Genomic DNA, 144179 nt, shown 5'->3' with positions numbered 1-144179 from the left:
TTCATCCTCTTCCCTCCTCCCTGCACCTCACAGCATGGAGATTGAAAGGCTTGTGTACCAAAACTTAAACATTCCTCCTTCTCTTCAGGACATACTAGCCTCCTCGAGAAAACCATCGAACAGACTCAACTACCAAAGAAAGTGGTCTCGCTATGCTTCCTGGTGTTCAACAGCGGGCATGGATCCAATCACCTGCCCACTAGAGCACCTTCTGACATATCTCCATCTTCTCTACAGCGAAGGCCTAGCCACAGCCTCCCTCTAAGTGCATTTAAGTGCTATAGCAGCTTACCATATTCCCCTAAACAGGGAATTCATATTATGTCATTCTCTTGTGTCCAGATTCATGAAAGGGGTATTACACTTATGTCCACTAATAAAGAAACTGCCAGTGCCGTGGGATATTAACATAATCCTTGAACAACTGATGCTACCACCATTTGAAAGATTGGACACTTGTCACCTATGATACCTTTCATGGAAAGTATTCTTCTTAACTGCCCTCACATCAGCAAGAACAGTTAGTGAGGTTCAAGCCTTAGTTCACTACCCCCCTTATCTGCAATTCCACCATTACAAAGGGACATTGCGCACACACCCCAATTTTCTACCAAAGGTGATTTCCAGTTTTCACATTAACCAAACCATCACCTTGCCTACCTTTCATCCAAAACCTCATGATAATGACAAAGAGCGGAAACTTCACACTCTAGATTGTAAGCGTGCACTTGCCTACTACAAACAGCCCACCCATTAGCCCAACAGGCCCTCACAACTCTTCCTTTCTTTCAACCCGAACGCCCCAGGCCGTCCAGTGACAAAAAGAACTTTATCTTCTTGGATGTCCAACTTCATACAATTCTGCTATCAAAAGCGTTCAAAACAGCTATCTGCAACACCAAAGGCACATCAAGTGCGTGCGATGGCTGCTTCAGTTGCCCACCTCCATGAAGTGCCTCTCATAGACATCTGTAAAGCGGCAACGTGGTCATCACTGCATACTTTCACATCTCATTATTGCTCAGACAAACAAACTGCGGATGATGCACACATGGGGCGGACTATACTACAGAAGAGCACATGCTCCACACATACAATACCTTCATAGGAACTGTCCGCCTATAATTCCAGTACTGAGCACAATAAACAGACACTCCCACAACTGTCCAGAAGTGCCCTGCTTTACCCAGCTTGTCCCAGGCTAAACTGTTTGACTCCCTCCCACCCTCCCCCTCTACCCACCCACCCCTGGGGCTTGTTTTCTAATAAAGACTGCCTAAATTACCATTGGCAGCGGAATAAATCAGTACATTGGTTACAGTCAAGGAAATATAAATCACAAATTACCAAGATGAGGACTATCCAATGTAACTGCTGTGGAGCCTTTATTCTGAGGGAAAGCATCTGGAAACTTAGAGCTTGCCCAATTTGTGCACAACTCTCTTCCTTGAAAATGGAGCTGACTGAGATTAAAGATCAATTAGCTTCAATTAAAAGTATTACACCCACATTGCATTACTCAGCAAATAATTCCCCAATATCACAAATAAACCAGGAGTCAAGAAAAGGAGATTCATTAGGCTCAGGTAGGACCCACAGTCACCCATTCTTGACAGATGAGCAGCCAACAGGTATACCCCCCACTCAAACAGGTCATTAAGAAATTCTTTAAAATCCAGGAATACAGTGGGCTCTGGTAGAATTAGACCTGTGATGAGGAGACACACAATGTACCAAATGCAAAAGAACAACAAGCCTTCTCTATATTAAAAACTGAAGAAGTTCTTGAGAAAAGCATTGCAGTATTACCAGAAAAGAGAGAGAAAACACAATGCATGCAGTATTTCAAGATCCATAAGCAAAAGAAAAATCTAATTGAGATGGATAACTCTGTCAACAGTGGCACAACTACAAAAAGAAATAGTGAAGTGAATAACAAATCTCAACTAATATCTCATAAGGAGTCCAGGAAATGCAATAACCTTAAAGAGAGTACCTGGAAGGCTATGACCACAAATGCTCATAGTTTGGGAAATAAAATCCCAGATCTGCAGGCCCTAATGGCTGAGGCAGAATTGGACATTGTTGCTATCACAGAAATATGGTTCACAGAATCTCATGAATGGGATACAACAATACCAGGCTACAACTTGTTAAGGAAGGACAGAGAGGATAGAAAAGGGGGAGGTGTGGCTCTTTATGTCAGAAACAACATCCAAGCATCTGAGCTACAAGGAAGTTGGGGTAATGAAGAAGCTCTATGGGTCGACCTAAAAAAAGATGACGGAGCGTCCATTTATATTGGAGTGGTTTACAGGCCTCCAAACCAAAAGGAAGAGCTGGACAGAGATCTGGTTGAAGACATCCATAAGATAGGTAAGAAGGGAGAAGTGGTGATCGTGGGTGACTTTAATATGCCAGATGTAGACTGGAAAATCCCATCTGCAGAAACTAAAAATAGTAGAGCGATAGTGGATGCCATGCAAGTATCTTTGTTCAAACAAATGGTGTTGGAAACCACGAGAGAAGGAGCTATACTCGACTTAGTGCTCACTAATGCAGATAATGTCTCAGATGTCCAGGTGGGCGCCCACCTCAGCAGCAGTGATCATCAAACGGTATGGTTTAATATCACTAAAAGAATAGGGAAAAGAACCACAAAGACCCGAGTTTTACAGTTCAAAAACACAGACTTTGAGGAAATGGGGAACTACCTGGAGGAAGAAATTAAAGGATGGGAGAACGAGAGAGATGTGGATCAGCAGTGGACCAATCTAAAAGGAGCAATCACCAAGGCAACTGCTCTATATGTTAGAAATGTAAAGAAAAGCAAAAGAAAATTGAAACCTATCTGGTTCTCAAAAGAGATGGCTGACAAAATTAAAGCTAAAAGAACAGCATTCAAGAAATATAAAGGATCCCAAAGGAGGAGCACAAAGAAGAATATTTGTATCAACTGAGGGAGACGAAGAAATTAATCAAGTTGGCAAAAAGTCAAGCGGAAGAGAGGATTGCCAAGGAGATAAAAAATGGTGACAAAACATTTTTCAGATACATTAGCGAAAAGAGAAAGGTCCAAAGTGGTATAGTGAAATTGAAAGGTGGTAATGATCAATGGGGCGGATTTTAAGAGCCCTGCTCGCGTAAATCCGCCCGGATTTACGCGAGCAGGGCCCTGTGCGCCGGTGCGCCTATTTTACATAGGCCTACCGGCGCGCGCAGAGCCCCGGGACTCGCGTAAGTCCCGGGGTTTTCCGAGGGGGGCGTGTCGGGGGCGGGCCCAATCCGCATGGCGTTTTCGGGGCGGGATGTAGCGTTTTGGGGGCGGGTCCGGGGGTGTGGTTACGGCCCGGGGCGGTCCGGGGGCGTGGCCGCGCCCTCCGGACCCGCCCCCAGGTTGCGTCCCGGCGCGCTAGCGGCCTGCTGGCGCGCGGGGATTTACGTCTCCCTCCGGGAGGCGTAAATCCCCCGACAAGGTAAGGGGGGGGTTAGGTAGGGGAAGGGAGGGGAAGGTGAGGGGAGGGCAAAAGAAAGTTCCCTCCGAGGCCGCTCCGATTTCGGAGCGGCCTCGGAGGGAACGGAGGTAGGCTGCGCGGCTCGGCGCGCACCGGCTATACGGAATCGGTAGCCTTGCGCGCGCCGATCCAGGATTTTAACGGATACGCGCGGCTACACGCGTATCTACTAAAATCCAGCGTACTTTTGTTTGCGCCTGATGCGCCAACAAAAGTACGCCAAATCGCGCTTTTTGAAAATCTACCCCAATGTGTGGAGAGAGACGAAGAAATGGCAGAAATATTAAACGAATACTTCAGCTCTGTGTTCACTAAAGAAGACCCTGGAGAAGGACCATCTCTACACAACAAGAAACTGGAGGGAAGTGGAATAGATGAAAATCCTTTTACAGTAGAAAATGTGTGGGAAGAGCTAAAGAATCTGAAAGTGGACAAAGCCATGGGGCCCGATGGGATTCATCCAAGGATATTGAGGGAGCTCAGAGATGTTCTGGCGGGTCCGATGTGTGACCTGTTCAATAGATCCCTAGAAACGGGAGTGGTGCCGAGTGATTGGAGAAGAGCGGTGGTGGTCCCGCTTCACAAGAGTGGGAACAGGGAGGAGGCTGGCAACTACAGACCGGTTAGCCTCACTTCGGTGGTGGGAAAAGTAATGGAGTCACTGCTGAAAGAGAGAATAGTGAACTATCTACAGTCTGGAGAATTGATGGACCAGAGGCAGCATGGATTCACCAGGGGAAGATCCTGTCAGACAAATCTGATTGACTTTTTTGACTGGGTAACCAAGGAATTGGATCAAGGAAGAGCGCTCGATATCATATACTTGGATTTCAGCAAAGCTTTTGATACGGTTCCGCACAGGAGACTGGTGAATAAAACGAGAAGCTTGGGAGTGAGTGCCGAGGTGGTGACCTGGATTGCAAATTGGTTGACGGACAGAAGACAATGTGTGATGGTAAATGGAACCTTCTCTGAAGAGAGAGCGGTTTTAAGTGGTGTACCGCAAGGATCGGTGTTGGGACCGGTCCTGTTCAATATCTTTGTGAGCGACATTGTGGACGGGATAGAAGGTAAGGTTTGTCTTTTTGCGGATGACACTAAGATCTGCAACAGAGTGGACACGCCGGAAGGAGTGGAGAGAATGAGACGGGATCTAAGGAAACTGGAAGAGTGGTCGAAGATATGGAAGCTGAGATTCAATGCCAAGAAATGCAAAGTCATGCATATGGGGAGTGGAAATCCGAATGAACTTTATTCGATTTGGGGGGGGGGGGGGGGGAAGGCTGATGTGCATGGAGCAGGTGAGGGACCTTGGGGTGATAGTGTCTAATGATATGAAGTCTGCGAAACAATGCGACAAGGCGATAGCAAAAGCCAGAAGAATGCTGGGCTGCATAGAGAGAGGAATATCGAGTAAGAAAAGGGAAGTGATTATTCCCTTGTACAGGTCCTTGGTGAGGCCTCACCTGGAGTACTGTGTTCAGTTCTGGAGACCGTATCTACAAAAAGACAAAGACAAGATGGAAGCGGTACAGAGAAGGGCGACCAGGAAGGTGGAGGATCTTCATCGGATGACGTACGAGGAGAGATTGAAGAATCTAAATATGTACACCCTGGAGGAAAGGAGGAGCAGAGGTGATATGATACAGACTTTCAGATACTTGAAAGGTTTTAATGATCCAAAGACAACGACAAACCTTTTCCGTAGGAAAAAAATCAGCAGAACCAGGGGTCACGATTTGAGGCTCCAGGGAGGAAGATTCAGAACCAATGTCAGGAAGTATTTCTTCACAGAGAGGGTGGTGGATGCCTGGAATGCCCTTCCGGAGGAAGTGGTGAAGACCAGAACTGTGAAGGACTTCAAAGGGGCGTGGGATAAACACTGTGGATCCATAAAGTCAAGAGGCCGCCAATGAAGAGTGGGTGACTCGCCAGAATGATGGCTACTGCTTGGACACAATACCCTTATTCAATAAACATACACATGCTTACTGTGACTCCAACATCGCTCTAAGCTTCAACAGCAAGAGGAAATGTGAAAAAAGGATTTGCACTTACAATGAGGGGAGTAGCTGGCTTGTTACGGCGGTTACTACCCCAAACCAAATATGCCTGATACTTCACTTTCAATGCATATACAGCATAGCTCTCTGCTTCAACGGCAGGGGAGAAGAATAACTAATACTTCACACATCCAGCAGAGCTCTCTGCTTCAACGGCAGGGGAGAAGAAAAAAGGGTTCGCACTCACAAAGCGGGGAGTAGCTGGCTTGTTACGGCGGTTACTACCCCAAACCAAATGTGCCTGATACTTCACTTTCCATGCATATCCAGCATGGCTCTTTGCTTCAACGGCATGGGAGAAAGACTGATACATCACGCATTTCCAGCATAGCTCTCTGCTTCTACAGCAGGGGAAAAGAAAAACTGATGCTTCACGCATATCCAGCATAGCTTCAACGGCAGGGGAGAAGAAAAAAGGATTCGCAATCACAAAGCGGGGAGTAGCTGGCTTGTTACGGCGGTTACTACCCCAAACCAAATGTGCCTGATACTTCACTTTCAATGCATATCCAGCATGGCTCTCTGCTTCAACGGCAGGAGAGAAGAAAAACTGATACTTCACGCCAGTGGCGTAGCCAGAATTGATTTTTTGGGTGGGCACAAGGTTAACATGGGTGGGCTGTAGGCATGCAGGTCTACTAGTTGTTTTTTTTACTGATAAATAATGCCAAATTATGCAGCATAGCATTCACATCTACGCCTAAGTATGAGGTTTACTTAATGTTACAAACATAATTCACAGTGATTTGTGGTACTTTAGCCTTCTTATTATTACGATTTTATACACGGCTACTACCTGTCCATAAATTTTGAGAGAGCGGTTGTGTTGCTTATATTTAAATTGCTAACATCTCAAAATATAGATATATATTTTTACCTTTGTTGTCTGATCTTTGTATTTTTCTAATCAGTTGGTCCTGGTCTCTTTTTCCCATTTTTTCCCTTATAGCTCATTTCCTAATTCCTTTTCAGTGTCTTTCTTCTATTACTGTCTTCTTCCCTTCCACACACACACACACATACACGCTTTCTCTCACAGACTCCCTCTCACACACTCAAGCTGTCACTCTCATATGCTCTCCCCCCCCCCCCACAAGCTCACATTCTCTGCAGACACACATACAAGTTCTCACTTTCTCACCCCTCCCCAGGCTTATATTCTTATGCACACACATACGCACATCCAGGCACCCATTCTCACCCACACACATAAACCCAGACTCCCATTCTCACCCACAAACCCATGCTCCCAGTCTCACCCACACATATTCAAGCTCCCATTCTCATCCATACATATACACATTTAAGTTGCTATTCTCACCCACACATACACATATTCAAGCTCCCATTCTCATCCATACATATACACATTTAAGGTCCTATTCTCACCCACACATATACACATTCAAGCACCCATTCTTATCCACATATTCAAGCTTCCATTCTCACCCACCCACACAAACCCAGGCTCTCATTCTCACCCATATATACACACATTCAAGCTCCCATTCTCACCCACCCACAAACCCAGGCTCCCATTCTCAACCACACATACACACATTCAAGCTCCCATTCACCCACATATTCAAGCTTCCATTCTCACCCACATACACACCCAGGCTCCAGTTTTCACCCACACACACTCCCATTCTCATCCACACATACACATTCAAGCACGTGCACAGCTTCCACTTTCTCCCCCAAAGCAGGAAGATCAGCTGCCTCTCCTGCTGCCACCGGACTCCTGCTATCTTCGGGCGTCGGGCCGTACAGCCCGCCGAACTTCCTGTCGGGGGGGGGGGGGGGAGCGGAAACGCAGCGCACAACGTCCGCCTCCTCCCCCCCCCCCCAAGCAGGAAGATCGGCCCGACGCCCGAAGATAGCAGGAGGCCGGTGGCAGCAGGAGAGGCAGCTGATCTTCCTGCTTTGGGGGAGAAAGCGGAAGCTGTGCGTGGCGCTTCCGCTCCCCCACCCCCAAACAGGAAGTTCGGCGGGCCGTTTGGCCTGAAGATAGCAGGAGAACGGGTGGCAGCAGGAGAGGCAGCTGATCTTCCTGCATTGGGGGGAGGAAGCGGAAGCTGCACGCGGCGCTTCCACCCCCCCCCCCCGAACAGGAAGACCGGTTGGCCATACGGCCGCAGCAGCGCTTCCCCATGTGTGCCGTGATGGCGCTCGAGGCGTGGGTTCTCTTGTTCGCTGTCGCGGGGATGGGATCCCGCGACAGCCTTGCAGTTCCGGTGCCAGTTGGGTGAGCCTGGGTCTAAGTTGGGTGGGCACCTGCCCACCCAGGCCCACCCATGGCTACGCCACTGCTTCACGCATATCCAGCATAGCTCTCTGCTTCAACGGCAGGGGAGAAAAAAACTGATACTTCACGCATATCCAGCATAGCTCCCTGCTTCAACGGCAGGGGAGAAGAAAAAACCACCAACAAGGGCTGTACAACATAGTCTGGGTAAAACAAATAAGCATGGGTGTAGCTTGCTTATTGCGGCGGTTACTACCCCTACTACCCCTAACTAATCAAGCTAGATATTTCACTTAGATGCAGCTCCATCACTGCTCTCTACATTAATGGTGGGGGTGGAAGGGAAATAGAACCAAGAGCTAAGAGAAACAGATAAGTATGAGAGAAAAAAAATGTGTGAAGCTTGCTGGGCAGACTGGATGGGCCATTTGGTCTTCTTCTGCCGTCATTTCTATGTTTCTATGTTTCTATGTTTCTATGTTTCTAAATATGCTCAATACAGCAGCTGGGGACTCCGAGACAGCATGGCTAATTCAGCAGATTATCTACATGAAAAAAGCAAGTTTGCTTACCATAAACGGTGTTTTCCGTAGATAGCAGATGAATTAGCCATGCTAACGCACCCTCCTCCCTGGACAGTTCCGACATGGCATACTACTTGCTTTGATACGGACTAAGGAGCCGCAGGTAAGCACAGGAAGATACAAGAGGGAGCACCTAGCTGAAAGACTTTACTAATTTTAGAGAGCTCTGCCAACTAGTGGCATGGAAGACGTACCCAGACAGCATGGCTAATTCATCTGCTATCTACGGGAAATACCTTTTACAGTAAGCAAACTTGCTTTTCCGGTGAGGATTCTAGTCGCGGAAATCTGCAACAGCTGAAGAGGTCTTATTGTGTTAGAAGGTATTCCCAGCAATAGGGAATTACAAGAATCTAAGACTTAGATCTTAGTTTGTAGCCCTAACCTAAAGTCCCTGAATTCAAGAAATGGTTTTAGTCTTCTTAGCATTTTTAGTTTATTTATTTGATTTATTAAAAAATTTCTTCTATACCACTTTAGATAAAAGCGGTTCACTTTGACTTAACTTAAGTCAAACAAGACAGCACAAATACACAATGCGGGCAGTGGAAAAGCTACGTCTATACCCACAATCCCTCTCCCCTCCCCCCAGGAACGTAATTTATCCCAAAGACTCACGCAGCTGAATATTCGATAACAGTAGTTTATTGTATGGATAAATTAATGGCCACAGCCCATATGAATAACAGTAACAAGCAATAAATAAATATAGCAACAAGCAACATTAGCATAATAACAACACTGTAAAACATTGTTAATTTAAGTACAAATTAACTGTTAGTGAGCAGCGCTCCCCCGCTAACAAATGCTAACCACATAATTCTGCTGAGGCGCATGTACATCCCCCAGCCGTAGAAGCCGGGCAGCTGCCATTGACCCTCTGGCCATGGAAGCCACAGCGTCATTGTCGTGACCCGACCGTAGAAGTCAGGGTCATTTGGCCCAAGCACCTCAGTATTCCTCCTGTCCCTCACCCCTCTTGGCTGTCAAAGCGTCGAGAGTCTGTGTTGGGCCGCTGGCCCAGTCGGAGCTGCCTGCTCCAGTGGTCCGGGGGCCATGCCCTATGTAACCTAAAATGCAGGGGTGTCGCCTTGCTGGTCACCATGTGCAACGCCAAGGGCTGCGACAGGTTCCTAACCTACTCTAGCTAAATGTAGTGGGAGGGTGGGTGGGAACAAAACCCACCCGGCGGTGCCTGGCCGAAAAGGGGGTCACACATGCCATGCTTCCCCATTTCTATCCAGGCACCGCCCGCCCCACCCATCTTCCTGCTCCTACCCGCCTTGCTTTCCCTGCCCACATTGTGCCCTGCTCCCTAATGGAGTCACGGGCTCTCAATGCGGGCAGTGGAAAGGCTACGTCTATACCCTCCATCCCTCCCATCCCCCCCGGGAACTTAATTTATCCCAAAGACTCACGCAGCTGAATATTCGATAACAGTAGTTTATTGTATGGATAAATTAATGGCCGCAGCCCATATGAATAACAGTAACAAGCAATAAATAAATATAACAACAAGCAACATTAGCATAATAAACAACACTGTAAAACATTGTTAATTTAAGTACAAATTAACTGTTAGTGACCAGCCCTCCCCTGCTAACAAATGCTAACCACATAATTCCGCTGAGAAGCATGCACATCCCCCAGCCGTAGAAGCCGGGCAGCTGCCACTGACCTCTGGCCGAGGAAGCCACAGTGTCATTGCCGGTGACCCGACTATAGAAGTCAAGGTTGTTTGGCCCAAGCGCCTCAGTATTCCTCCTGTCTCTCACGAGGGATGATATATAAGAACATAAGAACATGCCATACTGGGTCAGACCAAGGGTCCATCAAGCTCAGCATCCTGTTTCCAACAGTGGCCAATCTAGGCCATAAGAACCTGGCAAGTACCCAAAAACTAAGTCTATTCCATGTTACCGTTGCTAGTAATAGCAGTGGCTATTTTCTAAGTCAACTTAATTAATAGCAGGTAATGGACTTCTCCTCCAAGAACTTATCCAATCCTTTTTTAAACACAGCTATACTAACTGCACTAACCACATCCTCTGGCAACAAATTCCAGAGTTTAATTGTGCGTTGAGTAAAAAAGAACTTTCTCCGATTAGTTTTAAATGTGCCACATGCTAACTTCATGGAGTGCCCCTAGTCTTTCTATTATCCGAAAGAGTAAATAACTGATTCACATATGACCAGACAATTACCGACTGGGTGAACATGTTATGAAGTGTAACCAGATCTCTTTGTATTTTCTGCATGAGTGCAACGCTCCTAGTGAGAGGCAGATCGTTACCCCTGAGATGTATGATTATAGCCGCCATGTGCCCTTACCGACATGGCTGCCACCATGTTCCACTACCAACATGGCCGCCACCATGTGCCACTACCAACATGGCCACTGCCATGTGCCTCTCTATGTGCCTTTTTACTGGCATGGCCGCCGCCATGTTCTATGACCAACATGGCCGCTGACATGTGCCCCTACAAACATGAGCCCTTGCTAATATGGCCAAGATCTCCTGGTTTGTAAGTTAATAGCTGCTAAACGCACCTCTTCCACCCAACTCTTCTCTACCTCCAAACATTTTTCCTGTTCTGTGTTGCAAAAAAGACCCACAAAAGCCACTGGCCTGCATGGCATAACAGTCTTACCTCCCCCTTCTCTTCCCCCTCTTCCCAGGGCACAGAATCAATAATTCGTGCACAAGTGCTGCTATGAAAACCCCCTGAAATAAACACTTTTTTTTTTTTTTTTAGATATAAGGCTTGGGCCACTGACCCCAAAAAAAGGCGATATGCAATAGTCAAACATGGGCCAATGGACCTTTAAGCAAATGGACCGCTGGCCCTTAGACATGAGAAATGCAATATTAAAGAATGGGCCGCTGGTCCTTTAAACAAGTGAAATGCAATATTAAAGAATAGGCCGCTGGCCCTCCAAACAAGTAAAATGAAATATTAAAGAATGGGCCGCTAGCCCTTTAAACAAGTAAAATGCATTGCTAAAGAATGGGCCGCTGGCCCTTTTAAATATGTAAGGCTGCCGGGGATATAAAGTAGTAAAGCAAGGACGCTGGCCCTTTAAACAAGTTGTGTCTGAGATCACGTAAGGGAGCGAAGGCAACGGATGTAGGTTTCCTCGCTCCGTGCCTCACCTTAACATCCCGTCCCATCCTCCGAGCTAGAAACTGGCAAACAGCTTCCAAATTCTCCAGCGTGCTTCCCTAAATATCAGAGGACATTGTTTCAGAGGTCATGACGACCCGTGTGGTTCGCAAAGAAAAGGAAAAGGAGCGAGAAAAAAATCGGGGCCCGGACCCGCCATCACCACCCACAGTGGAATCACCTGCGGCGCTGTCTCCTGCAAATGGCCTTGCAAATATTAAGGAAGCAATGGCAGAAGTGATAGGCCCGGAGCTGAAGATAATCGCTGATAAATTAACGGAGATTACTGCCATGCTCAGTGGTTAAGAGAAGCGATTTACTGAGGTGGAGAGCCGGGTGTCGGATGTCCAAGATGGCCTCCTCGCAGCTCAATGGGACATTGCGGCCCTTCAGGCCTCGGTGGCGCAGCAGGTCACACGTGTTGAGGATATGGAGAATCGCTCTCGCAGATCCAGTCTCAGATTTATTGGATTGCTGGAGGTGATTAAAGATTCAGAGCTCCCTGGTTTTCTTGAAAAATGGCTAAGATAGCAACTTGAGCTCCCAACTCATAATGGGCCTTTGCGAGCGGAAAGAGCCCACAGACTAGGCCCCCAACAGGTAAATTCTGTGAGACCCTGGCCGATCATAGCAAAGTTACTCAATTATGTGCACAAGATAGATATTTTACGAGCGACTCGTGCGGGAAGATCTCTTACCTACGACGGCCAATGCATATTGCTTTTCCAAGACTTTTCGGCGGGGGTGTCCACACAGCGCCGAGCCATGGCTCCGCTCTGCACTCAACTTATTAATATGGGCCTGCGTGCGACAATGATTTACCCGGCCCGGGTGACGACCGCGGGTACGAAATGGTTGGATAGTGTGGAGGAGGCTCGAGAGTTTGTAAATGTGCAAGCGAGCCGGGAAAAAGATAGTCAGACCTGAAGCACATGTGGCGGTGAAGTAATCCTGACGGTCGGCTAATTTCCTGCTTCTTGCCTCAGTAATTCTCATTGAACCTTCCTGTATATTCTTTGTTTTTGGTTTTTTTTTTAATTTTTTGTGTTTCTGCTCTCTGTGTTTTTGTTGTTTCTGCTGCAAAACACTCCTCCCCGCTTCTGAAGCCCGGACTACTGCAGATCGCAGTGCTATACACGGAGGGGCCGTGCACGTGTTGCTCTCCCGTTTTGTACCGTTTGCTATTTAGCTCTGCAGCCCGGCACTCAGGCTCATGTTTCGACAACGCTGTCCCTCAGGTGCTTTTATGTTTTGAGCAGCATTGGCGGCTGGGGTCAAGCAGGAAGTGCAACGGAGGACGAGAGAAGGAGAGGAAACGGTGGACGGACCAACTATGGAGAGAGAATTTTTTTTTTTGTGCAGAGCCGAACGATGTCAGTGCCGCATGCCTTCCATTACATTGCAAGGTAGCGGGATAGTGCTCTCCATCGCAGCAGGCTCCTGCAGCTCTCCGTGGCAGGGTCCGAGGTCCGACGGCTATCCTTTACTGATTGTTTGGACCAAACAGCTTATTTATCGTCATTTCCTGCATGTTGGGGTTTTTTTTCATTTCTTTTTCTACTTATCTCTTTCTCTGTTTCTGTTCTCCTTAGCCCCGACTACTGGGGGGAGGGGGGGGGGTTGGGGGGCGGAGACAAGCGCATGCTACTGATTCGGAGGGGAATTGGACCCCCATGTTCCCCCCTCAGAGGTAACATCTAGGGTTGCCTATCGATGGATTCAATTGTGGGCTTGTGTACTCCAGTCATTGGCAGTGCGGCTTGAGGCTGCTGGTCCATACAATTTTTTTTTCTTTCTTCACTTTGACTCTGACCAGTGTACTCCTTTGCTGATTCTATAGGCCCATTGGGATCAGTGGGCCGTGCCCATTTTTTTCCAAGGGCACTGCGGCCTGGATATTGCTATGGAGGATGTCTGCCTACACTTGTTCCTAGTGGGGCGCCTTGCCCTGTTAATCTGCTTCATCTTTATTTACCCATCTTCGCGGGGGCTGTTACGACTTATACTGTTGAAAATTATTGTTATAGGGTTGTGAGGCTGGTTTTCTTTTCACTGTATTGCTCATGTTTTTTAATAAACTGCCCTGGAGGGATGGGAATGGATGGGGGAAGGGGAGGGGGGGTTCCTTTCTTGCAGAAAAGGTGAATTTATGATCTCACTAAGCATGGTGCCTTTATATTGGAGGGGAAGGATATGGGGAAGGGAGGAAGGGGGGGAGGAAGAGAAGGGGGTGGGGGGATGGTGGGGGGTGGGAGGGATGGGAGACGAGTCCCTGTTTTGAATGTCTGCTTTTCTTATGTGATTCTTGTACCTCAAGTATATCTGTTCATCGTCTGGCGACTTGTGCCCCGAGTGTGGGCCTCTGCTGGGAGGGCCCTCACTTGGATCCATGTGAAAAATCTGCTGAAATTGACTAGGCTAATGCTCCCTCCCTAATACAGACTCGCATAATCTCCTGGAATGTGGGTGGCATTCATTCCCCAATTAAGCGTACCAAGGTTTTAAACCTTTTAAAGCAGAAAGCAGCTGATATTGGGTTCCTACAAGAGACTCACTTATCTGATTTGGAACATGCTAAATTATGTAAGGATTGGGTAGGCAGCCTCTGTTATGCCTCGGCTACTTCCCGATCAACTGGAGTGGCGATTCTGTTTAGCAAGAACCTGCCTATATAGGTAAAAAAGGAAATTAAAGATCCTGGGGGTCGCTTTCTTATTCTTGTCACGGAGCTTTATTATAAGATGATAGTTCTTTGTAATCTCTACGCCCCTAATACATATAGCTTCACATTTTTTCAGGTTCTATATCAACATCTACTTCCTTATATATCAGATACAATCATTGTAGGGGGAGATTTCAACACCATCAAGGATCCTCACCTTGATGCATCCCTGAATAGGCGTAGGGAAACCGGGATGGGAAGAGATCCGACTTTCCTGGAAAATACCTTACATTTGGTTGAAGCGTGGCATACTTTACATTCTGGGGAGAAGGAGTTTACTCACCTTTCTCGAGCACATGCTACCTACTCCCGCATTGATTATTTTCTCACCAGCCGTCATGCTTTTTCTAATGTGCAGGAAGCCGGTATCGAAGATATCTTGATCTTGGATCATGCTTCGGTCTGGCTTGACATGCACTTTCAACCCCCCTCGCAGTCAGCCAGGATATGGCGCTTTCCCTATTATTTGGCTGTGGTTAAGAATTCCCAGTGCTATCTGGACAAAAAGTGGACTGATTATGTCAGCTTGAATCAGGAGCATCGTGAACAACCAACCCTGTTCTGGTACACTGCTAAGGCTGTATTGCGTGGAGATATCATATCATACACTGCACACAGGCACCTTGTCTTAACCAAGCGGGTTTTACAGTTCAGTATGCAGTTGTGGAAGGCTAAGGCTCATCTTCTTCGCTCTAATACGGAGCACGCGAGACATGAATATTTCTCTGTGCAATGTGCTTTAAATACGGTATTGCATCAGCATGCCAAAAAAAGCCTGCTCTATTATCAACATTAGCTATACCAATACAGCAATAAGGCACGTAAATTGATGTCTCATTTGATTAGATCCTCCCACTCGTCTCGTTTCATTGCTGGACTGCAAACCCCAGTGGGTCAAGTTGAGACTAGTACTACATCGATTTTATGTCTTTTCCATGAATACTATCTTAAAATTTATAAGACCGAGGGCAGGTCAGAAGATGCTTGCTCCCATTTTTGTGAGTCTCTTTCCTTGCCGTGTCTTAATGAGGAGCAACTGCGGACGCTCAATGCTCCAATCTCTAAAGAGGAACTTAAGCTGGCTATCATTCATGCTAAGCGTTTGAAAGCCCCAGGCCCAGATGGTTATTCCACTGAATTCTATAGTGTCTGATTGACAAGATAGCCTCCCCTTTGGAGGCCCTCTTCTCGGACCTTATTGTTCAAGGTAGCTTCCCCACCCAGATGAATTTGGCTCATATATCACTCATCCCAAAACCGGGGAAAGATTCCTTGCTATCTGAATCTTATCGCCCAATCTCTTTGCTGAACTTTGATCAAAAGTTGCTGGCAAAGATCATGGCTGATCATCTGGCTGTTTATCTCCCGTCCTTAGTGGGAATTAATCAAGTTGGCTTTGTCCGGCAGCGGTATGCTCTTTCAAATATCAGGTGGGTGCTTGTAGCCATGGAACTGTGTCGTCATACCTCTACTCCATACATGGTCATAAGCTTTGATGCGGAAAAAGCCTTTGATCGGGTGAAATGGAGTTATTTATTCTATATATTACGAAGGATGGGTTTTGAGGGCCTCTTCTACCAGGTAGTTCAGTTATTGTATCAGGACCCGCAAGTGAGCTTACTAGCGAACCGGGAGCGATCGGATTCCTTCCCCATCCTGAGAGACACACATTGCTTGCAGCTATACAAGCAACCCCAAAAATTCGGGGCATCCACTTTGACACGGAAATTTTTAAATGTGCTGCCTTTGCCAATGATCGTTTAGTTTTTCTCACAGATCCGGGTAACTCATTGTCCTCCCTTTTGGCATTATTTGAGACATTTGGGGTTTTTTCTGGCTTTCGGCTGAATGGAGGCAAATCCTCCGCTTTGGCCTTTCCAGAGGTACTCCGAGAACAATGGAGCGACCCCTTTCCATTACAATGGGTGGGGGAGGCATTCCGATATTATGGGGTTTATCTTTCTGTAGACCCTACTAGAATCTATCAACTTAATGTCCCTCGTCTTTTACAATATACATGGGATACACTTACAGCGTGGAAGCCTCTTCCCCTGTCCTTAAGAGGTCAAGTAAACCTATATAAAATGGTCATCCTCCCAAAATAGCTCTACCTACTGCAAAATCTACCCCTTTAGCTTAAGCTTTAGGATTTGGCAATGGTGGACCGCTCCCTGCGGCAATTCTTATGGAGAGGGAGGAAGGCCCGTATCCCCTTCTCCTGGTTGCAAGAACGATGGGGAGTGTGGGGGTATGGGAGTCCCAAATTTAGCGCTGTACAACTTGGCCAGTAATTTGCGAGTGACTAGGGATTGGATCTTGGGTAATTCTTCTTATACTAATTTCACAGTGGATAGTGCTTTGGCAGTCCCCATAGACGTGAAATATGCTCTTCAAGTGGAACCTACTAAACTCTCAACTTTCTTTACTACTTCGGTAACCATTCGGCCGATCAGGCAAGCTTGGGTACATCTAACTAAACGATTTCTGCCCGGGATCTCAATCTACAGCTTTTTGGCTCTAGGGTACGTTGGGTCTTACCCAATTGGGGCATTTACTCACGTGGGATGGGAAGCCGTTGTCATTCCCGGAGCTGCGTGAGTATTATGGGATGGGGAAGTCCGTGACATTTCCTTACCTGCAAATTGTCCACTACATCAAAACTATCCCTGTGGCCTTTTTACAATAGTCCATTTTTCAGAAGTTAGAAACATTCTTGAAATTGCACCAAACTTGGGCCCCCTCACTATCGTACTATTATAAAGGATTGAGGGCTGTGGGGAGGGTGGAGATTTATACCATACTTGCAGATCGCTGGACTCGAGATGGCGAATTTGTGATTACACCTGTGATCCTCCATGTTTGCTATAGTCGGGTGGCCAGGATCTCGTATAATATGACTTATCGAGAACTGCAATATAAATTTCTAGGGAGGGCATAAGTATCTCCACAGATGGCATATCATCAACGTATCGCTGCTTCTGCGTCTTGTGGTAGATGCCCCCGGGAACAGGGCACCTTAGCGCATGTTTTTTGGGCTTGTCTGGTTATTAAGCATTTCTGGGGTAAAATTGCTAAATATCTTGCAATAATTTTGCAGGTCTCTGTCCCGGTGGCAGCATTTTGGCTTCTGTTTGGATGTATTCCCCCTTTGCCTGGTACCCGACTCCTGATCCAAAAAGCATGTTTAGTAGGGAAATTGGTAATTCTGATGGGATGGCGTAGTGCAGACTCGCCCTCCTTTTGGGCCTGGGGGAACCAATTTTATTCCCTAATGCACATGGAACATTTGTCTTCTCGGAGCTCCCCAATCCATCGACGACAATTTCTGGAGATTTGGGACCCCTACATACAGACTCTTCCGCACCGAGCACAGAGTAGACTGCTCAATGATTGAGTTTACTTTCCTTCCTTCTTGTGTCATGCGATGTGAGTGTCGTTGGGGAGTCTCACCAGCTGCCCACTTGGGTCTTTGAGGACATGAATCAGGGACTGGGTAACGGGAGGATTGATAATGGGAAAATTGTATGGCATGGCTTTTATTTGTAAGGACTAGGAAGTGTGTCAGACTACCCCGCCTCCTAACTGTTTGTATTGTTTATGGAAATGCCAATAAAAGCGTTTATACATAAACAAGTTGTGTCGCCGGCCCTTGAATGCAATAAAGTTGTTTTTTTTAAATTACCCACAATATTGATGGTAGCTGCTTGGGATCTCCGGGCATTGTACACGCTCTCCTGTGGGATTGGGGAATCTCCGCAACTCTCCATGTGCTTCCACCCACAATACAGTGCAATGAAAACGATATGTCAGCTCCTCCGATTTTAAATTTGCTGCCTGACGTCTCAGTCTCCTCGCAAGATGCTGATGCCTCTGTGCACAGATGGGGACGCACACTGCAACTGAATCAGGAAGCCGCCGCTTCAGCTCCTTAATGCCTTGCTGCTGAAGATAAATTTGGCTCCCAAAGCCACCGCTTCTGAAAGCTCCGTTAATACCTTGCTGCTGAAGGTAAGAAACAAAACCCACCCGGCGGTGCCTGGCCGAAAAGGGTCGCACACACCGTGCTTCCCCTTTTCTATCCAGGCACCGCCTGCCCCACCCCTCCCCCCCCATCTTACTGCTCCCGCCCGCCTTGCCTTCCCCGCTCACATTATGCCCTTCTCCCTAATGGAGTCACAGGCTCTTTATCTACATAAAATTATATCAAATAACATCAAAACATCTCATTGGAATATTTGACTACCTTAAAATCTAACTTGCAATTAAAGATCAAAACAGCAGTGACAAAGTTGTCAGTCTCTTAAAATAAATTCTTATTCATTAAACGCTATCTCAAACAACCAGATTTTAAGCCCTTTTTTTAAATAGTTTTTTATCGAATGTAAATCTCAAGGCTTCTGGCATTTTCTTTCAAAGACTGGGTCCAGCAACAGATATAGTTCTTTCCCTTACTTCACCTAAAAGTGCTTGTTTATTATTTTTTTTAATTATTTATTTATGCAGTTTTACAATTCTTAGATGGCAAAAGCATATCATTGATGGATCATACATAATATTTAAAAAAGAAAAAAGACTATTACAAGATCAAAAATCAATTCCATTCTATCCCATCCAGGAAATATCCATGTAATAATCAAAAACAAGAAATAAAAGGAAAATAATCCATATACATGACCCTTTAAAAGAAATAACGGTGATCTAAGATACAAAGATACAAGGAAAAAATTTTAAATTACAAAGAGTGAGTTCAGCACAATATATACTCAAATTATGACCAGGCGGTTAGCACTATCAATTATTTTCTGGAATGAGAGTTTAAAAACAAACGTAATTGAGCTGGCTCAAAGAATACATATCTATTGTTGTTAAATTTGACCACACATTTACTGGGATATCTGATCATAATCATAGCGCCAAGATCTCTTGCTTCCTGGCACATAGCAAGAAACTCCTTCCTCCGCAACTGGGTGGTCTTGGTAATGTCCGGATAGACCCAAATCTTTTGTGTATAAAATAACTTTTCCCTATTTCTAAGAAAAAGTCTTAATACATTGTCTCTGTTAGAAGGGAAGACAAATGTTACCAGCAATGTTCCATGATAATCTACTTAATCTTCAGCAGATTGTTCAATTAACTCCGTTAAATTTATAGATTCACTCTTCGAGGCTACCACTGCTTCTTCTCTTTGTCCTTCCCCTTCTTTCCTTTTAACATTCAAAAAGTATAGTTTTGCAACAGGTGGAATAGCTTCTTGGGGAATAGATAATATTTCCAACATATATTTTTTAAATAACTCATATTCTGATATCAGCTTTATATGAGGGAAATTCAAAACTCTCAGGTTTTTATATTTCATTTCATTTTCCAAATTTTTGAGTTTTCTAAGGGTAACTTTTTCTCCCTGGATCAATCCAGGTTGTGTTTTCGGTAATTGATCAACTTGCAATTCTAAATTAGTTATTTTTTCAGTGTGGGATGACAATAAAGGTTCCATTTGCTTATAACTTTGTTGTGTTTCAGTCATTATTCCAGTTAAAGTCTGAATAGATGATTCTAAATATATTATAGCCTTCCAGACAACCTCTAGGGTAATATTTTGTGGTTTAACCAGCTTCAGAAAGGAAATATTGTTAGTGCTTACCGCACCCTCCCGACTGCTCTCCTGTCTCGGCTCCAAGACCGCAATCGGGTCTCCACTCCCTTCAGGTATCGATTTCCCCGGGGAAGGATTCAGCTTTTCTCTCTCCGGCATTGCTAGCTGAAGCAGTGGCAATGTCCGAGGTATCGTTTCCTTTCCTCCACTTTCCTGAACACTCACGGCTTGACTCTCAGTCTCCTCCTCAATGAGCACAGAACTTCCCAATGCCATCTGTGGTATAGTCTGCCTCGGTTCCTGGGGTTGCTCGTGGTAAGGAGGTGAAGGGGGTCATAGGCGCTCCGGGGCTTAATGATGTCATCAGGTCCAACGGCCCTATAGCCTGCTCCACGCCAGCAGCCGAAGCGGACAGCTCACCCGGTATTTGCGTGCCGATGGGAGAGAAGAATCCCTCAATAGTCGCCTGTGACAAGGTAGTTATAGGAGTGGATGAGGTTTCCACTCGTATTTTACCTTTTCTTTTTGTATGAGGCATGTTAAATAAAAGAAAAAAAATTTCAGGCTCCAGAGGAAGCTTCCGACCCGACCTCACTTCATGCGGCCATCTTGGATCCCTAAAAGTGCTTGTTTAATGGTGGGGACAGGTAATAATAATAATAGATGTTAAATAGGGTGGCAGATAAACTTGGTCAGATTTCGCAAATGGTTTATCATGATGAGTCTTTTGGCTAACCAGACACCAAGATCACGAACTACAGTGGAGATTTCAATTTCTTGATTTTCAAAATTAAATTTAAGGATATCTTCAAAGAAGGACTGTCTGGAGGTGACCACAAGTTCCATTTTTTTTTTTAACATTGAGAGACAATCGATTATTAAAAGCCATCTCTGAATGGCATTCAGATAGATTCCTAATTCCTTGAGGGAGGAGGTGTCTTAAAATGCTACTTATATGGCTAAGTTGGATAGCTGGATAATTCTAAAAAGCATCATGTATCTGGCTTAATCAGATAACTGGATATGTAGCGCTTTTTAGACTTATCCAGCCATCTAACTTAACTGGATAAATAATGTTTTAATCTGTCACATTTGTTATGCTCCTCTCAACATGGCTTGCTAGATGCACCTTCAGGAAGGCAAGGGTGTTTTGCCAAAACATTAGAGACATCCTTCTATGTCGTTGCACCGGAATTATGGAACTCCTTGCCTGAGAGACTTCACATGACAACTTGTACAAAGACATTTAAAACCATGTTGAAGACCTTTCTATTTCTGCAAGTTTTTGGATAATGCAATGCCTGATGTTGGGATGCTGTAGTTATTTGATTTGATTAGTTGATTAGTTGATTAGTTGATTTGATTAGTTTTATTTTTATTTGCTGATTATTTTATCTTTTTATCTGTTGTCATATTTTAGATGTGTCTTGTGTTTTATATTTGTATGTATTTTATTATGATTCTACAATTGCATGTTGCCCAGGGCCTTGATATGAACGTTTCATAAATGCTCAAAAAACATAAACATAAACAAAAATGTTACCACTGTTACTTACTACAGCAAAGCTGCTTTTTAGCCAGATAAATCAGAATTTAGTTAGATAAGTGTTGCGCTTGGAAGTGGACCCTTGTCCTGAAGCAGTGTAGAACGGCTCCCTGGTAGGGACCAGGAAGCACCTGCCCCCAGGGGGCGGAGCACAGGAGGAGACAGAGGCTAGGATGAGCTTCACCACTGGAAGCCTGCGGACCCCTCGGTGGAGCCCGTAGGGACCTGGGCTGCTTGGACTTAGGTGGGCCTCGCAGGGTCTCTTGGAGAGGTAGTAGAGAGGCATGCCCACGAGCAGCAAGGGAGCGTGGTTGGTCACTAGGCTGTAGGTCTGGAGAACCAAGGAAGGCCAGTACAGCGTAGGCGATGACAAGGCAAGGGACAAAGCCAGAATCAGGAGACATAGTCAATGGTAGCCGGGGACAGAATCCGAGGATCAGTCCGAGGAGTAGTCAACAAAGCAGGGGTCAGGATCCAGAGGTCAGACAAGGAGACAAGGCAGGCAGAGGTCAGGATCCAGGCAGCGAGCAGAATGGTAAAGGAGCAGGCCGAGGTCAGTACTAGAGAGACAGTCCGAGGGTACTACTTGGGGAGACAGGACAGACAAATGCTGGAACAGAAGGACGCTGAAACAGAAGGATGCTGGACAAGCCTGGAACAAGACTGGAACAAGATTGTGAATGCGGAGGCAAACTAGAACACTTACAGTGTACTTACAGTACGACCCGATTGCCAAGGCAAGGAAGTGCAGGCAGGGACTTCCTTATATCGTACGTTCAATCAGGGAGCGCCGCGGAGCTAGGACCCACCCTTGGCCCTACAAGAGGCCAGGCAGTCCGCGCACATAGAGGTGTGGTCAATGCCATTGGAGACGCCGAACTCCGGTGTGAGGCCTGGTGCGCAGTGGAAGGCCCGATGACTGCTGCCGCGGGATGCCGAGGCCTGGAGGAGCTCGTGGCTGCCGCTGCAGAGACCAACCTGTGACCTGCAGAGGAGCTAGCAAGGTGAGCAGGCCAATGCTCGGGCCAGGTGCATATGGGGCACTCAACAGTATCCTCCCTTCTAGGCCTCCCTCTACACGGCCGTGGCTTTTCAGGATAGGTCCTATGGAAATTCCTGAGGAGCTCTTTATCAAGAATGTTATAGGATGGTTCCCATGAGTTCTCCTCGGCCCCATAACCCTCCCAGGCTAAGAAGTATTCCCATCTGCCTTGACACTGACAGACGTCGAGGACCTCTCTTACCTGGAGTGACGAATCTGGTTCGGTAGAGATCTGCGGAGGAGAAGGATCTCTATGAGAGGGCCAGGAGAGTACCAAAGGCTTCAAAAGGGAGACATGGAATGTGTTGTGGATGCTCATGGCACAAGGTAGCTGAAGTTGATAAGACACTGTTCCCACTCTTCGAAAAACTGGAAATGGGCCGATGTTCTTGGGAGCCAGGCGATGAGAAGGGAGTCCCAACCTTATGTTTCGGGTGCTTAACCACACCTTCTGATCAGGATGGAAGAGTGGAGCGGGACGTCTATGGGCATCAGAAGTGCACTAGGAGCACTCAGCAGCCTGGGTAAGGTGTTCTTTTGACTTGATTCCACACCTGACGAATGGTGTGGACCATGAATTGCATGGCTGGAGAAGGAACAGTCAGAGGAACTGGAAGTGGCAACTGAGGTTGTCGCCCGAATACCACGGAGAACAGAGATACATCGATGGCAGCAGCGACGTGGGTATTATGCGACAACTCAGCACAGGGTAACAGATCGGACCAGTTGTCCTGCTGGTCATTCATGTAGGAACAAAGGAATGTTTTCAAGGTCCGGTTGGTACTTTCAGCTTGACCATTGGCTTGAGTGTGATAGGCCGACGTGAAATTCAAGGCAATGTTGAACTTTTTGCATAGAGAGCGCCAATACCTGCCAGAAAACTGTGGTCCTCGATTGGATATGATTTCCTTTGGGAGTCCATGGAGACGGAAAATATGTTTCAGGAACAACTTGGCTAATTCTGGGGCCGATGGGAGGCCTGGCAGGGGAATGAAGTGACCTATTTTCAAAAAACTGGCCAATGATGACCCAAATTACAGTATTGTTCTGGGACAGAGGCAGGTCTGTGATGAAGTCTGTTGAGATGCTGGACCATGGCTCGGTAGGTGCTGGAAGCGGTTGGAGTAGGCCCCAAGGTCGTCCAGTAGGTGGCTTCTGTTGGACGCAGACAGGACATGAATCTACATAGTTACGAGAATCTTGCACCATGTTGGGCCACCAATAATATCTCCACAACATCTCTAGGGTCCTGGTACGACCCGGGTGTCCTGCCAACTTGGAATTATGAGCCCATTTCAGAACTCATTCACGTAATCTACGTGGAATGATGGTTTTCCCAACTGGAACTGTAGTGGTCACAGCAAGGGATACACAGGCAGAATCTGTGATGTGTCTGGGAACATCAGGACCATTCTCTGGTTCGAAGTATCTTGATAGTGCATCAGCACAGAGGTTCTTGGAAGCTGGGCGATAACATAGTACGAAATTGAACCATTCAAAGAAGAGCGTCCATTGGGCTTGTCTAGGATTCAAGAGTTGAGCTTCTTTAAGGTGTTCAAGATTCTTATGGTTGGTGAAAATGGTAAATTTGTGTTGCGCCCCTTCCAACCAGGGGCGTCACTCTTGGAGCACCAACTTGATGGCAAGAAGTTATCTGTCATCAATGGTGTAGTGCTGCTCTGTAGGAGAGAACTTGTGTGAGTAGAATGAACAAGGTATCAATTTACCTTTGGAGAAAACTGACTTTGATTGCAGAGGCATCGACTTCGACGACGAATGGACATCTTGGGTCTGGGTGCTGAAGACAGGGACCGGAACAGAATGCTTCTTTTAGCATCTGAAAAGCGGCTTATGCTTTTGGAGTCCACACACGAGTGTTAGCCCCTTTCTTGGTCATGGCGGTGAGCGGAGCAGCTAGGGTAGGATAATTGGCAATGAAGCTCCTGTAATAATTAGTAAAGCCAAGGAAACATTGTAAGACTCGTAGGGTTACTGACTGGGGCCAGTCTCGGATCCTTGGATGTTATCTGGATCCATGGAGAACCCTCAATCGGATATGATGTACCCTAGGAAGGGTAAGCAATTTCGCTCAAAGAGGCACTTTTCTAACTTGGCATAAAGGTGATTTTATCTTAGACGTTGGAGGATGATCCAAACATCATCTCGATGGGATTCAAGGTCTTTGGAAAAGATCAGGATGTTGTCAAGATATACGACTATGAAGGAGGGCTCAGAGGATTTCGTTCATAAGGCGTTGAAAAACCGCTGGGGCATTGCATAGCCCAAAGGGCAACACGGTATATTCATAGTGACCATCCCTCATGTTGAATGCGGTTTTCCAGATATCTTCAGGTTGGATGCGTACCAGATTGTCCACACCCCTCAGATCCAATTTGCTGAAGATCTGTGCCCCTTGAAGTTGGTCAAACAGCTCACTGATAAGGGGCAGGGGGTACCGGTCTTTTCAGGTTATGGCGTTGAGCCCTCTGTAGTCAATACAAGGGCGTAAACTGCCGTCCTTTTTCTTGACAAAGAAAAAGCCTGCTCCAGCGGGAGAATCGGAGGGGTTGAATGAACCCTTTTTCTAAGTTCTCTTTAATATACTCAGACATGGCTAGGGTTTCTGGATGAGACAATGGATAAGTTCTGCCCTTGGAAGGCGTCATGCCCAGCAGAAGTTCTATGGGGCAATTCAACTTGCGTAGCGGAGGCAAGATGTCCACCTTCTGCTTCGAGAAGATGTCTTCGAATTCAGCATACTGGGTAGGCAAACCAGATAGGGTGGTAGATTTCAAGACAGAGACAGCTGGAGATACTTGACGTAGTCATGTCTTCTGGCATTTGGAACCCCACTGCACCAACTGCAGGGAATGCCAATCGAACTGGGATTCGTGGACCTGGAGCCAGGGCAGCCCCAGGATGACTGGATGTGTGGAACGTTTTAACACATAGAAGGACATCTCCTTCTCATGGAGAGTGCCCACAGTAAGACGGACAGCCACTGTTCAATGGGTGATGAGCCCTGGAAGATGTTCTCCCTGAATGGAGGCGATGCGGAGGCTCACATCTAATGGCTGGAGAGGAATGTTCAGAAGCTTGACAATGTCATCCATGATGAAGCTGCCACTTGCTCCTGTATCAACAAGAGCAGTGGTGGCGAAGGAGTGGGCCTCCATGCCCAGAGAGACTGGAAGCAGGAATTGGGGCCCAGTGACAGCAGTGCCTAAGCTTGGGACCCCTGCCGGGCTCAGGCGTTGCAGTTTTCCGGACGGACCGGACAGGACTGCCGAAGATGTCCGGAAGCATCACAGTAAAGGCAAATAACCTCTTTCCTCCGACAGAGACGCTGGAACACAAGGACGCTGGAACAGAAGGATGCTGGAACAGTAGGACACTGGAACAAGGCTGGAACAAGGCTGGAACAAGACTGGAACAAGACTAAGAAAGCGGATGCAAACTAGTACACTTACAGTGCCAACCCGATTGCCAAGGCAAGGAAGTACAGGCAGGGACTTCCTTATATCGTATGTTCAATCAGGGCGTGCCACGGAACTAGGACCGGTCCCTGGCCCTACAAGAGGCCGGACCGAGCGTGCATGCATGTAGGGGCGTGGCCAATGCCACTGAGGACACCGAACTCCAGCGTGAGGCCTGGTGCACAGTGGAAGGCCCGACGACTGCCGCCGTGGGACGCCGAGGCCTGGAGGTGCTCGCAGCTGCAGCTAGGGAGGCCAATCCGTGACCTGCAGAGGAGCTAGCGAGGTGAGCAGGCCCGTGCGCGGACGGGGCGCGCAACAATAAGTGTACACAACAGTTTTATCCACATATTTTTACGTCTATTTTTAAAGTGATAAGTGAGTATATTTAACAGGCATATTTTAGATGCATTTACCCCCATAAATTGGCTTTTCTACACATAAGTCTGGAGATTTTCTAACATGTACATAACAATGAAATTAACAGTTTTACCTATTAGTCTACCAGTCTGCCATCCATCCTGACTCTTTAACCTGAGTTCACATTTCACACAGACTCTCCCCCCCCAATCTGATCAGTATTTCACTTTTAAGATGTTTATTATCACTTACTCTAGATATTGAGCAGGCGCAAATACTTGTATACATGAGTAAGCTGCCAAATTTACATGCGTAAAGAACACCTACACACAGCTGAAAGTCACTAAAAGCGTAATTGCTTAATTTATTATTTTTTTATCATAATTAAGTATTAATTTAAGAGAAGGACAGTATAAAATGTATATGATTATCCTATTAATCATATAAATGGAAATTCCAATCCACTTTCCATATAGAGTATATTATTGAAACATGTAACCGAAAAATTTATTGGCACTCTAGATAATTTATAAACCAAACCAAACTTATTTATGTGCCTAATTGTAAACTGTTGTGATGGTGCATTACTAAACGATGGTATAGAAAAGTTTTTAAATAAATAAATAAATAAATAAATAAACTTACTTGTGTAAATGTTGGCCCCACCCAAGAATGCACTTGGCTGCTTCTTTTTTACATGCGCAAATTTACTCATGGACCATGATTTACACATATATGTTGAAGTTTCTAGAATAGCATATACTCACCTATATGCTACTTTACACATGTAACTTCTAGTTTTTTTACATTGAACTTTTGAAAATTTACTTTTTAGGGACCTTAGGGGGTCATTTATCAAAATGCGCTAAGACAGTTTCACATGCAAAAATGTCTTTCTATTGTATGGTGCAATGCAATGCAATGGTGGGTGAGTGAGGTTAGGGGTCACTTTGACATTCAATGTGAGATGTACGAACAGAACAGTGGTCTCTTGTGAAGATCTGAGGACCGACAGAGAGAGGAAACTCACCCAAAGATGAGATTGTGCAATGTTCTCTCCACCTAGCTTGATGTTACCCAGGTAAAGAGTCCATCAAGCTAGGTTGAGAGAACCTTGCACAAATATCATCTTGGAGTGAGTTTCCTCACTCCAAAGGTCATCAAATCTTCACAAAAGACCACTGTTCTGTTCGTACATCTCACATTGAATGTCAAAGTGGCCCCTAACCCCCTACACTAATACCTAACCCTCACCTCGAGTTACTAGGTGGGCCTCCATAGGGATAAAAATACCTATCTAGGGAGAGGCTATCACGGCTAGTCTCTCTCTCTGTCTCTCTCTCCCTCTGTGGTTAAATGCAGGAAATACATCAGGTCTGGCACTTATTGCAAAGTCTGAAAAGATTATCACAATAAACTGTACATTAGCATAAACCACACCCCTTTTGCTATTGCATGCAATACTTATTGCATTTTGATAAATTCAGGCCTAAATTAGGAGCATATATTTAGAGGCTCCACTTTATTTGAATGTTGGCCTCTAGAAGAAATGAACATTAAATGACTTTAAAAATAAGTACAAAATTATTTTACATATATGAAGATAATTTACAATACTATCAGTGCTGCAGATGTGAATTACAATAGAGAATGATTGTACTAATAAAGAGAAAAATGGAGAAATCTAGTTACTTTATTGAGAAGTGAATGACTGATATTTGCTCTTGTGAGATGGATATAAAAAAAAAAAAATTTTCTAAGTGATTAACTTTTTTTTTTTTTTTTTTTTTAAAGTTTTCAGCTGTTTCACTATAACTCTATTTTTGTTACCTTATCAAACACATACTTAGGAAGCCTTATTGGATATCTGACTCATCAAGCACATACTTCTCATTTCCATCTTCATTTCTTCAAACTTCTTGACTTCTTCTTCATGCCTCCTCTCTGCATTTTTTAGTTCATAATTTTTCTCTTCTAGGTGTTCTTCATCAATTTCCAAGTTTTGATTGAGCATTTTCAGTTTGTCCTTTAGGAAAAGCAGGTATTGAATAACAAATACAAGACAAGTAACTTTAAACAGGTGTACACTAACTTTTGAAAAACTAAGGTGCTTATCTGTAATATCTGCTCTCCATCGACAGCAGGACAAATTAGCCACACAAATGGATGAAGTCACTGGATGGCACTGACATAGAATGTGCTCTTTCAAGAGGTCTGAAAGACTTCTAGGTCTCTTTTGAAATATGGGCAGTGTTCTGGTTCAGCCACTGCCATGTGAATCTCATCATTTTGCAAGCTAAATCTGTACTTTGTGGAGAGGTGGCTGGGTTTGAGTGGCTAATTTTTCCTGCTGTGGGTTGCGTTAAATATTTATCTTTGCTGATTAAAGAGGAATTGCAATCCGACAGAGAATGGATGGAGACCTGAAGCTGTCAATCAAATAAATTCGTAAGAACTGCCTAACCAAAATTACTGTTTTTGCAGGAATCTTCTTCAAGACAGTAATGTTTGAGAAAGATATGATTAAAAGACCAGGTGGCTGTTTTACATATTTCATTAATCGAAGCAGATTGAAGGTATGCTACAGAGGTGAACCAGCATTAGCAAAACAGTAGGAAATGCAATTAGAAAGGCAATTTGAGAGGGTTTGTTTCTTAACTAGTAAGCCTTGCTTAAATGGGTCATAAGAAATAAACAGTTGCTGAGATTTTCTGTAAGGTTTAATAATTTCCAAGTAAAATAGCAGAACTCTTTTGAAGTCTAGAATTTGCAGTTTGTTCAGCTTTGTTGGAATGAGTTTCTGAAAAAATGTTGGTAGAACAATGGATTGGTTCAAATGAAACTGAGAAACAACTTTAGGCAGAAACTTAGGATGAATTCTCAATACCACTCTTTCTTTGAAAATTTGTGTATAAGGAGCATGGACTACTAAGGCCTGGAGTTTGTGTTCTCTCAGGTAGATTTTAAAAGCGTTGCTCGCACAAAATGTCTGCATACACGTGTGTTGGCATGTTACCTGCGTAACTTTACTGATGGTCCTGATGAGGAGCAAGGTTCATAGAAACATAGAAACATAGAAATGACAGCAGAAGAAGACCAAACGGTCCATCCAGTCTGCCCAGCAAGTTTTGCACTTTATTTTTTTCTCATACTTATGTTACTCTTGGCTCTTAGTAACCTTTTGGTTCTATTTCCCTTCCACCCCCACCATTAATGAGAGAGCAGTGTTGGAACTGCATCTACGTGAAATATCTAGCCCAATTAGTTAGGGTAGCAACCGCCACAATAAGCAAGCCACACCCACGCCCCCACCTGCCCACCCAGACTAAATAATTCGGTCCTTGTTGGTTGTTGTCTGTATATAGATCCACCTTTCTTCATTCCCCCTGCCGTTGAAGAAGAGAGTTATGCTGGATATGCATTGAAAGTGAAGTATCAGACTTTCATCCCTGCTGTTGAAGCAGAGAGCTATGCTGGATATGCGTGAAGTATCAGTCTTTCTCCCCTGCCTTTGAAGCAGAGAGCTATGCTGGATATGCAATGAAAGTGAGGTATCAGTCTTTCTCCCCTGCCGTTGAAGCAGAGAGCTATGCTGGATATGCTTGAAGTATCAGTCTTTCTCCCCTGCCGTTGAAGCAGAGAGCTATGCTGGATATGCATTGAAAGAGAAGTATCAGGCTTATTTGGTTTGGGGTAGTGGCCGCCGTAACAAGCAAGCTACTCCCCACTTTTTTGTGAATGCAAATCCTTTTTTCCACATTTCCTCTTGCCATTGAAGCTTAGAGCAATGTTGGAGTCACATTAACCGTGTGTATGTTTATTGAATAAGGGTATTATCTCCAGGTAGTAGCTGTCATTTCCGCGAGCCACCCACTCTTCATTCACGTCCTCCAGACTTTATGGATCCACAGTGTTTATCCCACGCCCCTTTGAAGTCCTTCACAGTTCTGGTCTTCACCACTTCCTCCGGAAGGGCATTCCAGGCATCCATCAACCTCTCCATGAAGAAATACTTCCTGACATTGGTTCTGAGTCTTCCTCCCTGGAGCTTCAAATCATGACCCCTGGTTCTGCTGAATTTTTTCCGACAGAAAAGGTTTGTCGTTGTCTTTGGATCATTAAAACCTTTCAAGTATCTGAAAGTCTGTATCATATCATCTCTGCTCCTCCTTTCCTCTAGGATGTACATATTTAGATTCTTCAATCTCTCCTCATAAGTCATTCGATGAAGACCCTCCATCTTTTTGGTCACTCTTCTCTGGACCGCCTCCATCTTGTCTCTGTCTCTTTGGAGATACGGTCTCCAGAACTGAACACAGTACTCCAGATGAGGCCTCACCAAGGACCTGTACAATGGGATAATCACTTCCCTTTTCTTACTCATTATTCCTCTCTCTATGCAGCCCAGCATTCTTCTGGCTTTAGCTATCGTCTTGTCATATTGTTTCGCCGACTTCAGATCATTAGACACTATCACCCCAAGGTCTCTCTCCTGCTCCATGCACATCAGCCTTTCTCTCCCCATCGAATACAGTTCATTCGGATTTCCACTCCCCATATGCATGACTCTGCATTCCTTGGCATTGAATCTCAGCTGCCATATCTTCAACCACTCTTCCAGCTTCCTTAAATCCCATCTCATTCTCTCCATTCCTTCCGGCGTGTCCACTCTGTTGCAGATCTTAATGTCATCCACAAAAAGACAAATCTTACCTTCTATCCCGTCTGCAATGTCACTCACAAAGATATTGAACAGGACCGGTCCCAACACCGATCCTTGCAGTACACCGCTTAAAACCGCTCTCTCTTCAGAAAGAGTTCCATTTACCATCACACATTGTCTTCTGTCCGTCAACCAGTTTGCAATCCAGGCCACCACCTCGGCACTCACTCCTAAGCTTCTCATTTTATTCACCAGTCTCCTGTGCGGTACTGTATCAAAAGCTTTGCTGAAATCCAAGTAGATGACATCGAGTGCTCTTCCTTGATCCAATTCCTTGGTTACCCAGTCAAAAAAGTCAATCAGATTTGTCTGACAGGATCTTTCCCTGGTGAATCCATGCTGCCTCTGAACCAGCAATTCTCCTGACTGTAGATAGTTCACTATTCTCTCTTTCAACAGCAACTCCATTATTTTTCCCACCACCGAGGTGAGGCTAACTGGTCTGTAATTACCAGCCTCTTCTCTGTTTCCACTCTTGTGAAGCGGGATCAATGCCCCCCCCAACCCACCCTGAGTTGAAAGTGCCCCTCTTACAATGAGAGATGTTTATAGAGTGTCATATTGTCTCTCTAACAGAATCTCTCTCTTTCTCACTTACTTGCAAGCATGTTATTAAAACATGCGCGTAAAGGCTGCATACATAAGCATGGCAGGGATATTTTAAATGATACAAAAGCAGCTAGCTGAACACTTAGAGAACAACAATATCCTATACCCATCACAACATGGCTTTCGTAAAAACTACAGCACAGAAACTCTACTGCTCGCCCTAACAGATAACATCACGAGAGGCTTTGACAGCGGTAAACAGTTCATCTTAATGATGCTAGATCTATCAGCGGCATTCGATACTGTAAATCATAACATCCTACTAAACAGATTAGAAGAAATAGGATTGAGTAACAAAACAATCAAATGGTTCCAATCATACCTAAACAATAGTTACTACCAAGTACAAATAAAAGACACAATGTAAAAAAAAATAGACCTTCAAACAGGAGTCCCACAGGGATCAGCTTTATCGGCCACCCTATTTAACATATACCTACTACCACTATGTCACCTACTAGCTGGTCTAGGCATCTCACACTACATATACGCTGATGATATTCAACTTATCTTACCCATTGATGACACAATTGAAAAGACACTGAATATTGCCAACATGTATCTGGATATCATCAAACAATTACTAAACCAGATGGAATTAGTTATTAACAGTCAGGTGAACAGTCTCTCTCTGGCCTGCATAGTAAAAAGGCCTTGACTTGGGTAACACCATGGGATGATCCAATCTTGAATCAAATAGACCTGTTTGTGGCTGTCCTCTCCCAGGCCTTCAGCAATCCAGTCTGCATCCAGATGGTGGAAAGTAAGATCTTGGGCTCTGTCAGGACCAGCATAGTATAACGGAATAAACCATGGAGTACACTAGAGATGTGAATCGTGTCCTCGATCGTCTTAACGATCGATTTCGGCTGGGAGGGGGAGGGAATCGTATTGTTGCCGTTTGGGTGTGTAAAGTATCGTGAAAATCGTGAAAATCGTGAGCCGGCACACTAAAACCCCCTAAAACCCACCCCCGACCCTTTAAATTAAATCCCCCACCCTCCTGAAACCCCCCCCCCCCAAATGCCTTAAATTACCTGGGGGTCCAGCGGCACACTAAAACACGGCACACTAAAACCCCCTAAAACCCACCCGACCCTTTAAATTAAATCCCCCACCCTCCCGAACCCCCTCCCCAAATGCCTTAAATTACCTGGGGGTCCGTATCGGCGGTCCGTAGCTTAAATTACCTCCGTAGCCTTAAATTACCTCCGTAGCGGCGGTCCGTAGCTAAATCGGGGGAAGGGGGAGAGCAGGAAAACCAGCACACTAAATCGTGTAGTCTTCAGCCGGCACCATTTTACAAAATGGCCGCCGCAAAATGGCGGCGGCCATAGACCAAAACGATTCGACGCAGGAGGTCGTTCCGGACCCCCGCTGGACTTTTGGCAAGTCTTGTGGGGGTCAGGAGGCCCCCCCAAGCTGGCCAAAAGTTCCTGGGGGTCCAGCGGGGGTCCGGGAACGATCTCCTGCCGCGAATCGTTTTCCGTACGGAAAATGGTGCCGGCCATACGCGTATGGCCGGCGCCATTGTCTGTACGGAAAATGGCGCCGGCAGGAGATCGACTGCAGGAGGTCGTTCAGCAATGGCGCCGGCCATACGCGTATGGCCGGCGCCATTGTCCGTACGGAAAACGATTCGTGGCAGGAGATCGCTCCCGGACCCCCGCTGGACCCCCAGGAACTTTTGGCCAGCTTGGAGGGGCCTCCTGACCCCCACAAGACTTGCCAAAAGTCCAGCGGGGGTCCGGAACGACCTCCTGCGTCGAATCGTTTTGGTCTATGGCTGCCGCCATTTTGCGGCGGCCATTTTGCAAAATGGCGCCGGCTGAAGACTACACGATTTAGTGTGCCGGTTTTCCTGCTCTCCCCCTTCCCCCGATTTAGCTACGGACCGCCGCTACGGAGGTAATTTAAGGCTACGGAGGTAATTTAAGCTACGGACCACCGCTACAGACCCCCAGGTAATTTAAGGCATTTGGGGGGGGGGGTCGGGAGGGTGGGGGATTTAATTTAAAGGGTCGGGTGGGTTTTAGTGGGTTTTAGTGTGCCGTGTTTTAGTGTGCCGCTGAACCCCCAGGTAATTTAAGGCATTTGGGAGGGGGGGTTCGGGAGGGTGGGGGATTTAATTTAAAGGGTCGGGGGTGGGTTTTAGGGTGTTTTAGTATGCCGGTTTTCCTGCCCTCCCCCTTCCCCCGATTTACGATTTTTTGACGATAAATCGGGGGAATTGGTATTGTATCGTGGCCCTAACGATTTTTGATGATTTAAAATATATCGGACGATATTTTAAATCGTCAAAAAACGATTCACATCCCTAGAGTACACTACTCCATGTTCCATCAATCTACTGCTAGCAGAACTGCATGCCTAATGAAGGGCTGCACCATTAGTCCAGATTTTCAAAGACCATAAAATGTTAGAGTTTCTCAAAACTACATGCAATATGAATTTGAGACAAGCCAGTGGCCCCTTTTTCTTTTACTGATTTGTGTTGCAGTTGGGTACTGCTGTGGAATAGTGGACCCTTGGGCCGACCTACCACGAGAGGCGGGGTAGGCCGGGAGGCGGAGCCAAGGCTCAAAGTGTTCACCAGGTGATTGCCCGGGAACCAGGAAGCCCCCAGGAGGAGCCCGTAGGGTCCTGGCTCCTTGAGACTTAGGTACCAGAGAGAGAGTCCAGTAACAGAGAACCAGGAAGTCCAATGGTAATTGAGTCTAGCACAAGATCTTCACCCGGGTACCCAGAACCCCCCAGGAGGGGCCCGTAGGGTTCTGGCACCTTGGGACTTGGGTACTAGAGGGAGAGTCCAGCAATAGAGAACCAGGAAGTCCAAAGATAATAGAGTCTCTAAATGAGCAGGCGTGAGTAGAAGCAAGTAGAAACCTGGAGCGGGGTCCACAGCCAGCAGGTGAAGACAAGGCTGAAGGCTGAAGCAGGAACAGAGACGAGCCGGGATCAAAGGCAGGCGGCAACAGAGCATGGTCAGGGACAAACCGGGGTCGAGGCAGGCAGCAGGCAGAGCGTAGTCAGGGACGAACCAGGTCGAGGCAGGCAGCAGGCAGAGCGAAGTCAGGGACGAACTGGGGTCGAGGCAGGCATCAGGCAGAGCGTAGTCAGGAACGAACCGGGTCGAGGCAGGCAGCAGGCAGAGCGTAGTCAGGAACTCCAAGGTCAGCGGCAGGAACACAGCAAGACGAAGCGCAACTCAGAACTACAAGACTGTAGTGAACCTCGTTGCAAGGCGATGAGGGAACGTCCGGACGCCGGTTATATCTGTCTCGGAGCGTGACGTCATCAGCGCAGGCGGGGCTTGACTTCCGGGTTCTGGGCGCTCAAAGTGGCCGTATTCGCGCGCGCGCGCGCGTGAGGCCGCGGTGAGAGAGACAGGCAAATGGCGGATGCCACATGGAACTGAACGCGTCCTTGGGTCCTGGAGACCGTGGAGTGCGGCGTCGCCAGACGCGGAGGTAGGCGCTGGTCACGGGGAAGAGAGGGGAAGCGGTGCAGACCGCAACAGATTTGACTTTGTATTAACAAACCGACCAGGCTCAATGAACAGCAAGGCAGACGTACTCTCCATGAGAAGAGAGGAAGTCCTGGAACCAGAAGCCAGTGCTATGAATCTCCGACCAGAGAACTTTGCCTTAGGAACTAGGAATCTGGACTTCATTGAATTAATATGAACCAACCTGCCTCAGGTCGGGTTCATGTTAAAGAATTAGGAAGAGGGGGAAGAGACAAGGAATGGAGCTAGCAGGACACCCTCCTTTTCAGAAGAGGTCAATTTTACATGCCAAAAGGTGCTCCTTGTCTGGTGGTCCTCCAGAGCTGCCACAATTCCCCAATAGTAGGTATAACTAGCAGCCACAAGACCAAGGAAGTAATCACTCAAGAATTCTGATGGCCAGGATGGATTTGAGATTCAACAAAGTATGTTGCATCCTGTGAGGAATGTGCACACCAAGTGCCACTTCACAGGTCCCATGAGCTACCATTGCCATGGTATTCTGAAAACCATAGAATTAATTTTGATGGGCGCCATCAATGCTTTAACACTGTCACAAGAGACCATGATTTTTATGGTGGTGGATTCATTCACCAAATAGCTCATCTGATAGCCATTGCTGGTCTTTCCTCTTCCTGCGAAACAGATCTGTTGATCTGGGAAGTAGTCTGTCTGCATGGATTGTCATCCCATTTTACCTCTGATCAGGATTCCCAGTTTGTGGAACACTTTTGGCAGGAGGTAACCAAACTCTTAGATGTCTAGCTCCATCTGTCTTTAGTGTATCATCTATAATCAGATGGACAGATAGAATGACTATAGGAAATGACTGCTGACACAGACCAAAGATTGCATGCTGCAATTTCAGTAATACCTGGCCTCTCCGAGGCATGCCGCTTGTCCAAGTGTAATACCTCCTCGCGACCTTGCCAGAGTCAGTCTATGACACTTGAAAACAAATTCTGTCAGAGTTCACTTGAGTGCTATTGCAGCATATCACCAACATTCAGAAGGTCTATCAGTCTACCACTTTCCAAATTGAAATTAATTAAAAGCTTCTACCATCTTTGTCCACCTATATGAGGTCCCCCAACTCAGTGGGATCTCAGTATTGTACTTTCTGCATTGATGAATCCACCATTGAACTTCTAGCATAGGTTGATACATTTTTAACCTGGAAAGTATTATTTTTGGTAGCAGTGGCATCAGCCACAGACAGGTACATTTTAAAAGGAGTGCACGAGCAACCATAAATGCGTGTATTGGCATGCGAGCTGAGATCCGCTTAATTTTATATCATGGATGCAAGTATTTTTATTTATTTTTATTTATTTAAAAACGTTTCTATACCGTCGTTAAGTTAGGTATCATCACAACGGTTTACAATAAGGCACAATTATTAATGTTAGAAAAAAATAATGAAATCTATCCACTAAACAGGTGCCAACAATTTACGATAACATAGTTTGTTATAATTACTCATAAGTGGGTGTGATACATCATGTCCATTATTTTTAGTGACAGATTAAAATAGAGAATTTATATATCTTATTCTTTGGAAGAGAGAAAAAAATATATAAAAATAAAAAATAAAAATACATACATATAATCATAGACTATATAACTGTATACTTGTATACTGTATATGCTACTAAAGTTCCTTGTAAAAAGTTGAACACACATACTGTTTCAAAACACGAATAATGTCAAATGTAAATTGTTAAATGTTATTGTTACTTTCAATGTTCCTTGTAATAAGCCCAGGTCGGACTGCCCCAACCAGGGTAACTTATTGTTTATTGTAAACCGGATTGATTTGTATTGTATACAGGAATTCCGGTATATAAAAATTAAAAATAAATAAATAAAAATAAATACCCGTGTCACTTGGGTAGTGTGCCTGGGTGTTCTTCAGATTGCCTCCCATTTTCCTTGTATTCTGCTCTCCTTTCCCTATGTTGTACGCTTGTTTAAATAACCATGTTTTAAAATTTTTTCTGAGGGTTTTGATGTCTCTTTGTAAGCGGATCTCGACAAGCATGGAGTTCTATAGCATAGGTCCTGCTAAGGAAAGCGCTCTTTCCCTTACTTGGGTTAGCCTTGCTGTTTTAATTGAGGGGATAGTCAGTAAAGCTTTATTTGCTGATCTCAGGTTTCTATGAGGGACGTGTACGCGGAGGGCTGTGCTGAGTCATTCAGCTTTTTCATTATGTATTAATTTATGTATGGTACATAGGGTTTTCTATTGTATTCTTTGCTCAATGGGTAACCAGTGTAATTCAGTTAGGGTTTCAGTGATACAGTCTCTTTTACTTTTACCCATCAGAATTCTAGCGGCTGTGTTCTGCAGTATTTGGAGTGGTCTAATCGTGGTGTATGGTAATCCGAGTAGGAGGGCGTTCCAGTAATCAGTGCTAGCGAAAATTAGGGCTTGTAACACTGATCGGAAGTTTTTAGTTGTGAGTAGGGGTTTTAGTCTTCTAAGAGACATGAGTTTGGCATATCCTTCCCTTACTTTTAACGATATGTGTTGTTTCAGGTTAAGTTCTGTGTCTATTATCACTCCAAGGTTTCTTACTTTCTCCGCTAGTTCTATTTTTTTGTTGTTTTTGAGTGTGATTGAGTTTTGGATGATTTCAATGTTTTTACGTTCCAAGTGTAGGAATTCAGTTTTTTCTATGTGAATAACTAATTCCATCTGGTTTAGTAATTGTTTGATGATATCCAGACATGTTGACAATATTCAGTGGCTTTTCAATTGTGTCATCAATGGGTAAGATAAGTTGAATATCATCAGCGTATATGTAGTGTGAGATGCCTAGACCAGCTAGTAGGTGACATAGTGGTCACTCCCCTGCAGGGAGTCTACATTACGCTGAAGTGTGAGAAGCTGGGTCTATATATTTATTTTTTACTACCTTCATTAAGTTCTTTAGATACTCTGGGTTCTCAGTTAGCTGCTCCATCTTGCTCTTGCCTTTGTTTTGGGCTAGTCTAAACTGTCATGAACTTGCTTTGGTGAAGCTGAGAGCAGATACCATGCCTGGACAAGAGGTGCACCTTGGAGAAGCCAGGTATTAGTAAAGCTAGAGCAGGCAATCTTTAGCCTGTAGCAGTGACTGTTCCCGTGGACTGAGCCCTTGGATGCAAGAGGCCACCAAGACTTACCAGGCAGGAATTAAAAGCAAAAAAGGAATGATGCAGGAATCAACCTCTCTCTCTCTCTCTCAGTGGTGGTAGGAATTGCAACAATTGTGGTATTAGTGTGAAAAAGTTATTGCACTCTGTGGTAATACCTATGTGATAAATAGGTTATTACCATAAACACACCCCTCTTCCTATTGTATGCAATAGTTTGATGAATCAAGCCCTTAGAGAGATTCTGAAGTAGCATGGAAGTTGAGTACTGGATCAGATTCTCCTCTTGAGATGCACACCAAATAGAGAACATTCGGAGCGGCCTTGGAGGGAACTATCTAACCTTCCCAGCCCTATCCTAAACCCTTCCGACCTTTGTTTTGCCTCCTGGCAGGTGCAGGTTGCACACATTGGCAGGAGGCCTTTTTCAAAGCCTCGGAACTTAGACACGTCCTGGGGCTTTATGCACATTGCCAAGCCTTTATAAAATAGGCCTGGCGTGCATAATCTAGCGGCATAAATACGATGGATTTATGTGTGTAGGGCTTTGAAAATCCGGCCCTTAATAGATAACAGCATTTCATGTTTTATGGACAGATGATACATAGAACTGTTAGCTAACAGTACATGAAAAATCCCTCCAGTATGTAAAACATGAGCTATAACTGTTCAAGATTGTATTGTCATTTTCAAAAGTAAATCAGTCAAGCAGTTTTGAATTTTAAAACAGACAGAACGCATGACTTGATAATAAAAAATCAGTTCCAATGAACACACATTAATAAAGACAAACACTTACCTCAAGCTGCCTTGCTTCACGTTTTAAAATCAACTCAAAGTATTCGTATTCGTCTTCTGCTTTATTAAGTTCTTTCCTAAGGATTGCTATATTTGCATCAAATTCTACAAAATCTCTTTGGATAGACGTGCACTGGCACAGAGAACAAAAGTAAATGTAAACAATCATGTATACTATATTCTACAGACTTTTAACTGTTTTTGCATTTTGGGGCGGATTTTCAGAGCCCTGCTCGCCTAAATCCGCCCAAAACCGGGCGGATTTAGGCGAGCAGGGCCCTGCGCGCCGGTGAGCCTATTTTACATAGGCCTACCGGCGCGCGCAGAGCCCCGGGACTCGCGTAAGTCCCGGGGTTCTCCGAGGGGGGCGTGTCGGGAGGCGGGCCCGAACAGCGCGGCGTTTAGGGGGCGTGCCGGGAGCGTTTCGGGGGCGGACCCGGAGGCGTGGTTACAGCCCGGGGCGGCCCGGGGGCATGGCCGCGCCCTCCGGACCCGCCCCCAGGTCGCGTCCTGGCGCGCAGGAGGCCCGCTGACGCGCGGGGATTTACGCCTCCCAGAGGGAGGCGTAAATCCCCCGACAAAGGTAAGGGGGGGCTTAGACAGGGCCGGGTGGGTGGGTTAGGTAGGGGAAGGGAGGGGAAGGTGAGGGGAGGGCAAAAGGAAGTTCCCTCCGAGGCCGCTCCGATTTCGGAGCGGCCTTGGAGGGAACGGGGGTAGGCTGCGCGGCTATTCGTGGCTATGTGCGGCTATGCGCGGCTATTCGCGGCTGCGCGGCTATTCGCATGCCTATGCGAATAGGTAGGCCTATTCGCATAGGCATGCGAATAGGCCTACTTTTGCTGGCGCATCAGGCGCAAGCAAAAGTACGCTGGATTTTAGTAGATACGCGCGGAGCCGCGCGTATCCACTAAAATCCTGGATCGGCGCGCGCAAGGCTATCAATTCTGTATAGCCGGCGCGCGCCGAGCCGCGCAGCCTACCCCCGTTCCCTCCAAGGCCGCTCCGAAATCGGAGCGGCCTCGGAGGGAACTTCCTTTTGCCCTCCCCTCACCTTCCCCTCCCTTCCCCTACCTAACCCACCCACCCGGCCCTGTCTAAGCCCCCCCCTTACCTTTGTCGGGGGATTTACGCCTCCCAGAGGGAGGCGTAAATCCCCGCGCGTCAGCGGGCCTCCTGCGCACCGGGACGCGACCTGGGGGCGGGTCCGGAGGGCGCGGCCACGCCCCCGGGCCACCCCGGGCCGTAACCACGCATCCGGGCCCGCCCCCGAAACGCTCCCGGCACGCCCCCTAAACGCCGTGCGGTTCGGGCCCGCCCCCGACACACCCCCCTCGGAGAACCCCGGGACTTACACGAGTCCCGGGGTCTGCGCGCGCCGGTGAGCCTATGTAAAATAGGCTCACCGGCGCGCAGGGCCCTGCTTGCCTAAATCCGCCCGGATTTGGGCGGATTTAGGCGAGCAGGGCTCTTAAAATCCGCCCCATAGTTTGAAAATCTACCCCAAAGGTTGTATCATTGTGGAAATTCAATCTTCTTGTTTGAGGGTAACAAGATCTGAGCATACTATATAGATAATCTGTTTATGCCCAGTGGGTAGCTTGTTGATCTAACAGCAGTAGTGAAATTTCCCTTCCAATCCTCAGCTAAGGGGAATGTAGATTGCTCAGAGCAAATAATGATGAGAGGGAAAGAAAAGAATGGTAGCCTTCTTGTTAAATAGGTAAAGGTATATGGAGGCCTGCAATGTAGTTTTACCAGAATTATAATCTTACAATTGCTCAGTTTCTTCATAAACCAGTGTATTAATAGCATATGATAAGCTATGCTATTATGACTTTCCCATGAAAATGATATTGCATGACTGCACTATTTAGTAAATTTTTGAAGATACATAGTTGGGCATCTAAATGGCATTCTACAGAAGAGTATGTATAGCCAAATAAGACAGATTTTTAGCCAATATTAACACCACACCTATCATATTGAGTAACTATGTGGGTGTTACATAACATTTCCGCACTACCCCTAACATCCACCAGGAGTCAATGCTTGGCAACCTGAGAGTCTCAACAATCATTGCTCAAGCTTTGCATACTCCTCTCCTGATAACCTCCCACCCTCACTGGGTTCCCACTTGTCTCTGGGCAAGTATTCTACTCACAAGATTTTTCCTGACAGTTTCTGGGGACAATATGACTACACAAACCTGGGGGTCACACAATTCACAGAAAGGCACTGGTAGACCATGCACAGTACTGGGATCATATAATGACTTAGATATCTGACTAGTCACAAACACAGAGCTAATAAACTAAAAAGTTTATTATTTTAAAGATAGAACAGTGAATTGTGGGGGAAAAGGGATCTTTATGCTGGTTGTGATTCCTTATTTATCCCTGGCATCTGTATTTTCCCAGTGAGAATTCCCTCCAATTGGAAATTCTTAAGTTACTATACAAATGACCTCCTGACCTTTGCAGTGTTCTGTAATTCCTGACAAGTGGAAGGCTCTGCTTTGTGTCAGTCAGGATCAAAGAGGTTAAATTTGACTCATTGATTCAGAATGAAGGCATTTCCTGCCTCTCTCCAGGAATTTGTATGATTACAATGTTTTGTGAATGTTTTAAGGTTAAGGATAAATTACGTTTCTAACCTGCTAATTTTCTTTCCTGGAGTACTTCCAAACCAATTCAGAATACAAGAATTTAGCCCCCTTGACAGCAGATGGAGACAGAAAACAAACTGATTCACCGACATTTTTTTTATTTTATTTTTTTATTTATTAAGGCTTTTATATACCGACTTTCTTGATACAAATCAAATCAATTCGGTTTACAATGAACTAAGCAGAATATACAATTAACCAATCAACAAGAGATACGGAGCATACAGTTACATTATAACAAGGAAGCCTTAACTTGGAGTAGGAAAATAAAGAAGGGGTGAACGGAGCAATAAATATATAAATAAAATGAAATAAAATAGAATAAATACTATATACAGAAGAGGGGGCAAGGGGCCAACCTCTCTTTAATGGATATTATGCATGAAAAATTTGGAGAGTTTTGTTTACAGAGATGTGTGGTGTACAATTCTAGATCAGTAAATGGAGTTTGTAGAGGGGAAGGCTTGGCTGAACAGCCATGTCTTTAGTTTCTTTTTAAAAGTTGTTAGACAAGTCTCCAGTCTGAGGTCCGGAGGCATGGCGTTCCACATGGAAGGGCCTGCGGTAGAAAAAGACCGGTCTCTGAGGTTTGCGTGGTGCACTAATTTGATTGTAGGAACGTGTAAAGATCCCTTGTAAGCATCCCTTAAAGGCCTGGCTGTCGAGTGCAGTCTGAGAGGATGAGACAGGTCAAGCGGAGTTTGATGGTGGATATTTTTATGAATGATTGTGAGAGATTTATGGAGGATCCGGAAATTTACTGGGAGCCAGTGGAGATCTTTTAGAATGGGAGAAATATGCTCTCTCCGATTGGTATTTGTCAAAATCCTTGCCGCTGCATTTTGTAGCAGCTGGAGCGGTTTAATGGTAGAGGCTGGAAGACCATGCAGAATGGAGTTACAATAGTCGATCTTGGAGAACAGAATGGCTTGGAGGACGGATCTGAAATCGTAGTGGAATAGGAGCGGTTTGAGTTTTTTGAGTACTTGTAACTTGTAAAAGCACTCCTTAGTAGTGTGTTTTATAAAATGCTTTAGGTTCAGGTGACTGTCGATTAAGACTCCAAGATCTCTGGCATGTGATATATGTGGAATATTTTGTGATTGGAGAAGTATGGGACTACCTTCTGGAGTAATTAGCAAGAGTTCGGTTTTAGAAGTGTTGAGCACAAGGTTGAGGCTGGATAAGTAGTGGTTTATAGTTTGTAGATGAGAGTTCCATAACCTGAGTGTTGAGTCCAATGATTTGGATATAGGGATTAAAATTTGAAGGTCATCTGCGAAAATATAAAATTTGAGTTTGAGGTTTGAAAGTAGGTGGCAGAGGGGGAGAATGTAGATATTAAACAGGGTGGGTGATAGGGAGGAGCCCTGGGGGACGCCAAAAGGAGCATTAGTATGAGGTGATTCCATGTTTTTAATTTTTACCTTATAGCCTCTATTACTGAGGAAAGATTCGAACCATCTGAGGGCTGAACCTGTAATTCCTATGTCTGAGAGTCGGTTTCAGGAGGATGTTGTGATTTACCGTATCAAAAGCCGCAGAGATGTCGAGGAGAGCTAAGAGAAATGACTGTCCTTTATCAAAACCAATATATAGTTGATCCAGGAGGGAGGTGAGGAGGGTTTCCGTATTGTGTTCTTTTCGGAAACCATATTGTGACGTGTGAAGTATATTGTGGTCTTCTAGGTAATTTGAAAGTTGCTTATTTACAATTTTCTCCATGATCTTAGATACAAATGGGAGATTTGATATGGGACGGTAATTGTTGAGGTCTTCCGGGTCCAGGTTGGATTTTTTGAGTATGGGTTTGAGCGTGGCCAATTTGAGCGCGTCCGGGAATGTTCCTTGTGTAAGAGAACAATTGATGATATCAGCTAGATATTTGGATATGTATTCTGGAATGAGAATCAGTAACTTGGAGGGTATTTGGTCCAGCGGGTGGTTCGAAGGTTTCATTCTTGTTATTCAATTCAACTAACAGCCTCAGCATTCAACCCACTGTCTCAGCATTCAATCAACAGCCTCAGCATCCAACCCACTGTCTCAGCATTCAACCCACTGCCTCAGCATTCAATCAACAGCCTCAGCATTCAATCAACAGCCTCAGCATTCAACTAACAGCCTCAGCATTCAACTAACAGCCTCAGCATTCAACCCACTGTCTCAGCATTCAATCAACAGCCTCAGCATTCAATCAACAGCCTCAGCATTCAACCCACCTCAGCATTCAACCAGCCACTTCAGCAGTCAACCAACAGCCTCAGCATTCATCCAGCAAAAGATTACACAACCAAACATATCATTCAGTCCTCCTTAAAGAACATTTCCTCAATCTATTACCGCCACAATGTCATAGGACACCTGATTCTGACAATACCATCAAAGTCATCTCCCTCGTACAACCATGTTACAAGGACACCCAATACATATATTACATCACAACTACTTCTCCAAGATGAAGCCTACATTAAGATATCAACCTATAACCCGTAGAAATCTAACCCCGGTAATGATCTCACCAGTCACACAATTACTTGGTTTGGCTCTATTCACCTTATCACTCTTCAATGCCCAATCAATCACAAAAAAAACCCACATCCTTAATGACCATCTGCTAGATACCAAACCAGACATCTGTGCCATCACAGAGACCTGGTTAAAATCCTCAGACACAGTCCTAATAAATCAATTGCCTACACAGACATATGATGTCTTCTCCTTACCCAGAAAGAAAAAAAAAGGAGGAGGTCTCCTAATAGCTGCAAAAAAACTTTTTAACCTCACGCAACAACCTATCCATACTATACCCAAACTTGAGGTAGGCTTATTCAAGTCTAAGTCACTTCAAATTCTCCTCACCTACGCTCCTCCCGGACTTTTAGATCAAGATGCCTCTCCCATGATAGAGGTTATAGCCAAATACTTAAAACTAGACTCTCCTGCCATAATCATTGGAGATTTTAACCTCCACATTGATGCCAATCCTCGATCGAACAACTGTGATGCTTTCCTATCAGCACTCTCGGACATGGGCTTCAAACAGCACATTAACCAACCAACACATAAAGCGGGTCACACTCTTGACCTTATCTTCACAAATTCTAATCTCACCCAACTCTCACCCCCCATATGCCTACCAGTCCCATGGTCAGATCATTTTATGATCAACTCCACCTTCAGGTCATTGACAGGATTGACCACACCTCATCAGCCTACAACTCTATACTACAGGAAAACTTGTTCTTCAGAAGATCTTGGCAAATCCCTGATCAGAAAACTCCCAAACTTGGATCTTTCAAATCCTAATTCAGCTATCACCTCATGGCAAAACATCACTGAAATGATAGCCAACGAATTATGCCCACTGTCAAAAAAAATTATAAACCCCTCCCATAAAAATAAGCAACCATGGTTCTCAAATGAACTCTGCACTCAGAAGCAAAATCTAAGACGGAAAGAAAAAGAATGGAGGAAGAATTCTAATCCCCTCACTCTTTCCATATACAAAACTACTCTCCACCAGTACAGATCAGCAACACTCCGAACAAAAAGAGATTTCTATGCTCACCGCATCCACGATATGCTATATGATGCGAGGGCCCTCTTCTCCTATGTTTCGGAACTTACCAAAACGGCTCTTCCTAATATCCCTGACGATACAGCTCAATCAAAGGCCAATGACCTGGCCTTATTCTTTCAAAATAAAATCACCAATACCCTGGCTAGATTACCTGTCAACACAAATCCTACTCTTCCGGACACAGTTCTCCTACCAAACTTAGACATAAGATTGGACTCCTTTGATTCGACCCACACTTTAGAGGTAGAATCGCTGATAAAAAGAATGAAACCTTCGAACCACCCGCTTATAGGCATACACAGTGCCCCTTATAGGGCACTGTGTATGATGCCTGCAGCACTTCAATATAATTGTTACAAATCAAAACATTTCACACTTAAAGGGAGATACAAGGTCCTAAAAAAGTTGCATTTCAATAGACTGATTAAAAAAAAAAAACTACAGTAGTTTGCCAGCTAGAAATTGAGAGGGACCCTGGACTGATCTGCTAGGATTCAAAAAATAAAATTAGCTGGTAAGAAATCCAATTTTTCCTTCCCTATTGTCCCACCAGACCAGTCCAGAATGCATGAGACATACCCAAGCTACTTCTACACAGGGAAAAAGCCAGACAAGTCTGCCCTCAGTATTCTAGTCCCAAAAGAGGCCATCTTCCTAACCTGCAAATCTAACTGGTAATGCTTGGGGAAAATATGCAGGGAAGCCCAAGTGAGTGCCCTGCAGACTTCCTCAGGTGACACTGACTGCCACTCTACTCATAAAGTTGCCTGACCCCTGATGAAGAGAGTTTGAAGACCCTTCAGAACAGACAAGCCTCTGGAAATATAAACCGAACCAATAGCCTTTTTATTCCATCGTGCTTTGGTAGCTCTAGAGTCTGCGTCCCCTTTTTTCTGACTACTAAAGAGTACAAACAAATGATCCAATTTCTGAAGGAACTGGTCACTTTCAAGTACCTGAGTACAGGGTTTTTTTAACACCCAATAAATAAAGGTTTCTAAACTCTTTAGCTGAATCACACCTGTACATGGCAGTTCCACTGACTGGTTCAAGTGAAATGAGGAGACAACTTTTAGTAAAAAGGACGGGACCACACAAATGCATACTCCAGTCTCCGAAAACTTCAGAAATGGATCTCTGCATGACAGGGCCTGTAATTTAAAAATATGATGCACTGAACAGATAGCCACCAAAAAAACTGCCTTCATATAGGGGTAGATTTTAAAAAAATGCGCGTTCGCGTACTTTTGTTGGCGCACCAGTCGCAAACAAAAGTACGCTGGATTTTATAAGATACGCGCGTAGCCACGTGAATCTTATAAAATCCTGGATCAGCGCGCGCAAGGCTGCCGATTTTGGGCAGCCGGCACGCGCCGAGCCGCGCAGCCTGCCTCCGTTCCCTCCGAGGCCGCTCCGAAATCGGAGCGGCCTCGGAGGGAACTCTCTTTCACCCTCCCCTCACCTTCCCCTCCCTTCCTCTATCTAACCCACCCCCCGGCCCTATCTAAACCCCCCCTACCTTTGTCCACGGATTTACGCCTCCCGGAGGGAAACGTAAATCCACGCAACCCGGGGCGGTTCCGGAGGGCGCGGCCACGCCCCCGGACCGCCCGGGCCGAAACCACGCCCCCGGGCCCGCCCCGAAATGCCACGTCCCGCCCCCAAAACGCCGCGTCGATTGGCCCCGCCCCCGACACACCCCCGACAAAAAACTCCGGGACTTACGCGAGTCCCGGGGCTCTGCGCGCATCGGCAGGCCTATGGAAAATAGGCGCGCCGGCGCACAAGGCCCTGCTCGCGTAAATCCGGGCGGATTTACGCGAGCAGGGCTTTTAAAATCCGCCCCTAAGTGTTGGATTTGTGGACCCTTGAGCCGGCTGGGACAGATGGATGTCGAAGCCGGGAGGTGGCACTGTGCAGGAGACTGGAGGAATTTTCACCACAGGAAGCTCGAGGTCCCCTCAGGAGGAGACCGTGAGGACCTGAGCCTCTTGGACTTACGTGCGGTCTCCTGTGGGCGGGTGTCTGAAGAGAAGTTCCAGAGGATTGAGAAGAGTAAGGCTGAAGCCAGGAGGCCAACTGGAACTTCACCACTGGAAGCCCGCGGTCCCCCCGAGAGGAGCTCGTGAGGACCCGAGCTGCTTGGACTTAGGCGAGGCCTCCTGGATGAAAGCTGGAGTCAGGAACCAGTGGATGAAAGCCGGAGTCAGAAGCCAGTGAACGAAAGCCGAAGTCAGAAGCCAGGACAAGCCGAAGTAAGAATCTGCAACTAGCAACTCAGGACGAGTGAACCTTGGTGCAAGGCAAGGCATAGGCCTAGCTGCAGGGTTTAAATGCCGGCCGAGGAGGCATTGCAGCGACCCGGGCTGGCCCCGAGGTAGGTGAAGGGACCGGGGCACAGCCCGGGACCTTAACAGTATCCCCCCCTCTTACGCCCCCTTCCCGGAGGCTTGGGCTTAGCAGAATGATCCAAATGGAACTGGCGGAGAAGACCCTTATCCAGGATGTTAGAGGCCGGTTCCCACGTATTTTCCTCGGGGCCGTAGCCCTCCCAGGAAAGGAAGTATTCCCATTTACGATGGTGGAATCGTACATCCAAGATGTCCTTTACTTGGCAAACCGTGTCCTCCTGGGCCATGGGAGTGGCAGATTCAGGGATCTAGTTATGGAAGACAGACAAGACTAACGGCTTGAGTAACGAGACATGAAAAATGTTATGAACCCTGAGCGTAGAGGGAAGGCAGAGCCGGTAGGAGACCGCACCTACCCATTCCGTAATTGGGAACGGGCCAATATACCTCGGAGCCAAGCAAATCAAAGGAACCCGCAGGCGAAGGTGTTTGGTATTTAGCCATACCTTATCCCCGGGAAGGAATGTTGGAGCTGGACGTCGCAGACGGTCTGCATACTTCTTTGCCATGACTGCCGTGCGTTGAAGTTTCTCCCGAGTAGAGCCCCAGAGGCTGTGTAGCTGTTGGGCTGTGAGTTGCACGGCTGGTGATGGGACTGCCAACGGAAAAGGCAAAGGAGGTCAGAGATGTCTCCCATAGGCTACCTGGAAGGGAAGCCTACCGGTGGCCGAATGCCTATGGTGGTTGTAGGAGAATTTTGCCCACGCGAGTAAAGCCACCCAATCATCTTTAGGTCTCCCATGAATGCTCGGAGGAAGGCTTTCGAGGTCCGGTTTGTGCGCTCCGTTTGGCCATTGCCTTGGGGATGAAAGGCGGTCGTGAAGTGCAACTGGACCCCAAATTTCTTGCAGAGTGCTCTCCAATATATAGCCGTGAACTGTTAGCCCTGGTCGGAGGCAATATGGAGAGGAAGTCCGTGTAGGCGAAAAATGTGCTGGGCGAAAAGACTAGCGAGCTCAGGTGCCATTGGTAACTTGGTGAGGGGAACGAAGTAGGCCATCTTCGAAAACCTGTCGATCGTGACCCGTATCACTGTTTTCCCTTCTGAAGGTGGCAAGTCCACGATGAAGTCAGTTGACAAATGGGTCCATGGCTTGGTGGGGATAGGCAATGGTTGAAGTAGCCCCCACGGGCGACCATTCAGCGTCTTTTGTTGAGCACAGGACAGGCAGAAGCTGACTTAAAGACGAACATCTTTCCTGACCTGAGGCCACCAGTAAGCAGATCCAAGGTCCGAGCGACCCCCGAATGCCCTGCGGTCAATGAGTCATGAGCCCATGACAACACCTTCTTGCGCAGGCAAACCGGTATGACCATCTTACCCATAGGAACCACCTCAGAAGCCGCTAGAAGGACTTTGACTGGATCGAGGATATAACGGGGTGGATCCGGGTTATCCTCTGTTTCAGCCATGCGTGAGAGGGCGTCAGCTCTAATGTTCTTGGTGGCTGGCCTGTACCTGAGGAGGAAATTGAACCGGCTAAAGAAGAGCGACCATCTGGCTTGTCGAGAATTCAGGCATTGGGCCCGGCACAAGGATTCCAGGTTCTTGTGGTCTGTATAGATGATCACGGGGTATTGGGCCCCCTCCAGCCACTGCCATCACTCCTCCAATGTGAGCTTGATGGCCAGAAGCTCCTTATCACTGATACTGTAATTTCTCTCCGCCGGAGAGAATTTTCGAGAATAATATGAACATGGTAGGGGTTTGCCTTTAGTAGATAACTGGCTCAGGACAGCCCCTACCGCAAGATCAGATGCGTCTACCTCAACAATGAACTGACGCTGCGGATTTGGATGGTGGAGACAGACATCAAGGAGAAAGGCTTTCTTCAGCCTCTGGAAAGCATTTATTGCCATCGGGGACCAATTCTTTGCACCGGCACCCTTCCTGGTAAGAGCTGTAAGTGGTGCCACCATCTGGGAGTAATGGGGTATGAACTAGTGGTAGAAATTAGCGAAGCCTAGGAAGCATTGTAGGGCCTTGACCCCTACCAGATGTAGCCAATCCCGAATGGCCGCCACCTTATCTGGGTCCATGTGGAAGCCCATGGATGAGTTTATATATCCGAGGAACGGCAAGGATTCCTGCTCGAACTGGCACTTCTCTAACTTGGCAAAGAGACGATTGTCCCGGAGTTTCTGCAGGACTTGCCGCACTTGTACGTGGTGCATAGACAAGTCTTTCGAATACACCAATACATCATCGAGGTATACTATGACAGAGGTGTGCAACATGTCCCTCAAGACCTCATTCATGAGGTTCTGAAAGACCACAGGGGCATTGCATAAGCCGAAGGGCATGACCAAATGTTCGTAGTGCTCGTCTCTAGTATTGAATGCGGTCTTCCATTCGTTGCCGGGTCGTATGCGTACCAAATTATATGCGCCCCGAAGGTCCAACTTGGTAAAGACCTTAGCCCCTTAAAGCCGGTCTAGTAATTCAGGAATCAGAGGCAAAGGGTACCTGTCCCGTCATGTGATGGTGTTGAGGCCACGGTAGTCGATGCAGGGTCAGAGTGACCCATCCTTCTTGGCCACAAAGAAGAACCCGGCCCCGGCTGGGGAATTAGAGGGCCGGGTGACGCCTCTGTCCAAATTCTCCTGAATGTATGCCGCCATGGCACGAGTTTCCCGGAGAGACAAGGGGTAGACCCGTCCCCTAGGAGGTGTAGTGCCCAGGATCAGGTTTATGGCACAGTCAAAGGGCCGGTATTCTGGAAGGATTCAGTTTTCTCCTTAGAGAAGACGTCTTCATAATCTTGGTACTGTGGCGGAAGTGCCATGGGCATGGTCAGGAGAGACACACTGGGACGAGGGATACCAGTCAGGCAGGAGTCAAAACAAGGAGGACCCCAGGATGCAATCTGCAGAGTATCCCAGTGTATAACTGAGGAATGTTTCTGCAGCCAGGGCAAACCCAAGATGATAGGGTGAATGGACCTCTCTAGTATAAGAAATGAGATTTCTTCCACGTGTAGAAAACCAGTGCGAAGAATCAAGGGCTTGGTGCAGGTAAAAATACTCCCCAGGAGGAGAGTACAGTGAATCGAAGATACTCGGATCGGAGGAATTCGGGGTTGGACCCCAATCTGCAACTTTTGGACGAGCTCTGAGAGGATTAAATTCCCTCCTGCTCCGGAGTCGATCAAAGCCAGCGTATCAAAGGTACCCCCGGGGTAGACGAGGGTAACAGGTACAGTGCATGTTACCTAGGGTCAGCTCCTTGTATTACCTAGGGTCAGCTCCTCAGTGATCCCTAGGTTCTGGCATTTCCCGGCTGCTCACCACTGCAATATAGCAAATGTTGCTTACCTGATGTAACAGGTGTTCTCACAGGACAGCAGGATGTTAGTCCTCACAAATGGGTGACATCGAGGATGGAGCCCACCACGGAAAACTTCTGTCAAAGTTTAAACAGAACTTTGACTGGCCCCTACTGGGCATGCCCAGCAAGGCACTGACCCTGCAGCCAGCAGGGGTCTCCCTTCAGTCTGATTATCAAAGCTACAGGCAGTGCCTAGAAAGTAAAAATAAAACGAACCCAACACCGCGGGGAAGCGGGCGGGTTTCGTGAGGACTAACATCCTGCTGTCCTGTGAGAACACCTGTTACATCAGGTAAGCAACATTTGCTTTCTCACAGGACAAGCAGGATGGTTGTCCTCACAAATGGGTGAGTACCGAGCTGAGGATGTCCCGACCTGCACCAAATGTACCCAACGGTGTGCAGCAGGCACAACAACTGAGGAGAAATTTGGGAAAGGGCATCCGCACCCTACCGGGTAGGTGGAAGGGTGTTGGTACATCAGGTTGGAAAAAGGTTACGCAAGACAGACTGGCCGAAGATGGAGTCCTGTCTTCCAGCCTTGTCCAAACAATAATGGGCTGCAAAAGTATGGAGAGAACTCCAGGTTGCAGCTTTGCAGATGTCAGGAAGCGGCACCGATCGAAGGTGTGCCACTGACGTCGCCATGGCCCTCACAGAGTGTGCTTTAACACGGTCTTGAAAAGGAATGCCAGCTTGCTCATAGCAAAAAGAAATGCAGTCCGCCAACCAGGAAGAAAGAGCCTGCTTACCCACAGGTTGTCCCAACTTATTAAGATGGAAAGAGACGAATAATTGAGTGCTCTTCCTGTGGGAAACTGTACGGTCTAGGTAAAAAGCTAGAGCCCGTTTACAGTCTAGGGTATGCAGGGTCTGCTCTCCAGAGTTTGAGTGGGGCCTGGGAAAAAAGATAGGTAGTACGATAGATTGATTGATATGAAACTCCGAAACTACCTTAGGTAAAAATTTAGGGTGAGTGCGGAGTACCGCCCGGTCCTGCAGGAGCTTAGTGTAAGGCGGATAGGTAACTAGGGCCTGTAATTCACTAACCCTGCGAGCTGAAGTAACAGCCAAAAGGAATAACACTTTCCAAGTGAGATATTTCAAGTCACAGGAGTGCAGAGGTTCGAAAGGAGGTTTCATTAGACGACCAAGAACCAGGTTAAGGTCCCAGGATGGGGCCGGAGGACGCAAGGGTGGCTTTAGATGGAGTAAGCCCTTAAGAAAGCGTGTTACTAGGGGTTGCACTGAAATAGGATTACCCCCAATACCCTTATGGAAGGCGGCTATCGCACTGACATGCATTCTGATAGAAGAGGTTTTAAGACCTGATTCAGAGAGATGCCATAAATAGTCCAAGAATTTGGAGATTGGACAGGAAAGGGGATCAAGGGACTGAGAAGTGCACCATGATGTGTACCTTTTCCATTTGTATGAGTAAGACTTTCTTGTGGAAGGCTTTCGTGAAGCTATCAGGACTCGAGAAACGGAATCTGAAAGGTTAAATGGTTGAAGGACTAACCTTTCAACATCCATGCCGTCAGGGACAAGGCTTGGAGGTTGGGATGGAGGAGGCATCCGTCGTTTTGAGTGAGCAGATGCGGGTCCTTTCCCAGAGGAATGTGCCTGCGGATGGAGAGATCCTGGAGTATTGGAAACCATACTTGGCGTGGCCAGTAAGGTGCTATCAGGATCATGGTTCCTCCGTCCTGGCGTAGCTTCACGAGAGTCTTTGACACAAGAGGGAGTGGAGGGAATGCATAGAGCAGACCGGTTGTCCACTTGAGGGAGAATGCATCCCTCGGCCGAGAGTGCTGGCTCCGAATGAGAGAGCAGTAATCGTCCACTTTGTGGTTCTGAGGGGACGCAAAGAGGTCTATGCGGGGAGAACCCCACTTGTGAAACAGAGAGGTCGCTACCAGAGGATCGAGTGACCACTCGTGTGGGTGGAAGACACGGCTCAGCTGGTCTGCCAATACATTGTCTACTCCCGGCAGGTAAGTGGCCCTGAGGTACATGGAGTGGGAGAGGGCTTCCGCCCAGATCTGCGCAGCTTCCTGACACAGAAGGAAGGAGCCTGTGCCTCCCTGCTTGTTTATGTACCACATGGCCACTTGGTTGTCCGTCTGGATTAAGATTATCTGATGAAAGAGATGATCTTTGAAAGTGCGGAGCGCATAGCGGATTGCTCGAAGTTCCAGGAAATTGATCTGGTGTTCGGCTTCCTCTTTGGACCATAACCCTTGGGTTTGAAAGTCGTCCACATGGGCTCCCCAACCGACGTGAGAAGCGTCGGTGGTTAGGATTACTTGCGGATCCGGTGGAAGAAAAGGTAAGCCCTGAAGGAGGTTGACCTGAGTCGTCCACCAGGTTAAGGATAGGCGCAGCGCTTGTGTGACTGTGACTATGGAGGACAGAGGCTGAAAAGCTTGAATCCATTGGTGTCGTAGAGTCCATTGTGTTACTCTCATGGCTAGTCGGGTCATGGGAGTGACTTGAACCGAGGATGCCATGTGTCCTAGGAGAATGAGGAACTGGCGAGCCGTGGCAGTGTTCTGAGACTGGAGCTGGCGAGCCAGGGACATTAGGGTGTGGACCCTCTGAAGAGGAAGGTAAGCCTTTGCCTGTAAGGTGTCCAAGTCTGCTCCAATGAAGAATAAGGTTTGAGACGGGACTAAGCAAGATTTCTCGTAATTGACAAGAAACCCTAAGGAAAGGAGTGTTTGAATTGTCAATTTTAGGGAGGATTGAGCTATCTGTTGGGTGGAGGCCCTGATTAGCCAATCGTCCAGGTAGGGGTAGACGTGGACACCTTCCTTCCTTAGGAATGCTGCTACCACTACGAGACATTTGGTAAAGACTCGTGGGGCAGAAGCCAGACCGAAAGGTAGGACACGGTATTGATAATGGTCGTGGCCTACTAGAAACCGCAGATATTTGCGATGGGATTGTGTGATCGCAATGTGGGTATAAGCGTCCTTGAGGTCGAGAGAGCACAGCCAATCCCCTCTTTGTAGCAGAGGGAGCAGCGCGCCTAGGGTTACCATTTTGAACTTCTCTTTTTGAAGGTATTTGTTGAGGGCTCGAAGGTCCAAAATGGGACGTAGTCCCCCTGATTTCTTTGGTATTAGGAAGTATCTGGAATAGAATCCCTTGCCTCGTTGAGAGGGAGGAACGGGTTCTATAGCATTTGATTGCAGAAGAAGAGACACTTCCTGTTGTAATTGAGCCAAATGGGTGGATAGACTCCACGCTTGAAGAGGCGGGGAGTCTGCCGGAAGAGTTATGAAGTTGAGGTGGTAACCCTGTGCGATAATTGTTAGCACCCACTGATCTGAGGTGATCTGCAACCAAGGTTGTAGAAAATGGTACAGTCGACCTCCTACAGGAATGTCTGGAAGAGGGGTTTGGCATGTGTTCTCTACAGGGGAGTCAAAGGCCAACCGCAGGCCCAGGAGGAGGGGCTACAGTAGGTCTTTGTTTCCTAGGCTGACGCGGCTGAGGCCTAGTAGAGGATCGAGCTGGACGAGGCCTGGCCGATGGAGGGTAGTAACGGCGTGGCCGAAAGAACGACTTCTTAGAGTCCTTCTTAAGTGGTTGTTTGGAGGAAACCTCAGACGGAACAGAAGAAAGTTGTTTCAACGTCTCGTGGTGATCTTTCAATTCAGCTACTATTTGCTGAATTTGTTCTCCAAACAAATTGTCCCCTAAGCAGGGTAAATCCGCTAAACGATCCTGGACCTCTGGGCGAAGGTTGGATGACTTTAACCAAGCCCAACGTCTGGCCGAGATGGCAGTAGCTGAAACCTTTGTGGAGGCATCGAAGATGTCATAAGCCGTTCTGATCTCGTGCTTCCCCGCTTCAAACCCCTTGTTAAGAAGGGTCTGAAGCTGTGGCTGGTATTGGTCAGGTAATGTGTCAGCAAAATCTTGCATCTGTTTAAGGATGGCTCTGTTATATTGCGTCATGTAGAGTTGATATGAGGCTATGCGAGAAATCAGCATAGCTCCATGGTACACTTTCCGTCCCACACTGTCTAGGAATTTATTGTCCTTGACCGGCGGAGTGGAGGAGTGTGGCTTGAGACGCTTGGCTTTTCTTTGTGCGGACTCCACCACAACAGAGCGATGATCCAGTTGAGGCTTTTGAAAGCCTGGTGCTGACTGGACGAGGTATGTGGAGTCAGCCTTCTTGTTAACTGGTGATACAGATGAAGGAGATTCCCAGTTTTTCTTTAAGAGATCGAGAAACACCTGGTGAATGGGGATGGAAGCGATGATTTTTGGAGCGTCCAAAAATTGAAGCAGTTCCATCATCTGGTGTCTGTCATCGGTCTCAGATTGTAGCTGAAAAGGTACAATTTCGGACATCTCCTTAACAAAATTAATAAAGGAGAGATCCTCTGGAGGAGATCTTTTTCTACTCTCTGTAGGAGAAGGCGGTGATGGTAAATCTGTGTCAGAAGATGTATCATCACCCCAGGTATCATAGGGATCACTTGGGGGTTGAAGCCCCGATGGACCTGGTTGAGGATCCGAAGGCATCGAAGGAAACCTTGGAGGAACCGGTGGTACAATCGGTACTGGGAATGGCATCGAGGGTTTCGGTGCTGCCGATGGAGTCGGTGCCGGTCTTGGAACCGATGGAGCCAAAGGATAAATCGGTGGAGATATACGAGAAGGCACCGATGGGACCACCCCGGAAGGGGGAATCAGGAACGGTGTTTCTCCCGCCGATGAAAATCCAGTCGGAGACGATGGCGCTGTCGGTGCTACTGGAATTATCGATGGGAGGGCATGTACAAGTGCCTCCATACGTTGTAGTAGCGGTGCCAGCGCTTCCACCAAAGGTTCGGTGGTCGGTTCCTTCCTCGGTGGCGGAGTCGGTGCCGGGGTCGATGCCGGTGGCGGTGCCGGAATCGGTGCCGGAGATGGTGCCAATGGAGGTTGGAATCTTTGCATCGCTTTCTCGATGGCCTCCTGGACCAGCCGGTCCAGTTCTGCCCGGAGACCAGGGGTAACAATACCCGGCTCGACGGGAGAGGGAGGCTGAGGCAGAGCCGGAGGGACCACCGTAACCGGTGGGATCACGGCTCCCACACCCCGAGAGGGTGAGGGTTTCCTCGATGCCTGCGAACAAGACGTGGACGGTGCCAAGTCTGATCGAGGCCTCTTAGTCAGTGGCTCGGCTTGTTCAGAGGTCGATGACTGTGGATCCTCGACAGGCCGAGACTTGTGCCGTCGATGGCGATGCTTGTCCTTCCGGTCTCCTCGCCCATCCGGGGAGGGGACAGGAGTCGACGGCCGAGAAGTCATCGATGGTGGACGGTCACCGGAGGGTTGACGATGGTGGTGCAACTTCGACGGTGCCGGTTCCGATGACGTCGATGCTATCGATGGCATTGGGGTGGGTGCATGGAAGAGGAGCCCCATCTTCTCCATCCTGGCTTTGCGACCCTTAGGTGTCATTAGGGCACATTTGGTGCAAGTCAGGACATCATGCTCACTACCCAAACACAAAACACAAACCCTATGGGGGTCTGTGATTGACATAGTCCGGGTACAATCCGGGCATCGACGGAACCCCGTCGCCATGGCTTAAGGCCAAATTTAGTCGCGGGCTCGGTAATTGCCAACAGGCCTCGAGGGCCAAATTCGACAGTAGTCGAAGAAAAAAGGCAAAAAACTTACCGGTTTCCGCGGAGGTGACAAAAATTTGTCGAAGGGAGACCCCTGAGGGGCAAATTTTCTTCGGAAAGAAAAATACCGAATTCCTGTCAGGAACGTGGTAAGAGAGCTCCTTTCACCGCGTGGCAACTGCTGCGCGGAAAAAAGAAGACTGAAGGGAGACCCCTGCTGGCTGCAGGGTCAGTGCCTTGCTGGGCATGCCCAGTAGGGGCCAGTCAAAGTTCTGTTTAAACTTTGACAGAAGTTTTCCGTGGTGGGCTCCATCCTCGATGTCACCCATTTGTGAGGACAACCATCCTGCTTGTCCTGTGAGAAAGGCACAGACCTTGCGTGCGGTGCCGTCTTCTCTCTTCCTGCGAGATTGGGCCTCTACGCCTTGGTCTCCGGGAGAAGCAGAGGAGGAGGGTACTGGTCGGGGAAAAGTAGACCCAGAATTACTGGGTTTACAACTGGATCTTTCTTCCCGAAAACAGCGTTGGATTCGGCGGTCCACCCACCCAGCCAGATCAATCAGGCTATTCAGGTAATTGGGGAGGTCCCTCGCCGCTAGTTCGTCTTGGAGTCTTGAAGAGATCCCTTCCAGGAATATGCCGTGGAGGCTGTCATCCCTCCAGTCTAGCTCGGCTGCCAGGGTACAGAATTCCACCGCATACTCGGCAAGAGACCGATTGCCTTGGCATAGCTGGAGTAGTTCAGAGCGGCAGTGGGTCTGCAAGAAGGCTCGTCGAAGATATTTCGAAATGCCGAGACAAACTGTTCCAGATTCCCCAGAGGGGATCTTTATGCTCCCATAGCAGAGAGGCCCAGGCCAGGGGCTTCCCGTCCAACAAAGAAATAATATAACTGGTCTTGATCTGATCCGTAGAAAACTGGGAAGGCTGCAGATTGAATTGGATGAAACACTGATTGAGGAATCCGTGGCAGTACTTCGTTTCCCCCGAATACCGTGAGGGTACCGGCAGCTGTGTGGGCGTTGCTGGTCTAGTATCGGCGGCGGCAACTGGCGCTGGAGGTACAAGTGCAGGTGTTCCATCAATACGATTGGCCAGTGTGTCTACCGTCATCATCAGAGCATCAAGGCAAACTTGCTGTTGCTGCAAACGTTGGGCAATTCCGGGGATGGCCTTTAAGCCCACCACATCCGCCAGGTCCATGGCCTTGCAAACTATTGGATTCATGGACCCTTGAGCCGGCTGGGACAGATGAAGACTCGCCGTGGGAAGACCCACAATGGATGTCGAAGCAGGGAGGCGGCACTGGGCAGGAGAACGGAGGAATTTTATGTCTTTAGCAAGTCCTGATGTTACATTTACCCAGTCAATATCGCAGACTGTGCACCACCAATGGTGAGTTCCTGGATAAGGCTCATGATATGGCATCCCGCTTTATATCAAGGGGGTATCCTAAATCTGTAGTTAAAAAAGCGATGAAACGTGCTTTATACACTAACCGGGATTTATTATTTCTCCCCTCCCGACGTTCTGAACCTCCAGTTACAAACTGCATTCTCCCCTTTTCCACCCTCAGTCGGTCTATCACTGGCATGATCCGGAGACACTGGGAGGCTTTATCGTTAAACACGTTGTTCCCTGGTCCCCTTCGGTTCACTTTTCGTCGGGGCAAAAATCTTCGAGATAAACTTATCCATTCGGACCTGCCAGTGTCACGGGATCCTGTCAGTGATCCCGGCCACCACCCTTGCGGCCGGTGCACAGTATGTTCTCATACGGTCGTTACCACTTGGTTTATGCATCCGACTACAGGGAAAAGTTTTCAGTTGCGTATTCACTCTGATTGTACTACGTCAGGAGTAGTTTACACTATCACTTGCCCTTGTTCCTTAATGTATGTCGGGAAAACTTCCCGTATGATAAAGACCCGGATTATAGAGCATTGCTCTAACATACGTCTGCAGCGAGAAAAAGAACCCTTGGTTGACCATTGGATTAAAAAGTCACATTCCCTTTCAGATCTTTCATTTTGCGTGATTGAGGTTGTCCCACGTCCTTTACGGGTGGGGGGGGGGGGGGGGGGGGGGTAATTATGCTGAGTTATTAGGCAGGATTGAACAACACTGGATCTTCACATTAGATACAGTGTTTCCTAAAGGTTTAAATCGGGAAATTGAATGGTTTCTATTCACTTAGATTCACTAGCAGGGTAGGCTGGTCCTTGTGACTGTTATGGTGCACTACAGGAATGGGAACCAATGAACGGAGTCGATTGACTCACGTGGTTGATTCTCCTGTAGGTTTTGGCGCCTCTGTCTCCTTTAAATACCTGTCAACTATGAAGGGCATTGCGCTCCCTGTCATTCTTTAAATTCTGCTGTCAGGTATGTTATACTGTTTGTACTTTAGTTTGGTCGGTTGTAAGTCCTTCCACAATCCTGATATTTGTTAATTTCTTTATGTTACAGCTTTCTTGTGAATCCCTGCGGTGGCGATCCTCCCCGATGCAGCCCGCGGCGAAACACGGGACCGTGTCGGGGGACGCCATTAAGCCGGTGCTTGTATAAACTTGTGGAGTTGCCATATTGAAATAATAAAACACTTCATGTTTTACATTATCTTCAGAGTATTCCATCAGGATTGAACATTTCTCTGCACTGTGTGTATTTTGCGATATTGCCTGAGGTGCAGTACTTGCTCATATTGATTTCACGGTAATTGAAATCTCCCATTATTAATGCACTGCCAAATTGGTTAGCTTCCCTGATTTCTCTTAGCATTTCTTCATCTGTCTGGCAATTTTGTCCAGGTGGACGGTAGTATACTCCTATCACTATACTCTTACCCAACACATGGGATTTCTACCCATATAGATTCTACTGAGCATTTAGTCTCTTGTATGATCTTGTATGATTATGTGGACATAAAGTGCCACACCCCCATCGAAGTTGATCTTCCCTATCATTGCGATATAATTTGTAGCCTGATATAGCACTGTCCCATTGGTTATCCTCCTTCCACCAAGTCTCTGTGATTCCAATTATGTCAATCTCATCATTTGCTGCTATACACTCTAACTCTCCCATCTTACTTCTTAGACGTCTGGCATTGGCATACAGACATTTCAAAGTGTGTTTTTTGTTTGTATTAACCTGCTTTTCACTTGTTATGGATAATTTGGAAATCATTAGCTTTGGCGATTTTTTACATATAGGCACATGGACTATGTTTGCTTTTAATGGAACCTCTCTGTTGGGATGCCCTAACTCTCCTGTTTCATTAGTATCCTTCAAGGATACATTTCTTCGAACCACGCACTGCTGAATGACTGTCGGCTTTCCCCCTTGTTCTAGTTTAAAAGTTGCTCTATCTCCTTCTGACATGGATTGGTACTGGGTGGAACAAATAGCAGAACCGAGGTAAAATAATCATTTTGACCAAAGCAATTCTGCCAAAACAGGATATCTCATATCAATCCCATTTATCCAAATCTTTCCTAATGGCTTCTAAGAGAGGGGGATAATTTAGGTGAAAAGGGGGTTGCATTGGCTTTCCCTATATAAACTCCCAAATACTTTATCTTTGACTTAGCCCATTTAAAGATAAAGTTACTTTTTAACAATGAGACTTGCTCACCCATTAATGATATATCTAGTATTTCAGATTTTTCCACATGATCCTTAAACCCTAACACACTGCTAAATCTAGCATTTCTGTCGTGACTCCCCCTTAGGGTTTTAATTGGATCTGTCAGCATGAATATAATGTCATCTGTAAACAAAGACATTTTATAGTTCTCCCTTGGATCCCAGATATATTGGTATCCAAACGAACCTTGGTTGCAAAGGGTTCTAAGAATATTACAAAGAGAAAAGGAGATAATGGGCATCCCTGGCATGTACCCCTCTGCACGCCAAATCTTCCCAAATAGCCCCCATTCACTTTAATGCATGTTGTAAGGCTTTCATACAGTTTACAAATCAACTTCAAAATTGACTCCCAAACTGCATTTTTCCTAGAGTCTTTAAAAGAAAAAGCTAATGCATTATATCAAAAGCCTTCTCAGCATCAATTGAAAGAAACATTGTCAGAATTTAATGTCTCCGCACCCACCAGATTAAATCATGTAAATTACTTGCATTGCCTGCAGCCATTCTACCTGGGATAAATCCTATCTGATCATTGTGGATCAAAACACTGATCATACCCTTTAATCTGTCAGCCAGAAATTTAGCTAATATTTTCAGATCAATATTGATAAGGGAGATCGGTCAGTAAGAACCACACAGTTCAGGGTCTCTCCCTGGTTTTGCAATCACAGAAATCCCCACAGAATTGGCATCATGGGAGAGATGGCCATCTGATCTTAAATAATTGAACATTTTAGTAAGCAGGACTACTAAACTAGTGGCAAAACATTTTTAGAATTTCACAGTGAAGCCATCTAGACCAGGGGCTTGTCCCACTTTTAGATTTTTCTTTATCTGAAACACCTCTACTGTCTCTATATCTCTATCCAACCACGACTGCTGTTCTGACGTTAACTTTGGCAACTCTACCCCTGCCAAGTAGGTGTCTATTAAACTATCATTCATCAAGGCATCAGAGCTATACAAGTATTCATAGAATTGTCTAAAACAGTCCCTTAACTCTTCATTAGAAAAAAGGAGTTCCTCAGACCAATTCCTAATTTTGACAACCTGGAATTGTGTGAACAGATTCTTGAGGCATCTAGCCAACAGTTTGCTGACTTTGTTCCCAAACTCAAAATACTGTTGCCTGGTCAAATCCAATTGATGAGCAATAACATCCAAATCTAGGGCATTCAAAACTTAACAGGCAGTCAATTTCTTGTAAATCTTCAGAGATAAAGATTTTTTATGCAATGTTTCTAGCTCAGCAATTTCTTTAAGTATAGAAAGTCTGTATTTTTCCTTTTCTCTTATTTTGAACGATGCTCTCACAATCAGTTTACCCCAACTACTGCCTTTAGACAGTCCCAAAGGACCATCGCTGATATTTCCCCCACATCATTAAGGGAATGATAATCCTGAATAGTTAAGTCAAGGTATGTGTGAAAAACATTATCATCCAATAAACTATCACTAAGGTGCCAAAATCTGATCCCCCCCATCCCAGTCCCCAAATTGGATATCTAACCACAAAGGAGCATGGTCAGACCATGTGATATTGCTACTCCTGATTTAATCTCTTTCCACTAAGAAAAAGTCAATCCGCGAATAAGATGAATGAGAATTGGAATAAAAAGAATAGTCCCCACTAATAGGGTTTCATATTCTCCACACATCCAATAAATTCCAATGTTCAGTAAAATTTTGAAATTTGGTTTGCATCGAGTTAGGTACTGATTGCTTCCCGGAGGAGCAATCTAGCTTTGCATTTTGTGAAAAATTAAAATCTCCACCCACAATTAATCTTCCCTTGACTTTGAATCCCTGTCTGAGGTATTATTGACTAAAGAAAGTCCCCTGATCTTTGTTTGAGTCATACAAATTTACTAGAGTATAATTATTCTTTTCAACTGAAAAATTCACTAAAATGTATCTGCTCCTTTGATCTCTATACACTGACATAATTTCACATTCAAAAGTTTTGGAAAAAAAATGCCACCCCCAGTATATTTCTTTTGAATTGTGCTTGAAGTGAAAAACATCCTGGAATAGTGTGATGTCATTAAGCTCTCAAAGTACTTTCTCAAGTGGGTCTCCTGGATCATTACTATTGCCGCTTGTAGCTAAGAGGCTTCTTGAAATAAAAGTTTGCGCTTCTATGGAGAGTTCGCCCCTTCACATTTAACGAAACAATTTTAAATTGCGCATTTATTGCCTTTGCCATGACCTGAATACACAAGCTTTGCCTTGATCAACCCAGCCAGCCAACTATAATAACCTTCCACAGCCATGTATCTCATGTTACAACTCCCAGTCTCAAGAAGCCTGCTCCTACCTCCCAGCATCAGGCCCGGGCTGCGGTTCTTTTCTCCTCGGCCACAGCTGGTGGCCACTGCCACAGCCCTGCCGCCTCCCAGCTCCCTGGCTTGGTCCATGACTGCTCCTCTCCCTTCCGTGGCGGAGGAGTGCCACCACTTCAACCTCCGCATGGGCCGCCTCCCAGCCGGGCGAGGCAACGACACCATGCCACCCACACTGTCACAGCCGTCCTGCTCGGCCCCTGCTCCAAGGCGTGCGCCACCGTCCGGAATTTAAAGGGGCCGTGGCGGGAAAAGCTCCTGTGGCCCCTAGTGATGTTTCCAGCCTGGAGTATATAAGGCAAGCTCTGACAGTCAGAGCTTGCCTTGGCATCGGGTCTCCTCGCTCTTGTTTGCTCAAGTTCCAGAGTTGCTTTTCCAGTTCTTGCATTCCTGTTCGTCACCCTTCTCCTGCTCCTGCATCCGCTCTGGACCCCCTCATTCCAGTTCCTGCTTGTTCCCTGCTTCCTCGGACAGACAGTCACCAGCCTCTGACCTCTGGACCGGACCTGACCACGCACTCCGCCGCCTGCCTTGTCCACTGGACTGGATCTGATTCCGCCTTCGGCTTCGGCCTCGGGCCTCTCTCTCTTGGCTGCCACCGTGCTCTCTCGCCAAATTCCTGGAATCATCCACACAGAAGCCCACCTAAGAACAGCCGGCTCCGGTACCCAAGGACTCAACCAGCTGGGAACATGGGCTGGTAGTGGCAAAGTTCTTGCTGGCCTCTGCTTCCCACCCGGCCTTGCCACCCGACGGAGGGGACCTGTGGGGATGGCGCCAACACCACCCCAGGCCAAGGGTCCACAATCGCAACATCTCAGCAGACTCCCCTCTGCATTAACTTCAGTACCATTTTCCAAACTATCAGCCTTCCCATCCCACCCCCTTCTATTAAATTCACCTATCTATTCCATCCATCTCTCAGTCTCCCTCTTTCCCCTCCTCACCCCCTGCCTCCCACCAACCCCTGAACAATATTCTGCCTGCGATACTCCATTTGCAGCCCAATACCTCTCTAGAGGAAGTCCTATACCTCCCCAAATTCCTCGTCTGTACTGTTTCATGTGTAAAGAAATTGAAATATCACAACAAATGGACAATAAAAATCATTCCACTAAACAAATCACGCGATACATAAATAAGAACTTGAAAACTTCCCCCCCCCCCTGTACTTTGCCAGTAACATTATAATCTCACAGCATTTAGAACACAACCCCTTATCGATTGAGTATGAATGATACCAAAACATATAGGCATCTCGTAAGGAGCTAGAACCTTAAATAAAGAAAAGCAGCTGTAAGCCAGCATGTGATTAGTTTTCCAGAAATGCCGAAGATTCAAAAGTTAACTGTTGCTTTCAACAGGAGACCTGGAACCACCAAATTTTCTAAAAAGATGCTTGCCTCCTTTGCTGGCTCTCTGCCATTTCAAATGTGCGGTACTGGAAGATTGCTTGACCGGACTCAATACTAGCGCTCTTTCTGGAACTGAAAAACCCGCATTCTTCAGTGGAGCCTCAGCCTATGCACATGATCTTGCCCTGGTAGTAACGCCATTCATGGAGAATGCAATTCCAAAATGGAAAAGCCAATGATAGTGGATGCTTTGTTTTTGCATAACTGTAGTGACTTCCCTTAAGTCCTGCCTACTGTGAAGTGCAGTAGGAGCCAGATTAGCAAAGATTGAAATAGTATGATCCTGCCACTTCCAAGACATATTCTTCCTGGCAGTGAAAATATTTTCTCCTTCAGTGCGAACCTGTGATAGCAAACTACTATATCACGAGGCCTGCTAGTAATTTTTGGGCCTATTGCTTTGTGTGCATGTTCCTGCAGTATCTCTGACTTAGCCCCAAAGTATCTGCTTCAGTTAAAATAGCTTTACTGATATCAGTGACCACAAACTTACTGTCAGGAAATTCCGGAGACTCTGGAACCACGTGGAATTGGAGGTTGCATCGATGGGACCTGTTTTCAAGGTCCTTTAATTTATCCAATATTTCTTGTTGTTAATTGCACCACTCTTGCACTGAGCCCCGCAGATGTTCAATTTGCTCAATGTGTGCATCAAGTCGATTTTCATCTTCCTCACTTCTGCAGCCAATCTCCATCATTTCCTCCCTGAACTCCGCCATCATGTTCATGAGCTCTGATTTCATTGCTAGCATATCTTTGCGGAGATTGCTAAACCAGGCTCAAAACTCTTCGTGAATTGGCATAAACTTGCATGGATTTTTAGATGCCTTGACCGCCGCCTCTGTCTGAACATATGGGCTTTCGTGGCCTGTCTAGAGTTCAGCTCCGCTCTCAATCTCCAATGCTGCCACCGCATTAGCAAAAGAAAAGCGTTTCAAATCAATTGCTTTCTTTTTTGTTGCCATTGCGGGTGCTTCTAGCAATGATCCAGCCACAAACCTAGACCTCTGAGCTGCTGATAAGATACCAGAGGGGATTATGCTTGATGGGATCGGAAGTTTCTCAGTCAAGCTGCCATTAAGACCACTGACATCATTTTCGCCCTGTCTTCCACTTTTAGGCATCAACATTATGATTATTAGAGAGGTTTGAATTTTTCATTAAGAAAGTCTACAGAAAGAAATACCCTGCTGCAGTATTTGAGTTGCCATCAGCAAAGGCTTTGTGATCAATTTTCCCTTCAGTCAATTCTTATAATTTCAGCGCTTGTGCTTGACAGTGATTGAATTTAAGAAGAAAGCTGTTGACATGTGTACTAAGCTTGCTCAAATAGGTTACCCTAATGTCATTATCAGGAAGGCTTATATATATGAGCCCATTGGGCACAACGAGAATTGTTATTATGCCCTCATGTGCAACAATCCCAATCACATCTTCTCCATGTTCTGCCTTACTCTCTATAAATATTCTGAGTTCAGCAAAGTATTCAAAAACATTGGCAGATTTTCAACTCTATCCAGTAATCAAGAATTCCCCCTCTTCCTTTGCTTTATGTAGGGGCTGTAACATCAGGGATATAGTTGTACACTCGGAATTTAGGTTTGTTACTTTTGTGCAGACAACGCGGAGGCCAGTGGTGGCCACTATCCATGTGGGCCCTGCTCAGTCTATGCCCAATTCTTTTAGAGCATCATCTTACTATTTGATTGCATACATAACCATACATAACCATCGTTTGAAGACTTGTACTACTTCTGAGACAAAGGATAATGTAATGTGGTGTCTGTGTAATTTATTGTACAACGGGAAGACCAAGAAAGTTGATGATTGAATACAGTAGCTCGATTACCCATCAGAAGCAAGATGCTCCTTTAGCTGAGTACTGCTTCTTGGCACAGCATTCTTTTGAGCAATTTAAATTTTTGGTGCTTGAGAAACCTGCTATAAAGTCTTGTGAGGGTAACTATTTTATTCTTTTTAGAAGTGAACAAAAGTAGATCTACAAATTAGATACAGTGCACCCTCATGGACTCAAAAAAAGTTATTGAGTGGTGTGTTTTCTCTTGAGTTTCTGTGTTGGTCTTTCACTTTAAGGATTTGCCACAGGAAAAAAAATGAAGTACTACATGGAAAGCAAAACTTGTCATTGATTCATCCAAGCAACAATAAGATCCACAAAATCACCAATAGAAAAGTGGTTTACCCTCAGCCATATTCAAACTCAGAATTTATCTTCAGTATTCACTATTCACTTCCAAGTATTTACTTTCAATATTCACATTCATTCTTTACCTTCAGTTTTCACCTTCTTACAGGCACTGCCTTCTCCTGGAGACCCAGGGCCTATCTGTTCCCAACTAGGCCCAACTCTTATTCTTGCTCTCCAGGGATCCACCCACAGAGCTATCTGTGTCTCTAACTTTTAAGGTGGACTAGTCTAGATGCCTGGTTAGGCACTGGTTAAGGAGAGTTTCCAGGAACATTCCTTCACAGAGATCTGATATGATTGGCTTAAGGTTTTATAAAAGAGGGTGGTTTGCGGTGTTCCTAAAGGTGCGCTGCTCTTTTGGAAGTATTAATACATTAGGTATGTGGAGTAGGCTTCTTTTTGATTGTTTTTATTTTTGAGTGATTAAAATGAGTACATTTGTTTTATTGCAGTGAGATGGCATTTTGATCCCTGAAGAAGGCAGTTGTTTCTGCCAAAACACTGGCAGTATCGGGCATTTTGGCATTGGGGGCACTGTCATTATTTATTTATTTATGTATTTATTAATTATTTTTGTTATACCGAGTTTCATGACTAATATCACATCAACCCGGTTTACAGCTAACAATGTGTGTAGGGTAAAGCGTAACATAATAAACAAATTTCCCAATTGAAACTTTAAATACAGTAAAACAATAATAAGGATGTGAGAAAGTTACAATAAAACAGGGAAAATTAACTAGGATCAGAAAAGGGGGGGAGAAAGTGAATAAAGAGATATTTACAAATCAGACAGTTTCATCAAGTAACATAATTGTATAGCAAAGTGAGTACATATCAGCCAGTTGCATCAAGTAACATAGTTGTGAGTAAATGAGACAACGTGAGTAAATATGACTGTGGATAGATATGACGCAGTAAATAAATATAGCCAAGTGAATAAATATGACACCCAAGTGAATAGATATGACACAGTTGTGAGTGATGATAATATTGTGCTGAGTATAAGTTTGTGGTTGGTGGATTCTTATTTTGATCCAATTTTTGAATACATTTGTGCTGAAGGGTGGAGGTTTTAATCAAGGCCTGGGAATGCTTTTTTGAAAAGCCAAGTTTTTAGTCTTTTCCTAAATGTTAGAGTGCATTAGAAGTGATTGTGCTAGAAAATAAGTAACTCTAATATTAGTAATCTTGAAGACAATTTGTCTTTTTATATTATAAGAATATTAGAGGCTCCAGGTGACCATTTCAGAAGGATTATGCATGGGCATGTTCTAATGCACACATGGATCAGCAATAACCAGGGAAGGCAGGCCCCAGCAGTAAAAATAAAGGCCGAGCGGGAGAGATTAGAGAAACTGCTGGAAGGAAGGTAAATGCATAAGGCTGAGTCTTTTTAAAAATTATTTATTTATGAGATTTACAAATTTTAACAAAGCATTAAACTCTGCCACAGGAAAAAAAATGGAGTACCACATGGAAAGCAAAACTTGTCACTGATACATCCAAGGAACAATAAGATCCATAAAATCACCAATAGACTCCATATTTAAAAAGCTAACACCACCAGTGAGCCTAAAGGACGAGATGTGCTAGAGAGATCTGTGGGGCCGAGAGTGGAAGAGCCTGAGCTGCCCGGGTGAGCCCACAAATCAGTTGCCCCTCCCCACTTCGAGTCGCTAGTGTGACTTCATCATCTAGAGCCCAGTCGGCTCTTTAAAACCTTTTGTAGTGCGGCACGCGGCTTTGTTCAAATGGGGAAGTAAAGGAAAGTGAAGATTTTTACCTCGTCACCTGCTCTTTCTCCTATTTGAAACCCTATGGATGCTCACCTTTTGAGAAGGGTGAGCTGTCAATGAGTGACTCATTGAGTCCTGGCACCTGCTAACTGCCTCCACAACCACCAGATACTAGTTCCAATGAGCAGAGACTAGCAGACGAGCTGGAATCCTATGTGGGACTGAGGTGCCACTGAAGAATTCGACTGTCCAGTTTGGGGTAATACCTGTGTCTTCATCTGCAGAGCTGTAAGTAGTATTTCCTGATGTCTCCCATGCTACCCAAGCCCGGAGGAGACATTTTCTTTCTCTGAAAAGTAAAGTTTTGGTTCTAGGAGCTTCTTTTTTTTTTTTTAATTTCCTTGTAGATGTTTTATTACTTTTCAGTCTAAGTTTGTTTTCATAGAACCATGCATCTGGAGACTTTTATAACAAATAAAGATGCCGAACATGCATCTATTGCTTAGCTTTATGAAGTAAACATCAAGGCTAGAACTGTTTTGAGATAATTGGTACTCCTTTCCTGTTACAGTCCCGGGCCGTGCCCCAGTCCCTCTACCTACCTCGGGGCCGGCCCGGCCCGCTGAAATGTTTCCCCGGTCGGTAAAGCTTGTTCTGGCTCCTGCCGCGGCGCTCCCTCCTCAAAGGAGACGCCGCCGATCCTCCGTGCTTGGCCCCGCCCCCTAGGCACGTGCGCACGCGCAGGGGCTCAGGATTTAAAAGGGCCAGCGCGGGAAGACAGAGGACAGCCCCAGATGACATCAGATGCTGCAGGGGTATTTAAACCCTGCATCTAGACCTATGTCTTGCCTTGCAACGAGGTTCACTCTTTGTTGAGAGTTACTAGTTGCTGTTCCTGACTTTGGCTTCCGTCCACTGGCTTCTGACTTCGGCTTCCGTCCACTGGCTTCTGACTCCAGCTTTCAACCATTGGTTCCTGACTTCGGCTTTCGTCCAGGAGGTCTCGCCTAAGTCCACGCGGCTCGGGTCCTCACAAGCTCCTCTCTGGGGGACCGCGAGCTTCCAGTGGTGAAGTTCCAGTTGGCTTCCTGGCTCCAGCTCTACTTCTCCATCCTCTGGAAACCGTCTCACAGGAGACCGCTCCTAAGTCCAAGCGGCCCGGGTCCTCATGGGCTCCTCCTGGGGGGACCTCAGATCTCCAGTGGTGAAGATCCTCCTAGTCTCCTGCCCGTGCCGCCTCCCGGCTTCACTGGGTATCTTCCACAGTGAGTCACCATCTGTCCTAGTCAGCTCAAGGGTCCATGAATCCAACATTTCCCTCTTTTTTTTTTTGTTTCCTTTAGATTATGTATCTTTTCTTTTATAATGCTCTCCTCCTTTTTTTATTTGGTATAAGAAGCATATAGACATACTTATGATTTCTTGTGTACAATTATTTGATTTTTGTTGTTATGGTATGCATATGCTATTTTGCTTTAATTTTCATTATACTAAATGATAAAAATAAAAAGAAATTTAAAAAAGCTAACAGGGCGGCTGTGCTGGCGGCAGAAGGACCTACCCATGTGCAGAGGGAGCATCGCCTGAGGGTTTGTGTTGGCCCCGAACCTTGGGAGTACCCTGCAGAGCCGGGAGTAACATCTGAGCTCCACCTGTGAAGTCCCCGACGTCATCTGAAGGGGACGAGACGACTATAAAATCGGCGTCCTGTGTGAGTAGGACTGCGGCTGTGCTGGCGGCAGAAGGACCTTTCCCGTGTGCAGAGGGAGCATCGCCTGAGGGTTTGTGTTGGCCCCGAACCTTGGGAGTACCCTGCAGAGCCGGGAGTAACATCTGAGCTCCACCTGTGAAGTCCCCGACGTCATCTGAAGGGGACGAGACGACTATAAAATCGGCATCCTGTGTGAGTAGGACTGCGGCTGTGCTGGCGGCAGAAGGACCTACCCGTGTGCAGAGGGAGCATCGCCTGAGGGTTTGTGTTGGCCCCGAACCTTGGGAGTACCCTGTAGAGCCGGGAGTAACATCTGAGCTCCACCTGTGAAGTCCCCGACGTCATCTGAAGGGGACGAGACGACTATAAAATCGGCGTCCTGTGTGAGTAGGACTGCGGCTGTGCTGGCGGCAGAAGGACCTACCCGTGTGCAGAGGGAGCATCGCCTGAGGGTTTGTGTTGGCCCCGAACCTTGGGAGTACCCTGTAGAGCCGGGAGTACATCTGAGCTCCACCTGTGAAGTCCCCGACGTCATCTGAAGGGGACGAGACGACTATAAAATCGGCGTCCTGTGTGAGTAGGACTGCGGCTGTGCTGGCGGCAGAAGGACCTACCCGTGTGCAGAGGGAGCATCGCCTGAGGGTTTGTGTTGGCCCCAAACCTTGGGAGTACCCTGTAGAGCCGGGAGTAGCATCTGAGCTCCACCTGTGAAGTCCCCGACGTCATCTGAAGGGGACGAGACGACTATAAAATCGGCGTCCTGTGTGAGTAGGACTGCGGCTGTGCTGGCGGCAGAAGGACCTACCCATGTGCAGAGGGAGCATCGCCTGAGGGTTTGTGTTGGCCCCGAACCTTGGGAGTACCCTGTAGAGCCGGGAGTAACATCTGAGCTCCACCTGTGAAGTCCCCGACGTCATCTGAAGGGGACGAGACGACTATAAAATCGGCGTCCTGTGTGAGTAGGACTGCGGCTGTGCTGGCGGCAGAAGGACCTACCCGTGTGCAGAGGGAGCATCGCCTGAGGGTTTGTGTTGGCCCCGAACCTTGGGAGTACCCTGTAGTGCCGGGAGTACATCTGAGCTCCACCTGTGAAGTCCCCGACGTCATCTGAAGGGGACGAGACGACTATAAAATCGGCGTCCTGTGTGAGTAGGACTGCGGCTTTGCTGGCGGCAGAAGGACCTACCCGTGTGCAGAGGGAGCATCGCCTGAGGGTTTGTGTTGGCCCCAAACCTTGGGAGTACCCTGTAGAGCCGGGAGTAGCATCTGAGCTCCACCTGTGAAGTCCCCGATGTCATCTGAAGGGGACGAGACGACTATAAAATCGGCGTCCTGTGTGAGTAGGACTGCGGCTGTGCTGGCGGCAGAAGGACCTACCCATGTGCAGAGGGAGCATCGCCTGAGGGTTTGTGTTGGCCCCGAACCTTGGGAGTACCCTGTAGAGCCGGGAGTAACATCTGAGCTCCACCTGTGAAGTCCCCGACGTCATCTGAAGGGGACGAGACGACTATAAAATCAGCGTCCTTGCGGCGCCCCGTCGACGCCGGCGCACTGTCAAGCTGCGTGCACACAAGGGGCGCGCCGGCTTGTTCTGGCTTAGTCCGGAGCAGGCCGCAGCAGGTCGAAGGTGGAGTGCAAAGAGGAACGGAGAAGCGACACAGTCCGCCAAGGAGACAGAAGGCTGTATTATCGCAGTGAGTAAGCAGTGAGGACTTTATAGTATTGTTGCCATGAATTATGCCTCCCAAAAGGAAGGGGAGAGTTCGGATCTACCCCTCCGAACTCCCCCCGAATACAAGTCAGTGCCTAATTACATCCTATACTCCTGCGACGGTGACTACAATGGAGGAGAATGTCCCCGCTATGGCATTGGAAGTAGGAGCTTCCTCGCCATCAAGGGAAGTGACTCTGTCTCCTCCAGATCCCCGATGCCTAATAATGAGGTCACCCACTGGCTCACTCGTGTTTGCCGATGACCATCCAACCGAAGGGGCTGAGGTGGTCTTGGCAGGAGTAGAACTTGGGTTAGAGCGTCTCAGCTTTCCTGAATCCCCTGGGGAAACCGCGATAGGTGTAAAAGGAGGTATGGCGGTAGCATCAACATCAACTCCTGAGCAGGGAGTGGGAGAAAGAATGGAAAAGCAGATGACAGTGGAAGAAAGTCTGGATGATAGGTTGGGAGTTTCATCCCTTCCTTTAATACCATCAAAGCCAGCAATTGTGACACTTGACTCATTATGGGACTTAGTGGCTGGCTTGAATAAAGCTTTATTTGAGACTAATGCAAATGTTGGAACTCTCAATAGTAAGATGGAAAAAATGGAAGAGAAAGTGGGAAAAAATGAAAATAGAATAAATAAGATGGAAGCTGTTATAGAGAAAAATGTTAATGTTCAAACTAAGCTTATTAAGGATGTCACTTCAGCATCACGTAGAATTGAATACCTGGAAAATTATTCCAAACATCTCAACCTTAGATTTACTAATTTTCCAAAGATTGTGGGGCAAACAATGGAATTGACCCCTAAGAAATATTTTCTTGAGAACTTAAAACTTCATGAACAGTATCACCTGTATCACCAAGCAAATTTTCTTAAAGTCCCCTCAGACTTCTAGAGTGAGAACTGAAAATCAGGCTGAGATAATGGAAAATTTGACCGGTTATTTGGAAGATTCTTTAATAGAATTATGTGATAGAGCAACTCTTCTAGTTTCCTTTGCCACTGTGCAAGATATAATGATTGTGATGAAAAATTTCTTTAAAAATATATCAACTCCATTTTATGGAGCTGGGGTGAGAATCTTCCCGGACCTTGCTCGCGTATCGCAGCAAAGGAGAAAGGAATTTTTGATGTTTAGAACACAGGTTAAAAATTTAGGCTATTCTTATGTTTTGAGATACCCCAGCAGATGCATTATAAAAAGAAAAGATGAATGTTTTGTGTTTAATTATCCAGAGCAACTCAAGTCATTTATAAATGCTAGGGTGATTTCTGTAGTATCTCCTAGTAATTAATAACCACTAAGAGGGATCTAGAGAAAATAGTCACCAAGTAGTGTCAGCCGTTTAGATTTGAAAATATATAAATTCCTGAATTAGCTCCTAAGATTTAGTCTCCGAAATTTTCTTTGTGTAAGGATTTGGCCAATTAAGTTGAATTGCAATAGATATATATGTTTATTTCCTTAAAAAGTAAATATGGCTGTATCCTTTTTTCTTTTTGTAAGTTTTGTCTTAGGGCCTCATTTTCCAAGCACTTTACCGCGTGCGATAAATTCGCAAATTAGTCATTTGGTATTCAGGGGGCGGAGCATATGTAAAGCGGGAACCTGTGTGGCGAAACAGCCGCAGTGTTAGCACGGCAGCTATCGCGGCTAATAACTACAACTCCAACTTCGCGTTATGGACTGCGCTACGGGCCAGAAAAGGATTAATTCCAGACAGCCTGTTTCAGGAGAGAGAGAGAGAGAGAGAGAGAGAGAGAGAGAGAGAGAGAGAGAGAGAGAGAGAGAGAGAGAGAGAGAGAGAGAGAGAGAGAGACTTACTATGGTGCCTATGCCCTACATAGGTATTTGAATCCCTATGGGAGGGCTACCTACTAACTCGGGGTGGGGATTAGGTATGAGCGTCGGGGGTTGGGGGCCACTTTCGCATTCCACATGAGACCTACGGACAGAACAGTGGTCTCTAGTGCAGATTTGCTGGCCGTCGGAGTGAGGACGCTCACTCCAAGAAGTGGTTTGGCCAACATTCTCTCCACCTAGCATGTTGTTGCCCAGGTAGAGTGTCCATCAAGCTAGGTAGAGAGAACGTTGGCCAAACCACTTCTTGGAGTGAGCGTCCTCACTCCGACGGCCAGCAAATCTGCACTAGAGACCACTGTTCTGTCCGTAGGTCTCATGTGGAATGCGAAAGTGGCCCCCAACCCCCGACGCTCATACCTAATCCCCACCCCGAGTTAGTAGGTAGCCCTCCCATAGGGATTCAAATACCTATGTAGGGCATAGGCACTATAGTAAGTCTCTCTCTCTCTCTCTCTCTCTCTCTCTCTCTCTCTCTCTCTCTCTCTCTCTCTCTCTCTCTCTCTCTCTCTCTCTCTCTCTCTCTCTCTCTCTCTCTCTCTCTCTCTCTCTCTCTCTTCTGTCTGGGACTATCGTGGGCTGCAATGATTGACGTCCAAAAACCGGCAAATATCATGCACTGCAATAAAAGACTGAAAGAATCATCGTGCACTGGGAAAACATCGCGTGTGGCTAACGCCCCCTAATGCAATATTGGAAAATAAGGCCCTTACTTTGATAATTATAATAAAGATTAAATTAAAAAACAAAAAGCTAACAGTAGCAAGGGAGAGAGACAAAAATTAATCTCAAGGAGAAATAAATACATCACACAGGCAAAGCATGGAATTAACTACAAATACCAAAATTAAGCAGATACTAGAGTTTTTATAGGCACTCTAGATTCCAAAAACTCTTTCAATTGTTCAGGAAAGAAAAAAACAAAGCAATCGTTATTGAATTTGCTAACACATCTACATGAATGAAGAACATCCTAAGGGAATTGCTTCTTGCTGAGGGGTAAGAAAGCCCCTACATTGGTCTTGTCAGGAAATATTTCTGACCATTTAATCATAAAATAAATTATACATATTCCTAAAATATTTCTGCATTACTTGGCTTAAATCTTTAGAAGTAGTAAAAGAAGCTAATAAAGTTCTACACTCAATAACTTCTTCAATAGAATTCTCTAAGAAAATAGTTAAATTATGTGAGGTAGAATTAGAAACAGCAGAGGTATTTTTACGTAAAAATGATAACTGAGAAACACAAAGAAATTGGTCAGGAGGAAAATTCAAAACATCCAGGAAGAATCTTTTCAAAGTCATATCTCATAAGCTTAGGGAAATTACGAAATCACAGATTCAAAAGTCTGATATGATTTTCAAGATGTTCAATCCTTTTGATAGGAAGTTGCGATACTTAACCATTTCTGCATTAAAGATCTGAATGCCCTTTATATTATCTTCAACAGTAGAGACTTTTGAGTGGATAGCAGCAACTTGACCCCTCATTATTAAGGGCTGAAAGCTCAAATCTGGATGAGAGAGCATCTATTTTAGTGTTACAAGAAATAAAGGATTTCTCGTAACCTGTCAACTGCTGGACTAGCTGGAATAACAAAAGAGTCACAGGCAGAAATATTGGGACTTACCTAGGGCAAATCAGATGAAACAATGCTCACATCATTGACCAACTGCCCAGAATCTAGAGAAGCTGGAGGAGAAAGCAGAGTTGCTTACCTGTAACAGGTGTTCTCCCAGGACAGCAGGATGTTAGTCCTCACAGATGGGTGACATCATCAGATGGAGTCCTGTCACAGAACACTTTTGTCAAAGTTTTTAGAACTTTGACTGGCCCAGCATGCCACTAACCCTGTGGCCACACAGGGTCCCCCCTTCAGTCTTGTTTTAAAGCAAAAAGTACAAGCGAAAAATAAAATAACAAACCGTATGCAGGTAGGTTTCGTGAGGACTAATATCCTGCTGTCTTGGGAGAACACCTGTTACAGGTAAGCAACTCTGCTTTCTCCCAGGACAAGCAGGATGGTAGTCCTCACAGATGGGTGAATAGCAAGCTACAGGCTGCCTCAGAACATAGTGGACCAACCAGCACCCAAAAATGTGCAACAGGCACAACAACAGGGGTGCTGATGGTAACAAAGGGCAAGCCTGAAATTCACTGTGGGCCCGAGGTAGGAAGAGTTGGGTTCCTACACTGGAAACGAATTACGCAGGACAGACTGACCAAAGACGCTGTCTTGCCTACCAGCCTTGTCCAGACAGTAATGAGCTGCGAAGGTGTGGAGAGAGCTCCAAGTTGCAGCCCTGCAGATGTCTGTAATGGGTATTGAACGGAAGTGTGCTACTGACAATGCCATGGCCCTGACTGAATGCGCTTTCACACATCCCTCTAGTGGAAGGCCTGCTAGCTGGTAGCAGAAAGCAATACAGTCCGCCAACCAGGGAGACAGGGTCTGCTTACACACCGCAACTCTGAGTCCATTTTTGTCAAAGGAGACAAAGAGTTGAGTGGACTGCCTGTGGGCTGCGGTGCGGTCTAAATAAAAGGCGAGCGCACGTTTATAGTCCAAGGTGTGCAGAGCCCGCTCACCTGGGTGTGAGTGAGGCCTCAGAAAAAGGTGGGCAGTACTATGGACTGATTCAAGTGGAAATCAGTCACTACCTTTGCCAAGAATTTGGGGTGAGTACGGAGTACTACCTGGTCATGGAGAAATCTTGTATAAGGCGGGTAGGTTAACAGTGCCTGTAGCTCACTTACTCTGCGAGCGGATGTTATCGCCACTAGGAAAATAACTTTCCAAGTGAGATGTTGCAACTCACAGGAATGAAGGGGCTCAAATGGAGGCTGCAAGAGCCATGCTAGCCCAACATTGAGGTTCCAGGCCGCAAATGGGGGATGTAGTGGAGGCTTCAGCTGTAGTAAGCCTCTCATAAAGCGTCCTACAAGGGGTTGCGCCGAAATTGGGGCATCCCCTATCTCCTAATGGTAAGCGTCTATGGCACTTAGGTGTACCCGGATGGAGGAAGTCTGGAGATCAGACTGAGGTGCCAGAGGTGTTCCAGGAGCCTCGCCGTGGGGCAGGAGAAGGGATCTAGACCTTTTTGCATGCACCACGAGGAGAATCTCTTCCACTTTGACTGGTAAGACTTCCGAGTAGAAGGCTTTCATGAAGCTACGAGGACCTGGGAGACATTAGTAGAAAGGTCAAGGGATTGTAAAATCAACCTTTCACATCCAGGCTGTCAGAGACAGAGATTGGAGATTCAGATGGCGTAAATTTGCCCTGGTCCTGCATTATGAGAGTTGTTGCTGTGCCCAGGCGAAGAGGCTGCTGGACAGAGAGGTCAAGAAGAATGGGAAACCAGACTTGTTGCGGCCAATACGGGGCTATGAGGATCATTGAGCCCCGGTCCTGAAGTAACTTCACGAGAGTCTTGCTGATGAATGGAATAGGAGGGTACACATACAGACTGAGTATGTAGACCCAGTCTGTATGCCCACTCATGGAGCACGTAGACCCGTACTCCATGAGTGGGTGAAGGCATCCATAGTTGGTGTCTTGTGGCTGCTGTGCAGAGAGCAGAATTGGTCCACTTTGCGGTTGTGAAAGGATGCAAAAAGGTCGATGTCTGGCTGACCCCACTGATGGAAGATTCTGTTCACGACAGAGGGATCCAGGGATCACTCATGGGGATGGAAAGTCCGGCTGAGACGGTCTGCCATTACATTCTTTGTGCCCGCCAGATAGGTGGCTCACAGTAGCATGGAATGTGACAGAACTCAGGCCCAGATCTGAGCTGCCTCCTGGCAGAGCAGGTAAGAACCCGTGCTCCCCTGTTTGTTTAGATACCACATGGCTACCTGGTTGTCTGTCTGAATCAAGACTACTTTGTTGGATAGACAATCCTGGAATGCGAAGAGGGCATACCATATCACCCAGAGTTCCAGGAAATTGATCTGGTGGTCCGCCTTGGCCTTGCTCTGTGTTTGAAGTCCATCGACATAGGCTCCCCAGTCCAGGCTGGAGCATCCGTGGTCAACGTCAATTGAGGTTCTGGTGGTTGGAAGGGTAGTCCCTTGCGTAAACTGGACTCCCCTGTTCACCAAGCCAGGGATTGTCGAAGCTGGCTGGTTATCTGGATAACTTCAGAGTTGTTGAGTGGCTTGGGACCACTTGGAACTCAGGGTCCATGCGTCATTCTCATGGCAAGATGAGCCATTGGGGTGACGTGGACTGTTGATGCCATATGTCCCAGCAAGGTGAGGAGCAGATGAGCCGAGACTCTGACAACGTTGGATTGCACTGGCCATGTTGGATAGTGTCTTTGTGCATTCTTTGGGGAGGAACACTCTGGCCATGGTGGTGTTCAGGTCTGCTCCGATGAAAGATAGCTGACATGACGGAGTCAGATGGGATTTCGGGTAATTTATCAGAAACCCCAACGACTTGAGCAGCAGTATGGTAAGATAGAGGGAGTGGAGTGCTCCTTCTCTGGATTGGCTTCTGAGGAGCCAATCATCCAGATATGGGTAGAGATGGACGCTTTCGCGTCTCAACTGTGCCGCCATGACTGCCAGACACTTTGTGAACATTCGGGGTGCTGAGGCAAGGCTGAACGGCAGTACTCTGAACTGAAAGTGTTACAAATTGTTATGTTTTGTAAGGTTTGGGTGGACCCTTGGACACTGTGGCAGCTGACCACGCCCACGGTGGGACGTCCCATGAGGGGCCACAGGTCAGGCTCAGCTCTGGACATACAAACACAGATTATATCTTTATTTAGACAGTTTGTGAAGCCACCAGAGGTGGTGGGAGTGAGTAGAAGATGGAGCCCGGATGGCCTAGTATTCCTCAGGGCGCTGGAACAGTGGTTCCTCCAGTAGCAGTGCTGTAGTGAAAAGAACTGAGAGAATGAGTACAATAAGACATTTACAGAGTCCCAGTATAGAGAAGCCCCGAAATAGGGAGAGCTGGCCTTCGAGGAGCGAGTACCAGATCACTGGGAGCAGAGACTTGTTGGCAAGAACTCATGCAGCAGTTCCTCGTAGAAGATGGCACTGGTGCTGGAATGGAGGCAGGCCCTCGAGGAGCGAGTACCTGGTTTTAGGGAAATGGCTCTGAGGAGTAGATGGTAGTAGTACTCACAGATGGTGTCTGTAGCGAATTCTTCCAAGTAGAAGAGGAGATGGACACAGGCAGCAAGACAGGGAACATGGGCCCTCGAGGAGCGAGTACTGGTTCCTGATAGCGATCTGAAAGAAGCAGAGAGGCCCCCCGAGGAGTGGGTACCCCATTAGCAGAAAAGAGTCCAATAGAAGTTGGAGGCAGAGTAGCTGGGTACGGAGAGCGAATACCATCTGTAGGAAATCCCTTGCTAACTCAACGGCTAGCAATAAACAGTAGGCCTAAATATCCGGGCAGCGTGACATCATCACAGGGGGATGCCCCTGAGGTTCGCGCCATAAAGGAAATAAGAATGAGGGCCGCGCGGCGCACACGCCCTAAGGTACCTGAGGAGCATGGCGGGAGGCAGCGCCCAAGCCGGTCCGGGGACGCCGGAGAGGACGGCGGGAAGACGCCACGGCAGCCAGACGTCCACAAGGTGCAGGAGGAGTCGCAGAAAAAGAAAGGTAGGCGGAGTGAAGCTGTCGGGCAGCAATGGTTGCAACACAAATCGCAGGTATTTGCGATGAGGAGGAAAGATTTCTATATGGGCGTAAGTGTTTTGAAGATCTAGACAGCAGAGCCAATCTCCTTGCTGTAGAAGCGGGAGCATGGTGCCCAAGGAAACCATTCTGAACTGCTCCTTGCTGAAGGAATTTGTTTAAGGCTCGGAGGTCCATGATAGGACATAGGCCGCTGGTCTTTTTCGGGATTAGAAAGTACCAAAAGTAGAACTCTCTTCCCCACAGTGTCCAGGGAACTGGTTCTACGGCTCTGGACTGCAGTAGGGTAGAGAGCTCTGCCTCGAGAAGTACTGTGTGACTGCTGAGACACCACACTGGAACGGGTGGAGAGTCTGGGGGCACAATAAGGAAATTGAGATGATAACCGTGGGTTATGATAGACAGCACCCATCGGTCGGTGGTGACTGAGTATCATTTGTTGGCAAAGTGTCACAGGCAGCCTCCCACTGGTAAACTGGTTGGGGGGTACAAGGGAGGGTGACTTCTGCTCTCTAGATAGGAGTCAAAACCCCACTGCAGGCTCATCCTGGGTGTTATGGCCGCCGGCCGCGGCAGCACGCGACCGGGGCCGACTGTCATGGCCGCCGGCCGCGGCGGTCCGCAGCCGGGACCTGGCACTCACCCGCGGTGTCGGGGCTCCAAAGAGGCTCCTGCTGGGGCAGAGAGCCTCAGAAGACGTTCTCTGCGGGACCCAGGCCGCGGTGCGGCTGGCTGCAGGCCTCTGACTCCGGCCATGGCTCCGCCCCCTTCTTCTCTCCACTAGGGCTGCGCGCGCGGCTGAAGAAAGCATTTAAAGGGGCCACGACAGGAAGTGTCGTGGTTCCCTTATGCAGCACTTCCTTGGATTTGGTATTTAAAGGCAAGGTCTGCTCCTCAGACCTTGCCTTAGTATTGAGGCTCAGTTCCTGGTACCTGTTTGGCGTTTTGGATCTTGCTGTTCGTCCTGCTTCTGCTCTTCTCCCCGTTGGACTGATTCTGTGGCTCCTGACTTTGGACTGTTGGTGGTGACTTCTCTGGCTTTGACGTGGACCGGCTCTGGATCCTTCTCCTTCTTGTTCCTGGATTGGCTGCGGACCATTCTCCCGTCTGCCCCTGGACCGGCTGCCGACTTCTCTCCGGACTTCGACCCTTGGATTTGGACTGGGACTATTCTTCAAGTGTTCTCCCCGACTTCGTACGACCTGCTGGAGGCGCCAGCCGTCTGGAAACCACGACCTGCAGGAGGCGCCTGCATCCAGACCATCTCCATTCTTCAGGGAGTCTCCTAAGTCCCAGCGGCCGTGCCCCTACGGGCTCCTCCTGGGGGGTCACGAGCTTCCAGGGTGAAGTCTTCAAATCCACCTCTCCAACAGGCCTTGCCATCCGACAGTAGAGACCGAGAAAGGTTTACTCCCTTCACGGCAGTGCTGACTCTACTTCGGAACAAGGGTCCACTTTACGGATCACAACAGAGGCCACAACTCCCCTAGTCATTCCGGGATTGGCCCAGAAGGTCATGGAGCAGCAACGAATACTAGAATCCATGGCGCTTCCTTAGGACGACTAAACGCTCGGCTGGATTTCATAACGCCAACTCAAGTTATGCCACCACCACTACCCTCGGTGGTACAGAATAATCCCCAGTCTGTAATTCCACTACCGACTCCGCCACGCTACGCCGGAGAACCTCGCCTGTACCAGGGGTTTCTCGACCAGTGCAGTATGCACTTTCTTCTTCAAGCTGCTATCTTTCCGGATGATCTCACCAAGACAATCTATATTCTATCCTTGTTGGAGGGTAAGGCCCTGGCCTGAGCCTCTCCGTACTGGCGTCGGTCAGATCTGATACTACAAAACCTGCCTAAATTCGTGGAGTTATTTCAAGCAGTGTTTGACGACCCTGGGAAACAAGTGGTCGCAGGTTCCAGGATTTTACAACTTCGGCAAGATGATCGACTACTGGCTGACTATACCATTGAGTTCAGAACTTTGGCATCCGAGCTCCATTGGGAGGAGAATTGTCTCCGGGCAATTTTCTTGGAAGGCCTGGCGCCTAGAATAAAAGATGAAATGGCAGCCCGAGAATTACCACAGTCCCTGGATGCCATCGTGGACTTGGTCACCCGAATTGACCGACGACTACAGGAACGAGCACGGGAAGCCTCCAATACAAGAAAACAAGCAGCAGGAGCCACGCCTTCCCGTTCGGCTCCTATCTCCTACATGGCACCTCAATCGGAAGGAACTACGGAGGAACCTCTGCAACTGGGGCGAGGTCCCCTCTCCCCAGAGGAACGGCAGAGACGTCACAAGGCAGGCCTCTGTCTATACTATGGTGGAGCGGGTCATCTCCTTGCCCGTTGTCCTATACGTCCGGAGAAACTTCAATGTCTAGGCTCTACTGGGGGAGTAACTCTAGGCATTACCTCTCCGGCTCTTCCACTGACTCTACAGGTCACCCTAGACTTCGAAAAGCACCGATTCTCTACCCTGGCTTTAGTGGACTCTGGGGCTGGTGGGAATTTCATCCTACAAGATGTGGTAGATCAACTACACATCCCCACTTGCCTATGTCCAAAGCCGTTAATTGTATCCTCCATCCATGGAGATCCCCTACCCGGGAGGATAACCCATCATACCATTCCGATGACATGTCACATATCACCGAATCATACTTAGAAGATTTCTTTTTATATCATCCAAAGAGCAAGCCATCCTATAGTTCTTGGCATTCCATGGCTACAGTTACACAACCCTCAGTTCGACTGGACTTCTTTAAAACTCATCCACTGGGGATCAAAATGCCTGGAGTCTTGCATTCCCGGATCAAGTTCCTCCAGCAATTTCATCTGTACCTCTCAGTTGGAGGGTCTACCGTCGCAGTACAAGCGGTTTTTGGACGTGTTTTCCAAAAAAGCTGCGGACATTTTACCCCCACATCGAGAATTCGATTGTAGTATCAACTTGATTCCAGGTTCCACGCCTCCTCGGGGTAGGGTCTATCCATTGTCTGCTTTGGAGACCCGTGCTATGACAGAATATATCCAGGACAACTTACAGAAAGGATTCATCAGGCGCTCTAAATCTCCGGCTGGGGCCGGCTTTTTCTTTGTTGGGAAAAAAGATGGGACCCTGCGTCCATGTATTGACTACTGTGGCCTTAATGCCATTACCATCAAAGACCGGTATCCGCTACCTCTCATAGCGGAACTTTTCAATCGTCTACAGGGAGCCAAGTTATTCTCGAAGTTAGATCTCCGAGGAGCGTATAATCTTGTCAGGATTCGTGAGGGTGATGAGTGGAAGACGGCATTCAACACCAGGGATGGACATTATAAATATCTGGTCATGCCTTTTGGATTAACTAATGCTCCGGCTGTATTTCAGCATTTCGTTAATGAGATATTTCGAGACCTGCTCTATGTCTGTGTTGTAGTCTATCTGGATGACATTTTGATTTTTTCACCCAATTTACAGACACATAGACAACATGTTATTCTGGTGTTACAACGTTTACGGGAAAACCAACTTTATGCAAAACTCGAAAAATGCATCTTTGAGCAAGAATCTACCATTCTTGGGGTATATTATTTCTAAGCAAGGATTTCAGATGGATCCGTCTAAATTGAAATGTATTGAAGAATGGCCCCAACCTAATGGATTAAGTGCATTGCAGCGTTTCTTGGGGTTTGCTAACTACTATCGTAGCTTCATCCGGAATTTCTCCAAGTTAGCGGCACCTCTTACGGCTCTTACCCGCAAAGGAGCTAATGTTAGGGCTTGGTCTCCAGAAGCGGAAGTAGCGTTCCGGGCACTTAAGAGCTCATTTCTCAAGAAGCCGTGCCTCCGGCATCCTGATCCCTGACGGCCGATTGTAGTCGAGGTGGATGCATCCGCTGAAGGAGTGGGGGCTGTTCTAAGTCAGAATGACACCACTGGAACTTCTCATCCTTGTTCCTATTATTCTAGGAAATTTTCGTCAGCTGAACGGAATTACGCTATCGGTGACAAAGAACTCCTTGCCATCAAATTGGCATTTGAAGAATGGCGACAGTGGCTGGAGGAAGCCCAGCACCGGATCACAGTTTACACTGATCATAAAAATTTGGTTTACCTCCAACAAGCCCAACGTCTGAACCCACGCCAAGCTCGATGGGCACTGTTCTTTACACGCTTTAATTTCGAATTACGTTACCGACCTGCTAACAAGAATATTAAGGCAGATGCTCAGTCTCGATCCTTCTCTGCAGAGGATGTTGAAGAACCTATCCAACACATTATAGACCCCGCCTGCATCAACTTGGCTGCTACATTCACAGTTCCACCTGGTAAAACGGTGGTACCCAAGAGACTCCGTAATAAAGTGTTGGTCTGGGGACATGACTCTCAGCTAGCAGGGCATCCTGGACAAGCCCGGACTCAGACACTTCTTCAGCAGTACTATTGGTGGCCGGGAATGTGCAAGGACATAAAAGCTTATGTGGCCTCCTGTCCAACTTGTGCTCAACATAAAATTCCCCCAGGGAAGACACAGGGATTGTTACAACCGTTACCAGTGCCGTCAAAACCTTGGACACACATCTCTACAGACTTCAATGTGGAACTTCCGTCCTCGGAGGGCAATACTGTTAAATGGGTGGTTGTGGACCGATTTTCAAAAATGGCTCACTTTATTCCCTTACCCTCCCTCCCGTCTGCTCCTCGGTTGGCACAATTATTTATGCGCCATATCTTCCGACTTCATGGTCTGCCACAGCACATTGTTTCTGACCGCGGTCCCCAGTTCACAGCACGTTATTGGCGCAATCTCTGTAAAAAATTTCACATCTCATTAGACTTCACTACTGCGTTTCATCCTCAAGCCAATGGACAGGCTGAACGTACGAATCATACGTTAAAACAATTTCTGCGAATCTATGTTAACTCTCGCCAGGATGACTGGGCGACTCTTCTTTCTTGGGCTGAGTTTTCCCATAACTCTCACGCCTGTACTGCTACGGGGGCTTCGCCTTTTCAGATCATTTTTGGACGTCAACCCAGACCACCCTTGCCGTTACCGTTACCAGTTCCATCCCCAGCAGCCCAGCTCACTGCTACACAATTAAAAAGACTTTGGATCCATACTCAGCAGATGTTGCAGAAAGCGGCACTCTCTGCCAAGAACTTTGCCGATCGACATCGTCAACCTGGTCCTACGTTCCGTCCAGGTGAAAAAGTATGGCTGAGCACTCGACACATCCGATTGCGGGTCCCGTCTATGCGATTAGCTCCCCGTTATATCGGGCCCTTTCCAGTGCTTCGACAGCTAGGACCTGTGACCTATCAACTTCGTCTGCCAGCAACATTACGGATTCACAATTCCTTTCACACGTCGTTGTTGAAGCCGTTGGTCCTCTCTTGGCCCACTCGCAAGATTCCTGAAGCCTTACCGCCTAGAGCAGAGGATGAGACAATTTACCAGGTGCATGAGGTACTTGATGTCCGCAAACGAGGTCGCACATGGGAGTACTTGCTGTCTTGGGAAGGATTCGGTCCAGAGGAGAATTCTTGGGAGCCTGCTAAGAACATTTTGGATACATCTCTCCTTCAGAACTTTCACAGTGAACATCCGAGTAAACCCAAGCCTTCTAGAGGGAGGACTAGAGGAGGGGGTACTGTTATGGCCGCCGGCCGTGGCAGCACACGACCGGGGCTGACTGTCATGGCCGCCGGCCGCGGCGGTCCGCAGCCGGGACCTGGCACTCACCCGCGGTGTCGGGGCTCCAAAGAGGCTCCTGCTGGGGCAGAGAGCCTCAGAAGACGTTCTCCGCGGGACCCGGGCTGCGGTGCGGCTGGCTGCAGGCCTCTGACTCCGGCCATGGCTCCGCCCCCTTCTTCTCTCCACTAGGGCCGCGCGCACGGCTGAAGAAAGCATTTAAAGGGGCCACGACAGGAAGTGTCGTGGTTCCCTTGTGCAGCACTTCCTTGGATTTGGTATTTAAAGGCAAGGTCTGCTCCTCAGACCTTGCCTTAGTATTGAGGCTCAGTTCCTGGTACCTGTTTGGCGTTTTGGATCTTGCTGTTCGTCCTGCTTCTGCTCTTCTCCCCGTTGGACTGATTCTGTGGCTCCTGACTTTGGACTGTTGGTGGTGACTTCTCTGGCTTTGACGCGGACCGGCTCTGGATCCTTCTCCTTCTTGTCCCTGGATTGGCTGCGGACCATTCTCCCGTCTGCCCCTGGACCGGCTGCCGACTTCTCTCCGGACTTCGACCCTTGGATTTGGACTGGGACTATTCTTCAAGTGTTCTCCCCGACTTCGTACAGCCTGCTGGAGGCGCCAGCCGTTTCGAAACCACGACCTGCAGGAGGCGCCTGCATCCAGACCATCTCCATTCTTCAGGGAGCCTCCTAAGTCCCAGCGGCCGTGCCTCTAAGGGCTCCTCCTGGGGGGGTCACGAGCTTCCAGGGTGAAGTCTTCAAATCCACCTCTCCAACAGGCCTTGCCATCCGACAGTAGAGACCGAGAAAGGTTTACTCCCTTCACGGCAGTGCTGACTCTACTTCGGAACAAGGGTCCACTTTACGGATCACAACACTGGGGGGCTGGCTGTGTTCTAGGAGTTCTGTGCTGACAAGGTTGGCCTCTATGAGATGGCAGGGCTGGCCGAGCACAGGATGCAGGAGGGTAATACCTTCATGGCCTATAAATTTTTTTCCTGGTGTCCCTTCACAGGCCCCTTCAGGCTGCAGTAGGAGCATCCGAGGTGGCAGTGGACAGCTGGTGCAGGGTTTCGTGATTATCCTTGAGCTGCACCCCTGCTTCTTGGATCTTATCCCCAAACAAATTGTCTCCTGTGCAGGGGAGATCAGCCAATTTGTCTTGCACCTCTGGGCAGAGGTCAGAGGTTTTAAGCCAAGCCCAATGCTTGGCACTAATTCCAGCTGCTGAGACTCTAGATGCAGTTTCAAAAGCATTGCAGGCTGCTCTGACCTCATGCTTTCCAGTCTCTAATCCTTTTTGCAGGATGGAGGTCAAGCCCTCCTGGAATTGTTCAGGCAGGGTCTCCAAGAATTCCTGGACTTGCTTCCAGAGATTCCTATTATAATGGGTCATGTAAAGTTGATAGGCCAGTATATGAGCCGTTAACATTGACCCGTAAAACACCCTGCGGCCTAAGGCGTCCAAGGCCTTTTGCTCCTTTCCAGGTGGGGCAGAGGAGTGAGGGCGGGACCTTTTGACTTTCTTTTGAGCGGATTCTGCCACTACAGATTGGTGGGGTAATTCGCTTTTTTGAAATCCTGGGGCTTGCTGTACCAGGTATGTGGCATCAGTCTTTCTATTAACTGGAGGCACAGTTCCTGGGTGCTCCCAGAGGCGGTGCATCATTGGCTCAAGTTTCCATCCTCAAGTTCTGTTGAGAATTTTAGACTTCTCCTTTATGACTACCAAAAGAAACTTTAGAAGTTAAAAATAATTTTTATTCAAAGCAGATTAGACAACTAGGCTTTAACCCTAAAGCCCTCTTTCAGATGGCTAAGAATCTTAAGAGGTTACCTAAGGTTTCTTCATCTTCATCTGATGAAGCTCCATCAGCAGAGACCTTTTTGAGGTATTTTATGTTGAAGATCAAGAATCTTAGTTTAAGTTTCTCTAATATTCTGACATGGTTCTCTATAGCTGATGATGCATTTTGTCCTAGTTAGACGACTTTTTCTAATATTTCACAGATGTAAGTGGGTAAAATAATATCTGGGATGAACAATGTCTTCTGTCCATCTAGCTAATTGCTCATTTGCTCTCTTTAAAGTTGCTAAAGAGGCAAGTACTCCTATTCTTACTTCTGTTGCTGATATGTCCCTTGGTGCTGGATATTTTCCAGATAACCTTAAAAAAGTAGTAGTCAGGCCTTTTTTTTTTAAAAACCTGGTCTTAACGTATCAGACTCTAGTAATTATAGGCCCATTTCTTCACTACCTTTTGTCTCTAAGATTATCAAAAGTGCTGTTTTACAGCAACTGACAGATTTCCTTGAGAAAAAAGAAGTATTGGATCTGCATCAGTTTGGCTTCAGGCACTCATTGAGTACTGAACTATAATTACTTTCCTTGACTGATACATTTAAAAGAGGGCTCGACAGTGGTCATAAATTTCTGCTTGTATCTCTTGACATCTCTTCCACATTCGATATCATAGACCACGCTATTCTGCACTATCGATTGCAAGAATGTGGTATAGCAAATGATATGATGAACTGATTTATGTTCTAGTTAGACAATTGCTTTCCCAAAGTCAAAATTAACAATGATCATTCGCAATGATCTGCTAAGAAAACTGGGGTACCTGAGCGCTCTGCATTATCAGCAGTGTTGTTTAACATTTATCCGGCTCTAATTGACTAGCATTTGTGATGGCTATAAAATCTATGCCAATGATTTACAGCTTTTCATTCATCTCCATTCATCTTGGAATGATACTTTGGAATGATACTTTGGAATGATACTTTGGAACAGCCGTCTAACATGCCCCTATCTCTTAGCTCGCTTACTCCTTTAACCCCCCTCCACCCCTCCTTCCCTCTTATCCACCTCCACCCCCTCCCCATCCCATCCCCTCCCCTCCCTCTTCCAACTCTACACACTTGTCCTTCTAGGACATTGCTATTTTTATGAATATTCTGTATATATTGATACTCTATATATATTTGTAAATTTCTGTAAATTTTGTTCATAACGTTTTTTCTGATTATCTCTCGCCCTTATTTCCCCCCCTCTTTTGTTCTCATGTTAACTCGTTATATCTGTTTGATGTAAATCGCATCCTCATTTGTTTTCATGTTACTTCGTTATATCTGTTCGATGTAAAACGCCTTCCCAGGCGCCAATTTCAGTTACACTGTAAACCGATGTGATATCCCTGATGAACGTCGGTATATAAAAATCTTAAATAAAATAAATAAATAAAAAAAACATTGACAAATCTATATGTCCTCTATTAGACAATAATTGAGCCATCACAAATTTTCACTTAACATGTTGAAAACAGTATTTTTATTGATCCAGAGGTACCACTCCACTGTTTATGATGCCTCCATCTCTTTTGAGAATATGACTTTCTCTATTAATGACCTTTTAAAAAGTCTTGGAGTCTGGATTGATCCTCATCTTTCATTTCACACCCAAATTAAATCTATTGTTAAAATAGGTTTTTACAAGTTACGGGTACTTTCAGGTTTAAAACTTCTGTTGCATAGTAGTGATCTCCATACAGTAGCACAAGCTTCTATTTTTCCACTCACTGACTACTGCAACAGCCTGTACTTAAGTCTCCCTCAGACTTCCTTGCTGCCATTGCAACATTTGCTTAATACCACAGCATATTTGATCTCTGGTACCAAACATTGCCAACATATTACTCCCATTCTGATAGGTTTACAGTGGCTTCCCATGCAACAGCAGATGCATACAAAATTGGAATGATTGTTTTCAAATTAATACACGCATTCTTGTCTATGGTCTAATGTCTATGGTCTATTGAAATTCTATCAACTGTCTCGCCAGTTAAGATCATCGCAGTGGGATTTTCTGGATGTGCCATCTGTCAAAACTGCTTGTCTTACAACAAGAGAGTCTGCCTTCTCTGTAGCAGCACCTGCTTTTTGGAATTCTTTACCAGCAGAATTAATATTAAGTGATTGCATTAGAAGGTTTAGATCCTCTTTAAAGAGTTTTCTCTTTAAACAGGTGTATTGATGCATTTGACTAGGATCAATTGTTTTTTTTTTTATTAGGAGAGTCCTCTACCTTAGGAGATTAGAGTCTAAAATACCTGTAGAAGTTTGGAATGATTGCAGAAGTTGACATCAAGGCAAACTGTTGTTTGTTTGATTGTATATTTGTATGTTTTTCTTTTTTAAATTATGAGTGTTTTATTTTTCACATCACTTAGGCCGCTAGTGTTAAGTGATACACTTCATTTTCATTTATTAAAATGTATTTATGACAACTATGATCTGAATTGTTTTGAGAAGTACAAAACAGGGACCTGAAGGGAACTGGTAGGCCATTTGACTTGTGATTATCACTCAGACCAATTCAGCTAACTACATCAGATCAATACCTTATCACATATCAACAAATTGCCTAAGAAATGTGTTTTTGAGAATTGGGTCTACTAGGCTGTGCATATTTGCAAAATCAGCTTAAACTTATTATACTTCCTCCTTTATTGTTGCGATCCCTCCTGTAGCTGCGCCACAGGAGGCATCTTACCTTCTCTTCTGGAGGCCGCTCCGAAGTCAGGGCCTTGCCTGCGAACTATCCAGGATTTACTCCAGGGCCTGGGAGGCCTCGCTGTTCTTGAGGCCTGCCTGTGGCTTGTTTGGCTCTGCTTGGACTTCCTAGTTCTGCCACGCCCTTCTCCTTAGGGGTCGGCCCACAGCTCTCCACCGCAGTTATAGGGCCGGTGAGGGGTGGTCCAGGTGAACTCCTCCCAAGGAGTTGCCTGCATGCAGCAGAATAAAAGGACTTTCACTTCAGTTCCTGTTTGCCTTTGGATTGGGTTTCACAGTTGCCTGTGTTTTCTGACTGATCCAGGTCCTCCGTGGTCTCGCTTGTCTTGACGGCTCCTTGTCCTGTGTCTCTGCCTGTTGCCTTGATGTTGGTTCCAGATGTTCCTAGATGTCTGTTCCTGATCCAGTTCCTGATGTTCCTTCTTGCTTCAGACTGCCAGGAATGCAGTACCCCGCTTCAGACTGCCAGGAGTGCAGTATCCCGCTTCAGACTGCCAGGAGTGCAGTAACCCACTTCTTCCCTGCGCTTGTTCCATTCTCATCGTGGTCCGCGACCAGCCTTCCTGGGCTGTGTAGGGCGCGCAGTGGGACAGGGTGGTCCGCGACCAGCCCATTGGGTCCGCCCGTGTCGGTGGGCTGAGTAGGGCGCCCTGAGGGACAGTGCCAATGTCTTCCTTCCCAGCCCTCGTCTATGATGTCTCCGCTTCAGCCCTCGTCTATGATGTCTTCTGTGTTCCAAGGACTCTGTCTGCCCTCGTCCTCTGTCCGGCCTGCTGCCCAATGCCATTATCCAGCGGCAGGTCCGAAAGGGCTTGGAACAGTCGGAGGACCGTTCATCAATCAACATTGCGTTGTTGGTTGCCGTGGGTGTGCAGGTCCAGTTGAGGGTCAGACCTTGTTCTCTAGTCCTTGCTTCAGCTTTGCCTCGCCTAGCTCTCCATGCTTGCATCGGCTCACCTCCCACGGTGTGGCTTGGGGCTCCTCCCTGAGTCTCGCCGTGGCCCAAGGGCTCACACCACCTGCTCTAGAGGCGACCGCGCTCCTCGCACCCGCAGCAGAACCCGAAGGCCTCCAATCCCTCGGTTCTTCAGCAGCGTGGAGGATGCGCTCGTAACACTTTATGTAGAAACAGTATATAAGTTTTGCTAGTTGTGATGGATTTCAGAATCATATTGAGAGCTTGCTCAAAGGGGCCTTCTCTCTGTGAGTTCACTTGCAATAAAGCTTAACGGCCTTACCTCAGAACAGAGTTCTGTGCGATTTCATTTATTTATTTAAAAATACTTATTGCCTGTGCCCTCCAACGTTCGGGGTGGGTTACAATAAAACAATCAAAATAAAATAAACATAATAATGAACAAAGATGTGGTTAATACATATAAATAGTAGAACAGTGAGCTTAGAGCAGGGCTTCCCAAACTTTTAGCCAATATGACCCCATTTTAGCACTTGAAAATTCACACGACCCCAGAAGACAACCAAACTAATTTGCAGGGGATGTAGTTCGCCTCCAACAATCCCTCCACTCACCATTCCTAATGACCCAAACAACTACCGTCCGATCGCCAACCTCCCCTTCATAGCCAAGATTATGGAGAAATTGGTGAACACCCGACTCTCAAACTACATTGAAGAAAACAACCTCCTATTCCCATCACAATACGGTTTCCGCAAAACACTAAGCACGGAGTCCCTCCTCATTTCCTTAACAGATCACCTCATCCTGGGCCTCGATAAAGGTCAAGCCTTCTTACTGATCCTACTGGACCTTTCTTCAGCCTTTGAGACCGTCAATCATTCATTACTCATTAACCAGTTAGCCTCCATAGGTATCTCAGGCACAGCTCTATCTTGGTTCATATCATTTCTCAGCAATAGAGGATACAAGGTCAAGATACAGAACAAAGAATCTTCTCAACACCCGTCGTCAGTAGGAGTCCCACAGGGGTCCTCCCTGTCTCCTACTTTATTTAACATTTACCTTATACCGTTATGCCAACTTCTCACCGACCTCAACCTCAAACACTTCCTTTACGCGGACGATATCCAGGTCCTGATACCCATTAGGGATTCCTTCGCAAAAACTCTGGCTTACTGGGATACATGCCTTCAAAAAATTAAACTCCTCCTCACCAGCCTAAACCTGGTATTAAACTCCGGCAAAACTGAACTCCTGCTCATCGCCTCAGAAAACAGCACCATCACCTCTGCACAACAAACCACGCCAACAATTACACAAGTGAGAGACCTAGGAGTCTTAATTGATAATCGCCTGAATTTCAAAGCCACTATTAACAAAACCACCAAAGACTGTTTCTACCAACTACAAGTGCTGAAAAGAATTAGACCACTTTTCCATGCCCAAGATTTCAGAACCATTCTACAAGCAATCATTTTTTCAAAATTAGACTATTGTAACACCATCCTACTTGGCCTTCCCGCTTCATACACCAAACCGCTTCAGATGGTGCAAAATGCAGCTGCACGAATTCTGACAAATACCAGGAGAAGGGACCACATAACCCCCATTCTAAAGAGCCTCCATTGGCTACCTATACACTTTAGAATAATATACAAGGCCATTCTTACCACATACAAAAACATCCACCAATTGGCTCCCATTGACCTACAGATCCCTCTCCGACTACACAATTCGTCAAGACCGACAAGAGATGCATACAGGGGATCGCTACAGGTACCACCGTCCAAATCCACCAGACACTGCACACTAAGAGACCGGGCTTTCTCTACAGCCATTCCACCATTATGGAACTCCATCCCCTCAAATCTCAGAACAGAACCATGCATCTCAACTTTCAAAAAAAGACTAAAGACCTGGATATTCACACAAGCTTTCCCGGACGCCAATTGATCGAACACCTCCAAGCCACCCCTAATCTCCAACTATACCATGGTTAACTAATCTCCAACATGGTTAACTAATCTCCAACTACACCATGGTCATCCTTATCTTCTATCGTTTACCTGTGTGAATTTAATAACCTTTCCTTTCTCTTCCTTCTCAGCCAAGTTCTTATCACCCTGTTATATGTAACTGCCTTTTCAACACCATTGTTATAGTTATGTTTACTATGCACCCCTGTTTTATGTGAACCAGCACGATGTGACTGCTGTCTCGAATGCCGGTATATAAAAATCTGAAATAAATAAATAAATAAATAAATTCCTGCACTCCAACTGATCCCCTCTCTCAACTTCTATCCCCCTCCAGAGGCCTCTCAACCTTTGCCACTCCAGCTGATCCCATCTTACATCCCTCAGTTCCTCTCCCCTTCCCAGCCTAGCCTCCCGCTCACCCACTCCAGCTTTTTACATCCTCCCCTCTGAACTTCTCTCATCTCCAAGCCATTTTTGTAACGCTAATTGATTATCTGTTATCCCTTCTTCTCTCTCTTCTCACATACTCCCCAGTTGATACTCTCACTCCTAGCTCCTCTCTTGCATCCCCCCTCGCACCTTCCACAGCCAATCCCTCTCCCACTGATCCAGCCCTCAAACCCTTCCTGTATCTGATCCCTCCCTCCAAATAGCCCCCATCCAAACATCCCCTTGACTAGGATCAGCAGCAACATTTTCCTTTGGGCTTCAGGCGATAAGTGGATGACGCTAGTGGGAAGAGAGGGTAGGCTGATGACAGGGGCAAGATTTTTCTCTTAAGTAAGTTCAGTGATGGGACAGGGTAGAGAAGAAGCAACAACCTGCACAGACCTGTGCACACTCTGCCCACACTTCCCCAATTGCTGGTCCAATGCCTGATGTTGATTTGCAATTGGCAGCAGCATTAGTTATGAAAATCAGCATAGGATCTGTGAGCCAGTAAAAGCCCACAGGCCCTGCAGTGGCCCCGGTCCCTCCTCACACATGGCTTCCTGTTAATGTGGAAACTCAAGTGAGGGCGGGACCATTGCAGGACCTGAGAGTGCATGCTAGCTCAAAGATCCCATGCTGATTTCCATTGCTTCTGCAGCTGGTGATGTCTGGAGAGGACTTCCCTTTGAGGCATTTGTGACCATGACTGGAGGTTTTGTGACCCCATTTGGGGTCCTGACTCACAGTTTGGGAAGCTCTGGCTTACATGGAATTAATCCCAACAGGAATAAAGGGGGTAAAGGTAATCAAACTCTCAGTAGAGAAGACAGAAAAAGAGACAGCCAGCACCAATGGCTATTAACCCTCACATACACACAGAAGGACTAATCTATAAGAAAGGAGATACCAACTGCCTCCCACCTCCCTCCTCCTGCTCGTCCCTACTCCACTAGGAAAAATGTCCTAAGGCTGAAACCTCCTAGGAGCAATTTTCCCCCAAGACTTCCAGGCTGCAGGAGTTACACCTCTACCATTTGCTGGAGACAGAAAAATACTCAAGGGGTTGTAGGCTTCACAGGCTATAAGGGTGATGTCAGCAAATCAGTTTGTTCTGTCTCTGCTGGCAGGCGGCTAAATCCATTTGTTCTGGATTGTTCTGATTGGACGATAATTAAGCAATGCTATTGATCAGTAAGAAGGTGTCCTGGTTTTTGACTAGTTCTGCAACACCAGCTCCAGAGTGACCTAGCCCAGAATTTACCAGAAATCTCATTCTTGACTGAGGAGCATAGCCAACCAGGCTTGTATCAGGACCCTGATCCACTTCTGAAAAGTATTCTGTTGACAGATTTCTTACTAGAGCTTCCCCAGGACTCGCTAGTTAAAGTGAATCTTGATTAGATTGTGTATTATAAACCCCTCTTCCTCTTCCCTGTTTATAGTTTTCTGATATTAGATTTACAGTTCATTGTATCGACTTTTTTCTAATGAACTGTTTAATCTGTTAGTTCTGTGTATGTGACTCATCATTCTTTGTACTGATCTTTAGGTAAGTTTTAGAAACTATGTGACCCTTGGGTTTTGTGGGGTCTCAATGTCCCTAGAAACCACAAGGGGATGGTCTGTGGGTAGAGCACTTGCCCAGAGGAACCCAGTTAGTAGACAGGAAGTTGTCAGTGCAGAGGCTCATACACAGTTGCAAGCAGACCTGGGCAGCATTTGTTAGGTGCTTCAAGGGTCCACAAGGTTAACCCTCAGTGGGTAATAGGCTTATCATTAAGGCATTACATGACATGAAAATAAAAAGATTTTAAATAAAACTGCATTACAGCAGGCAGGGGAAAAGAAAAGGAATTTCACAGTAACACAAACTGGTAGTTTAATTTAACTTGTCTGCAGAGGTAAACACTGTATCTTTCTCATTCAGCTGTGGGAGTATTGATATGATCAACCAAGACACTGACCATTTCTTAGATTATCAGCAACTAGCTCACAGAGTTCAGACAGACTCTGAAACTATTTTCTTCTTTCAGATACAACAGTTGTAATAATCACTTTCTCTGCATTTTAGCAAGTCAGTCCCACCAGTGGGTTATACACCTCTGCCAGTAGATGGAGATGGAACAAAAGCTTACGTCACAGATATATAATCCTGCCCTGACATCAGCCTGCCAGTATTCTCCATCTCCAACAGATGGTAGACATGCATTTCCCTTCAAGGGTTTGCCTCCTGAGGAGAAACCATGCTGTCCCTTCCTCAGTACAGAGCCTTCAGTCCGGTAGCCTTGGGTAGCGTGGACTTGGAATTAGAAAGACTCAGCTGTGAAGGCTTTAGACCTCTCCACCCATAGTTAGAACCTGTTCCTGCTCTCAGCTAGGTAGGGCTGAGATCAGGTAAAAGTTTTTACTTTATATTAAAAAAAAAACAGCAGGAGAGAGAGGAGAAGGAATGAACTAGTTGAGGAGTTTTCCTATTGGGTCTGTTTCCTTCAGCGTTTGGCCTTCCTGCTCATGTCTCTGGAGAGTTCTGTTAGATGTGGAGTTAGTTCAGGCATGGACGGTTGAGCAGCCTTTTGGGTAGGCCCCGCTTTCAGGCTTTTTCTTTTTGGCATGTGGTTAGCCGTGATAGTTACTTCACATGTTTTCATTCTGTGTCATCGGCACACACCTGCACGTCTCATTGTGAGTCTCCCTTTTGGGCGCGTGCATGTGACAGGATGGTTCCTTGAATGCACATTCTGTGCGTCCAGGTTAGGCGTCCTTTCTGGGTGCGCATCTTGGATGCCTAGCTTGAGTGCTCTTTTGAGCGTGTGTATCTGGTCGCACGGTTTATGCACCTTGTTTGGATGGGCGTGAAGGCACGTGTAGTTTGACACACATTTTTTTGTGCGCCCACTTTGGATGCAGTTGTTAAGCCCGTGTTTCTGGCCGCACATTATGTGCATCCAGCTGGGTGCATTATACCTGTCTGAGTACATTACAACCATGGTGCCGATGGCAAAGAAGTCTAAGTGCTTATCTATTTCTGCTGCTTGCCACATCAGGGCGATATAGCCAGAGCTTTGCACAAGCCTGTGTCAGCGTTGCCTGGATGGTCGTGGAGATTTTTCTTCTGATTTTGCCCAACTATGGTCCATCTCCTTAGTCTAAAGCAAATGGGATCGAGGGTGACACAACTGCAAGTGTCCCCTCCTTCAATTGATGCATTGGCCGAGTCCTCAGAGAAGATTTGCTCTCAGGATGTCAGGTTTGAGCTTCTGGGGCCTGGAATGGACCCACCTTCCTTTTCCTAGGTGGAATTCTTCTAAGGATTACCAACGTTTCTACAGGGGCAATCAGCTAAGTCATCAATACCTATTAGTTTAGGTCCATGAGCTCAGAGTTCTCCTGTGCCTGCCATCACAGTCAGATGCTGTGGCGCTGCGCTGCCTGACAAGGTTCAAATACATATGGATCATGATGGCACCGATTGATGATGGCAGTGGCTCTCCTGGTAAGGAAGGGGAGTTACCCTTAGATTGGAGCCACAAGGAACTCTTCTCTGTTTCTTTCACAGAGATGAGATGCCGAGCTTGATCTCTTTCACCTTGAAGATCCCCGGAGTGGCAGGGGCTGACTCCTTGAGGGGGCTGACTCCTTGAGGGGGCAGACAAAGGACCCCTTTTTGGTCACCTTACACATGGCTTCCTGTTTCTTTCCCCTCCTGGATGTAATTCAGGAGTTGAATGATCTGGAATGGAGTGCGCCAGAGGCGTCCTTTCAAGAGGGGTGCGCCTTGGCTGTTTTATACTCCTTGGATCCGCAGGCCAGAGAGCAGTTGTGTTTCCCTAAGTTGGATACTTTGGTGTGTTCTGTCACGAAACGAACGACTATTCTGGTAGAGGGAACTGCGACTCTTAAGCATGCTCAGGATAGAAGAATTCAGGCTATCCTAACATGAAACTTGAGGCAGTGGTGATAAACTTACAAATTGCTTCTTGCTATGCCCTGGTAGATTGAGCTACCTTGTGTCTTTCACAAGAGTCTGGAAGTGCTGCATCTGATAACTGTCCTGTAGTAGAACCAGGGGGCTGCCTTCTTGGCTAATGCGAGCTGTGTCCTGGTTCACACAGCCACCAGAGGAGCTGCTTCTGTTATTGCAGCCAGGCAATGGCTGTGGCTGCACAACTAGTCGGCAAATACTATTTCAAAGTCCAATCTTGCCAAGCTGCCCTTCAAGGGTTCACTTTTATTTGGCAGTGAGCTGGAGAAAATGGCAAATAAATGGGAGAAACCCAGGTTCCTCTCTTGCTAGAGAACAAGAAGCCGGTTTCCTGGACTTTTTGGGTGAATGGCCGCTCTCGAGACTGCTGGCTTTTTTGGCCTTATCTGGGATGTTCTTCCCAGAGATCCTGTCCCTTCTGCAGACTTCAGTCCTTTCACCCCAAAGGCTTCAAAAGGATGCAGGCTCTGGAAATGGAGCTCCTCAATCTTCTCAATGAGGATTTGCAGGCTCCCCTGCTGGGGCAGGAGATAGGTGGCTGCCTAACTCATTTTTTTATCACAGGAGGATCCAGATTACTTCAGATCAATGGGTTCTCGAAGTGGTTCGGGACAAGTATGCCTTACACAAAGTCGGCATTCTAGTTCACCCCTATCTGGACGACTGGTTGATTCATGTCAAGATCATGGAAGAGAATCTTCACGCTTCTCGCAAGGTAGTTTTGTTGCTACAGGAGCTAGGCTGGGTGGTGAATTTGGACAGTGCAGTTTGCCGCCAACTCCAACTCTGGAGTAACTCGATATTCATATCAGGGCAAAGTATTTCTGCCTGAGATTCGAATCCAAATGTGGATGGCTCAAATTCGCATCCTCATGAACACTATTTGCCTGACTGTATGGGCTTATCTATATGTCCTGGGGTTGATTGCTGCTGCATTGGAAGAAGTCCCCTGGGTAAGGGCACATATGCAACCTTTTCAACATGCTTGCTTTCCTGATGGAATCTGCAGTCGCAGAACTATGTGGTGAGGCTGCTCCTATCATTGAATGTGAAGTATCAGTTGCGCTGGTGGCTACAAATGGGTTCATTTCAGGAAGGCAGTTTCCCTGGAGACACCGGATTGGTTGGTACTCATGACAGAAGTGAGCCTGTTGGGTTGAGGGGCTCACTGTCAGGAGTTAATGATGTAAGGTTGCTGGAATGCAGAGGAACGACAGTGGAACATCAATAGATTGGAATCAAGGGTGGTTCACCAAGCGTCTATAGACTTGTGTAGTCTGGAAAATGTCAGACAATGCTACGATGGTAACTTACATCAATAATCAGGGTGGAACCAAAAGTCAATAGCTGTCAGAGGAAATAGATGTGCTCATGGTATCAGCAGAACAGCATCTACAAGGCATCTCCACCTCTTACATTGCCAGAAAGGCCAATATCAGAATCTACTTACTCGGCAGGAGAAACTTGGACCCAGGAGAATGGGAGCTGGCAGACTAAGCCTTTTGGCTCTTTGTGAACCATTGGGGCCTACTAGACCTAGACTTGTTGGCGACTTTCTACAATGCAAAAGTTCCATGCTTTTTCAGTCGCAGGCGGGATTCAAAAATGCTGGGCATCAAGGCTCTCATTCAGGAATGGGCACGTGGTGCCCTGTTTGCATTTCCCCCCCTGGCTTCTGGTAGGCAAGATTGTCCAGAAGACTGCAAGTCAAACAAACACCATCCTTTTAGTGACTCTGGGTTGGGCTCGGAGGCCATGCTATGTCGATCTCCAGAGACAGCTGGGGAGGGCGGTCCCCTCAGGCTACTGTCTAAGAAGGATCTGTTGTGCCAGGGACTCATTCTTCACAAGGATCTGGGTCCATTTTTTCTTACGGTTTGGCTATTGAAAGGGCTCAGTTGTTGAAGTGCAATTATTCGCCTGTTGTGATTTCCACCTTTCTTCAGGCCAGGAACTTTTCTACTCCCATAGCCTATGTTATAGTGTGGAGAGTTTTGAAGCCTGGTGTTCTGAGTGAGGTTCTCAACCTCTCAAGGTGGATATTCTTTTAATTTTGGAATTCTTACAGGTTGGCTTGCATAAAGACTTGACCCTTAGCACCTTAATTTCTTCCTGGAATTATTGGCAGGTCCGACCTTTCAGCCGCTGCACACTCTTTCTTTATGGCTACTTACCTTGCAGTTTTATTTTATTTATTTATTTAACAGCTTTTCTATACCGACATTAAAGTACACATCATATCGGTTTCCATAATAACAAAAAGGTGGAAAGTACAATTAACAGGGAATGGTGGGGAGGACAACTGATAGAGGTCCAAACAGCGAAACCTGAACAAACTAAATGAAGGAGAGAAGTGGGATAGAGGTAACAAGATTAACAAAAATGTGAATACGTAGATTATAAAAGATTACTTGATTTACAAATTTACAATTGGGGCTGAATGAGATTGCATGGTCTACAGGGTTGTTTTTTTTCTAGTAGCAATATGTTTGGCACATCAAGTTTCCAAGCTGCAGGCTCTTTCTTGTCATGAGCCTTTTCTGCGTATGCCTCCAGGGGCGGTACAGCTTCGAGCTGTGCCCTCTTTTTTTTGGAAAAATTGGTTTTGGAGTTTCGTTTGAATCAGTCCATTTCCCTGCATGCCTTGGACAGGGACAGAGATGAAAGTGGCCATCAAATGACATTTGCTGTGTTACTTGAAGATGACTAAAACTGTCCATTAGTCGGATCGACTGTTCATGCTCCATGATGGCAGTGAACAGGGAGCAACGGCGACCCGGGCAACGACAGTTCACTGAGTTAAAGAAGTCATTACAGCCGCCTATGTGGTGGCTGAGGTTGCTCTGCAGAAACAAATTAGACCACATTCCACGGAGGCTCAAGTGGTATCATGAGCAGAACTTAGTTTGGTGTTGTCTGCTGAGTGGCAATGTGCACATCTTTGCACACCTTTTCTAAGCACTATCGCTTGGATATTTGGGCAACGGAGGATACTGCGTTCGCGCGGGTGGTATTGACTGGACCACTGGCAGCCTCCCGCCCTGTTTGGGCTTAGCTTTGGTGCATCCCACTGGTGGGATTGACCTGCCAGAATGCAGAGGAAGGAGAAACTACTACTTACCTGATTATTTCTTTTCCTCTAATGAGGGCAGGTCAGTCCCAGACCCGCCTTAGGCTGCAGATGTTTAAATTATGGTTATCCTTTTCAGGGTGAACATTGTAGAGTGTGATTCTTTCTCTTTTTTGAAGACTGGTAAGTGGTTTTTCTAGCCCCTCAGTTTAGTGCATATGTCACTTCTTTTATCTGAATTCAGTGTTCTCGTTGGGTTGGAAGCATGAGTGGTTGGTTGTTAATGATAATGTTCAAGTATAATCAGTTTGTCCAGTTTGGCTTTTCCAGAGAATATTGGCAGGCTGATGTTGGGGTGGGACTATATATCTGTGACGTTAGCTTTTGCTCCATCTCCATCTGCTGGCAAAGGTGCATAACCCACTGGTGGGATTGACCTGCCCTCATTAGAGGAAAGGAAATTCAGGTAAGTAGTAATTTCTCCTTTCAGATCACAACTGTAACTCTCAGCTGTACAAAGGATAGATCATTTTGTCTGTCCAGTAACTCTCTAACCATCAGCAGGTAACTGAAAAACTAAATGGCATAATGTCATTGCCTCAGTACAACAGTACACCGGCTGCAGTGACTGCCACATGTTTAACTAAAAATCAATAGGAGCAGGGCAGACAAATAACATTAATTAAAATCCCTTCTTTGCTACAGTGGGTTGTTAAATATTTGGTGTAGGATTTTGAATATAATGTGTACTACACTTGTATGTTCAACATATTGAAAAGTAACTCAATGAATCTAACATAAAGCCATACCTCTAAAATTTTGAGGATGTCACTTTAGTCATCTGGCTGTGCAAAGACACTCACGGGATCACTTTTCAACAAATACACAGAGGTTAATATTCAAAGGATTTGACCAGCTAACTTTTGGAATTAGCCAGACAAAACCCGAGATCTGAATATTTCACCCTGCTCCCTGGATAAATTTTGTCGCTCACTGCCTGTACAAAATTTATCTAGGTAAAAAGAGGTGGCACTGGGGGCATTCCTAGAACATGGTTTCATTTTGTCCAGTCAGAGCTGATATTCACAGTGCTGCCCAGACAAAATTAGCCAGGTTAAGTTTGATCAATCAACAGCCTTCCCTTTTCTTTGCTTCATTGGAAGAGTTTGTTCAACACAGCCACAGGGTCAGAGCTACTGCCTAAATAGCTTCTGCTTAGGCTTGTTATCCCTTTTGCTCTGGTGAGTGAGATTTTGCTATTATTTTTGCTCAGTGGGAGGGGTGATGACAGCTTTCCCATGAGGATACAGGCCTTGCAGGTGGCTGTAGTGTGCTTGAGTGTTTTCTTTTAAGGGCATTTCCTATAGTGACACAACAGACAAAACCTTTCTACCGCGACCCGGGGTCCCTACAAGACCGGCGGAGGACGCCTTCAACAGGAGCTGGGAGAAGGGGCCGCGCGGTTGGCGCACGAGCCCGTCGGGGTAAGGCCCATTATTTCTCGCTCTTACCTCCGAGGGCCCCCACACCGACTATGGGTCTTCCTGCAGCCCGTCTGCCTCGCTAAGATCCGCTCACCGCCACAATCGGACTCCGCCTCCCTCTCACAGGGCGCGCCGATTACATCATCCCCTCGCGACTAAAAGGGGATTTAAACGCAGGAACCTCTCCCAGGTGCCGCGCGCCAGGCGTCGCGCGCTGGAGGCCCCTTTGTTCGCCCCTTCGTTGCGCCCCGAAGTGCAGTACCTCATAAAAGAAAGAAAAGAACCCTCGCAACTCTCACTTCCCTCTCAAGTCCCAGTACCAACCGAGCCAACTACCTTCCACCCCATTGCTCTCATCATTTCAACCGTCAATACTCACATAATCCACCTCCAGCTTTCTTCCAACCAGCCTCCAACACCAATCCAAACAGTCTACAACCTCATCCAACTTCCAGCAATTCCAGCCAGCCAATCTCCAACCTCTATCAAACCAATATCCAGCACTCTTTCTACCAGTCACTAATACCCATCAAACCTCATCATCCTTTCACTCATCAACCTCATCAACCTTACCCCAGCAATTAAAACCTGATGCTCTAACAACTGTCTCACCGGTTACAGCAAGCCGCAACTTACTCCATTTTACAGCAAAACGCCCCTAACATCCTTCTAGCCGACTCCACCCACAAACCTCAAGTAAGCATCGAGAAGCTTTCCAGCTTTCACCCAGACGACTCCAGCACTCACTCAGACGACTCCAGCGCTCACTCGGATGACCTCAGCACTCACTCGGACGACCTCAGCACTCACTCAGACGACTCCAGCTCTCACTCGGACAACTCCAGCTCTCACTCGGACAACCCTAACACCCATCCAGACTCAACCAACACTCATCCAGACTCTACCAGACTCCAGACTCTACAAGCACTCATCCAGACTTCTCCAGCACCCGTTCAGACGCCTCCAACACTCCCTCAGATGCCCCCAGTCTCTCACCCAGACCTCCACAGCACTCTGAGAGACTTCCCGATACGCACCCAGACGTCACTCATCATGCACACCCTCGCTATACCTATCATCTACAACCAAAGGAGAAACTCTGTAAAAAACCACACCAATCCCAACTTCATTCAAAAAAGAATTATCCCAATCATGACTTCACCACTGAAACAACTGCTGGGCCTCACGCTACTCTCCTTAACCCTGATCAATGCACAATCACTATCGAAAAAAACTCATCTCCTATACGACTATCTAAAAGAATCAAATCCGGACTGCTGCGCAATCACCGAAACATGGCTGAAACCAGAAGACACTGCTCTAATCAACCAACTCCCTACTCACACTTACGACATCCTCTCTATCCCCAGATTCAAAAAAAGAGGAGGCGGTCTATTATTAGCCACAAAAAAAGAGCTAGGGCTATCTCTACACACCACCATCTCATCACCCTCTCTCGAATTTGTATTTTTCAAATCTAAACACCTTCAAATTGGCCTTACCTATGCCCCTCCAGGAAGCCTAGATTCGAACCCATCTCCTTTAATTGAACTCCTAGCCAAACACATCAACACAGATACCCCTGCTATAATAATAATGGGAGATTTCAACCTCCACGTGGATAAAACCCCTCAATCATCCAGTTGTGAAACCTTTCTCACTTCACTTCAGTATCTGGGATTCAAACAAATTATCAAAGATCCGACGCACAAAGCGGGACATACACTGGACTTAATTTTCATAAATGAAAGCCTTACCACTGCCTCATCTACAACTTGTTCCCCAGTTCCCTCGTCAGACCACAGGTTGATTTCTACAACTCTCAAGTTCATCCAACCCATCCTCCTACCATCACAAAAAACCACAGTCCAATTCAGGAAGTTATGCAACCCAGAAACCCTCAGCCCACACCTATCCTCTGCATTAGACAAACTAGACCTCACGGATGCCAATTCAGCCACAACCTCCTGGATCAAAATAACTAAGGACGTAGCAGTCCTAACATGTCCTTTAACCACTAAAGCTCTCCCCTCTAATGCGAACAACAGGAAACCCTGGTACACCCCTCAGCTTAAAACCCTGAAACAAGAAATCAGGAGACTCGAACATACATGGCGAAAAAATCCTTCCCCATCAAACCTGGAAGCTTACAAATCTCTCATGCACCGCTACCAGATATCCATCCTCCAAACAAAGAGGGATTTTTTCTCTCAGAAAATACACCACTTCATCTTCGACCCTAAAGCTTTATTCTCCCTTGTTTCATCTCTCACTAAATCTACCCCCACGACTATCCCAGACGATCAAGTGGCCAGCAAAGCCTCAGAGTTAGCCACATATTTCAAGAAAAAAATCAGCGACCTGATCAGACCTTTAATATCCAATAATGCTCCTCGGCTGCCACCAGCCCACTACTCTCATTATCAACAGAACACTAGTCTTGAAACTTTCGAGCCGACGTCATCCTTAGAAATTGAAACAATCCTAAAGAAGCTCAAACCCGCCTCGCACCCCACAGACGCGATACCCGCCAACCTACTCATCGCCATCTCAAAAACAGTCGCCAAACCAATCGCCGACATTATCAACTGCTCACTAATGCAAGGTTCAGTTCCTGACCCTTTGAAACTCGGCAATCCTAAAACCACTCCTGAAAAAACCCAACCTGTCTCCAGATGACCCCGCCAACTATCGCCCGATCACTAAACTCCCCTTCATCTCCAAAATCTTAGAAAAAATAGTCAACCAGCAACTCACGGAATACTTAGAAGATAACAAAATACTAGCACTCTCTCAGTTCAGCTTCCGAAAAGCCCAAAATACAGAAACTCTCCTAATCTCTCTAATTGACACAATTTTGTTGAATCTAGATAAAAAAACAACCCGGCCTACTCATTCTCCTCGACCTATCAGCCGCATTTGACACGGTAAACCATGCAACGCTTCTGGATAGGCTATCTGACATCGGCATCAAAAGCAGTGCCCTCAGCTGGTTCAATCTTTTCTACATAACAGATTTTATAAGGTCAGAGTCAACAATGAAGAATCACACCCAGTTTGCTCATCTTTGGGAGTCCGTCAAGGCTCTTCCCTATCTCCCACCCTCTTCAACATTTATCTATTACCACTTTGCCAGCTTCTCTCCAAACTAAAATTAACCCATTATATCTACGCAGACGACGTACAAATATGCATCCCGGTTATGGAATCACTTCAAAAAACGCTAGAATTCTGGAAAAACTGCCTCCAAGCCATCAACAATCTACTCATGAGCCTTAACCTGATCCTTAATTCTAACAAAACTGAACTACTCCTCGTCACACAGGATTTTAACTATGCAACGTCTAACCTACCCCCTACTAGTCAACTATCCTTCTCCTCTCAGGTTAGAAACCTCGGAGTCATCATGGACAATCAACTAAACCTTAAGAGATTCATTAATAATACCACTAAGGAAGGCTTCTATAAATTGCAAGTCCTGAAACGACTCAGACCGCTCCTCCATTTTCAAGACTACCGGGCAGTTCTCCAAGCAATCATTTTTTCAAAAATTGACTATTGTAACTCTCTCCTACTCGGCCTCCCAACCAACACCATAAAACCATTACAAATGATTCAAAACACTTCAGCCAGGATTCTGACTAAGTCTAACAAAAGAAATCATATTACCCCTATTTTGAAAAACCTACACTGGCTCCCAATCAAGTTCAGAATCTCCTACAAAGTACTAACAATCAAACACAAATCTATACACAAGCTCATTCCACTGGAACTCAATATCCCTCTTCAGCCACATATACCCTCCAGACTGGTGAGAATAGCCTATAGGGATACCCTCCTCACCCCAACCATCAAAACCTCATTAAATAAACGTACTCTATCCACAGCAGGCCCCGCGCAATGGAACTCTCTACCACCAGACCTAAGGAAAGAACCTTGCCCTATCGCCTTTAAAAAGAGACTCAAAACTTGGCTATTCGAACAAGCTTTCTATCCATACCAATAATTTTCCACTCAATCTTTCCAAACATGTGCACCTTGTACCATGACTCCTGTATATTTAGCCAGGTCCTTTCTAGAACCTCATTCTTTATTGTATTTTTTGTTCTTTAATCCCCAGTTACTTGATCCAAGTTTATCCACCTGTTCGATGTAATTGCATTCTGTCATGCCTGTTTAATGTTATAATGTAAACCGAATTGATATGTACCTTTGCCACATGAATTTCGGTATATAAAAAAAATGTTAAATAAATAAACCTTGGAGTAAATGGCATTGAGAGGAATGCTTCTCAGTCTGGTTTTGAGGTTATCCACAGTGAATATGCATGAGCTGTATTTGTCTACAATGGAATTTACAGGCTTCGAGCAGCATAAACCCAGCTGGGTTGATTTCTGTCTGGAGGGCTGCCTAAAAACCTGAGTTAGCAGGATCGTTGTTATAGGAGCACCCCAGCTTGTAGGAAAACAGTATTCTGGCCACTTTGTTACATGAATGGACATTCAACTCTTGGACAATGTTGCTGCTGTTTCACAGCAAGCATAGAAAGTAACCATTTCCCATGCCCAATATCCCATACCTTCACCATATTACTCTCTTTAGAGAAATGTCTTTTCATATCCCACCTTGACTTCTACTGACCCTCTATAGCATACTTCACCTCCAAACCCAATCCTTATCATAGATATACGTTCCCCTCTATTGCTATATCTTTTATTACTATAAATAAATATACAGTCCAAATACTGTAAATATTTGGACACTGTACTGTAAATATTTAGACAGTTTCTCACAGTTACTGTTCTAAATTGTTTAAATATTAGTTCCCTGTAAAGCCTTTTATGCTGCATTAATGTTCCGTGTAAACCGATGTGATGTTCCCAACGAATGTCGGTCTATAAAAAATGTTAAATAGAAATAAATAAAAAATAAATCATGATAACTTTATCCAGGTATATTCAGCTGACCACTTATTTGGTAAGTTCCACTGAACATCCATGCTCATCAGCTTACTCAATATGAACCTCTCACTGCCTACATTTAGAGAGATTTTCAGCCCAATTTAGGCCCTAAATTTTCTAATGAAATTCACCCAAATTTAGATTCCTAAAATTTAGGAGCAGAAATTTATATCTGCAATTTAATTGCCTAGCTTTAGGTCCCTTAGAGGATCATTTATCAAAATGCATTAGGGCATTATTGTGGGCATTAGGGCCAGCGCGCTAACGCATGCGATAAATACCGCATCATGAAATATGTATGCAAATTTAAAATTAGTAATCGAGTGGGGAGGAGTTTGGGTGGAGTAAATGGAAATGAGATCTGGTTAACATTGCGTGCGATAACTTAATGCACACTATTGCGGAAATAACTACACCTTTTTTCTCAGCATTAATGCCTGTGATAGCTGTGCATTACAGCCGAAACGGGATTTATCTCAAATCCCATTTTGGGAGGGGAGAGGGAGGGTGGAGAGAGAGAGAACCTCTGAGGAGAGTCATTTATAATTGAACTTTTTATACCACTGTAAGAGGGGGCATTATGAACTTGGGGTGAGGTTTATGGGGTGGGGTGGAATCTGGGGGCAATTTTACATGCACAGTTACCATTAGTGAAGACAATGTGATTTGGGGGGATTTACTCTCTATCTACCTTGACTGCAGCTAGCTAGAGAGCATCAAGCTAGGTAGAGAGAACATGGTCCAAATCTGAGTTACTAGTGGCCCCTCTTACAGTGGTATAAATAGTTAACTTTTTTGTGAGCCTCTACAGAGGTGCTCTCTCTCAGGTAGATTTTATAAAATTGCGCGAGTGCATACTTTTGTTCGCGCACCAGGCGCAAACAAAAGTACGCTGGATTTTATAAGATACACAAGATCCAAAATCTAGGAAAATGAATAGCAGGTCTAAATTTAGAACACTAAGGCCTGGATTCACCATTGTACCGCAGAATGGTGAATCCAGCGAAAATGGGGGGGGGGGGGGGGGGGCCTACGAAAGCCCGCAGCCTTCGCACCACTGCGGTGTGCCGGCTGCTGGCTTTCGCACTGAATAGCGACACCATAAAAGGTATAGTTATCCGGTGCACTGCTGGCGACGTTAACGTGTCTTACCTTATCGCCACCAGCAAAGACATTGCGGAGTCCGCCTCCTCGCTGCCCCGACTCCTCCCCTCGCCGCCCTGACTACGCCCCTAGCAAGCTATCGCATGTGAAAAGGGACTTTTCGCGTGCGATAGCGACTTATCGCACGCGATAGCGGCTTATCGCACGCGATAAGCATTTGAAAATGGCCCCCTAAGTTTTAGGATTACTAAATTTAGGTGAATTTTCATTAAAAAATGTAAGCTTTTAAGACTGAAAAGTAGGTATTCAACTTAGATAACTACCTTATGTGCCTAAATTTAGGTGCTCTGTGTTTTTGAATATCAGCCTCAACATGCCTGACCTTTTTCTCTGCCCTGACTCTGCCTTAAATGCCACCCACTTTTTAGGTAAATAAATTTAGATTCCTAATGAAAATAGACTCTTTATAAGTTTATATTCCTGTTTTAGTAATCCACATGCTGAAAACAGTTTTGAAAATATATTCACATCTTGACAACAGAATTCCTGTAAGGGCAAGAATGCTTTGGTTGGCCTCAAACTGGTAGCCTGCTGGGATGAAAGGTGAGTTCTGACTTTGAGCCATTGGATAACTCTTGTAAATTAGAGAGTTTGTATAGTGTCCGAGTTAAGATATGCAAATCAACCCCTGTGCAGCCAGATTTGTCCTCATGGTTTATAAAAGGGATCTATTGGAACAATATCTTGTTCCCAGCAATTTGAGGGTCACTGAGTTGTGTGCAGAAGAACCCTATGAGTAAACCATAAACTCTTATTAGTTAAGGCCTAGATTAATAATTTTACTATAAATATAGCAAAAATAATGCCTGTGATATAAAAAAAAAGAGGGAATGGTTAGGCTAGTTTTCCTGGTACTGCATTGCAGAGGTATGTTTTTGTAATGTGAGTTAAATTTATCACACCTGTGTTATTTTCATATTGCAAGCAGAGTTACCAACCAGCCTGGCTTTATTGCATTTTGTGATTTGGGCTGAGAGTGAGAGAGACCCTCTGTAGAGGGTCACAAAAAAGTTAACTGTTTATACCACTGTAAGAGGGAGCACTAGTAACTTGGAGTGAGGTTTGTGCGGGGTGAGGTTTTGAGGGGGAAGTTTAACATGCACAGTCATTCGTATGAACAGCACAGTTACCATTACTGAAGAATGAATGTTATTTGAGTGATGAAAGATGAAAGAAGAGTAGATTTGTACCATGTTATCTCTACCTAGCTTGATGTACTAGTATCTACCAAGCTGCAATCAAGCTAGCTAGAGAGAACCCGGTACAAATCTACTCTTTCACATTTTATCACTCCAAATCACATTCATTCTTCACTGATTCTAACTATGCTGTTTGTCAACCCACAAACCTCATGCCGTGTTCATAATGCCCCCTTTTACAGTAGTATAATAAGCTCAAAAATCAATGGACCTCCACAGAGCTGCTCTCTCTCTCTCTTCCCCAATTCCCTGAATCGAAAATTGTGATAAAAATGTGCTCTTCTGGTAATGCACAGCTAATGCAGGCACAATGCACAGAAAAAAAGGTGTAGTTATTTCCTGTGTTGCTGTGTTATTTTATCACACGCCATGCTAACTGACCCTCATTTCCATTTATTCCTCCCACTTGAATAAAATTTTCAAATTTGCATTTGCGTTTTGCGATGCAGTATTTATGGCATGCGTTATTGGTGTTATCACCTGCATTAGGGCCCTAACACAATTTGATAAATTACCCTCATTGTAAGCTGTCTGAAGGTCAGAATCCAGTATTGACAATCAAACCTGTGTAAGTAATGTGAACTGGACTTGTTTGTTTGGAACTGAAACCATTGTTGTGTAAAGACTGTGGAGATAACTGGACCTTTGTGTTTACATTGAAACCTGTTATATGTAAGCCAGGACATTATGTTACAGAATGCTGCCAAGCTTCAACTCTCTAATCTTTTGGCTTGCATAGTAGAGGCTCAAAACCTGACAATTCTGCAGTGAAAAATATGGCAGTAATAGTCACATGTACTTTTAATTATATCCATGTAAAATGTGTAAAATCCATGAAATTATGATATAGGCAAGAGATGTAATTTAATTCCCTATGGTTAACCTACCTCATTTGTTAATTCCTCGTGTCTTCTTTTACCATTCTCAATTTTTAAATTCATTTCATTCTGAATTTTTTCTTCAGCTGACGCCCAAAATTCAGCCTGTTTCTCTATTTCAGCTTTTTTAGCTTGAAGTGATATTCTAAAGATAAATGTACATATTGGTTCAACTTTTACATATCACTTTAACTGCAGAATGAAAACGACATCCATAAGAACATAAAATGTGGCGTGCTGGGTCAAACTGAGATCTTTCATGCCCAGGATCCTGTTTCTGACAGTGGGCAATCTTAGAAAATAGATCCAATTTCTTGTTGCTCACTCACAAGGAAAAGTAGAGGATTTCCCAGTGTCACTTGGTTAATAACTATTTATGAACATCCCATCCAGGAGCATGTCCAAGCCCCTTTTATGCTAGTTGCTTGATCACATACTCCCTTGTTTCACTTCATGTCGGCATCCGTTTGAATGTTATGAAGGTGGCAGTGCGCTAAGATTTACAAGATATGGTAACTCACAAAGGAAGGGTGGAAGAAGGGTGGAAGAAGTGTTTAAACCCAAGCGTCTGGGCAAATACTTGTTGAAAAGATGTGGAGCAGCATGAATGGAATGGTATACTGATATGTACGTCTAAGAGAAATCTTTTTGAGGACGTACAGATGAGATCCTTTCAGAAATATGTGATGAGCATGAACAGATGAGCAGTAGGAGATTCGTTTATATATCTCCTGAGGAAGCCTGTGGGCGAAACATGTTGAGAGAATAAGAAAGAATAAAAGAAGAATTAAAGAATTTGTTGTTTTTTAAATGAGTGATAATTTATGATAAATGGGATTTTCTCTGCTTATTTAATAAATTGTATTTCATATTCATAATATATTGTAAGAAAGGAAGTTTTGGCATGTAACTCAATCTGAGAGGATTGGGACAGTTTTTATGAAGATAGTAGAAGTATGTAAGCGTATGTATGATGTATGAATGGAGGGAGAATTTTTAGATGCATATTTTTGTGGGTAATATGTTAAATATTTAAAGATTGTTGTAATATTTTTTCTATGCAATAAAGAATAAGAAAATATATGTCACTTTGTATGGTTTTGAGGTGATCACATACTCCAGCAACAAATTTCACAGCTTGATTAAGAACATAAGAAATTGCCAAACTGGGTCAGACTACGGGTCCATCTAACAGTGGCCAATCCAAGTTACAAGTAGCTGGCAAGTACTCAAACAGTATATAAATCCCATGCTACTAATGCCAGTAATAAGTAGTGGCTATTTCCTATGGGGCGGACTTTAAAAGCACTTGCGCGCCAGCGCACCTATTTTGCATAAGCCGCCGGCGCACCTATTTTGCATAGGCCGCCGGCGCGCGGAAAGCCCCGGGACGCGCGTAAGTCCCGGGGCTTTCTAAAAGGGGCGTGTCGGGGGGTGTTGGGGCATGGCCAGAGTGACGCGGCATTTTGGGGGCGGCGACGCACGTGACGCGGCATTTCGGGGGTGGCGACGCGGGCGTGGTTTCGGCCCGGGGGTGTTCAGCAGGCGTAACTTTGCCGACAAAGGTAGGGGGGGTTTAGATAGGGCTGGGGGGGTGGGTTAGGTAGGGGAAGGGAGGGGAAGGTGGGGGGAGGGCGAAGGAAAGTTCCCTCCGAGGCCGCTCCGAAATCGGAGCGGCCTTGGAGGGAACAGGCAGCGCGCGCTGGGCTCGGCGCGCGCAGGTTGCACAAATGTGCACCCCCTTGCGCGTGCCGACCCCAGATTTTATAAGATACGCGCGGCTACGCTCGTATCTTATAAAATCCAGCGTACTTTTGTTCGCGCCTGGTGCGCGAACAAAAGTACGTGATCGCGCAATTTTTTAAAATCTACCCCTAAGTTAGCTTGATTAATAGCAGTTGACTTCTTCAGGAATTGTCCAAAGCTTTTTTAAACCCAGCTATACTAACTGCCTTAACCACAATTAATTCCAGAGCTTAAATTTGCATTGAAGGAAAAATAAATTTCTCCAATTTGTTTTAAATGTGCTACTCTCATGATTTTATAGCCTTCTATCATATCCTCCCTCAGCCGTCTCTTCTCCAAGCTGAACAACCCTAAACTCTTTAGTCTTTTCTCATAGGGAGCCATTCCAGCCCCTTTATAATTTTGGTTGTCCTTCTCTGCATCTTTTCCAGTGCAACTAGATCTATTTTTAGATGCAGTGACCAGAACTGCACACAGAATTTAAGATACAGTCTCACCATGGAGCGATACAGAGGTATTATGACCGTCTCTGTTTTATTCTTTCTTCACAATTCCTAACATCCTGTTTGCTTTTTTGACCTCTGCAGCACATTGAGTTGATGATTTCAATGTATTGTCTACTATGACGCCTAGATCTTTTTCCTGGGTGCTAACTCTTAATATGGAACCTAACCGTGTACTACAGTGTGGGTGTCTTTTCCCTATGTGCATCACTTTGCACTTGTCCACATTAAATTTATTTATTTATTTATACATTTTTTTATATACCGTGGCACGTTGAAAAAACATTACCTCGGTTTACAATAAACAATAATTCAGCAACTAGCTTTACATTCTAATGACCATAGAACAGAACAAGTACAAGTAATTTAATGAATGATAGAAACATGTAATACAAGTTAAACAAGCCTAACATGGGTAATAATATAGGAGGTAAGTATAAACATCTAGGTATATTCAAACAATAGAAGTTAGGAGAATCCAAAGTTGCATTCTGTTTGATGAATGAAATTGTATTTTAGGGGCACATAACTAGATTACAAAGGATTGCTAGTGGGAGAAATTATTGAGGTAATGTGGATACAAAGTGATGGAATGATTAGCAGTTCAGATTAAGAAAATTCCTATTCTGGGTAAGCTTGTTTAAATAGCCAGGTTTTGAGGTTTTGTTTAAACTTCTTAAGGCAGGGCTCCTGGCGCAGGTGGGAGGGCATTTTATTCCAAAAGACAGTTCCTGCAATAGTAAAAGAGCGTTCTCTCGTCGAGACATGCTTGATGTGCTTGAGGGTGGGAGTTTGAAGTTTGGCTTGGTGAATTGTTGTTGTTGGTCTATTAGATTTATGAAATGTGAAATGATCAGAGAACCATTGCATATCTTGATTATAGATAGACTTATGAATGAGGGTAAGTACTTTGTACAATATCCTGGAAGCTACAGGTAACCAGTGCAGAGATTGTAGTGCAGGCGTGATGTGATCGTGTTGGTGAGTATGCGTGCAGCCGCATTTTGTAGCATCTGTAACGGTTGTAGTGAATTTTTAGGCAGTCCTAGGAGGATCGAGTTGCAGTAGTCGAGTTTTGATAGAATTGTGGCTTGTAGGACTTTTCGGAAGTCGTGAGGGTGTAGAAGAGATTTAATTCTTTTTAGCGTATGTAGTTTGAAGAATCCATTTTTGACTGTGGCCGATATGAATTTTTTTAAAGAGAAATGGTTGTCTATGAATATGCCGAGGCTGCGTACCTGCTATACCATGGGAAGGTTGGTTTGTGACATATGGAAAGAGTTGATGGACGCATTGTTCTGCGGAGTGATAATGAGTAGTTCTGTTTTGGCAGTGTTTATTGCCAGGAAGTTTTCCGTGAGTAGGTTCTTTATTTCTGTAAGAGCAGCTTCCCAGATTTTCAGGGCGTTAGGTAGGGAGTCATTAATGGGGATGAGGATTTGCACGTCATCTGTGTATATGAAGTGCAGTAAACCTAGTTTATTCAATATTTGACAAAGGGGGGTGAGGTAGATATTGAAAAAAGTTGAAGAAAGAGAGGAACCTTGAGGTACTCCTTGTTGCAGTTTTTTGGGTTTAGATTTGTGGCGGCCAATTTTTACACTGTATTTCCTATCACTCAGAAATGATTGAAGCCAGCATAGAGCGGAGCCAGCAATGACAATTTGAGCGAGGCGGGTAATAAGGGTATTGTGGTTAACAGTATCAAATGCAGAAGAGATGTCAAGCAGCGCTAGAATGTAAGAGTGACCAGTGTCAAGGGCTTTTAGGATGGTTTCTGAGAGAGATAGCAGGAGTGTTTCAGTGCTATGGTACTTGTGGAATCCATACTGGGAAGGTTAGAGTAGTTGATTTTTATCTAGAAATTCTGTAAGTTGCTTGTTAATGATTTTTTCTATTATTTTAGATAGAAAAGGGAGGTTTGAGACTGGGCGAAAGTTAGAAGGTTCTGTAGGATCCAAATCCAGTTTCTTGAGAGTTGGCTTTATTATGGCATGTTTAAGTTGTGTAGGTACCAGTCCAGTAGTGATGGATTTGTTAATAATCTCTGAAATCGGTTTGGCTATCATTGTAGGAATAGCAATTTCATCTGCTATTTGGATGCCCAGTCTTCCAGTCTCGCACGGTCTTCCTGCAATTTATCACAATCCAATTGTGATTTAACAACTCAGAATCATTTTGTGTCATCTGCAAATTTGACCACCTCTTGACGTTCCCCTTTCCAGATCATCTGTTGTAACATGCTCTATGGAATTCAGTTGAGGGATGGAAAAGGGGGGGGGGGAAGGGGGGAAGGGGGGGAGGGTGGTCTAATGGAGAGGGAAGAGAGCTTACTGGCGGACCTTTGGATCATGTTAGTACCACAGTTTGTATTTCTTTGTTAGATTATATTATGGCTGTATCTGAACATTGCTGTTTCTTGTAAATTCAGTTTTATATTTCTCTCAATAAAAATTGTCAATAATAATAAAAAAAAAGATATAGCTCAACTAGAAAACATACCAAGGACAACCAAAATGATAATGAGGATGTAACACCTCCCTTATGAAGAATGGCTATAGGGCTGATTAGCTTGGAGAAGTAATGGCTGAGAGTGGATATGATGGACATCTATAAAATCATGAGTAGAATAGAATAGGTAAATGTGAATCAGTTATTTACTCTTTCAAAAAATACAAAAACTAGAGGGCACTCCATGAAATTAGTAAGTAGCACATTTAAAACAAATCAGAGAAAATTATTTTTCACTCAATGCACAGTTAAGGTCTGGAATTCATTCTAGAGGATGTGATACAGGCAGCTAACAAAGATGAATTTAAAAAAGATTTGGACAAGGTTTCAAAGAAGAAGTCCATAAACTGTTATTAACCAGATAGACCTGAGAAAAGCCACTTCTAATCCTTGAGCATTAGCTGCATGGGACCTACCTACTGTTTGAAATCCTGTCAGATATTTGTGACCTGGATTGGCCACTGGTGGAAAAAGGATATGATGGACCTTCAGTCTGAGCCATCATATGGCAGTTCTTATGTTCTTCTTGCACCTTAATCTACAGGAGGGGTGTGCAAACATTTTTTTAAAGCAGGCCACGATACTGGTGCTTATCAGAGCCAAGGGCTGGTGTTCCCTTTTGTGAGGGGGGGGAGGTCCCTTAAAACTCCATGAACAGCAACCATATCAATAAAAAGATTAATCAACACAATTAACAAATAGAATAACATCAAATAGTTAAAAACTAATATAAAAATGTTCCAAACACCCATAAAATATTTCAAAACATCAAATAATACCCAATAATTAAAACTAGTAAGGATTTTTAAAAATTCTCCTTACCGGGAAATGTTTGATTCCCAGATGTCCCGAGATTGTCAGGGATTAGAGACAGATAGGAAAGGGGGGGGGGGGGGGATTGTTGCACACACTTGCGTTCTCTCTGTCTCTCAACCACACACATGCTCTCCCTCGCCCATTCACACAATGATTTCTCATCCACCCATATATACATGGTCTCTCTCACCCATACACACAATGTGCTCTCACTCAATCACACACATTGCACTCTCATTCACCCACAAACATTCAAACATGTATTCACTCTCACTGACTCCCTCACATACATATAAACCTCATTCTGGTTCTTTCATATACACACACACTCAAACATGCACTCAATTCTCACTGGTACCCTGTCCCCCCAGGCAAGCTCCCATTCATTCTCTCACACATACACAGACCCCCAGGCAGATACCTATTCATTCTCATATACACACAGCGCCCCCCCCCCCCCCAGACAGTCACTCATTTATTCTCACACACACACCCAGGCAGGCACCCATTCATTCTCACACACACCCCAGGCAGCACCCATTCATTCTTATACACACATACAGACCCCCAGGCAGGCACCCATTCATTTTCTCTCACACACATACATACATGTGGCAGCCTCACAGACTCTCATGCTCCTCCAATGCCATTGTCAGCATCATCGTGTGCTGGAGAGGATCTAATCCATCATCGAAATCGCTCTGTTGCTCTTCCTCCTCTCTGCAGGCTAAACGGTATTGAAAAATTGCAGTTATAGCACGTCTTCCATACTAATCTTATGTATCACGACATCAACACAGAGAATGTGCTGCCCTCGCGAGCTTTTAATACTGCTCAAAGCCTGCAGAAACGACAGATGGGCTTAGTTCGCCTGGCAGAGCAGATGCGTAACTTCTGCACCATTGGGCAAACTGAAGAGATGGGCCTCTTCTCTTCACTGCTCCCCCGGGAACTGCATGGCATCTTCTCTTTACCCCAGGAGGGATGGGATCCACTGGCCGCCTCTTCCTTTCTTCATCGCTGGTGGCATGGGGTCCACCAGGTACCACATGGCCTCTTCTCTTTGCTGCCAGTGGGATGGGATCCATCAGCGGTCTCTTCCTTTTCATCATCAGTGTCATGGTGTCCACCAAAGGCCACACACGCCTTTTCTCTTCACTGCTGGTGGCACAGGCCTTTTTACAGCTGGGTGCTGCTCCTCCTCTTCCTGCCCCACTGCTCCCTCTGAGGGGAACGTCACCTCCGGCTGCCGACATCCAAGTCGAAGTCATCAACAAAGGCCTGCGATGTCAGGCCATTTTTGATGACATTGAAGGTGTTGGTGGGCCGCATCTAATGCGGCAAATTGAGGAGGAGGAGGAGGAAAAGGAGGGTTGGAAAAAAAATCTGTCATCGGGCTGGGTTTGCCCACCCCCTGATCTACAGCTACCCAGAGTTTTTTCCCATTTTAAAATCCTTCATTGATCTCCTCCCCCACCCACCAACAAATGTAGCCCAACCATCGCAATGACAGTACTTGACTAAAAGCCACAAACTGTGGCTCCTTCAGAAACCTGGCACATGTGTACCCTGAATCTGGTCACTAAGTGTTGCTGTTGTGTGATAGCTGAGACTTACTCCTTCCACAGCATCCCCAGCCTCTTGCCAGTTTTATTAATGGACAGTTTGCTACCTTAGCTAAAAATTACAGTAACATTTACCTTTTAGATTTTTCTTTACTAAGACTGCCCTTTTCCTCTTCCATATGTTCTTCACGTACCATGATATTAAATCTGAAATATAAAAACATTACAGTAAATTATATTTAAATACATTTTTATTTTACAAAGCTAAGTCTGGGATATTTTAAATGCAAATAGAACATTTCTGCCTTGCTAATCATTGTTGAAATTTTCTACTTACAGACTATTGTCTTGGAATCTTTTAATGTCCTCTTCAGTTTCTTTTATTTCCTGTCTTAATTTTTCTATTTGCTCAGTGTTCTTGATCAGCTCTTCTGTTAATGTCTGAAGTCTACCAAAATAAAGATAAATTTGAGTAATCTACATATAGACATTTTTCCTAATTAATAATTATCAATTATAGTATAACACAAATATAAACATAAATATTTGAGTGGATTTTCCAAATTTTCCATTACATTATCACAAGAACTGTTTCAAAATAGTGCCACCACTTGCCGCTGCCATGATCAGGCATTCAGACTTTATCTTTCTCCCTCATTATTTCCATCTTCTCTTCTCTGTTTCCATCTTTTCCCTTCAGTGCCATCTCTTCTATTCCTGCTCTTCCTTAGCTTTTCCCATATATTACAGCCACCACTAGGGATGTGAATCGTTTTAGGACGATTAAAATTATCGTCCGATAATTTTAATATCGTCTTAAACCGTTATGGAACACAATACAATACAGATTCTAACGATTTATCGTTATAAATCGTTAGAATCATGAGCCGGCACACTAAAACCCCCTAAAACCCACCCCCGACCCTTTAAATTAAATCCCCCACCCTCCCGAACCCCCCCCCAAATAACTTAAATAACCTGCGGGTCCAGCGGCGGTCCGGAACGGCAGCGGTCCGGAACGGGCTCCTGCTCCTGCATCTTGTCGTCTTCGGCCGGCGCCATTTTCCAAAATGGCGCCGAAAATGGCGGCGGCCATAGACGAAAAAGATTGGACGGCAGGAGGTCCTTCCGGACCCCCGCTGGACTTTTGGCAAGTCTCGTGGGGGTCAGGAGGCCCCCCACAAGCTGGCCAAAAGTTCCTGGAGGTCCAGCGGGGGTCAGGGAGCGATTTCCCGCCGCGAATCGTTTTCGTACGGAAAATGGCGCCGGCCATACGCGTATGGCCGGCGCCATTTTCCGTACGGAAAATGGCGCCGGCAGGAGATCGACTGCAGGAGGTCGTTCAGCGGCGGGAAATCGCTCCCTGACCCCCGCTGGACCTCCAGGAACTTTTGGCCAGCTTGTGGGGGGCCTCCTGACCCCCACGAGACTTGCCAAAAGTCCAGCGGGGGTCCGGAAGGACCTCCTGCCGTCCAATCTTTTTCGTCTATGGCCGCCGCCATTTTTCGGCGCCATTTTGGAAAATGGCGCCGGCCGAAGACGACAAGATGCAGGAGCAGGAGCCCGTTCCGGACCGCTGCCGTTCCGGACCGCCGCTGGACCCGCAGGTTATTTAAGTTATTTGGGGGTGGGGGATTTAATTTAAAGGGTCGGGGGTGGGTTTTAGGGGGTTTTAATGTGCCGGTTTTTCGATTTTTCGATTTTTTAACGATTTTCACGATTTTTCACGATATTTTACCCCCCCAAATGGCAACAATACGATTCCCTCCCCCTCCCAGCCGAAATCGATCGTTAAGACGATCGAGGACACGATTCACATCCCTAGCCACCACCTATCCCTCCACTCCATTTTGCTCTCTTCTACTATTCCATTCCTATTCTTTGTCTCCAACCTCATCAGGGCGGCTCTAGGCTAACTAGCGTCCTGAGTGAAAACTGAAATTGGCACCCCTGCTCCCCCCCCCCCCCGATAAAAACACAAATCATATTTACTTATTTATTTGCAAAATATGTTCAAGATAAACTTCTCAAACAGAAAATAAAGTAGGGTGAAATAAATAATGAAAACCCTAAAAAAATAAAGGAGTAATATATGAATCTTGTATGAATCTGTTTGATGCTTGCTGCTACTGAGGTCCTGTAAACACTACAATGCCAATTTTCAGAGCTTAGGATCCTAACTTCCTAAATTAGCCCTTCTGAAAATTTACTAGAGCTAAGTGCCTTAATTTAGAATCCTAATCTCATTAGGCTCTTAAATTTTGAAACCTAAAAAGTGGGTGGTTATGGGGGTGGAGTTAGGGCAGAGAAATAAAGTTAGTAGCTTAGCACTGATTTTCAGAACTAGGCACCTAATTTACGGCCTAAATCTAGGCAAAGAAAAAGCAGATCTAAATTTAGGGGTCTAACTTTTAGGATCTAAATTTATGTGAATTTTCAGTTGAAAATGTAGGCATCATAGGGTGGATTTATCATGCAAAAGGGGGGAGAGAGAGAGACTGGCCATAATGTCATGGCCCATAGGTAGGTAATTGTATCCGCATGGTAGGCCCACCTAGTAACTCGAGGTGGGGTTTAGGTAAGAGTGTAGGGGATTAGGGGCCACTTTGACATTCTACGTGAACCTACGATCAGAACAGTGGTCTCTTGTGAAGATTTGCTGGCCTTCGGAGTGAGGAAACTCACTCCAAGATGAGATTTGGGCAATGTTCTCTCAACCTGAGTGAGGAAACTCACTCCAAGATGAGATTTGGGCAATGTTCTCTCAACCTGAGTGAGGAAACTCACTCCAAGATGAGATTTGGGCAATGTTCTCTCAACCTAACCTAAGCTGGTTGAGAGAACATTGCCCAAATCTCATCTTGGAGTGAGTTTCCTCACTCCGAAGGCCAGCAAATCTTCACAAGAGACCACTGTTCTGTTTGTAGGTGTCACATACATGTCAAAGTGGCCCCTAACCCCCTACACTCTTACCTAAACCCCACCTCGAGTTACTAGGTGGGCCTACCATGGGGATACAAATACCTACCTATGGGCCATGACATTATGGCCAGTCTCTCTCTCTCCCCCTCCTTCAATTCACCTGAAATAGGACTTACAGGAGACATGGAAATGAAACTTTACCACACAATCCAAAGATGTGTAGTTACAGCTGTGCAATAGCTCTTTGCAGACAGGCTAACCCAGTCCACCCCTAACTCCTCTTATTATTTGAATCGCACCATACAATATGGTGCAATCGCATGCATTAACGGGGCTTTTAGTATGCGATAAGCCCTTAACACATGCAAAAACGCCTTATCGCATTTTGATAAATGACCCCCTAAGTTTGTCTGAAAACAGGTTCCTAATTTAGAGCCCTAAATTTAGGAACTCAGCTTTATTTGAATATCTTCCCCTATGAGGTCCATATTCAAAAGCGGTTTAGACGGATAAAGGAGAAATTAGTACTTACCTGATAATTTCCTTTTCTTTAATGAAGACAGGTTAATCCACACCAGTGGGTTATGCACCTCTACCAGCAGATGGAGTTGGAGCAAAGCTGACATCATGATATATATACCCCTGCACTGACATCAGCCCGCTAGTATTCTCTACAAAAGCCAGTTATAGACAAATAACAATACATGAGCATAACTATTAACAGATAACCATGCAAGCACTCAGTTAACAGGAAAACAATGAGATCAGACAAGGATTATAATATCTCTAATCCAAGGACTGGATCTGACACTTACTACTAATCCCCAGAAATGCAGCCACTCAGGAGGACAATATCACCACCATCTGGCAGCCAAAGGCGGGAAGGTGGATTAACCTGTCTTCATTAAAGAAAAGGAAATTATCAGGTAAGCAGTAATTTCTCCTCTCTTAGCATTCAGACAGGTTAATCCACACCAGTGGGATGTACCAAAGCTACTCCCAAACAGGGTGGGAGGCTGCCTGCGGTCTGATCAATACCACATGTGCAAAGGCTGCATCCTCCTGAGTCTGTGCATCCAAGCAGTAATGCCTGGAAAAGATGTGTAAGGAGGACCACGTAACAGCTCGGCAAATCTCGATGGGAGACAACAATCTAATCTCTGCCCATGACACTGCCTGAGCTCTACTGGAATGAGCCCCCTCCTGACTAGGTAATGGCTGCTCAGCATCCACATACGCAACCATGATTACCTCCTTAATCCAGTAGGCTATTGTAGCCTGCAATCCGGCCCACCCTGTTTACTCCCACCGTGGAGTATAAACAGCTAGTCTGTCTTCCTGAGAGGTTTAGAAACCTCCAAATACCTCATGATATGCCTCTTGACTTCGAATGTCCATAACAGGCGATATTCATCCAGAGTCAGTAGGGAAATTGATTGATTCAAGTGAAAATCTGAGACCACCTTTGGCAAAAAGGACGGAATAGTTCACAGCTATATTGCCCCCAGAGTCACTCGCCGAAACAGTTCCCATCAAGACAAGGCCTGTAGTTTGGAAACTCTACGCACAGAACAAATTGTCACAAGAAACACCATCTTCAAAGTAAATAACCTCAAGGAGATGCTATGCAGTGGTCAAAAGATGGGACCCGCCAAAAAATCCAAAACCAGATTAAGACTCCACAAGGGCACTAGTAACAGCAAAGGAGAACGAAGATGCTTCATTCCTTTTAAGAATCGGGCCACATCCAGATGGGTCGACAAGGGTTCACCATTCACCTGATCTCGGAAACAGGCAAGAGCCACCACCTGTACCTTCAAGGAATTAGGGGCCAACCCCTTAATCAACCCATCCTGCAAAAAATCCAAAATGAGCAGGATCTTAACCAAACGAGGATGAACCCCTTGTTCCTCATACCAAGCCTCAAATACTGGCCAAACCAAACATAGGCTAAGGAGGTTGAGAACATTCGCCCTCGAAGCAAAGTGGCAATCACAGCAATGCAGTATCCAAGCTTCAGCAACCAAACCCTCTGAAGAGCCATACCGTAAGACAAAATCAAGTCAGTGAAGAACAGGCCCCTGCTGCAGCAGAAACCTGTGGACTGGCAATCGGAGAGGAGAATCCACCAGGAACCTTCACAGATCTGCATACCAAGGCCTCCTGGGCCAATCTGGCACGACCAGAAGCATCATCCCTGTGTGACTCTCGATCATCCGAATTATTCTGTCCAACAACGATCATGGGGGAAAGGCATATACAAGCTTGCCTTCCGGCCACTCCTGCATGAGGGCATTAATGCCCAAAGACTTCAGATCTCTCCTGCGACTGAAGAAGCGAGGAACCTTCACATTTATTTATTTAAATGTTTTATATACCATCATTCCACATGAAGTTCACAAAATAATGGTTTACATAAAAACATTCAAAGATAAAAATAAATTACAGGGTAAACTCACATATAAAATAAAGGATTAGTAATAACATATAAACAATTCCAGAAGGATATTTTCCACAAAATCTTATTTATCAGTTGGGTAAACTGAATTCTATGGCTATGTTAAGTTATAAACCAAATGAATCAAGAAAATACACCACTAAATTCAGCGACCTACATAATAATCAAAAGAATCAAAAAGCACGAGCTCTGTCACTGATATATGATAACAAATTAATGAGTTGTACTATTATTTAATGTATTAAAAATAATTTTAATAACCTACACTGTGTGGTGTGTTGTCTTACATTATTTTAGTGCAACCTATATTTTAAATGAATATATAGGAGGAAATAGAGGAAGGTTTCATATATTGTGTAGGTGTCCCAACACCACTGTTTTGTGGTTATAATCATTAACCATCCTCCTCCTCCGTGAAATATTTTTTTGAGATGTTTTTCATATGTGTTTATATGTTACTCTAAATCCCGAAGAACCTGAAGACTCTTCCGTGGCCAATAATGTCAGTATATTTCTATGCTGACTACCATTGGTGAAGTTTGTAAAGGTTAAACAATACTTTTTTATGGAGAGCAAACAAATCAGACTTCCCCGATGTGTTGTTGGTGTGTCATATACAACCTTTAAAGATAGGGACTATCTTCAGGTTCTTCGGGATTTAGAGTAACATATAAACACATATGAAAAACATCTCAAAAAAATATTTCACGGAGGAGGAGGATGGTTAATGATTATAACCACAAAACAGTGGTGTTGGGACACCTACACAATATATGAAACCTTCCTCTATTTCCTCCTATATATTCATTTAAAATATAGGTTGCACTAAAATAATGTAAAACAACATACCACACAGTGTAGGTTATTAAAATTATTTTTAATACATTAAATAATAGTACAACTCATTAATTTGTTATCATATATCAGTGACAGAGCTCGCGCTTTTTGATTCTTTTGATTATTATGTTAAGTTAAAGGCATTTTTAAAGAGCCAAGTTTTCAGGTCATACTTGAAATTCTTTCTATCCGATGTTGTTCTTAGTTCTTCTGGCATGGAGATCCAGAGTTTTGGGCCAGCTACAGATGCCTGTCTCTTCTTTGAGCAAATGAATGTCTCTTATTGTAGGGATCTTTAAGAGGCCTTTATTTTGAGATCTCAGTGGTTGAATGGGTTGTGTGTTGAAGTGTCATTTCTAGTAATCAGTTATTGTCAGTAAGCTGAATATTATTGTTAATACTTTTTTATGTTCTTATGATTTTGTTTTTGGAGAATTATTTCTGCTCTTATTAATTGATGATCCGACCATGGTATTACAGTATGTTCAGTGTTGATTTGGCAGTTTTTCATGTTGGCAAAAGTTAGGTCCAGAGTATGGCCTGCTTTGTGTGTTGGTTTTGAGACTTATTGTGACCATCCTAGGGCCTCCATAGTATTAAGGAATATTTTGCATGCATTTGTCATAGGTTTTTTGTCGACTTGGAAGTTGAAATCACCTATTCGTAAGGTATTTTTGGGGGTTGGGAACACATTCATGAATAGTTCAATTAGTGGAGGGCATTCTTTTTGTAAAAGGCCTGGGGGCAATATACCTGCTTTATATTTAGTTGCTTCGATTTTAGTATCACAACTTCATAGCATGGATCAATTTATATTTTACTTAAAACTAGTTTTAGTTCTTTCCTACATATTATTAATAGCCTTCCACCTTTTTTCTTTTTTTGTCTTGGTATGTGGTGTAAATTGAATTCTGGATGGTAGATTTAGTTTAGTAATACATTGTCTTTATCAGTCATCCATGTTTCCATGATGCAGAATGTTTATTATTTAGCATATTATTCATTAAAGGGATTTTTTAAATTATTGATTGTGCATTCAATAATAGTAACATAATCAAAAGGCTGGTTTTGAAGTTGTGCCCAATATTACTGGTTATGGTATGTATAATATTATTTGTATCATTTTGTTTTTTATTCTTCTTTTTATTATTTGTCTCCATTCATACCTTGTCCAATTACTGGGTTAATAGGAGTTATATGTTCCATGGCGTCAATTGTGGTTTTGTGTACTTTTCTTCGTCTTCCTTTTCTTCTGCTCTGGTTGGTGGTGAGGTAGGAATGGAGTATTTCTGCTTCTCAGCTCACAGTCTTTCTGATCCTCAGCAAAATGATGGCAGCACAGGACATCATGTCATGGCAGGATTTCTCAGCCTATCTTTGTTGGGTTTCTCCGACTTCCAGGTCTTCTGCTCAGATTGACATCACACAATGCTACCACTAGCAAGTCTAGAAACAGGAAGACCCAGTGGTCCACTTTGAGCTGAAATGCTTCATTTGACAATTCCCATTCTCCTGGATCCAGACTCTGTCTGCTGAGAAAGTCTGCTCTTACACTGTCTTTTCCTAAGATTGAGAAGTGAGATCTCCTGAAGATGTACTTCTGCCCAGTTCATGAGTTGGGCTATTTCCTGCGACACTTGCTGGCTCTTGGTTCCTCCCGGCAATTGCTGTAAGCCATTGTCATCACATTGTCTGACGTTATTCAGATCGCTCGATCCTGCAAGCGGTCAACAAATCGCAATCATGCCAACCGAATGGCACAGGCTTCCAGTCTATTGATGCTCTAGAGAGACTCTTCTGTTCTCCAGGACCTCTGTGTTGTCAACTCCTGATAGTGAGCCCTCCAACCCTGGAGGCTAACATCTGTCATGAGTACTAGCCAGTCCAGTGTTCGTAGGGAATGCTCGTCCTTAGATGATCTGTTTGCAACCACCACTGCAATTGGATGGTGAGCTCCACCGGTAAGTGAAGCTGCATCGAGTAGCCCTGAGACTGTGGACTCCAATGAGCAAGCAGTGTGCACTGAAGAGGATGCATGTGCTCCTTTGCCCATGGAACCACCTCTAGGGTGGTGGCTGTCTTCAACCCGAGTACTTGTAGATAAGACCACACCGTTGGGCGTATTGTTTTGGTCAATAGTCGCATCTGCGCCATCAGTTTCTAAATTTGGATCTTCAGCAAGAACACCCTGCCTTGCTTTGTGTCAAAACAAACAGCAAGATCCTCCAGTGATTGGGATGGCTTCAGATTGTTCTTGGCCAAGTTCACCACTTAATCTAGTTCCTGTAACAAGGAGATCACCTTGCGCAAGGTGTGAAGACTCTCTTTCATGCTCTTGGCCCAAATTAGCCAATCATCTAAGTATGGTGGACCAGAATGCCATCCTTTCTCAACACTGCCAATACTACCACCATGACCTTGGAGAAGGTTCTGGGCATGGTGGCCAAACTGAAGGGTAGCGCTCAAAATGATAATGTCACCCCAAAACAGTGAAATGCAGAAACCATTGATGCTCCAGCGGATGGGAATATGTAGGTACACCTCTGACATTCCAGAGATGTACCTTCATGTACCTACATATTATAACCAAGAGAAAAGTTTCCATGCGGAAACAAGTCACCAGCAAATGACGGTTGACTCCCTTGAGATCCAGGATGGGGCAAAAGGAACCCTCCTTCTTGGGTACAACAAAATAAATGGAATATTGGCCCATATTTTCTTGTGACCTGGGCACTGGGATCACTGTCCACAGGCTGAGGAGTCTTGACAATGTACACTCCACTGTCTGCCTCTTCTGTAGAGAGTTGCAGGGAGACACCATGAAAATGCCCCAAGGAACGCTGAGAAATTCCAGAGCATAGCCATCTCTTATCACCTCCAGAACCCACTGGTCTGACGTGATCTCAACCCACTCCTATAAAAAAAAAAAAAAAAAGAGAGAAGCGACCTCCTATCTCCTATTCCCGGGGGTGGGCCAGCACACCTTCTTTGAGAGGTTCAGGGGGCAACGCCACTCAAGCCTGCACCCCATCTGGGCTGCCTGAGATGAAAGGACTGAGACTACCCAAAGGTCGACCCCTCTGAGAAGCCGTTCCTCTGTAGGGGCAAAAGGGTTTGAAACCCTAGCATGACCTCTCGCACTGAAAAAGAGCGGTGGCTGTTTCTTAGCCTCTGGTAACTGAGGAATCCGGGACTCACCCAACTTACTGGCTATTTTTTCCAACTCACTCCCAAATAAGAGTGATCCTTTAAAGGGCAATTGTGTAAGATTAGAATTTGAAATTGTATCGGCCCACCAATTCCTCAATCATAACTGACACCTGACCACTATCACCGAAGTCACCGCTCTGGCAGATGCGCAGACCAGGTCTCAGCCCGCATCTGCCAAAATGGTGGCTACTGGTTTCATCACTGCCCTGGAATTCAAACCAGATTCATCAACTTCCTGAGAGAGAAGCAAACAAGTGTGAGCCACCAGGGAGCAACAAGTTCGGAAAGTGCAACTGCTCTCTCGCAGCTGGATCCAGGGGATACAGCGCTTCCAAAGCTCATCCCCCTTTAAAATGAGCTTCCTGGGTTCCCCATTCAAGATCAATTAATTTTTGAATAGCATCCATAATGGGGAAGAAACATGATGCTTTACACAAAGAAATTAAAATGGAATCTTCTTTGGCTCAGACAAGAAATCAGCACCTGGCACCCCAGCATCTTCAAGGTCTGGGAGATCAGAGCTGGCAACCCTTTTCTATGAAAGAAACGAAACATTGTTCTATATGGCTCCAATCCCGGAGGAATTTCCCCATCCACCAGGGAGTAAGGATCAGCTTCATTATCTATTCCATATGGGTCCCTATCAACGTGACCCACAGCAGGTCTAGAATTACTCCAATGCTTACCTGCGGCACCAGGCGTGCAGGAATCCGCAGCCTGCAATCCTGAACTGTTAGGTTTGGCCGGGGCTGCTGACTGCACATGAACGATTGCAACCCTTGAAAAAATTCCACCCAAGAAAAGGCAGAAGGACCCATACCAAAGCCAGGGGGTGTTGGTCCTGCGCCCACTAAGCTACTTTCCCCCGCTGTTAGGGAGCCCCAAAACCAAGCGAAATCTCTGGCATTTCCCCCACCTGTCCTATTCCTGAGGATGCTGGAAAGGACCGGGCTTAGCAAAATCGTTTGGGGACAACTTTCCCTGACCCTTCAAGCAGCACTGACACAAGTTAGAGGGGACGCCAGGCTGTGATGTCTGAATATGATAAGCAGCGCAAAGGGTAAGGCACGTAAGCTTCTTTGCTACCAGTGCCATGGATAAACACCTGCTATCAGTACGCACCAAAGAGGATATGACAACAATGCGCCCAGCTGCGTGGCCGTCTGGACAGGGTTTCCAAAAACAAGCTCTGTCCAATAAGCATACATTACAGATGCCCAAAATGTAGGTGCCCAATACGTGGTTCAGGTAGGCGCCCACCTAAGTGCCCACTTAAGCCCCCACCTGGGCGCACAAGCACGAACCACATCAGACACTGTTTCATGGCAGACTTGTGCGCAGAAAAGTGTGCGAACGCTGCCGTGGCCTACCACACATCATCTAAGCAAAGCCTGAGAGCGTGGCCTAGCCAAAAAGACTGCTCAACTTGCCACATCTTGGTTCACAGTTACATATGGTTCACAGTTACATTTAATTGAGTTTATGAAAGTTCTCTTTTAATAGTTTTCCTGTATACTTGTGTTAATGTATTCTGCCTTGAGGCGACTGTTTTAATGTATTTCCGCCCTGGAGGCGACTGTTCAGTTCCTTGTAAACCGGTGCGATATGTATTCTTTACAGGAATATCGGTATATAAAAATTAAAAATAAATAAATAAATAAATAAATCTTCCCAAGCTCCCCTGGAGACAGGAATGGATGTCGGATCAGAATGCCAAGCTCGGAGACCAGAAGAGGTATGGAATCCCTAAAATTATCTTCTTCTCTCTCTTTTTTTTTTTTTATATATATACTCTACCTGAGCTCAGCCCATCCTGGCCGAGTACAGAGTTGGTCTCCAGCTGCGATGGGGGAGAGGACAAAGGCCTTCACTACCTTACTCGGCTTCTTGTACCCACTAGCCTTTCAGCTGTTTGTCTCTCTACAGCTAAGTCCACGCTGGAAAACCAGCTACAGGACCGAGGCACTCTTCTGAGGGAGGGATCCTCAGGAAAATTTGACTGAGGGAGGTACCATAAGGTATCACCATAGAAAAGCAGGGCAAATTAATTTCCTTCTTCTTTTCTCCTTCCCAGTAGGGAGGAGGGCTGATGTCAGTGCAGGGGTATATATACTGTGAGGTCAGCTTTGCTCAGTCTCCATCAGCTGGTAGTGACGCACAACCAATTGGTGTGGATTAACCTGTCTAAATGCTAAGAAAGTAATAGATATCTGTCTATATAGCTTACCCAACTTTTTTTAGCCCCTATCTGGATAAATTCTACCCAACTAGAATTTAGCCAGATAAGATGGGGGCATTCCAGGAGCAAGCAGGAGGAGTTCTAGGGAAAGTGGAATTAGCTGCATAAATTAACTGGCTAATATTGATATTCGGAATTAGCTGGTAACCTTCTGTGGATAACTCTGGTCAGGCCATAGGGCTGTCCTAAAGTTAGCCGGTTATATATAGCTGGCTAACTTTAAGACAGCTGGATATATGTAGCGACTAACTAGCACAGCCACTCAGCGGCTGAACACAGACCCTATGTTAATTAAGCCAAAATGACATTTCCACACATGATGCCCTTTAAAGCCAGTTTAAAGCAAAGCAGGGCCCTTTGCTTTAAACTGGCTATAAAGGACACTACAGGAAGAAGTCGAAAGGGCCTTCTGTGTAATAAAGAAAACCCTGGCCAGTTTCCACTACCCAGTAAAGCTCCCTTTAAAATTATGTGATTGAATGATGCTATCAATTCTTTTGTATGGGAGTGAAAACTGGAGTCTATACAAAATGGGACAGAATTTCAATATAACCTCTGCTAGTTCTCTAACACACACTCCCTATCCACATAAATTCCCCAAACAGGTGAAGAGCATAGTTGTGGTAGGCCAGCAACCAGACGTACTCACCAATAAGCTTCTGTTGCCCACGCGGCTTTAATGCTGCCATCACATCACTGCCAGCGTCCTCCTTAGATGTTCGTGCGTATATGCGCACATGATATAGCAAATGTTGCTTACCTGATGTAACAGGTGTTCTCACAGGACAGCAGGATGTTAGTCCTCACAAATGGGTGACATCGAGGATGGAGCCCAACCACGGAAAACTTCTGTCAAAGTTTCAGGAACTTTGACTGGCCCCTACTGGGCATGCCCAGCACGGCACTAACCCTGCAGCCAGCAGGGGTCTCCCTTCAGTCTTGTTTCAAAGCTACAGGCAGTGCCGAAAAAATAAAAATAAAAATGAACCCAACACCGCGGGGTGGCGGGCGGGTTTCGTGAGGACTAACATCCTGCTGTCCTGTGAGAACACCTGTTACATCAGGTAAGCAACATTTGCTTTCTCACAGGACAAGCAGAATGGTTGTCCTCAGAAATGGGTGAGTACCGAGCTGAGGATGTCCGATCATGCACCAAATGTACCCAATGGTGTGCAACAGGCACAACAACCGGGGTGGAATTTGGTAGAGGGCATCCGCACCCTACCGGGAAGGTGGAAGGGTGTTGGTACATCATGTTGGAAAAAGGTTACGCAAGACAGACTGGCCGAAGATGGAATCCTGTCTTCCAGCTTTGTCCAAACAATAGTGGGCTGCAAATGTATGGAGGGAACTCCAGGTTGCAGCCTTGCAGATGTCAGGAAGCGGCACCGATCGAAGGTGTGCTACTGAAGTCGCCATGGCCCTCACAGAGTGTGCTTTAACACGGTCTTGAAAAGGAATGCCAGCTTGCTGATAGCAGAAGGAGATGCAGTCCGCCAACCAGGAGGAAAGAGCCTGCTTACCCACAGGTTGTCCTAACTTGTTAGGGTGGAAAGAGACGAATAATTGAGTGCTCTTCCTGTGGGCAACTGTACGGTCTAGATAGAATGCTAGAGCCCGTTTACAGTCAAGGGTATGCAGAGTCTGTTCCCCAGAGTTGGAGTGGGGCCTGGGAAAGAAGATAGGTAGTATGATGGATTGATTAATATGAAACTCCGAAACTACCTTAGGTAAGAATTTAGGGTGAGTGCGGAGTACCGCCCGGTCCTGCAGGAGTTTAGTGTAAGGTGGATAGGTAACTAGGGCCTGTAATTCACTAACCCTGCGAGCTGAAGTGATAGCCAAAAGGAATAACACTTTCCATGTGAGATATTTTAGGTCACAGGAGTGCAGAGGTTCGAAAGGTGGTTTCATAAGGCGACCAAGAACCAGATTAAGGTCCCAAGATGGGGCTGGAGGCCGTAAAGGTGGCTTCAAATGGAGCAATCCTTTAAGAAAGCGTGTTACAAGGGGTTGTACTGAAATAGGGACACCCCCGATACCTTTATGGAAGGCGGCTACCACACTGACATGCATTCTAATAGAAGAGGTTTTTAGACCTGATTCTGATAGATGCCAGAGATAGTCCAAGAATTTAGAGATTGGACAGGAAAGAGGATCAAGGGACTGAGAAGTGCACCATGATGTGTACCTTTTCCATTTGTAGGAATAAGATTTCCTTGTGGAAGGCTTTCATGAAGCGATCAGGACACGAGAAACTGAATCCGAAAGGTTGAATGGCTGAAGGACTAACCTTTCAACATCCATGCCGTCAGGGCCAAGGCTCGGAGGTTGGGATGGAGGAGGCATCAGTCGTTTTGAGTGATCAGATGCGGGTCCGTTCCCAGAGGAATGTGCCTGCGGATGGAGAGATCCTGGAGTATGGGAAACCACACTTGGCGTGGCCAGTGCGGAGCTATCAGGATCATAGTTCCCCTGTCCTGACGTAGCTTCACGAGAGTCTTCGACAGAAGAGGAAGTGGAGGGAATGCATAAAGCAGACCTGTTGTCCAGGTAAGGGAGAATGCATCCCTGGGCCGAGAGTGCTGGCTCCGAATGAGAGAGCAGTAATTGTCCACTTTGTGGTTCTGAGGGGACGCAAAGAGGTCTAAGTGGGGATATCCCCATTTGTGAAACAGAGAGGTCGCTACGAAGGGGTTGAGTGACCACTCGTGTGATTGGAAGACACGGCTCAGCTGATCTGCCAATACATTGTCTACTCCCGGCAAGTAGGTGGCCTTGAGGTACATGGAGCGAGGGAGGGCTTCTGCCCAAATCTGCGCAGCTTCCTGACACAAAAGAAAGGAACCTGTGCCTCCCTGCTTGTTTATGTACCACATGGCCACCTGGTTGTCCGTCTGAATCAAGATTACATGGTTTGATAGGCAATCTTGAAAGGTCCTGAGAGCATATCGTATCGCACGAAGTTCCAGGAAGTTTATCTGGTGTTTGGCTTCCTCTGGAGACCAGAATCCTTGGGTTTGTAAATTGTTTACATGGGCTCCCCAGCCGACGTTGGAAGCGTCGGTTGTGATAATTATTTGAGGATCTGGTAGGTGAAAAGGCCCCGTAAGAGGTTTGATTGATTTGTCCACCAGGCAAGAGACAGACGGAGTGCATCTGTGATGTGAACAATGGAGGACAGAGGCTGAACAGCTTGGGTCCATTGTGATCTCAGAGTCCATTGCATGACTCTCATCGCCAGGCGGGCCATGGGAGTCACATAAACTGAGGAGGCCATGTGTCCCAGTAGAACAAGGAATTGGTGAGCTGTTGCTGTGCTTTGAGACTACAACTGGCAAGCTAGGGACATAAGGGTTTGAACCCGTTGATGAGGAAGGAAGGCTTTTGCCTGTAAGGTGTCCAAGTCTGCCCCAATGAAGGATAAGGTCTGAGATGGGAGTAAGCAGGATTTCTCGTAATTGACGAGAAACCCTAGAGAAAGCAGAGTTTGAATTGTTAGGGTCAGGGAGGACCGAGCAATCTGCTGCGTTGGGGCCCTGATTAACCAATCGTCCAGGTAGGGGTAGACGTGGACACCTTCCTTCCTGAGAAAGGCTGCAACCACCACGAGGCATTTGGTGAAAACTCGTGGTGCGGATGCCAGGCCGAAAGGTAGCACTCGGTATTGGTAGTGATTTCGGCCTACTAGAAAACGCAGGTATTTGTGATGAGATTGCGTTATCGCAATGTGGGTATATGCGTCTTTCAGGTCTAGAGAGCATAGCCAATCCCCTTTTTGCAGCAGAGGGAGAAGCGAGCCCAGGGTTACCATCTTGAACTTCTCTTTGTGAAGGTACTTGTTGAGGGCCCGTAGGTCCAGGATTGGACGAAGTCCCCCTGACTTTTTTGGGATCAGGAAGTACCTGGAGTAGAACCCTAGTCCTTGTTGTAAGGGAGGAACGGGTTCTATAGTGTTTGACTGTAGGAGAAGGGAAACTTCCTGCTCTAAAAGAACAGAGTGATCGGTGAGTCTCCACACCTGCAGGGGTGGGGAGTCGGAAGGGAGAGTCAGGAGGTTGAGGTGGTAACCCTGTGCAATTATCGCTATCACCCACTGATCTGTGGTGATATGATGCCACCTTTCTAGAAAGTGGCATAGCCGACCTCCTACTGGTATGGCTGGAAGAGGGGTTTGGCAGCTGCTCTCTAACTGAGAGTCATAAAACCACTGCAGGGCCAGGTTGTGGAGCTGCTGCGGGCTTTTGTTTACGAGACTGGCGAGGCTGAGTTTTATGGTAAGACCTCGCAGGCCTAGCCTTGGCTAACGGGGGATAATACTTCCTTGGCCGGAAGAAAGACTTTTTGGAGTCCTTCCTAAACGGCTGTTTAGAAGGCAAGTCAGAAGGAATGGATGAGAGCTGTTTAAGTGTCTCATGATGATCCTTTAGTTCAGCAACAATTTGCTGAATTTGCTCACCAAACAAATTATCCCCTAGACAGGGCAAGTCAGAGAGCCTGTCCTGAACTTCCGGACGAAGGTCAGATGACATGAGCCAAGCCCAGCATCTAGCAGAGATAGCCGTAGCAGAAAGTCTAGTGGAAGCATCAAAAATGTCATAAGCTGTTCTTATTTCATGCTTCCCAGCCTCAAACCCTTTGTTTAGTAGGGATTGAAGCTGTGGCTGGAACTGTTCTGGTAAGGCATCTGAGTACTCCTGCATCTGTTTAAGGATGACCCTATTATATTGAGTCATATACAGCTGATAAGAAGCTATTCTAGAAATCAGCATGGCTCCTTGGTATACCTTCCTACCTATACTATCTAGGAATTTATTGTCCTTAGTAGGAGGTATGGAAGAATGTGGCTTTACTCGTTTAGCTTTCTTTTGAGCTGATTCTACCACAACAGAATGATGGTCCAATTGTGGTTTGTGAAAGCCAGGTGCTGACTGTACGAGATAGGTAGAGTCAGCTTTCTTGTTTACTGGAGCAACAGATCCAGGGGATTCCCAATTCTTTTTGAGAAGGTCTAGAAAAACCTGATGAATTGGAATAGAGTGATGACTTTAGGGGCATCCAGGAATTGGAGCAATTCCATCATCTGGTGCCTGTCATCTTGTTCAGATTGAAGTTGGAAAGGGACCAACTCCGACATTTCCTTCACAAAATTTATGAAAGAGAGGTCCTCCGGGGGAGAACGCTTTCTACTCTCTGTTGGCGAGGGTGGTGAAGGCAAGTCATCGGTATCTGAAGAGGTATCATCACCCCAAGTGTCATAAGGATCAGGTTGCTGACCTATAGGACCATGAGGGGGCTGAATACCTGAAGGCCCCGGTTGAGGCTCCGAGAAATTCGAAGGAATCACCGGGGGCATCGAGAATGTCCTCGATGGAATCGGTGTCGGCATCGGTACCGGTGCCGGCATCGAAGGAATCGGTGTCGGCATCGAAGGAATCGGTGTCGGCATCGGAATCCTCGGTGGAGCTGATGTGCGTATCGCCCCCGAGGAATGTATCGGTGGCGAGGGACGACATGGCACCGATGGAACTACCCCCGATGGAGGAATTCGATACGGTGTTTCTCCACTTGAGGAAAAGGCTGTCGGTGACCCAGGTATTGCCAGTGGAAGGGCCGTCATAAGCGCTTCCATCCGGGCAAGCAGCGGTACCAGTGCTGCTGGAATCGGGTCGTGACCGGTTCCACTCTCGGTGCCGGAGTCGGTGCCGGAGGAGTCTGGAACCGTAGCATCGCCTTGTCGATGGCCTCCTGGACCAGCCGGTCCAGTTCTGCCCGGAGACCTGGGGTAACAAGACCCGGCTCGACGGAAGAGGGAGGCTGAGGCTGAGCCGGAGGGACCACCGTCATCGGTGGAATCGCGGCTCCCAAACCCCGAAGGGGTGAGGGTTGCCTCGGTGTCTGCGAGACAGGAGTGGACGGTGCCACTTCTGGTCGAGACTTCTTCAGCGGAGGCTCGGACAGTGCTGAGGTCGATGACATCGGTTCCTCAACGGTCCGAGACTTATGACGTCGATGGCGATGTTTCTCTTTCCGATCCCCTCGATCATCGGGGGAAGGGACAGGAGTCGATGGCTGTGAAGTCGTCGATGGCGGACGGTCACGGAGGGCTGTCGATGATGATGAGACTTCGACGGTGCCGGTTCCGATGACGTCGATGCAATCGATGGCGTTGGAGTGCGAGCATGGAAAAGGAGTCCCATCTTCTCCATTCTGGCTTTGCGACCTTTTGGTGTCATTAGGGCACATTTGGTGCAAGTCAGGACATCATGCTCGCTTCCTAAACACAAAACACAGGAAATTAATTGAAGAATTCCTGTCAGGAATGTGGTTGAGAGCTCTTTGACCGCGTGGCTACTGCTGCGCGGAAAAAAGAAGACTGAAGGGAGACCCCTGCTGGCTGCAGGGTTAGTGCCGTGCTGGGCATGCCCAGTAGGGGCCAGTCAAAGTTCCTGAAACTTTGACAGAAGTTTTCCGTGGTTGGGCTCCATCCTCGATGTCACCCATTTGTGAGGACAACCATCCTGCTTGTCCTGTGAGAAAAGCCCCACAGTGGAAACTGGATGCAGCACATACAAATGCCATCAGTCTCTTCAGACTATTTAAACCCACCGACCCTTGCGCTCCTCACCTCCTGTCTAGAACAGTGCACGTTGCTCCCATTGTTCCTGCATTCCTTTTGTTCCAGCATTCCAGCTTTGCCCAGCCTGTCTTGTCCAGCCTTGCCTTGCCCAGCCAGTCTCGTCCAGCCTTGCTTTGCCTAGCCTGTCTCGTCCAGTGTCTCCTCACTGTCCTTGTCTTTCCTTCAGCCAGATCTTCTGGTACAGACTTCTTGCTTTGGACCCAACTACACTTGCCTGGACTTGACCATTGCTTTGGACCTGACTACGCATGCTTGCTGCCTGGACTTGACCATTGCTTTGGATCTGACTACACTTTCTTGCCACCTGGACCTGACCATTGTCTTGGACCTGAATAAGTTTGCTTGCAACCTGCCCCAACCCTTGGCCTGTTCCCGGTATCTCCTGTCTGTTGCTTGTCCTGACCCTGGAGCCCTAGGGACCCACCTAATTCCTGCCGGCTGCCAGAACCCAAGGGCTCAACCTGAGGGAAGACGGATGGTATAGGTGAAGCTCCAGTCTGTCCTGCTTCAGGGCACATTATAGAAACATAGAAACATAGAAATGATGGCAGAAGAAGACCAAACGGCCCATCCAGTCTGCCCAGCAAGCTTCTCACTTATTTTTTCTCATACTTTCTCATTCACCAGCTATCAGCCTTGGCTTCATAGGTATGCCTATGAAGCTGCATCAACTACACCACAGCACCAAGGGCTCACACCCACACCATTCATCACAGTTTGTTGAGGCCATGAGCTTGGCAGAATCATCCCAGGCACCTGCCATAGCCAGGTTAGCTCATCAGCTGAAGAAGCAGCAGGATCACTTGAACACAATGGTGAACTAACTTCAGGGTCTGGCTACTCGTCCAGCCCCCACAGCAACTGCTCTGGCACCTCCTGCCCAGCCTGCTTCTCCCATGCTTCATTTGCCTCCACCCCTGAGGTATGATGGGGATCACACAAAGTGTAGAAGCTTCCTGAACCAATGCCAAATTGCAAGCACCTCTCTTTTCATTTGACCAAGTCAAATTAACATATATCTTGTCCTTATTGAAGGGTTCCACCCTAGCCTGGGTTTTAGCTCTTTGGGAGAGAGACGATCCACTCCTAGCAGACCTGAGCAACTTTTTGTGGGAGTTCTGTTTGGTATTTGATGAATTTGGTCATGTTCTATGGTGATTGAGCTTCTCCAGATCTGTCAAGGCTGCCTGTCAATAGGAGAATATACCGTCCATTTCCACACGCTGGCATCAGAGCTCCAATGGAGCAACGTTAGCTTAATCGCTATCTTCAGGTAAGGGCTTTCTGAAAGTATCAAGGATGAGCTGGCCACCCAAGACTTGACCCCTACCTTGGAAAAAGACTAATCAGTCTGGCAATTCGCCTGGACCTTAGTGTGATGGGTAGCGGAGGTGTGAGCCCTTTGTGCTGCAGTGCAGTTGGCGCAGCCTTATAAGCGAACCTACTAGGCCTATGCCAGCAGCTGGCAGATGCACCCTATAGCAGGACAGTCTAGAGCTTCACCTATACCAGCTGCCTCCCCCGTAGTTTGAGCCCTTGGGTTCTGGTGGCCAGCAAGACTTAGGCAGGTCCCTAAGGAGGTGAAGAGAGTCAAATCCAAAGGCACACTGGGCTCATGGAAGGCAGCAGACTAATGGCCAAGGTCAAGGCAGGTGGCTAACATGGATGGTCAGGTCCAAACAAGAGGTCAGGTCCAGGCGATAGGCAATCGTGGTCAGGTCCGGGCAACAAGTCGAGATCCAGAGAATCAAGTCAAAGGTGGCATCACATCCCCGCTCGCGTCCTTCTTAGATGTTGTTATGACTGTCGCTGCCCGACGTCTCCACTCTGCCCTCCTTACCTCTCTGGCGACTCCTCCCGTGGTTGACAGACGTTTGGCTGCCATGGCGTCTGCCTGCCGTCCTTTCCGGCGTCTCCGGTCCGGCTTGGGCGCTGCCTCCCGCCATGCTGTCCAGCTGCCTTAGGGCGTGTGCTCTGCGCAGCCCTGCTTCAAATACTTTCTTTGGCGTTAACCTCAGGGGCGACCCCCTGTGATGACGTCACGCATCCATGATACAAAAGCCTACGCTACTGCTAGCTAATCGAGTTAGCAAGGTATTCGTACAGGAACTCCTTATGAATGGGATTCGCTCTCCTTAGCTAGCTACTCTGCCTCTCCATTTTTGGACTTACTCTATTTGGGGTACCCGCTCCTCGAGGGCCTCTCTCTTCTCTTTCAGGTCGCTGTCTGGAACCGGTATTCGCTCCTCGAGGGCCCATGTTCCCGGACTCACTGCCTGGACTTCACTTCTGCCTGGAAGATACCGCTGCCTACACCATCAGTGATTTACTATCTACTTCTCTCAGAGCTGTTCCCTGGAACAGCGTACTCGCTCCTCGAGGGCCTGCCTCTATTCCAGCTCCTGTGATTCCTACCGAGAGAAACCACTGTGTGAGTACTCAACCAATGAGGCTCTATTCCAGAACCCTGCATATCCTTCATTGTACTCACTATCTCAGTTTCTCTTCACTACAGCACAGCCATTGTGGGATCGCTGTTCCAGAGCCCTGAGGGACTACAAGCCCAGCTGGGCTTCATCGCTGTTCCAGAGCCCTGAGGGACTATAAGCCCAGCTGGGCTTCATCTCTGATCACTACTGCCACCTCTGGTGGCTCCTCTATACTGTTAATAAAAGATCTATCTGTATTGTGTGTCCTACCCCAAACCAAATATCCAAATTACTACCTCCACCTTCCTCTATTCCTGATGCCTTTCAACTAGCTTGATCACTCCATTCTTATACTTCACTTTCAATGCATATCCAGCATAGTTCTCTGCTTCAACAGCAGGGGAGAAGAAAAACTGTTACTTCACACATCCAGCAGAGCTCTCTGCTTAAACGGCAGGGGAGAAGAAAAAAGGATTCACACTCACAAAGCGGGGAGTAGCTGGCTTGTTACGGCGGTTACTACCCCAAACCAAATGTGCCTGATACTTCACTTCGATGCATATCCAGCATAGCTCCCTGCTTCAACGGCAGGGGAAAAGAAAAACTGATACTTCACGCATATCCAGCATAACTTCAACGGCAGGGGAGAAGAAAAAAGTATTCACACTCACAAAGCGGGGAGTAGCTGGCTTGTTACGGCGGTTACTACCCCAAACCAAATGTGCCTGATACTTCACTTTCGATGCATATCCAGCATAGCTCTCTGCTTCAACGGCAGGGGAGAAGAAAAAAACTGATACCTCACGCATATCCAGCATAGCTCCCTGCTTCAACGGCAGGGGAGAAGATAAACAACCAATAAGGGCTGTATAACATAATCTGGGTAAAAACAAATAAGCATGGGTGTAGCTTGCTTATTGCGGCGGTTACTACCCCTAACTAATCAAGCTAGATATTTCACTTGGATGCAGCTCCATCACCGCTCTCTACATTAATGGCGGGGGTGGAAGGGAATTAGAACCAAGAGCTAAGAGAAACAGATAAGTATGAGAGAAAAAATGAGGGAAGCTTGCTGGGCAGACTGGATGGGCCATTTGGTCTTCTTCTGCCGTCATTTCTATGTTTCTATGTTTCTATGTTTCTAAGCTGAGCCTGACCTGTGGCCCCTAACGGGACTTCCCCCCGTGGGCGTGGTCAGCAGCCACAGTGTCCAAGGGTCCACCCAAAACCTTACAAACAATAACAGATGTATGCGCATGTGTGCGCATGATATAGGCCCCATGGCAGGAAACTGGATGCAGCATGTGCAAACTATGTCAGCCTTCTCAGACTATTTAAATCCACCAAGCCCTGCATTCCTCACCTCTTCTGGAGATAGCTTAAGGCACTCCACCTGCATGGATTCTTCCTGCGAAAGACAGATTCTGGAGATGATTGGGTAGCTACTGGGTGTTGAAAGCTGGGGGCGAGATGAATGGGATGACGAGTCAAGTCCCCTCATGAGCCCGTTCCCTAAAGCTGAGTATCACAATCAGTAGCTCATGAGATGACCCTGTGAGCCCCTCACTTACCCCTGATGCAGCATAAGCTCCTCCTTGACTGAGACACTGCCTCCTGTAACTAGGACCACTTTGCATGGCTTGCGCATCGACGCTGCGGCTGGACGGCGCCATCTTCCAGTGCCTCTGGGCCTTTCCCTTAGGCATGCCTGGTACACCCCTATATTTAAAGGGCCTTTGGCAGGAAAGGCACCATGACACCCGGTGATGATGTCAGCAGGACTTCCCTACTTAAGCTCCAGCTGGCCTCTGCTTCCCGTTTGGCCTCGCCTCCCGATGGTGGGGACCTGTGGGGGTTTCCCCTACAGATAGCGCCAACACCACCTCGGGCCAAGGGTCTACCTCCGCAACAAAGAATAAACAATTCAAAACAGCTGACATTAAATAACACCCAATGAATAAAACCAATAAAAGATTTTGAAAAATCTCCTTGCTTTCCATACCTAGGAACTTTTGATTCCAGTCACCCTGAGATTGTTATGAATTAATCGCGCGTGTGGGCATGCATATGTACTCTCTCATATGCTCACTCACAGACATTCACACATATTGACTCACTCATACACACACACTCACTGACTCACACACATGCTATCACACTCACACACACACATTCTTATGCTCACACATACTCATCAACTCATACACACTCACTGAATCACACACATGCTCACCATCTCAAACAAACATGCTCTCATGATAACATACATGTTCATCTTCTCACACACACGCTCATCAACTCACACATTCTCTGTTATCGCTACCACCACCACTGCGGGTAAAAAACAGAAGAGGTAGAGTAAGCGGAGAACTCCTGCTCTGCAATATAAGCTGCTGCAGTGGGAGAGGGAGCAGTAATTGTTTTAATGCTCCACAGGTCCCTTAAAAGGAGGGGGTTAACAGCATGTGGTGGGGGGAGGGGGGGACGACAGGACATGGACAATGCAAATACCAGGGATCCAGCAAGTGGTGTTCTCTGCTATAGCTCCTCTGTCTTACTCTTCAAAAGATCCCTCATGCTTGCTCCCGTTCCTGGGCTAGCTGCTTCTTTCAAGTGTGGGGAGGAGGGGAGGTGGGAGCATGCTGCATGAGTGGTGTCACACAGCCTATTCTGTGCACCTGGGGGCTGTAATGACTTAACAGGCTGCAGATTGCAGCCTAATGACATGGGATGCAAAGTGCCAGTACCGGAGAGAACAAAGGAGGCACTGGTGGAAGAGGGGACACTATCAGCTACATCAGCAATTCAATGGCACCCCCTCAGTCATGGCACCTTGTGTAATCACACAGATTGTATACCCCAAAAGCTGGCTGTGCATCCATCCATATTTTTCTTTTATTTCTCCACCTCTATATCATCTGAATAATACCTCCTTTCCCATTCACCCACATTTCTTACCCCCTTGCCTCCACAAATCCTCAATTCTTCTCATTTCCAGACTTTGCACCATTTCTCTTTCCATCATTTCCCCCACTTCTTTTCTGTACCCTTTTCTTCAACAACTGCCCCTTCTCCCCCCTCCCCCCTTCCCCAGCATCTGCCTCCTGTCTCTCCCCCACAGAATTTCTTCCTTGCCTTGCCTTTTCCTCCATCCCAGCATTTCCATGCTTTCACCTTCTTTCCAGCATCTGTTCCATGGCTGGCATCTGTGCCAGCAATATAAACAGATTCAAAGCTTGTGGGCTGGCACTTCCTACCTGCAGCTCAGCAGACAAAAAGTGCCATCCTGTCAGCTTTGAACATGCTTGTGATGCTGACACAGAAGCTATGGGATAGTCGGCAGCTGCGAGTCAGGCTTCTGTTGCTCTTCTTCCAGGTCCTGTGTGGTCAGAAGTGTGGCATGTGCTGCAACTGGAGGAAGTCTATATGGCCATGCAGTGTTTCCTTAGGGGAAACACTGCTGTCAGTCCAGCTGATATTTGAGCTATGGATGTTGAAATGCTGTTTCAATTCACTGCAGAGCTAAAATACATTTCACTGTTCAAAAGGTATATAGTTTGAAGCTAGTTAATAAAGACATACTGAACTGTGGTGTTTTTCTTTATAGCATTTATTTTGTCTTCTTCATCCTGCAGTGATCGACATAGTTGATTCAGAGTTGCATTTTTGTTTCTAAGATCTTTATTTTTGTTTTCAGCTTCTACAATGTTTTCTGTACTCTATAAGTAAAACAGTTAAGCAAATTGACATTTATTACTGTTATTAAAGATTATATACATTTAACCCCCCACCTCTAAATGTAAGCATTCAATTTTCCAAATTACAACATTGTTAAATAATAATAGGTTAACTTTAAAAAGGTTGCATCTCATAAATCATTAGATACTATACTCAGGCCATAATTGTTCTTCCAATAAGATCATAAGGGAGAGAGCCCTGTTGCTGGCCAGACCGGTTCTATGGAACTCCATGCCACTCGAACTTAGATTGCAAAGTAACCTGAAGCTATTTAAAACTAATCTAAACACCTGGATTTTCAAACAAGCTTTTTATAAAGACAAAGAGAAAGAGGAAAACAAGTAAAAGCTAAGTAAGCACTAAGTAATCAGTTTCTTTTTTTTAAACATCACGAAATACATATTAAGTTATTAACACTAGACCTGAATCGTTTTACCAGTTTTTCAACCAACATGTAAGCTTTATTCATCACATAGCTATATTATTAAAATTATGTTACCGTTCCATGTTGGCACATGTATAACTTGTAATCTATACCAATTAACCTTGAATATCCTTTGGTGCCTTTATGTAAACCGTTGTGATGGTGAAATAACTTAATGACAGTATAGAAAAGTTTTTAAATAAATAAAATAAATAATTGCCTTTTCCATCACTTAGAACAGTCTTTATATTTTTTGACATAATATACCTACATATAAATAAAAGAGAGATTGTATATGTGCACTCGGTGCAAAGAGGTCCTGGCTCTAGGGAATGAGTCCGATCTCTGGAGGCTAGAGAGGCAGACTTGAGGAGCTGAGGCAGACAGAGAGGTACATCGATGAGACCTTCAGGGACAAAGTAGCCAAGTCCCAAATCCAGTCTGGCAGTCCCAATGCTGCCTTGGATCAGAAAGGTCTCCCAGTTGGAGAACATTGATGTAGCAGGAAGTGATCCTGTAGCAAGGACCTGCTCGCCAGGTGATGTATTGTCCTCTCGCACTGAGGACAAGTCTCCCAGGGCTACTGCCCAGAAAGCAAGGGTTAGGCCAGCCATCATATTTGGTGATTCAATTATTAGAAATGTAGAGAGCCGGGTGGCTGGTGAACATGAGGACCGTCTGGTAACTTGCCTGCCTGGTGCGAAGGTGGCGGATCTCACGTGTCACCTAGATAGAATTATAGACAGTGCTGGGGAGGAGCTGGCTGTCGTGGTACATGTGGGCACCAACAACATAGTAAAATGTGGGAGAGAGATTCTGGAAGCCAAATTTAGGATTTTAGGTAGAAAGCTGAAATCCAGAACCTCCAGTGTGGCATTCCCTGAAATGCTTCCTGTTCCATTTGCAGGTCCCCAGAGGCAGGCAGAACTCTGGAACATTTTGTGGAAGGGGGAGACTTTTCCGAAAGGATGGGCTCCACCTTAACCAGAGTAGATCAAGCTGCTGGAACTAACTTTTAAAAAGGAGATAGAACAAGGGGGAACGCAGACAGTCACTCAGTAGTGCATGGTTCGGAGAAATGTATCCTTGAAGGATACTAATGAAACAGGAGAGTTAGGGCATCCCAACAGAGAGGTTCTAATAAAAACAAACTCAGTCCATGTGCCAATATTTAAAAATCACCTGAGCTAAAGATTTCCAAATTGTCCCTAAGAACTAAAAAGTAGGGATGTGCAGAGCAAAAGTTTAAGTTCATATGTCCATATGTCCAAAGGGGGTCCCATTTGCGGTCAATATGGACATAAACAGAATTCAATGAGTTGGGTATATGTCCATATGTCGCCCATTAAAGTCAATGGGGGAAGGATTTCCAGCCTATTTTTGGATGCAGAATTGGGGTTTTCTTATCAATTGGCCCAGGAGAGAGTTCCCTTTCCTTTGTGCAGGGAAGGACTCCCTGGAAAGGGTCCACCCCTAGAGTTGGGTGTACCCGGTGTTTACATTGGCATCCAGTGAATATCATTGGCGTCTAGTGAATTCCGTTGGCGTCTAGTGAATTCCGACTGTACTTACGCACTTCAGCTGATGACAAAGGAATTGGAGGATCTCTCAGAAATAAGAATACGTGTGGGAACACAAGGTCTGGATGAGCAGGCAGGCACAGCAATGGAGTTAAAACACCAGTAGGAACACAAGGCCTGGATGAACAGGCACATCATTCGAGGACAGAGGTCAATCCCAGCTAGGGACACAAGGCCTGCATGAACAGGCACAGGAACTAGGTTAAAACACTGGTAGCTCGCCAGCATCTTTCTGATGCATGCTAGAATATTGGCAGCGGTATGGGCATGGTCCGTCAGGTGGGTGTGCAGTAAAGCCCACCTCCACCCTCATGCTTGTTCAGGGAAGGACTTCCTGGAACGGGTCCACCCCTAGAGTTGTGTGTACCCAGTGTTTACATTGGCGTCCAGTGAATATCGTTGGCGTCTAGTGAATTCCGTTGGCGTCTAGTGAATTCCGACTGTACTTACGCACTTCAGCTGATGACAAAGGAATTGGAGCCTAGGATCTCTCACAAATAAGAATACGTGTGGGAACACAAGGCCTGGATGAACAGGCACATCATTCGAGGACAGAGGTCAATCCCAGCTAGGGACACAAGGCCTGCATGAACAGGCACAGCAACCAGGTTAAAACACTTGTGGGAACACAAGGCCTGGATGAAGAGGCGCAGCAGTCGAGCACAGAGGTCAATCCCAGCTAGGGACACAAGGCCTGGATGAACAGGAACAGCAACCAGGTTAAAACACTTGTGGGAACACAAGGCCTGGATGAACAGGCACAGCCACTGAGTTAAAACACCTGTGGGAACACAAGGCCTGGATGAACAGGCACCGCCACTGAGTTAAAACACCTGTGGGAACACAAGGCCTGGAAGAATGGGCACAGCAACTGAGTTAAAACACCTGTGGGAACACAAGGCCTGGATGAACACGGATACTCGGATAGTAATTTTTTTTTTTAAATGTATTTATATTCTTATTCTAAAACGTTTCTAGCACTTCATACTTGATAACACTCAGGTGCTGTAGGTATTTCCCTATCCCCAGAGGAACACAAGGCCTGGATGAACACGGATACGCGGATAGTAAATTTTTTTTTTAATGGATTTATATTCTTTTTTTAAAAAGTTTCTAGCACTTCATACTTGATTACACTCAGGTACTGTAGGTATTTCCCTATCCCCAGAGGAACACAAGGCCTGGAAGAAC

At 46.1% G+C, this 144179-nt stretch overlaps 1 protein-coding gene across 1 annotated transcript; it reads right to left on the bottom strand.

The window, feature by feature from the left end:
• Positions 1-28160: 28160 nt before the first annotated feature.
• Positions 28161-140961, bottom strand: LOC115089341 (myosin heavy chain, non-muscle-like). The gene is made up of 6 exons (XM_029597430.1): positions 140829-140961; positions 116849-116959; positions 116647-116718; positions 109380-109515; positions 39092-39223; positions 28161-28340 (listed from the first exon to the last, which is right to left on the bottom strand). The coding sequence occupies exons 3-6, from the start codon at positions 116706-116708 to the stop codon at positions 28161-28163; spliced, it is 510 nt and encodes a 169-aa protein (XP_029453290.1). The 5' UTR covers positions 116709-116718; positions 116849-116959; positions 140829-140961.
• Between the last annotated feature and the right edge of the window lie 3218 nt (positions 140962-144179).

The sequence above is a fragment of the Rhinatrema bivittatum genome, chromosome 4 (assembly GCF_901001135.1).
Source record: "Rhinatrema bivittatum chromosome 4, aRhiBiv1.1, whole genome shotgun sequence".
Classification (NCBI taxonomy): Eukaryota; Metazoa; Chordata; class Amphibia; order Gymnophiona; family Rhinatrematidae; genus Rhinatrema; species Rhinatrema bivittatum.
The sequence above is the reverse complement of the archived record's forward strand: the minus strand, read 5'-3'. Positions and strand labels throughout refer to the sequence as shown.

Coding starts and splice junctions, on each gene's coding strand:
- LOC115089341 (XM_029597430.1), bottom strand. CDS start 116,708: ATGGTACGTGAAGAACATATGGAAGAGGAAAAGGGCAGTCTTAGTAAA. Junction 39,224..109,379: donor ACGAGGAATTAACAAATGAG/GTAGGTTAACCA, acceptor TCTCTGTGCCAG/TGCACGTCTATCCAAAGAGA. Junction 28,341..39,091: donor GTGAAGCAAGGCAGCTTGAG/GTAAGTGTTTGT, acceptor CTTTTCCTAAAG/GACAAACTGAAAATGCTCAA.